We start from the raw sequence: 144,179 nt of genomic DNA on the forward strand, positions 1-144,179 counted from the left end.
CCTATCTCCATTAAAGGAACTACAGCAGAGTTCCCTGTCAGTTTACATTTTCTACACAGCATTTAACTCTGGAGAATCAAGGGAAAAACTCCTGACACACTTGGTATCTTCCACAGTGTTATGTAAAAGCTGCTTCCATCTCTACCATTCTCTTGCCCTGCCTCCCCTTGCATATCCCTCTGAGTGTCCACTTGGTACAGACCACACTGCTGTTATACTGTCCCTGTAGTCTAAACTGCTCAGTGCTGTAGAAGTCCAACAGTAAGAAGGGGAGCAAGTAAAGCTGTGTGTGAGCAGTACAGTTCAGTTGTGGTGTAATTCTTGCTTCTTTCAGGGATCCCTAACCCTGCTTGACAACAGAATGAGCTATATAATGGCACACCCTTCCTCCTGCTGACAGAAGAATCAGCAAAGACTCCCTCAAACAGCTGTGTGCAGCTGTGTGTCTGTCATCCCTTGAACAGAACAAAAGAAACTTAACAAGATCATGTCCTCTTCTGGATCTAACAGCCACAATAAGAGACTGCCTTGTAAGTATTTCTATTATATAAAATAAGTGTAATCATTCTGTTAAATCTGCCTTCTCACCCAGAATGGGGTCTCACCCAGAATGGGGTCTCAGTGTTTTATGGTGTCTGTAATTTTGATTAATTGTTTTTTTCATTTCAAACAAGTCCAGAAAGTATCTCTGTCGTGACTAAAAATGCGAGTTTTTTTTTTAAATTGGTCACTGCCTTCACTTCTTGTTATTTAAAGTAAAAGCTGTTGAGTGAGTACACCTTTAACTTTTAAATAACAACACAACACGTATACAGTGTGTCTCCCCAGCATAGATTTGTGTCAACAATTATCATTTTTCATGAAACTGCATTTTATATACAAGTACAGAATAAATGATTATATATATAATTTGATATATTGAATTATTTTTCCCAGCTCCAGTAATATTTGTAGGTTTAAAGGAGATACAGATTGCAAAATCATAAGAATGAATCTATATAGTATGCCCCTGCTTGGACCTATACTGCGTATGATCCATGCAATGAAACAGATTGAGTTAACATTTGGATTATGGTGCAACACCATGTTAACAATAATAGGGCAACTTTAAACTCTTTGATATAAAACAAGCATATAAAAAGTTGTTTTGAATTTGCATGATACCTCACTTGCCTAGGTTTACTAGATGAAGGTTGGCTAATAGAGATCTATCAGTGTTGCACCACATAGCCTGTCCTGGAAGGGGTCTCAGGAAATGATGGATTGGAGTTGACATTCCAGTATACTGCAAAAAGAAATTTGAATTTAATCCACTTACCCCTACACAATGCATCGACAGCTGCTGGACAAGTATTAAACGAGTCCAAGGCTAGACAGTCTCACCATTCTGGCTTGAGACATCACCTGTGGATCATAGAAGCTCTCATTTTACATGTTTATCTTTTGTCCTGTTGCTTCACATGTGGTCTGCTGTGGTGGACTTTTGAAATGTATGTATAGGTGTGTAAGTGTAATGGATTGAGTGTTAATAAAATAATGATAAAGCTTCAGAACCTCTTGAAATGCCACAGGATGCCTTGGTTTTGTTTCCACCCAAGTTCATAATTATCATTCTCAACTGTTTACCAGGATAACTGAATCCATCTGGCACTTTTCCAGGGCAGGAAGCAGGTGGTTACTTAAAGAGGTTTGTGCGACTTTCTGGACTATTACCCCTGAAAACTGTAATTCAACATCACAGCATTAAAACAAACAAGGTTTTAGAAGGATTGTGCTTGTTTAAGGGCAGACAGGGATTTATTTAATGCTGTTAGTTGATTAGCAGACTGGTTCAACTTAATATTGGCTCTTGCCTTCTGCTGGTGTTCTCTAGATAATTTCTGTTAAAACATGTTTTCAACTTTGAAAAAAAGAACAGTCATGAACCATAAGTTTGTACTGCAGTTCCATCTGTCCCACATGATTATAAATACAGGTAATTAGGGGATGGGATTTTCTTCACAGGTCTGATATATTGCTCTTTGGGGATATCCAGATTACGGCATGTAGGATCCATCAGGATAATGATTTAGACATCAGTAAGCAACAACTGAATTGTCTCAATAATGCATTTTGGCCATTATGTAGGTCTAAAATAGCAACTGTTTTAGAAATCAAACATATGAAAACCATCATCTTTAAATACCTGTCTGGCCGAACTAAGAAAATTATTATTTTAGCACTGTTACATCAGTCCACTAATTCAGGCATAAACACACATGCATGCACTGGCATCAGGAAATTATTCCTGCTACTCTTTGAATTCTGTTTCTTGTTCAATCATAGAAACATAACAGAAAAGATCTTCACTTCTAAAGAACGAGCAGAGCAGGGCTCTTGGCCAAGGTCTGACTGGCTTTTGTTTCACAAGGGAATGATAAATCAATATCGTAAAGAAAAAATATTAGGTTGCAATTTACAAAGGATTCATGCATTCAATGTATTTCTCTTCATTTTTCACACATGTACTAATATATACATTTTAAAATTTAAATTTAATTTGTTGTAATTTAGGTTGTTGTCCATGTTAATTATGTCAATTAAAGGAGCTAATCTCCAATAGATTTTCCATTCATCTTGTGGATCAATGCATTCTGCATTTTCACTTAAAATTGGAGTGGGTTGTGTCTCTTTGTCTTGTGGGGGAAAAATAGTCTTTGCATAAAATCTGGGTAGTTAGGGTTTATTTCTGTATTGCTAATCCACTCAGTTTAATCCTGTGATTTACACAGTCAAGATCCTGGTGTCCCTACCCCCATCCTTTTCCAGACATATTCTTGCCACCAGGATCTCTTCCTGACAGTGCAGGGATTATCCATGGAGCTCGCTGTAATCAGGTTAGGTCTGACATTTGTGGAATTAATGGGGTTAGATTTCTGGGTAGGTTCACGGAGCAGAGATCCTCACGTGACGAGACTGGCCAGCTTGAAACTTATACGTGCTTCTCAGAAACAGAACCATCCTCCATGACACATGAAATAATACATGAAATATATTACAGAATGGATTCTGTAGAATCAGTCTCTAGTAACTTGCAATTCCTTTGCTATTAGTTTGAAATCAGCGAGAAGCTTCAGTGTACAACATGTAGCAACCTCCCCACACACACAGTCACACATGCAAATAGCATCTTACAGATAGTGATATCATTGTATGAAAATGATGATACAGTTCATGAACTTCATACATTTTAATAGACTGTGCCAAAGGCGTAGTTCATTACTGTTTTAAACAAACAGTATGAGTTCAAGTATTATTGGCAAACCTGGACAAATCCCAAAATGAGATTTCAACCCAAAGCTTGAAAGTCCCAAAGTATTCTTCATGTTTCTTCAAATAATATGGCAAAAAAAATATTTGTTTTGCGGGGGTTTTAAAACTGTAATTTTTGATCAATTTAATTTGTAATGCATACCGTTTAAATTTTGCTAGGAGACATTCACAGCTTGTTGCTTGGGACTGAATACTCAGCAATATTATGAATGAGCTCATAAAATGAATGAGGTTAATAACTTCTAAATCACTGACCTTGAAGTATTGAAGTAACCCTGTCTGGGAAGATTGTGCATCACCACCTCTTTCCTTTAACCTCAAAGGTTATAGATTGTATAATCAAGCAGCATGCACCATACAGTATGTTCCCTGGTAACGATGCACCGATAATTAAAGCTATAAAATAGATTGGATGTCTTCAAAAGAGCAATAAATAGTTTTAGAAAAAAACTTCAAGCAGCATTTAGTGAAAGAGAGAAGCTATTTAGACCAGCCAGAGCTATGTCAGAACTGAATTTAGACTAAACAAAGTTGAAGAAGATAAGTAAATATTCAACAAACTTAAGGAGCATAAGATTACTAACTATACTGCATAAAAATGGATTAGTAAATAACATGGGCATTCTGTCTCACATGTCTGGAGTGATGCACGTATGCTGCAGACAATAAAATGACTATGAATCACCAGACAGTTAAAAAAGTGTTGAAAAACAAACAATTATTAATTTGTTACAGAAATTGTTTTACTAAACCTGAGTTCCCAGTAAATACTTGTGTGAAGTGTTTTTGCATCTTGTTTCTAACAAATGAATCCCACTCTCAGCATGCTGTCTGGCAATGAAATTGCCTGAATTCCAGGGACCCACTGCCCCTCTGCCTTAGGACCTGTCTCCCTCACCTGCCATGTCGAGACAGTGGAAGAGTGAATGTCAAAAATAAAACATACATTCATATATTCATACGCAATACATTACACATATTATGTGTGCTTTCATATGCTGGCAAAATACATGCTTCAATACATGTTATTGAATAAATCTCAACTTCCTGAACACATGAGAAGCTATAGGGAAAACTATTCTTGCGAATTATGACTTAGAAAGTCTGTAGAAACCTGGTGTGTACAGAAATTGTGTCCCTAAGGGACACTTTAAACTCAGATCTTTCAGTGTATTTTGAGTGGAGTGCTCTGATAAGGGGGATTCTGGTGTAATATCTTTAAATAAAGAAAATCTAAGTCAGACAGCAACTACATGACAGCTTGCTGTGGAAGAACTCCAGTTACTGTACATACACATTCACAATCTACATTCATCCTTTAGCTTATCTTTCTCCAAATAGACTCCCTGTTAGGCTCTTTATTTACAAGTACAGGAACCGTGGGACACAGAGAATATTATGACACTACAGTTCTGCTGAAGGACATTTCTACATTTAGATTGGACAACGTTATGATTTTCATGGTAATGGAAGAAAGCTGCAAAACTATCTGTTTCTATTGAAAATCTGCAATGCAACAACAACTTTACAGCTGTTACACTGTGATAGGGAGTAGAAAGAACTGGGCCTTTTGTTAAGCAGATGATAAATGACACAGTTTTGATAATAAAATAAGGAGTGCTGTACCTTTCCATGATAGTGTGTACATTCTCTATTCTAAATAAATTCCCTTTAAGTTTAAAAGTGTATTGTTTCAGATCTTTGAGACTGGTTAACTAGTTCTTGATCCATGTGGATTCCTATGGCTTTAATCTGAGAATCAACCCTTAATGAGGAATCTTACCAAAAGCTTCCTGTAGGTCTAAATATATCATTTTGTATATGTGACTTTACATAACTATACCTATTTAAAGACGTCTAGCAAGTTAAATCTTCACTTTCTTAATCCATGTTACTCATTCCTTAAAACACCACTATTCTCTAAGCCTTCTTCTAATTATCTCTCCAAAAGAAAGACCAATTGATTCCCTTATTCAGTTCAGAATTGGTGTCATTTATCTAATTTGGAGATACTATAAATTCACATTCTAAATGACTGCTGAAATATCTTAGCTAGGGGTCTGTGAATAACATCCCCTCTTCCTTAAGTAGGACTGGTGGTTGCACACTTTGTGATCTATTGGTCTATAGTCTCCCTAGACCCTGTGGTACTTCAGTGTCAGCTCTGTTAAACTCACCAACTCCTGATGGAGATTGTAATAACATGGGTCATGTTACTGACAACTTCTATTATAAAAATATTGGATTGTGTATATCTGAAATATATATTTAGTATGTTTACTATACCTTTGTCATCTTGTGTTACAAATTCCCCGGTTATCACAAAAACTACTCGGCTTTACAAGACTATTTACAATTTTGGTTTAGTACACTTCTTTTACATCTGCACATTTAGAATGACTACAGTAACTGTAATAGCCCCTGGAAAGTAGACGTCAATGTGACTGGAAAGTGGCACACTATAATGAATTTTTAGATTCAAAATAAATAATTCTGGCGTGCCGTTCCATTTGGAAACAGATTGTGAAACACTCTACCTCTGGAAATATAATTTGCTTATATATTTAATAGAACTTGAATTAATATATATATATAATATACGAATTAAATATTAACAACATTAACAGTATATTTTAATGTTATTAATATTTAATACTAATGTAATTGACATATAATTAATCAATAACTTGAATTTTATTAGATTAGGCTAGTCAATTGAGTTTGATACACTTCTTTCCTAACCAAAATAATATTATTATAGGGTATATGACAAACATGAAATTTAGTAAACGACCCTCATACACGTCCAATTATGAATTCAGGATAGTCAAGTACAGAGCCTTATCCTCTGAGATTCCTTAAAGGGGCGTTTGAAAAAAAAAAGAAATTACAGATATTACAGATATCTCACTGGATTGTGATGGTAAATAGGGATGTTCCTGTAAATACACCACAAAGCTCTAACAATCCTTTTTGTGAGCTTAGAGTAGTCAATCATTGTCTGACAGGAGACTAAAGACTGGGCAAAGACTATTGTGAAGTGTTGGATAATAATGATGTCATTAAACAAAAATTTGTTGCAACACCCAGCTCAAATGTCTCAAATGGCTTTCCAGACCATTAATAATTATATATTTTTTTATATTCTTCATCCTGGAGCAGTTTTATAATCAAGAAAATCAACAAGTCATAGCTGGTATTCAATTGTTGAATTTGTCAATTGCCCTATTCGCTCCTTTCATTAGGGGAAACAGATGTCATTAGCAGCCAAAGAAAAATCCTTGTCTTTGGTAATATACTGTACGTTTGTGTAAAACATTCTAACATATAACACACACATATTAAAAATCATTTATCTATAGCTTAATGAAGAACAATGTCTTTCATCCTACTTATTGATAGAATCTAATACATCATATACAGTATATGTACTGCATATAGTGCATTATACTGTAGGGAGGTGAATTTGAAAGAGCTGTATATACATGTAAAGAGAGAAAGAAACTGAGAAAGAGACTGACTTAACTAAATACATTCAAATTACTGTGTAACTACTAACTGCTAGTGACCGTGGAATGTTATTTGCAGGTTTTCTTGTTTTTCTCATGAGCATTATATTAAGAGACAGGTGAAGGTTGTGGAGCACACATGAAGAAGGCATTGTGTATTTTTTCTTTTTCTTTAAGCAAGGAATAAACCTTTACCTGTTCCTTTGCAGTTTACGCATGCTGACACAGCTATCTACTCGTACTTCATTGCTGTTAATATAAAATCTATCTACAATTTAGTTTTTTTTAAATGAAATGACTGTTACCATTGCACAGTATATTACACATTTTCTAATTTACTGTCTCAGTTCAGCCATGCCGAGAAGATTACACTAAATTAAGAATCTATCAGTTCTGAAAGGATTGATAGACAGATGAGCAAAGCAGTCATCTCTGAAACAAGATAATTTTTTATTTTCCCTCTTGGTTCCAGGCTTGAACATGAATTATTGGCTTTGCTAATAAATGAGAAGTTCCTGAACAGATTAATTCACTCTCCATAGCTCAGAACAGTGTGTGCTCAAAGCAAACGTTCCAGGATGAATCATTTGGACAGGCATGCTGGTAGAGAAGAAATTATGTCCTGTCAAATTAATTTTTCACTCCCTGGATGTCTGAGTCCAGCACTAGATCCCAGTATATATGTTGCTTTAATTCCTTTTGCCTCTTGTTTTAAATTAAATTTCCATAAAGTAACATAACATGTCAATTTTGTGCAGTTAATGTAATTAATATAATCCACTATCATCTAAGAACAAACATTTTAAGGATGAAATAAAACAACTCCTTATGTATGTGCAGTGTCCATGTTTGTCCTCTGGATTATGTAAACAAACAACTGATCATATACCCTAGTTAAGGCTCTAAAGGGCTAGATTTGAACATTCTTATTAGTCAATTAATTAATCAGCAGAATGTAGTGCAGAATGTTTGATATGGGAGTGAATGACAACAGCATGTTTTGTCAGACTATCACAGATGTGGATCAAACTGGCCTGATTGTATGTATAGGTAACTTGATCAAATCAATTTAATCAATTCATGTATCTACAGTATGCTTTCTCAGCGCTTACTGTAGCTTGAGTGTTAAACATTTGGTACTGTAGTACCAAATTCAAATTATGATTTCAAATGTTTCACATCCTTAGGTCTTGAAGCTGATGACAATTTGATCCTCAGTATGTACTGTACAAGGTGGATTATAAGTAATTATTAGAGTAGGTTTTCTTAGGTTATTCATCATCTCATTACTGTATTCAGATGTCAAGGTTTTAGTAGCTTAGAGGAAATGTACTTACTGCTATAACCTTCTAATGAAGAAGAAGTGATATTCAGAACTGGCTTTATGTTTGTAAAACCACAAGTGCCCAGAGTAATACTGTAGCTCTCCTAACAAAGCAACTTGTTTTTCTTCTCTGGAGAAACACACATCCAGCTAGACCTCTCTTTTTTCTATTTATCTCAGCCTAGATGTAAGACTGAGCTTTTAATGCATCCTGGTGCAGTGACCTTCAGGCTTCGTGTTGCAGAACAGAAATGAATCACAACCATGTGCTTCTACTATCATGTTGTACCCAGACATTGGCAGGAATCCTCCTTTAAATAAACTTTTTTATCTGGGGATTCGCTACAATGCTTTTATTCAATTCATTGTCATAACTCTTCTTCACCAAGAAATACATTAACTACACATGGTTGAAGGTGTATATAATGTTTTAGTCATTGCTGAAGTTGCATTTATGAGTACAGTGGCATATAATGATTAGAAGTGAAGCCCATAAGAATACAGTTATCTGTTTCTTTACTCTAGAGCCTTGTTTTTCCTGTCAAAACAGCTTTTTAACCACAATATGAAAATGCAAACTCAAGTACAGCCCTGGCTAAAGTAACCTTCTACCTAGTGTGCTTTTGTTTACCTATAGCAGGACTTGATTAGACTATGTAATTGTGCCCCAATAATTTACCAATTGTGGATATTTCTTGGAAAGCTATGCTTTTGTGAATCTCAAACTTTTAATGGGTTGCTCCTGAACTAAGTCTGCTCAGAGTTTTGAAAAAAGGGTGACTACCCAAATCAAAGAGCTTCTGTGCTGAGAGATGAACACAGCACTGTCTTAATTGTGAACCAGACTGATAGAATAAAGGGCTTCTTACCAAACTTCCCGTCCACAGAGCAGACCAGACCAATCCCTAAACCTCATGAACTCTGGTTTTGTCCCTGTATGAAAAGGGTTTTACTTTCCCAGTCATGCTGAAAGTTCTGTTTCTCTTTGTGAGAGGAGGCTGAGCATGCCTCTCACATCCGCTCTCCAACTCCTTTCGCATTCTGCCTGGATCCATGCCCTCATTTCAACACTCCCTTAGTTTTTTTTTCTGCAAACAATTAGAAAATATTCAGCTTTGTGCTTTCCTGACCCATCCAGAGTTAAACTTGTCTTACCCTTGCTAAATGTTAACTCCCTATCAGATAATCAGGCAACATTTATGAACTTATTTAGCAATTACTGATCTAACAAACCATGTTTGCAAGTCACACTGTATGTTCAACTTATTTTATAAGAATGTTTGTTAGTGCAACTGTTTAAGTGCAGGTCGTTCAGACATATAAGACTGAAAGAACTGAGGCATGTTTCTAGCATGTTTCTAGCATTAAGCTGTTCAACCGGTTGTCTGGAGGTTAGAGCAGACTCGCAAGTGAATCGTTGTCTACCAAATTGCTATAAAACTACTGGTACTCTGGCTTCCCAGTTGAGTGTCATGTTAATTCTGAGACTAGAGAGGTCTACTCACTCAGGTGAAGTGAACACAGCGGAAAAACTGAAATGACCTAAAAAGTTCAACTAAACAAAATATTTGAGCAGGGGGTCTCCAATCTGTCTCCTGAAGGGCATGGTAATACATTTCCTAAAGGTTGAACATAGGTGTAAGTAATGAATGACTTAAACAATATTCTTTTACAAAGTCATGCATCTCAAAACCATTTTTCCAGTGAGCAATGGAATTTTTTAGGTCAATTGCATGAGAAAGATTAAGTGACACACCAGAAGGTCATGGCTAACATTCAGTGAAGGATATGTATATTTTTGCTGTCTGGGTTCAGGATCCTCTTTCCTAGTTTAGTAACAAAGGTATTTTACTGCTTTGGTACAGCTCGTGATTCTGTCTGTTCTTTTCCAATGTTTTATCTACAGATTAAGTACTGCAATGCTTCATTAAAACAGAGCTTGGTTTAGTGAAAAATTAATGTACACGTGTCAAACTGCAATGATTAAGTTGAAATGCAGACCTTTTGTAAATCATTTAAGAAAATAAAATGTATTACAAAGTCATGACATTCATCTGTACGGGAGCACTGGTCGATCAGGCCTAATAAAAGTTAGCTAATAAGAGTAAAATAAAAGTTATCTATCCATCTATCCATTTGTAACTGCTTTTTCCAATATAGGGTTGCAGTGGGGCCACACAAGTAATGTGTACAACAGCAAGCAGGATACACCCTGGATGGGACACCAGTCCATTGCAGGGCGCACAAAGACACAAATATGTGTACACGCACCAATTTTCACAGTAGCTTATTAACCTACCTGTGTGTCTTTGGATTATGGGAGGAAACTAGAGCACCCAGAGGAAACACACTCAAAAACAGGGAAAACATACAAATACCACACAGATAGCACCCCAGAAATTGAACCCAGGGTCCCGGCAATGGGAGACAGCAATGCTAACCACTTTGTTTTTTTATTAATATCCTCAAGGGGCCTTGTTCAAAATTTTGATCCCATTTTGATCCTGTTAGGAAGATTTAAAAAATCATCTAAACATCACCTGCATATAGCAGAGCACATATAGTTGCTTTTGTGTTTAAACTCAGCCATGAATTAAATAACTACAACAACTATCCAGTCATCAGTTTCTGCTGGCCTCACACGTTTGTCTCTGCAGAGGCTTTCTGAGTAGGATTTTAAGCTGGTTTGACAAGCCTTACTTCCTCTGCTTAAAATAGAGAAGCTGGAGATTTACAGAAATACCTCCTTGTAAGGTCGGGCTTGCAGACTGCATTCAATAGGGTGCAATAACCCTGTTGTTCTTATGCATCATTTTTCTTTTTCAGTGATAGATCTTGACGCTAGTTTGCCTGCCCTTGTCAGCCAGAGGTTTTGCTGTTACAGCAGGGAATTTTCCAATCAAATATTCTGAATTTTGTAACAAAACATCTAAATGACAGCAAGGTAACATGCCCATTAAAAATAGTGACCTGAATTTAAATGTCATTGCTCCTTGGGGGAATATTCCTTTCCCTGAGTGCTATGTTCATGAATAAGAAAAGACATCTTCTTCTTCTGCCTGTTTTGTCTAAAAGCGATCACTTTTGAAATAAACACTGTCCAATTAATTTACATAAACTGTCCTTGAGTTAGTTAGCATATTATGTAAGGAGTATTTTACACTGTCACATACTCTGTCTCTTTTTATACACTTCAGGCCTTGTGAAATCTACACTGCTGTGTGAAACTGTTAGATGTTTCACATTGTTAAACTATTTTTCCTTCTTTGTACAGAAACATTCTATGGGAGATTTACTTCTAAAAAAGTAGAATTTTATTTCAGTAGAAGTTCAAAAACTAAAAGATAATCAAAGTAGATGCATATTTTGTAAAACAAAAATGAGACTTTCAGCTTCATGGATTGTGATAATAAAGAGGAATACCTGTTGATGAGTCAATTAGATTTTATTGATACTGTAAATGTGATGGATGAGCTGCTGCAGCACTTCATATTGGTTGCTCTTGCATAGTTTGCCCTGAGATGCTATAAATGAGTTTTTAATTATTCTGATCAATGTGAATTAAAAATTACTAAATGACAATCATGGCTTTATTTTACTCAAACAAAGTAGTACTTACTATCTTGACAGCATCATTCAGTGTTATTATATAGCAACAGAAAAAGCCAGTGGAAGCTCTGAGTACTTTGTGGAATTATTCAATTATACACATACTGTAACTCCTGATTGTGTCTAAAATGTTTTATCTAACCAGCTGCTGCTGGTAGGCCTACACTTTCATTAATCAATCCCAATCATCATCTACCTTATTGAAACTGTTCATTTTTTTCCAATTATGTATCATACAAACTAGCATGATTCTTTGAAAATAAAAACATCGTAATTTCACAGTTATCCTTAATTCTTTATTTAGTATTTGAAGGCTTTGGGAGCTACTGAGCTGAGATGTCCATACTTAGCACAATGCCATAGTGTAGCTTAACTGAATGAGGCACACTTCAGTGTGCTGACAGTCTTCATTGTATTTCTAATTTGGATGGGTCTTAAAAGCTTTACCCAATTAGCTGAAACCCTCCCAGTAAATTTCTAATGTAGCCTAAATCCAAAGCTGCCTTTTCAGAATGGCTCAATAAAATGAGAAATGCACACAGAGCTGGAAATGAAAGCGTAGACAATTGCTCAAAGATGATTACAACCATGTTTTGAAAGCCCACTTCATATTAAAGAACGTATGTTTTTTGTTATTTCCATGCAATGTAGAAAATACTTTTTCACATTATTTTCAAGTGCTACAGGTATGTATATATACAGACATGAGACATAGGTATTTAGAATCCCAGTTTTGTAATCACATATTTGTTTTCTGAACAAAAAACAGTTCCAATCTGTGTGGAGAAGATCAACAATCATATGCATGAAATTACAGTCTTTTCTTGGTTCATCATGTTTATGAGTGGGTCACTAAGAAGTGCTTTTACTGGTCCTGGAAGTGTATGGTAGATTGTGGATAGGCAATGAGATCACAAATGCTCATATCTTGTGACTTTTCAGGCAGTAATGGTCTCAGTTAAAAGATTAAGTCTGTGTTTTATCTGTAATGTCAAAACTGTAGAAGAACAGGAGATATCCAGTTGGTTTCAGCTACACATTACTAAAGGATTGTGCTGAGAAAACATTTTGTGTCCTCGAGACTTAAACCACCAATCGCGGAGCTACGCAGCATTAGTGAACACTGGCTTTCTGGACATGGAGAGCTGATTCACCCAGCTTCAGGCCGAATACAGCTTAGGACCTCACAGTAAGAGCAGCATGAAACTGCCTTGAAGGAGGAAAACCTCCCTGTCTCCTTTCTAACAAAGAAAAGTGAAACTAATTTGTTTTGATAACTGTGATCAGACTGCGATGACTGTATCTGCTTTCTCTTTCCACGCAACCAGAAAAGGAGAAAAAAAGCAGTCGCCACCCAGACAGTTTAATGTTAAGTAAACACAGGAATGGAGCATAACAAGTTAACTTAAAACTCTTCCAATCAACATGAATCTGTAATGGCTTTCCCCAGCCTCCTTGGCACTGTATGCCAAATGAGTTTCATGGGAAAATGCCCTAATTTGGCCACTGATGCCAGATATAGGCATTCCACCGAGATGAAACACTACAGAATAAGAGAAAAGATGGAATGCTTTCAATGATTAATTGCAAGTTTCTGAGGACTTAGTCTTTCTCTTGTTGTTGGCAGACAAGCAAATCTTTCTTTTTAATTTGTTACGGATGTCTTTTTTTATTCGGTGAGTAACGCCAGTCACCTTCGTAAGCTGAGGTCTGCATCTCCTAAATGGCATGGGTTAGCTATTCTCTACTAAAGGTTCGCTAAAAATAGCTAGGCATTCTGTGCAGTGAACACCACATTACTTCAAACTTAGAGCTGACTGTTCTGCTCCTGAATTCTTTCTTCTTGAGATCACTGTACAGTTTCAGTGAGAGATCTCAACTGAAATGACAGGCTACTGACCAGTTCTCTGCAGGTGCTCCTTCAGAGAACAGGTATATTGAAAACCAGGCTAAACTATCTAAACTGAACGGAAAGTTGTAAACACATAAGACAGATTATTGATAAGAGGAGGCCTTGTAGCTCATTTGGTTCCTGTAACTAATTCAAATGAGGATCACATACATTCATTTCTTAAAGTAAGATAGGATATTAGCTTTTATATGCCTTGGTAGCTTTTAACAATCTGCCATAACCTTCTGCAAAAACATATCTCCTGTCCTCTGTTTTAAATATGTTTCCTCAGTTTTCCTTTTTGTCTTCTCTTTGTGTTTCACTGTTTGGGTCAACTTTGTCAAAGCAGTTGAGCAGTCTGAAGACGTGACTAGACTTGTCTTGCAGAATTCTGCATTCAAGACTAAAAACGTTCTTTTAGCCTGTCAGTCACTAGCTGGTTGTACTTCTTTTCTGTAACATGAAGTAAAAAATTGTTACAACAAAGTTTTACTACTGCGTTGTAGAATTTTAACAGCCCATTGCAGGACACACACAGACACACACACTCACACCAGGACCAATTTTCCCAGAAGCCAATTAATCTACCAGTCTTTTGACTATGGGAGAAACAAGACAAAACACACACAAAACTGGGGTCAACATATAGTACAAATACCACACAGATAGCACCCCAGGTCAGGAATTGAACCCAAGGCTCCAGACTTGCAAAGCAGCCTTGCTAAACACTGCACCATCATACCACCTTACAATTGTAACCGGAACATTTCTTAACATATACTGTATTCTACACATTAAACTATATATCTCAACATTGTATTTTCCTTTCTTTATGACCACTTTGTCTAGAAGAATTAAGTAATCTGTCATGTATTTTGTATTGCATTACAATGGTAAATGAGCCAAATGTAAAACACTGACTAGATTCTGTCCAAAGTCACCTTTCCTGTATACATATAAGGGAACTAACTCTGGCTGTGTGTCAGGACCTTGTCAGTCACTGACAGTGGTGGAGTCTGGCGCTGTGCACAAGCTGTTGATTCTGGACAGGATGATTCTCATTAACCTGTAACTGCAGCTCAGATTTTTGATGGAGTAAATGAGGAGCCTTAGGGCAGTCAGTAACCAGAACGTCTGACTTGTGCATGTGTCCGCTGTCAGCCTGGGAGCTGTCACACATCGGTTGTTTGAATGACAACATCCCAGTGATAAAACAGCACCTCCTTGGAAAGCTGGAGTTCCTGTGTAACGGAATGGGATTCTACTGGTTTGGTTGGTAGGAGTTGGACTACATAAGCAGGCTTTGTTTTGTATGTGTATATGCCTGTGTATAAATACTTGGAGAAGAAAAAATAGCAAAGCTTTCCCTTTTTATTCTGAAGCATCGAGCAATATTTATAACAAATGAAAGTTTTCTATGTGATCTCTGCTAATTAAACAGAATGCAAGTGCTGAGCCAATATAATGGGAAAAGCCCATGTAGCAGGACAGACAAGGTTAAAAACATTATACTTGATATTTATTTTGTGGTGCTTAATTAAATATTGATTTTCTATCATAGTCACAACTTTTCCGTTTTTCAGAGAGTGGGTTGAAAGCTTTTCACTTCTGGACAAAAGATGGGGATTCAGCCTTGCTTTGTACAGTCAAAAGAGATATCGGGCTGTCTTTACTGAGATCAGTGTGGCATACATTTCTTTCGCAATGAGATGACAAAGGAAGGCTGAGCCCTGACAGCCTGTAATTTGTGGGGTCTGTGCCAAGCCAGAAATACAATTTTCCCACAGTCAATATCCAGGCAACCTAGAGGTAAGATTAAGTTGTAATTTGTTTAAAGCAGACAGAGTCTCTGATTGTGGTAGTGCCTCTGTGTGTGTCTTTTAAAAAGTAGCTCTGCACTGGGAATATTTTACAAGGAGGAAAAACAAACATTGAAAATACTAGATAACACCTCCTGTTTTAATTGTAGTTTAAAGTACTTAACTTGAAAATTCAAACTTAAATAAAAAATAATAACAGAAAGCTTCTAGTCCCGGCAAGGACAACAGCACAGTGGAAGCTATCTTGGAAACACAGGGCACAAAACAGGGCCTGAGAGCAAACTCATCCTATCCAGCATATATTCGGGATCTGGAACCACAGCATCTGTAGACAACCCATATGAACACAGAGTGAACATGCAAACTCCACACAGACAGGTCCCACAGGCCACGGTGGGGCCCAGGACCCTGGAGATGATAGGCAAAAGTCTTAACTGCTAAATATCACACCCCAGAAATATAATTGATAAATAATGATTATGTCAGTCAGGGGGATAGTTTTAGGTTTGCTATTTCTTTCAGGAAATATTTCACTACAGTGAAACCTTTAAAAAAGGCTGCTTTAACACAAAGAATTGCTTCTGTGACATTAAGTTTCATTTGAACAACAGCTGCTATAAAAATCGAATGAGAACTGAACTTCTTTAAAAGCTTAACAAAGTATTTTTTTATTGTCAATGGATACAGTGGAATTGTATGTTAGTTTTATTGACAAAAAGACATGTTAAATCTCTTTTTTTTCTGCAATCAAATATCTAACAGCTTGGTAACAATTTTTTTTTCTCAGTGTTTTTCGTGCTTCCAAAAACTTTCCAAAATGACTACGGCAAATGTGGAAAAAAACCCATGGCTTATTAAATAAGAAGCATAACTACTTGCAAAGTCTTTGTGAATCTATGGTGAGTCAACATCCCATCTGGAGACATTAAACATGAGCTCTGTACAGAATTTAATATTGTACTGCAGTTACAAAACAGAAATAAGGATATAAGATGTTATGTCAGAGTCATATTCCAAGTCACATTATCATGCCTGAGGGCAAAAGAGGGACAGAAGCACATTGTTGCAGATCTCTCTCTTTTACTCTGTCGCTCTCTGTTGTGGTGTATATAAATGCTGATTAATATATAAATGATAACAGGTATTGAAAAAGAAGTTCTAAACATTTAATAGAAGATAGATTTTGTGCAAAATGCAATACCATTTGAAATACTGTATAAAGGTTTGATTATCCCAAGCATATTGCTGAGATTAATGTATTTCACAGTCAGCACGGTGTCTTGTTGAATGGAAAAAAGGTCTCTGTGATGTGACTATAAAATGTAATGAAAATTGTTAATTTTCTTGTAGAAAAGTTGTGCATATAGACTTTTCTGATTGGTGCAGAATGCACAATACGTCTTAGGCATATCTACTGACACAGACCAGAAAAATGGCCTGTTCCTTAGCTACAGTACAGTTCCTATAAGTCTGTTTCAGTGAACTATACCATGAAGACTGAGACAGAGGTCTAGAAACTGCAGCTGTGATTGTTATTTAAACTATCAGGAGTGATAGAATGTGGTACAGAGGGGGGGGTTCAGTAAACTCTAGGGATATATGGTTCTGTTTAGCATTCTGCTATCTCCCCCAAACCTCCATGCTAATCCTTGAGAGATTTATACATCAATTTTCTTTTTAGCAGCTGGTGAGAGCTCTGCACAGTCTCTGAATTATTCTGATGGCATGAGCCAGAAAATGCAAGTTGCTCACCCTTCAGAGCTCTATGCTCTGTAACACATTGCCCCCTTCTGGCTAAAGATCTTTTGGTGTGATTTACCGGTAATCATTTCCAAAGCACTGCGGTTCCTTACATATTGCTCTTGATCCAATCACACCTTTTTGTTGCTATTCCAACAGCAACATTCAAATTGTTGGAGATCTGCTAGACAATTACACATAATAAGGAGCACGAAAAGCCATTTCTAGCCCTGCAGGCTATGTAGAATGGGAATGACTTATTGTACTATTGAGAAAAAGATAGACACTTGACATTTGATCTCTCCAAAAACAAAGGTGGTGTAAAGTACTGTAGAGAGGCTGTGTGCACTTACCTGTATAACCATAAGTCACACAGCAAATTCAAACAATCTTAAACCAAGAGCAAATCATTTATCAGAAATTATTATTTCTGAGCCACTGCTTTGTGTTAATTTGATCTTAATAAGGGGGTACTTTTACCAAAACTAATTTGTGAAATAATTAGTGCCATGGGCAAGTGGATTGTCTCACTTCGTTAGTGTTGAAGACCCTTTGTTACCCAGCTTCCTCTTATACAGGTTATGAACAAGTGCCGAATGTTACTCTTAGTGACTATGACCGCAAACCTTTTTTTTTCATAGCTCCTGAAAGCATTTTCAATGATGAATTGTTGAAAATTGGAGAAGTATGAGTTGACAAGTTTCTCATCGAGTCTGGCTCTGCTCCTGCCTTGCAAAGCATTTCCCCATCGTGCCAATGCAAATAATAATAATAATAATAATAATAATAATAATAATAATAATAATAATAATAATTGCTTACACTTATATAGCGCTTTTCTGGACACTCCACTCAAAGCGCTTTACAGGTAATGGGGACTCCCCTCCACCACCACCAATGTGCAGCATCCACCTGGATGATGCGACGGCAGCCATAGTGCGCCAGAACGCTCACCACACATCACCACACATCACCACACATAATGCTGAAATCTGTTAGCACCACGAAAAGGTTTCTCTTTTCTGGAAGAGTTCAATGTCTGATAAGACCTTAATATTGTGATTTATTTTGCAGGATTGTGCAGTAAAAGGGCATTGATTAGTATTTCACAAATGGGGTATATTACCATCAAAACATAATTATGATGTATTAAATAGAAACAGATAGTAATGCAGTATGTGTCTTTGTGCTCCACTGCAGCCCACTCCATGGTAGACTAAACAGAATGTTTAGAAAGAGGCAGTTTGTCCGCAGTAGAAACAGTAGTGGTCCTTGGAGTTGGGAGAGTGCGTGGGAGCTGACTCTGCGGTTGTGACTGCCAGCAGAGACAGAGCATGCTCAGAGAGTCCTGGAGATGGATGCTGCCCAGCAGATGAAGATACGGGAGAGACAGCGCTTCTTCGAGGAGGTCTTTCAGCATGATGTTGACGTCTTCCTCTCCACCACTCACCTCCAGATCGAACACAAGAGGCGTGAGTAGGCCTCCATTAAACCATCCTGCGAGACAACAGGGTTCACATTCCAGGAGTCTTTAATATCAGGAGGACACAGGAATAGTACAGTTATAACTCTGTTTTTGAATCCTTTGAGCACGATTGAGTTAAGCCCATCTTTGTTAACTCTTACTAAGCTCAGAAAGTTGCTAGGAGAAAGATCTTCAAAAAGGTAATGACATTTGCTATTAAGAAAATGCTCAATGTCTAACTCAGCTAAGCAGGGAAACATGACTTAGAGAAACGTCTGAGTGTTTTTAGCAACAGCCGAAACATAGTTCAAAAATATTCATGAGCACCAGCACTGGAATATAAAGACTAAACCTTGCTTCTGGCTCCCCCTGCTGGGTGGAGGAAGACTCCATTTTTACCCAGGCAGGGACAGGGTCTGTAATCTCATACAATACAGAAAATGAAAACAAACAGGACAAAGGGCACGCCAATGTGATCATATAACAGCTCAAGGAAGACAGCTGAAATACAAGAACAGTACAAAGAAAACAAAGGTGTGTAATAAGAGTGAATGAGGATGAGTCAGACTATTTAGATGGAGCATGAGATAAAAACACATACTTTGTCTTAAACACAAATGTATTTTCTTTATATTAATACTTAACTTATTAAATTTAACATACAAACTACAGACAGCTTTGTTGGCAAAGAAACAAAAAATAAAACATATGAAGAAGTGTTTGCATATGATAGTTATCAAACATATCTTTCAACACTTAACACTGTGAAATGTTTTGTACCATTCATGTACAGCTCATTACATATATGTTCAATGTACTTTAGAGGGAAAAAAGATTCATTGACAGAGAAATATAGAAAGGCATAATCTATATAGGTATTCAAATTCCCAAAACTTTTGATGTGCCACAGCGAAAAGTAAAAAACTAATAAGGCCAATGTCCATGTCCCTTGACCAGCCCCCATTGGCAGTATATCCTCTATGGAGGTCAATGTGGACATGCTGGAACAGATGGAGCTGATGGACATCTCTGACCAGGAGGCCCTGGATGTTTTCCTGAATTCGGGAGCAGATGAGAGTGATATCCCATCTCCGCGGGCAGGTAGGAAAAATGGACATCTCAGACATCTAAGAGCTCGGAGCATACGTATTCCTATCAATCCGAAAAAATGGTGCCTGAGTGAAGTCTTTGCTAGACACAAATCTCGGATTTCCTTTAATTTAAGTGTATGCTCTATTTACCAACATAAAACATAATTGCATACATATAGCAAGTTTCCAGAAATAAAACATAGGAAGAATGATCTCTACTGCACATGAGGATATTTAACAATACAAACAGCCACACTTTGATCTGATAATTCATCAATTACTACAGGTTTAGTTTTCTTCCCCACTCTTTGAGAAAACGGCATGAGCTTGTATTTTTATATGCACCTATGTGAACATATGTTTTTAAAAGTGATTCACGTGCTGGAACTTATTTTGACTCATGATATCTGTGGATTTGGGTAGCTCATTGCCATTGTGTTTTTAAGCCTTTTTAAGAGATGCCCTTTAGCACAAATGCTTCAGTCACTTGACAAAAAAAAAAGAAAGTGACAAGCCATTAGTCATGACAGGTCATGAATGGCATTTCAGCAAACAAGCTGAGAAAGTTGAATGAAAAGGCGTTCGAAACATTGTTCTCTTTGCTGCTCTTCCAGATCAGGGTGATGAGGATCAGATCATGCTGCAGGTGCCCCATGGTAGAGAAGTCAAGTCACGCATGTCCTCCACCTCGTCCACCTCCACAGACCCCTACAGCCTTGACACCAGCGAAGAGGGGGCTGACACCCCCACTGTCCAATCAGACGATGAGGAAGTCCACGCCAGCACGGAATTGCTGACCACCACTCCCCTGACAAATGAAGATGAGGAGGGTCAGTCTGTCCCCACCTCTTAGCAATCCCTGTGCAGAAACACATGTGCTTCTAAACATCACTGCAACACAGAGGAGTCTTCACAGACAGACTCTTAAACAGCGGAGAGAGACATTAATAAGTGCTATTTAGAATGGACTGGTGACAAGTGGCCACTTATTGATATTGGCCTGTTTCCTTTCTGTGGTTTATCTACACTACTGTACAAGTCATTCAACATTTTTTCCTTTCAAAAAACACTTTTTCAAAATATAACATTGCACAACTTTCTTACTATTTTCTCATAGTTTGATTAAGATATTATGCTTTTTAATTTTACTTTGTTTCTTAGAAGCATTGCGGTTTGCATTTTAAACCACAACTTGGTGCCAAGATTTTAAAAGGAAAACTTAACTTAAAGAACCCCCAAAATTAACTTCTTTTACACAGCATGTGCGTATGCCATGACAGATGGTTCCCAAAAGTGATATGAAAAAAAATTAAGAAAGAAAAAAATCCAAAAAACAGTTCTGTTCTTTTGAAGAAAAAAAAACACCCTATAACAAATTTCAAATAACCTGCAGATTTTGTATTTTGCAGAAAATAGTGACATTCTTGGCCAATCCATACTTCTGATGTACTGTACAATTTGTTTTGACCACAATTTGGAAGATGTGGTTGACTTTAATCAAAATTCCCTCTCTTCTTCTTTTTTTTACATAAAACTGGACCTAATTGATAGGTTTTGTCTTCAGGGAATCTCTCTGTCTTATCTTAGTGATTAAACATAGAGATTCTATCATTCATTATCAGCTGTTGGCTAATTGATTGACAATCTCTCATGATTTTTAAACATGTAGTGTATTAAAATGTTGGACAGTTTATGGGAGGCCTTGAGGAGTCATGACAAAGTATTTTTTGACCAGCATACACATTTGGAAAACTGTAGATGTACAATTTGCTTTGACATATGCACGAATAAGACTGTGACATAAGGTGGTCAAGTTTAATCAAACAAATACAAAAATATACTTTTATTAACATCTGAAATAACACACTGCAGTTAAGTTCAGTTTCAGGTACGATGATGTTTATCATAGTGTACTTAGAAGTAACAGCTGATGATATTGGGTTTGTGTCCAAACAACATTTTGAAGTTTGTTAATGTCTTTTTAGTATTTTGAGAATGTGGCAAAAAAAAATCCCAGAAACAATTCCTGGCAGTGAATATAATAATATAATATTAGACTCACATGTGCTAAAATACTATTTGTGAGTTTTTAATAATTAATATCACCAATATTTACATGTATTTGTATGCCATTGCTAAAATAGGCCAAATATTCCCATTAATGTCAGAAATTAATATATACAGTACAGGTTAAATCCACCTCTAACTAAGCTCTACTTGTTCCTTGTGCACCTCAAAATCCAGCACAACTCCTGACTCATTTTTTATGTTCTACAAAACAAAAGAAACAATTAACTTATGTCAATTTATAGTTACTCTTCCCTTTGTGGTCCAGTTGTTTTCCTAAATCTCTTCATACCATTAACAGCTTAAGGATAAATTGGTCCAGTTAACCCTGAATTGGTTTAATCTTTCTCCCAGATTTAAAGCACAAAAACATAATAGAGAAATAGAGATGTAAAACCTCTGATCTAAGTATTATTCTGTTTTAAGATGTTTTTTTTTTACTGATTTTCGGTACACTACATTAAAATCCACATTTGAATTGTTTTTTAAAATCTCAGCTGTTTAAAGGGCTCAGTGCAGCTTTGGGCATGGGAACAGTAATGCTAAAATGGACACAAGTGCAAATCACAAGTAATGGGAAATGTGTGTCGGCCTCTTTGAATTGAAAGAGGTTAAACACTCTCAGACATGTGACTGTAACCCCATCATCACCACCACACACATGCATACTACCATCAATGCAGAAAGGCAACATGAATAAACAGCAGGATAGTGGATCCTTTGCAAGTAGTGCCTAAAGGATTAAGGCATAGACTTGAAGTAATGGAAACACTTATACTAATGGCATCTTCCTCTTGACTCTTCTGTAAAATGAACTCCCACTTTGTTTTCCTTGCTAATACTGTACAGGGCTCTCCAAAACTATGGGAACAGCAAAGCCAAAACTCTGATTTTTGCTTTACAGTCAAACAATTTGTAAATGTGATCATACGATAAGCACAATGTAATATGTTTTACTTTCAAGTAATTCTGAGCATCCATTTGATCATATGAGAACATATAAAAACATTATTGTGATTTAAAGTAATCATCATATCAACCATAATGAATGGTACACATTCACATTGGTACATTTCATAGTGAAAAGGTAATAGTGAAGTTTTTCTGTTGGATAACCCTTTGACACAATACCTGCACAAAGTCTACAGCCAATACAGTTCAACTCTTTGAGTAAATCATTTGAGATGTTTTACTGCAACCAGACTGAATTCTATTCCTATGGTGTTCTGACTTCAATTTTTTCAACTGGATTGAAAGATGGAGAGTGAGTTGGCCAGGCAGTGGTTTTCCACTTTTTTCCGTTGATGAACTCCTTGGTTGCATGGGTGAAGCGTTACCCAATAAGTATGGAATCCTTTTCATTGTCATAAGCAGGCAAAAAAGTTTCTTTTGTTTACAATTCATTCTGCTGTTGTCATCATTAGTTCCTTGTCCAATAAAGATGAGTGGCAATGCATGCCCTAGCCATAACTGTACGTAAGCCATGCTTCAGAATTTGCTTGGAATTACAAAGGTGAGTCTGGAGAGTTATGGAACAAAGCGTTCCAAACTGATAAGACCAAGATAAACCTTATAAAAATAAACTGATGCAAAGGTGGAGAAGAAAAGGATGCCCCAAAAGACACCACCTCATCTGTGAAGCATGGCCTAGCCTAAGCAAAAGTAATTGTTCTGACTTTGCTAATACCATTGGTGGACACTGTATGGGTCATGTGTAATCCTTTGCTCTGTTATACTGGGAAAAAAAACAATGTTTCTCTTATTTACTTTGTATAAGCAAAGTTCATAATAAAGAACAGAAGATTAACTGCTGAGCTGTGAAGTGTCCCTAGTTTCATTTTTAAATTCTTTTGTGTTAGGCACTAGAGCCTAATCATTTTGTACTAGCCTTCAAGTAAAATCAAAACAGGAAGATATATTGTATGAAAAGTACTATCTGTTGCTTCTACAAGGGTTTATGAGGAGTAAAGTTTCAATGATACTTTTGCGGATGAAAGAAACATACTCTTACTTACAGGTGTCCTAAGGAGAAGGATCAGAGATGAAAGATGAGATTGGGTGCAATATTTCTTATCACAGAGGCTCAAAGATTGGTGTAACGAGCAATACTTGTACACAAAATCATGAAAATTAAAAATACTTCCTGAAACGACATAAAAATCTACTTGCGCCCATTGTCAAAAAAGATGACAAGGAACATATTTTTCATTGTTACCAGGTGCCCCAGATTGTGTTTTCTTTTCCAGCTTTGCCCCTTAGGACAGAGAAACTTTATATAAGGTGCTCAAAAAAACATTCCCCTCAGGTTAGCCAATAATACCTATGAGATCATTTGAAATGGCCAGATCTCTCTGTTTAAGAGTTCTGTACAGTAGATACCGCTGATACCAGAAAGAAAATTTATTAAGGGACTGTAACTTGTTGCAAGACAAAGTACTGTATGTGTACTGTAACTGTAAATACACCTTTGGCAAAAGGAAGAAAGTACAGTTAATGCATGTAATATTAGATAGGTATATTAAGTATATTACATACAATTATATTCCACAATTAAAAAAACGATGATTAACTACATACATTAGTGTTTTTCCAGAAAGTACAGATTATATCACTTTAATTAAAGGGTTTTATTTTACGAAATAAAAATGCTACTATTAAAGCATTCATATTTTTGCCAAAAAAATCATAATTCATTCCTTCCAATAGAATAAAAAATACTTACAAATGTAGTAATTTTAGCCAGCAATTTAGTACTAGATATTAGTTGATTCTTATGAAACATTTGGTTTTTCACATTCTGCAACCTGTTTCATCTGGAATTTAACTGGGAATGGGAAGGGCTTTAGTTTTACGAGCTTCAACTTTACAAGTTCTTGCGAATAAGATGATTACATACTGAATTATCAATGATAATGATAATAATAAAAATTATGAACATGAAGATAATGATGATAATGACATTAATATAGCAGTAGATGCAGGCAATTGAGTTTTACAGTATTTTTCCCAGAAACAACCAACACAAACCCCCATGGCAAAATTACTAAGAATACATATATACAATATAAGAACCTTCTGATAAAACTAAGACCATGAGCGTATCTATGGATCAGTGGGTATTCTCCATATTTAAGATTTAAGACATAATATCCAACATAATAATAATCAAGTCTTAGCATTTTTTTTCCAAATCTTTTGAGGAGTGTTTTTTTGCTTTGATTACAAACAAGTAAAACAAAAGTGAAAGCTACTCAATAATGTGTGATCACCAGCCACAATGAGGAAATGTTGTATACTTTATCTAGAAGCATTATTATGCTGAGATTATTTCTTGATATATTGCAGAAGTATTCATCCATCTTCAAAGGACCAGACTTTGTTCAATCACACGGGCAATATAAATTTTCTTTTTTTACATCAGTTGCTCTTGCACTTTCAATTTCTATAGGTCAGGCGCTGGTTGGGGGTGGAAGTACTTTTAGAATGGAGAAAGGAAGGACAGCAAAACCCCATCACTGGCCAAACATCCTGTCATGTGAATATTTTAGTATATATTTCAATGTTTCAAAACAGAACAACCCAAATACAAAAAGCTAAATTTACCTCAGCATATAATATCCCTTTCCACTTCCTTACAGTAAAAAGAGTGGTACCTCCGAGGAGATGCTATTCAAAGTAACGCAGAAATAGAATCACACACTTATTGGACAGTACTGAGCAGCAGCTGTTGGTTTGGACGAAACTAAAAGGTAGCAGGTTCAGATCCCTGAAGAGAAACTACCGTTGTACCCTTGAGCAAAGGTGCTTTCCCAATTTGTTCTAGAAGAATAACCAGCTGGATAACTGAGCACAAATGGAATAAAAGCATCAGCCATTGAAACTAGTAATAACACTCAAGTGGAAGTATCACAGTACACTAAAAATCTGACATATCCATTTCGACGTTCCGTACCTCCATCTACCTATCCCCAACAGACAAGATGAATCTGGGTGATAGTAAAGCTCCCTATAAATAATACCATTAAGGGCCAAGACTCGTTGCTTTCAAATGAGGACATGCAGAGGTTCCCAAAATGTGCCAGCGTTTAAGCCACACCGAGGCTAGCCCATAGATCTGTTTCTAGAAGTTTCTGTTTCTACCTTGATTCCAAGTAACATCTGAATCCTTAAGCAGGGAGCAAATATTGACTGGAATTCCTACCATGTTATTCTACAGGAGATCAAGTTATTTTAACTCTATTTGGATTGAATCTAGTTTGTTGTAAAGCTGTATTTCCCATCTTAGAAGTTATTTTTTGGCTAACATTATAGACAGTACTGACATGGTATTTAGGAAAACTGTAGGGTGGAGGTGAGTGATACTGGTGTTACGTTTATATTATAAATTCTTAGATTAAGGGAGTCTAAAGTGCAGTTTAATCTTTGCTTGAAACTTTGGTGTGGCCATTTTAGGGATGTGGTTCTTACACATCATATTAAATCTATCCCAATCTCCAGCCCACATTCTTAAGGCATTTGATGTGAGACTTGAAAGCTGAGACTTTTGACTTGACCAGGGACCATTGAATTAGATACAACTCTGGATTGACAGACAGGTAGTAGTTTGTTTTTGTCATTTGTTGTTTTGTATTTATTGTGTATTCGTAACCAAAAAGATGGTGTACATATGGATAAATAAGGTGTTACAGGACAAGACGAAAATAGACGAGTGACGTAAAATGTGAAAGAGGAAAATGTGAGAATGCAAATCGTATTACATTAATTGAACTGGGCTTGCCTTTTGGAATAATTCCAAGAACATGTCAAGAAAAAAGTTGTTAGAGATACCCTGGGAGCTGGAGATCATCGTGACATGATCAGCATGTCAAGGTTTTTTTCTAATTAAGGTTCTTCATTAAGTTTCTGACACAGTGATGGATAATCAGGAAAGACAGGTTCAAATTAAGCAGGAAAGTCTGGCAAAGAATGTGACAAAAACCACAGTTAGGTTGAGAACTGGTCAATAACATACCACTGTGAACCACTGAAAGCAACAGAGTCTATAGGTGTGGTTTAAAGGGACTCTGTAATGTCTAAGAGAGGAATTAAAAGACTGAGATCCAGATATATTAGAAATCACACCACTTCAGGTAGATTTGGTTTTTTTGTATTTGGGATTCAATCAAGCAATGCCATAGTTCATGCTTGGAACTCACTTTAACCTATCCTCACTTTAATCAGTCCTGTTCATGTCAAATGTATTACATGCAGGATATGCAGGTTCAGTGCAGTTCATAAGTCAAGGAAGTACTGTAAAACAATGATGAGTAAAACAGGGTAACCACAAAACACAAGGCACATCATTCATTTTATTTGTCTAATACAAAATGCATTGCATGGGCTCTCTCTACAGTATAATTAGGGAGAAGGGCAGTTGATTGCATACACAGGTAACATGTGAACTGTACCCAAATCCTTAGTCAGGAATGAATGGAAATATGCACTACTTTAAGCACAGCCAAGAGGCTAGAGAAGAATACAGTAAACACAGGGCTCTTCTTCCATTATCTGCCATTCAGGTACCAGATACTTGGGGTAGGGATGGGAGAATCATGGTCAAAATTAGAAGCACACAAATGAATATACCAAAAAATTGCAAAAGCACAGACACAAAAAGCGAAGTAAATTCAGGAAGAATAAGCTAAGTGATAAACCAGAAGCACACAACAGATGGGTTTTCATAACAGAAATATTTCAGGTCAATTGTCCCACTCTAGGCTATCCCAGCACTGCCCATTGTAAACATTGGTCTGTTGTAAATAGTGATTACTTTATTGCCCTGCAATATAAAACCTTGATTTACTACCGAAGAGGACTTGGCTCCACTGCAGGTTTAGTCACAACAGCTCACAACATCCTGGAGGTACAAAGGCATTGCACTCTTGTTTAGCACGGCACATTAGTTCCTTTCTATGTTCTGTCTTGTTTAATTTTTTTCTGTCCTGGCAAGCCTGTTTCCATTACCTGTTTCCAATGAACTCTGTCACTAATGAGACAATTCAGCACATGTGCAAGAGTCAGTCACTTCAGTGTATCAATGTCAGTCATGAACAATTCATTAATCAATATGACATTAAAATCATTTAATCAGTATCCCAAACCTGTATAGTTTCATTTTCTAAAGAAATACATGCTTAGTATACTACTGTATAAATGTAATATTTCTTTACTTGGCAAATGTTCTGGTGATGCAGTACAAGTCATGTTTAAAATTGATCAGGTCCTTGCATCTCTCAACACTGAGATGCAAGAAATATTTCTTAGAAGGTAATATAGTATTGCATTCTTACAAATTGGAAAGAGCCATTTTTCTAAAATAACAATTAAGCTGTAAAACTCTGAATTAAACTCTAATACGTGGTTTTCTCACAGTCGAGGGATTTTTAACACCTGAATCAGGTGGCTCTGATGCTGTGCAGACGGTGCAGCTGTCTCACAGCACCTGGGTCTGGAATTCTGGACTGGGATGTCTTCTCTCTGGAATCTGCATATCCTTTCCACTCTACGAGTTTCGGCCAAGTGCTCTGCTTTCCTCCTATGGTTCAATAACTGGTTCACTGGTGTCTTTTATTGTTCTGATGTGTACATGTTTCTTGTGATGAACTGGTTTCCGGTCCAGGAGCAGGCAATACTGCTCCTTTAGGGCTGGTGTGTCTGTAGGTATTATAGATCTTTTCCAAGCACCAGCACTTGAAGAGCTGTGAGAAGTTGTACATTCACTCCATTAAGCCAATATGGAGTAGATGCAGATTGTTAGAATAAAATCCTGCAGACACACAAACCCCCTGAGACGTGGATTTCCCAGGATAACTAGGTGTTGTCTGACCTTGCCTCCAGCATCTTCTAGGCTAGCCCCCCAGATAGCAATCACCTTCCTTAAGATGATAGCTGTGGATCACGAGTAGACGGAAGAATGGATAACTACAGCTCCACGGTTTTGGAATTTCTTGGAAGTGAGCGGCTTTTGAAAAGCAATTCGATTCAGATAGAAATCTCCGAACAAATCAAGTTTGCACATGACATGTACAAATGAAATTAAAAGGTCAGTCTGTTAGAAAATCAAAGTGAAAATAATGACTCATTATGGCATAAAAAAAATAAAAAGGTTAGCATAACCAAAGAGCCCTAGGTCTTGTGGCGGCATATACGTTTGAAAGAAAAACATAATTAGAATAATGTACCGGTAGCTGTCTGTGTCTACCATTTTAGAGATTGTATCTGAATACAGAGAAAGCAGGATACTCCACAGAAAATAAAATGTTAAGGCGATTTACACAATTACATTGATGGTCCTTGTTTTCATTGGGAGTGTACATTTTTTTAAATAGCTTGTTTTTTCCAAGAGATATAATTTTTTTGTTTTGTATGGAAACGTTAATTCAAAACACATACAATCAAAGAATTTGAAATTATTTCTGTCCCATCACAAAAGTTTACCATATAAATTTATACATCTAAACATTAGAGGATATGATCCATGGGAGTGATCTCTCCTGTCTGACAGTGGGTATGGTGCAGCATGTGGTACATTCCTGTAGACTGTAAAGTAGTAGCAAACTAGGCTTTTCCCTAGTGCAGTTCCCTAGTTAGAACTGTGGTAGTATCACTACTGTGTCATCCTTGTAGTTGAGTTTATCACTTTACCACTTTGCTAATCAGTGAACACTTTCTGGAATCCTATCCACAATTTATTTGTTCTGTATTCATCACTGAAGCTAAATAATAAGAATATTCCTGTTCATTGAGAAATAAGTTCCATTACAACGACCCTTATTGTAGTTGTGTTAATTCTGCTGCATCCTCTCCTTGTGTGTTTTTTTTATTTTAAATACTATGAGAAGCCATCTTTGAAGGTGCTATATAAGATACGGTTTATTATAATTGTTATGGGTTTAAAATGTGTTCGTTGATGAATACTCACTATTGCTATTGCTGCAGTGGTGTAATGTTGTATTAATGATTTTATTTTCCTCTTAAGAGTTTTGCTTTTAGTTTGCTGATTTAAGATGAAGTGTAAGCAAACATGACAGAACAGATCACCATGGTCAGAATGGTTACATTCTATTTCCACACATTTCCAATCCTGGCACCTAATTACATTTTTTTTTTTTCACTCAGAAGCCTTGTACATCTACCGAGTGGAAACCTGGCACAAGGCATCCTTTTTTATGAGTTCCAATTGATGGGTGGGTTAAAGTTTTAATCTACTCCAAGGTTGTTTCATGTTCCCCCAGTTTTCTGTCCATACATGTATATAGACAAATGTACTGTATGCAAATTTAACTAGAATGACCCATTGCTTCTGTAATCCCAATTTGTTCAGATTTATATTGATTGTTAGATTTAATGAGTTTTACAAATTACATATTTATTAACCCTCTTCACATGGACAACAACAATAAAAAGCTTTTCGAGTCAAAGTGTTTCGGTTAAATAATGAGGGAAATAATGGCCTCTTTGGCTTGATGAACATTAGATTGGAGATTTTTATTGCACAAAGGCCTGACATGTCTATTTATTTGTTCTCCCAATTCTAAACAATACTGAAAATATAAATAAAATTAAAAACGCCAGGAAGAATATTTTTCAAAGAGACATTTTGAGGCATTTTCAAATTTGTACACAACTGTACTTTACACAAGTCATACAGTGCTTGGAAAGTCACGATTGCGTATAGTATAGCTGTTGTTACTTTATACAAATCATTTCATTTTCATTTTGATCAATAACATTTTAAAATACTGTATATTGGAGGGAAACTGGAATATAATAGTTTTAAATAATAATACATGAAAAAAACTGGGCTTCAAATACCTATGGCCTGCGTCATTGTTAGAGTTATACAGTTATAATGCAAAGAAATGAATGTGGGCTGAGACATGGAGCTTTGTTAATCCCTTCTAAAATACTGGAGATACATTGAGAAAGGTCAAATCAATGCTGGATAAACTTCATTCCATCTGTAGAGTGGGAAACTCCTTCTTAATCTTATTTTTACGCTTTGACAGTGGTATGATATGTTAAAATATAATATCAAGATGTATTGTATCACCCACAAAGGTACAGTAATGTCAAACAGATTTGCATTGAAGTTTACAACTGAAAACATTTGAATAATACTTCCCAAAATAATTTACAAAGAACATTAATGTTTTCCATTACCCTAGCATTCCTAGTTAAATAAAAAACCAATACCATATTCTTATTATGGGAATAAGAACATTTTAATAAACAGTCATAATACCCTGGTTTTATGACATCAAATGCACTTTAGTTAAATAATGATACTTCTTTTCAGTTTAGATAAGACTGTATTCATTGATTTAATTTTAAACTAGTAACTATTAAGGTATAGCAGGAGGGTTTTGATTCAGGGAAAGAAAAGAAAATATATAAGACTGAAATAGCAATGGTTTGGTTATGACCTTTTCCATAAAATCAAATTAATTACAAAACTAAAAAAATGATCAGAAAAACATTCTACTCCTAAATCACCTTTGCAAAAAATCTCTTGAAATCACTTGTTGTCATTGCAAACATCTGTCTTATAAATACATACAATATTTTATCATATATACAGATTCTGAAAGAAGGAGGATTTCCAGCAGGAACTGGGTCTGTCTCGAAAATAATTCATGCCAGATCATTACTGCACACTGCACTACCACAGAAACTACCTGTGCCTACAGGTAATTTTTTTTTGCCATTTTTGTTAAAGTGCTATATTTATGGACACCAACTGGTGTAAAATTAAGTAAATTACTTTCATACACAATCAAAACTAAAAGAAAACCATTATGTCCAATGAAAAAAAACAACAACATAACAATAAACTCACTGCCAGCAGTGAAAGCACGGATTGTTTTTCACAATGTTTTCACATATTCTGAAGCCCCCTTTCTTCCTGGGGGATCATTTTCACTTGAGGTTTTAATGAGGGTAATGGTGATGGGGATTCCACTGTAGGTCCCACCAGTTCTACCAGTTTTTTTTTTCAATAGATCTGTGGATTGTGGATTCTACCCAGAGAGGGTGAAAGATGCATGTCTCTTGCTCCTTATGTCAATTTATACTGTACAGTTCATTGACCACCAAGGACAGAATGTAGTCATTTCAATAGGGGTATCCTTATAGTTTGGTCAGTGAGTATACTGTACTTTACTGCTCTTCCTCACCTAAGTTGGAAATGCTTGAGAATTGTACTACAGACAGCTAAGAGGATAAACTTCCTTTACCGAGGAACTTGTGATGGATTAGTGAAGATGTTTTTTCTTCTCTCTTCATGAAAACCATCCCACTACTCTTAAAGAGCAACACATAGCCCCTGTCAGTTCTTGCTGCTCATTCAGATTTCACAGAACAAAATCAATGAATAATTAAGAAGCAAAATAGAAATTGTGTTGAATAAGAAGACGAAAGAAGAACAGTTTGTCACAGTTTGTCAATCCTGAGAATGGCTTATCTCTAGTGTTTGATGAGTGACAATCTTGAGCTAGTTCATTGTATGTTTTAGGATCACATTACATTGTGCTCCAAAGCTAATCTTTATAAATGTGTTTTTTATTCTCTACTAGTATTAAATATAATGAATATTTTATATTCAAAATGGAAATACAACCAGTTATATAAAAAAGAAACACAATTAAATCTTAATATACAGTATCAGTATTAATAAATTAAAGTATATTAAAACAAAATGGTAGAAATGTTACCAAAACAAACGTGAATTGAACACTTTCCAAAACTGTTTCCAAAATAGACGAGCTACGTCCACTACAGAACAGTCAACTTAGAAAACAAGACATGATATTTAAGAGGCTCATCATTAAGACACAGTGGAAATAGCTGCCCGATTGACGAGTTTATTCGAAATTGTGAATGATCACAGTTTGGGAATTCAATTTGGAATAAAAATAAAAGCTGGCATTTTATCCACCATTTCTCATAGTTATCTAGAAATGTGAATGAGTTGAGTTCCAAGTTACCTGCACCTAAATTAACGTGCCATATTAAATATATTTGATCTTCCCCAAACTCATTTATTATTCCAACAACAAATCCCCCCCAAAAAAAACCCCTAACAAAACACTTAAATATGATTGATTTGCAGTTCATGCGCTGTCGATTTCTCAACATGTTTGTCTAAACCGGTGGTCCTGCGTCACCTACAGGGATTGGTCAAGAAAAAGACCTTTCAGGTTTTTCCGGCTATGAATATTCCGTGTGTAGGGAACATTTTACAGAAGTCTGATTGCTCCCCAGACTCTGTTACAGACATTAAAGCTACAGAAGGCGTGGAAAAGTGACTCTTGACTTTGATAGGCTGCTTTCAGTTGGGGACTACAGTAATTCACACACACACACCGGTTAAGTGGAGCACAAACTTACAGTCTTGGTTTTCTGTTTCGTCGTCCACGTATTAGTACAAGTTACCACTGAGAGAATATGCGTGGATCTATTGTCTTTTGGATGGCAAAATGCACCACTCTTCTCCTTTTAACTGTAAGTACAATATTGTATCCATTATAATGCGACAATGTAACTTATTTTCGTTACTTTTACAATTAACGGATGTTACTTTACGACTGCCAACATAAAAGACAGCGAAATATGTTAATTCTGATGAACAGAGACGCAATGATTCAAAGTGTTATGTTCCACACATTAAAAAAAATAAAAATAACTGTAGTGCGTTAATGCTGTTTTAAGCAGCTTTTATTTCTATTAAAATGTTTTAAAGCTGTATAACCCAGCGAGTGTCGGACACTAGCAAAATACATCAATTATTAATGTCTCCACAGGTAGCACATGGAAAGCACAAAAAAAAAAACATTTTAAAATGTTTTCCCCTACAGTCTATTAAGCGATCTAATTCTACTAACGATAAAACTTACCAGTAAGGTCGTGATAAGCATGAAATAAATTATGACGACAACGATGATAATTGTATAAGGAAGAATCCTGTACTGCATTTATTTCTACGCATTCGCGATAAAGGTTGTCTCAGTACTGTATATAAAACCTTGCACTTATTGTTTCTATGATTATTTCATTGGAATACTTATTGGTTGTACAGTTTCAGCAGCTGTTGATGTATTTACGAAAATATTAATTCAGCTGTTGCAGAAACATGTCTCCTGTTTATGTGACCTACAGCTACACCAATTATGCAAATTCTCATGAAGTAGTTTACCTAGACACTGGGCGGTACTCCAAAGCCTAGAGTGAATGGTAAAATGTAATTCATTTGTATCTAAAATTCTATGAAAATATAAGTTCAATAATATTCAGATTAATAATGATAGGGCCAGTTATGGAAAAGCAGGTCACATATAGTATAGATATGAAACTAGATATGAACTAGATATGAAATACATTTATATTTATTTATAGTCATATTGTGCAATGCGACTTTTTTGTGTACTGTTCTGTTCTGGTTTTGTTCTGTTCTTTGTGTGTTCTGGACTGCGAGTAACTCTTCTACTGATTGTATTGTATGTATTGTATTATTATTATTGTTGTTGTATCATTCGTTACACTGTGGCTGTGTTGTCTGTGTAAAGCTGCTGTTGCACTGCAATTTCCCTCACGGGATCAATAACGTATCTATCTATCTTTATACTAAATTGTAAAGGTGGAATTTCAAATAGCACTTCCGTGGAATTTTATATTGTTTGCGACTTGTAAATTTCAAAAAGCTGTAAACTATTATGATTATGATGTAACTAATTTAGCAGCAGAAAATTAAGTAAAACATTATCTTCCTTTGTTTCTTAGTTGGTCAAAATAAACAAATACTTTCATTTGATAAACTCTAAATAACAAAGCATTCCTTACAAGGTACAGAATATAGTCAGTATATATCTCTAAATCATTTTAATTGTTTAGAACACAAGGACTTCTTGCTAGAATAAACAAGTATCTGATAAATGTGTTTTACAGATGGCTTAAAATAGTTTAACAAAGAGAATTGGTATTTATATGTGGAAATGCATTTTTACCACATGAAGGATTTAAATAATAGCTGAAGTAAATACTGTAGATAGCGAGATAAAACAGGATTGATACTAGAAGAGGAAAAATAAATAGTACTGTAAATGTGCTGATTTGATACTTCACTCAACCTTCTAACAAAAGCATACATGCTCTGTATATCACAAATATGTCCCAAGCCGTACAAGGTGTGTTGTACGATGTTTAGTGATAATAACTGACACTGAAGTATTACAGAGACCAGGGCATCTTACACCAAATTTCTGTTGATGGATGGCATTTTCCAGGTTGTATTTAAGAAAATGAAGAATGTTATTCATTGACTTTAACTAGAACATTTCAGCTTCCACTATGGATGAGGGTATACCCACAGTTTTGCAAAACTGCGAATAAACTGTTGTGGAGAGATCAGTCTTACTGTTGTTACTGGTAAAATTATGGTCTAATGATATTTGGATCTAAACTACAAGCATATTTACAAAATGATATCAGCCAACATGGAATTAGAAAAGATAGATGTTTTTAACTGACATTTAATATCTCTGTGCTGCAGGGATGCATTTTTGGTCTAATTGGTTTATATTGATGATTTACAAGACTCTGGTTAGCAATCTAGCTACATTTGCAGATGAAAACAGGGGGAGTAGCAAACAGAAGCAGCTTCAAAGCTTACAAAAACCTTTAGATAAAATCATGGATTGGGCACACATGTATTGTAGCTAATGGAATTTAAGATTGGTAAATGCAAAGGACTGCATAAAGGAAGAGGGAATATTTAGTATATATATCATATGCGTACTAAAGAATTTGTAGAAAGCTAGATATGAAAAGGATTTAGTTATTTTTGTGGATTTATCTCCTCTTTAACACAATGTGGGGAAGCAATAAAAAATAAACAGAATGCTTAAGAGACTGCTTTGAGCAAAGATTATAACAGATTAGTAGGGCTTCATTTAAAATACTGTATTCAGTTTTAGTCACCAAACCACAAAAAGAATATTATAGTCTTAGAAAGAGTTCAATGAGGAGCAAGAAGAATCATTCCTCATTTTAGGGAATTGTGAAATATTGTTGTTGGTATAAACAGGTTTCCCAGCCAAGATGTTGAATTTAGTTGGAATTTTAGATTAATTTAGTTACTAATCTACCAAAGAAAATGTGCAAGCACTGTTTATTTTAATAGCCATGTGACATAAATTCACCAATATCTTATTCTGTCATGGAATTTTGCAAAACTTGTCAGCATATATTTTAAAAATGGAAATAATTCTTTCTTAAATTGTAAAGCATAAATAAAGAAAAGTAAAACAATTGGCATTGTATATATTCAGTTACATTTCCAAAGTTCTTCCTAAAATCTACAAAGTGGCATTAAGGAGAGCAATTGCTTGTTTTTTCCTTTAATTTTTCTTCTCTTTTGTCTCCTCAAGGAGTTACCAACGAGTTACCATTTTCTGAACTTTACTATAGAAGTTTTTAGGGTCTTATTCTCTAATGAATAAGCCGTGTTGAGAAGAGAATAATGTAGCAAATTCGGGGTCTTGGGGTTTCTGCTCTTGCCACTGTTCGACTCTCGCCTCAGGATCAAACCCAGGTCTCCATATTAATAAATATGAGGCAAGAACGAAATACTGTAAGAAGGAAAAGAAAATATATCATCTGACATTAAAACCTTGTTTGATAAACCACTGTATGGATCTATATAATTATCTGCAACAAATTATGTTTACAGAATATGGATGAAGACGGTAACACACCTAGCAATTGAGCCTGTAAACCGGTTAGTCTTTTTGGTCCTGTAATTGATTATAATTACTGCCTTGAACAATTTACATGTAGGTGTGTTTTTCAGTTATAGCTTAGCATTGTGTTTAAATGCTGTCTCTTTTAATTCCCAGCTGGAATCCTTCAGGTATCTTTGCTTTTAGTAACATCTGGAGCTGAGGGAGAGTTTTGGGTGAAAATACTAAAATGAGGTCAATCAAGAGTTGGCTGCTGATACTACTGAGCTCCCATCAGAACAAAAAGAGTTTGTAGTTACTTAGATCTTGACAGATTGTGTATACACGGGGTTGCCAAAAATAGTTTGGGGACACATATACAGTACTGGAAATAAATATGGAAGAACAATAACGTACAAATTTAAAACGATTAATTATCAATAAGTTAAATATTTGTTTGTTGTGAATGTTATCTAATACATCATTATCCTGACATTTTATGTGGTCAGCTGCTGCTAGAAAATTGCCACAACACCTGAAAGCCTATCCAGGTATAGACAGTAAGGCAGTTTCATATCTGTAGTGAACACTTTGTGTTCTGGGAAGGAAATGTCACATGAGAAAAAGCAAAGGTATCAATTGTTGTAGCTAATAAGTGATGCTTTGGCAGATTGTAGTCCAATTTATGCAATATTCTATGAAGAGTACTGTTTGTACTCAATGAGTATTTTCAGGATCTTCTAAAATAGTATCAGTGGCAGTAGAAGAGGTCAGGCCTCTCTGCATGAAATTGATGATACAACAGAAATCTTGAGCATACTGTACCTTCATGCAAGCATGGGGCTTTCATCAGGAATTGTCAGATACATAAGAGCTTAAATGGTTTCAATTAGCCAGTTGCTCCACAGACACATTCACCTTCACTGATCAAAGATTTTGGATCAGAAATCCATCCACCTGTAAAGCATATCATGAGGCTTAAGCTACTCCTGGATTGCTTACATGGATGGATAGGCACCTTCCTTAAAAACACATGTCTTGTATGAGAAGTACAATTTTGAACTTTGCTATGATGAGATCACCCATACTGATAGTACCTTGCACCTTACTAGAAGAGTTCCTGGGTTGGTAAAAAAAACCTGTCCATTAGCAAAAGGGTTTATACAGTATTTACTAGTTAAATTGTTTAGCATCATGAAGTAGACAAAAATGAACAATTAACAGTGTTGGAAAAATAATAAGTGAATCCCTAGTTTACTTGGCATAATTAAAGGAGTAGTAAATAGAATCAGGTGGTTAAATAATTGAGTAACAAGTAAACATGGACAGAGTTTATACTTCATGACATGATCAAAAGGGATTTCAGAGGACCTTAGAGTAGGAGTAGCAGATGCTTATCAGCCTGGAGAAGGTTATAAAACAATTTCTAAACATTTTTGGAATCCATCCATCTACTACATCTAGATATCATCCAGTTATCCTACCAAGATCTCTAAAAGAGCCACCGGAAAGTCATTCAGGAAATCACATAGAACCCCAGAGTAATATCCAAGGATCTCCAGGCTTGTCTCACACTGGCTAATGTCAGTGTTCATACCTCAGTGATCAAGAATAAGCTAAACAGGAATGGTTTTCATGGGAGAATAGACAAGAAGGAACTATTGGTCTCTAAAAATAATTTTGTTGCCTGTCCCACACTCTATAAGAATACTGGAAGAATGTTCCCTGGATAGGTGAGTCAAAAATTGAACTTCTTGGCCACAATGAGAAATTTGGTATAGTGAAAAACAAAAACTGGCTTCTAGCAACAAGCATGACTGTAGATGTATCAAGGTTGTAGGGTGCCTTGCCAGCTCAGGATCCAGACAGCTTGCTACCATTTACAGAATCATGAATTCAGCATTGTAATAGCAAATGTTGGAGGAGGATGTCAGACCATCCATTCACCAGTTGAAGCTGTGCTGACACATACAGTAGCAAGACAATGATCATAACATACAGTACAACATTTACAACAGAATGGCTGGAGATCAAATCTCATATGTTGGATTGGCCAAGTCAAAGTCTGGACCTAAATCTCACTGAAATATTATGGCAGGAGTTGAAGCAAGCCATCCACAAGGAAGCCCTCGAAAACAGCTCTCTGATGTTGGCCGCTATACAAACAGCCTCAACAATGAAACCCACAGTATTCGTTAGTGCTCACATGACTGTCTATAAGGAAGTTTACAGTTGGTAACACACTTTTAATTGCTGGATGAGAGGATTACAACACCGGCATTGTTCCACCTGGACCTTGTTGGGTAAAAGTGCACCTAACGAGCTTTCGTGTGGGAAATAGCAATGCCTCACTGCACAAGCTGTATTGCTGGTCAGAAGGCTTATAACAAATGGACAACTTTTTGTGAAAGTACAGTACATAAGCTACAACTGTAGTATTCTCATTCCAGAAAATGTTGTGTTTCTTTTTCACTAGTATATTAAACTCTTTAAAAAAGCACAGTTCTTCATAGAGTATACTCATCGTAACATGTGTTAATAGTGGAAGATATTGAAAAAATGAATTTGGCTTATGTACATATCACAGCTTGTTTTTTAAATGTTTACATCTATAAGGAATGTACACTTATTAACTTTCAGATTTCTTTGAAGCATGCATGAGCTTGCTTTAAATATCTTACAGAACAAAGATAATTAGCATTTTGTATTAGTCATTCAAGGCTGACATTACCCACAACAAATCTGACTTACCGAATCTTCTTGGACTCAAGGAGGTTACCTTATTTGAAGGAAGTGTCTAAAAATGTTCTTAATCAATAAAGCCTCTTCGATTTTTAGCAGCATATTTTCTTCTGTATATTTTGAATATTCCTATCATATTGGCACAATCACTAGATGCTGTTCAGCTTCTTTTTACACACTAGTCAATAGTCACATCACTATTCACTAGTCAATAGACCCTTTACATTGAATTTCAACTTACGCACGATCTTAAAAAATGTCAACGTTCAAAACAAGCCATAAAAATGCTCTTAATTTGATTTACAGTATGTGTAATTGACAATGTTTTTAATCTTTGATCTACAAAATTAGGATGATTGATAGTAGTTCTGAGCTCTGGAAGAACAGGTTCCCACAAAGCAACCTGAGATACAATGCCATCTCCTTGATAATAATGACAGAGTTCTGTACATTGTTTTGGAATTGTATTCAGTTAGGCACATCCCTTGTCTCTTAGGATCTAGCTTCTTTTATCACTAAAGCTCTCCTACGGGTTAGTCTAAGTAATGGGCACCACACCTTTACCCTTAAGGGCAGGGAACTTTCAGTACATGCTCTGCATGGATGCAAGACAAGGATGTGAAATAAAAACTACAGTTTTAAATACCTACAATAACATAAATATCTTGAACTTGTCATTTTTATGGGAGTTCCACATTTATTCCTCTTATGAATGCACACTTGATTCAGATCTGATATCTACATGTAAGGCAAGCTAGATAGGTGCCCAAGTGCACAAAGTGCCTGGAATTAGCGGACTGACAGACCTAAGGTTGAGAGCCCCTAATAAATGTTTACATTCCTGTGGGCTGGCCTTGCCTGGTCCTGCAGAGATGGTGTATCTGAAGGACAGTTGAAATTCCTCTTAGACCATGGTAGTTTTTCAACTGAAATAATATTTTGTCAAAAGGGCTAGTTATGAAAAATATTATATCAGAGTGAAGGAATATACTGTATATAGTACTGTATGTTGCTTGTCCTGTCTGGTTTTTACTATATTTTCTAAGTAGCTACTGCAGTAATTTCCCTATAGTTTAGTTATTGCAAATTCACTCTTGGCAAGGACCTCAGCTGAATACATTAATAATACTGGGTTCTGAGGAAAAACCTCATGAAATTATTATTAACAGTGCCAAAACAGACATTCCCATTGGGAAAGACTCATGTGATGTCTCTGTATATTATTTATTAACCCTTTATTGCACAGTTATTTCTTGTATTGGATCTTTTATGTCTCTAGAGATTAATCTGCTTTACATTATGCAATAAAGACATATGTCTTTGACAGAATGTTATCAAATGTATGAAATCATGTAGCAGTACCGAGAGAAGAGAAATTTTAATGATAGACGCTATTATACTGTTATAGTGTCCACTGCTCACTGTAAGATACATACATTTCTTTGGTCTTCCACAGGTTGTTGTCAAATTCCATTTGATGATTGAATGATTTTTGTGCATTTTCACTGTAAATTAGTTCATTGTTCTTTTATTTTCTTAAAGTAAAAGTCAAGGTCCCTAATCTTTGCATAATTTGGAAAATATATATAAAAACTGCTATACTATTATTATATGTATTTACTGTTATCTAATTAGAACAGTTTTCATTGTAAAGTAAAAAGAACTAAAGTTAGTTTCCCTAATATTCTAAAGACTAAAATGAATTAAATAAAAAAAACCTTTTTATATTACATTTTATGTGACTGCTTTGCATGAGAAAAACGAATTCACGTTAAGTCAAGTAAGAGCGATCTTACTCAAATTCTAGTTGACTGTACTAAAATAAAAGTGCATGACTATATCTAATATAGTTCAGATGCGTAGCTGCGTCAGCATGCGTAGGCTGCAAAGGAACAAGTAATAGGTTTATTCCATGCTGAAAAATGAAGAAAGAAAACACAACGTTTCGGAGCCTTCTTCGGGTGTGATATATTATATCTAATATAGACATTTTTGTTGAACAGACTAAGATTATGACTACATTGAAAACTGAGGACTAAAGCAACACTGGACTGAAAGTTTCAATTCCACCTCTCAAAGACATTGAGAACTTAGTCCTAAAGGAGGTAGTTGGCAAGGTGTGAGCTATGGGTGAGGTGATGTGGAAAGGCAGTCAAGCCAGATAGTGGAGATACCTGAAAGGATATGTGTCTAGCATGTCACCCTGCCCTGGAGGCCTGTTCTCACATGACAAAAGGCACGTAGCCTCAGGACACACTGCTATCCCTTTTTATATTAGTCTAGCTTTTCCTTTGCAGCACACATAGCTCCAGTGTCATGAAAAAGAGAGAGCATTTGCTGCTAAATTAGTATTTTTTCCATGAAAGCCTTTTTTTTTACAATGATGAACCTTTTGTTGGTTTGTGGAGACCTTTTCATATGAAATACTCTGAAACAAATAAGTAACCAAAAGTGTTCTTGGCTTTATCAATGGTTCAACAAAAAAAAAACAAAATGGCTAACAGAAACAAATGAAAATGAGAAACTAAACTTCAGATAGTTCTAAGAACTAAGAAATGTAACCAAAACAAATGTCCTCCAATCACTACCAACCTTGCTCACCTAAACACTAACAACACAAAGCAACACCAAGACACACCTTGTTTACATCCAAACATCAAATGAACATTCAGACATTCCACTATATTTTAACAATTACATTATTTGTATTGATTATCAATTATACAACACAGTAGATGCTACTGCTGCAAATATACACAGTTTTCACTTCTAGCATAGTTTGTATGATGCAAACAAAAACAAAACAGTGATGTGAAAGCATGCTTGAATCACAACTCTTTTAAGAAAACACATTTTATTCTTGCACTTTATCTTAGCTTTTTGTCAATATAGCAAGTCCCTTAAATTACTCAATACCCCTGGACAGAAACACACTGTGTGGTTATCAAACCACATATACAGTAGTTAAATACTGTACCGGTGTATTACAGAGGAATGCTTAAATGGGAAAAGCTTAACCTTTTAACATTTCAGTGTTCACTCACATGAGTAGAATTAAACTGGACTTCACTGAGGAAAACATGATAAGATCATGATTTTATCATTTCCCCTTCTACACAATGACATACTATATTCCATACCGTATTCTGTAATTTATTCCTTAACCTGGAAGCCAAATGGAGCAGATAAGGACTACTTTGCAGTCCAACAGAAACTTTATTTATGAAGGGCTGAAGCTCTCAAACTTAGTCTTCTGTTTTCTTTTCTCAAGATGGCTGTTCTGAGTTGTGCTGGACAAGAGCAAAATGCCGAAGATGTCCAGGACGTGGGTCAGACCTCTCTTTTGAAGAGAGAAAAAAGGGTTTGTATACACTTACTACAAGAGTATAGCAGTGTTTTCTTTAGCAGTGTTTTGTAGTAAGAAAAACAATATACAGTATAGAAAAGGCTTATCTCTGAAACAGATTAACAGAGCACTTATTGAAAGTCAATAAATGTATTAACAAGATAGACAGTTCCTACCAAAAGTCTTGGGCCAGCAAAGCTAAAACTATTATTATTATTATCATTTTTTTTTCTGTGATACTGGAGTTAATATGAATGATAAGTGCAATATTGGCAGTTTTGGGGTAATTTTAAGCATGTAGTTGATAATATTACAACCACAATATGATTTGGGACACATTCAGTTTCAGTAAATTTCATTGTGTTAAAGTCAGCATTTGGTTGCATATCCCTTTGAGGCAATGTCTCACGGTCTGTTATCACTGAACTCACCAAAATATTTGGGTGTTCAAATATGTGCAATAATCAGAGATGCTTTACCAAGCCTCTACTGCAGCCACTTGTTTTGTCTGTTCTCGGGGTTTCCTGATTTCAATTCTGTCCTCAGCATGTAAAATTGGATTTCACTCTGCAGATACATTTTGCCAGTCTACGGTTTTCCACCGTTATCTCCTGATGAACCTGTTTGGTTACTTTAGCTGTGTCATAGGTCATTGTCATGCTGCCTGGTGAAGGCATGGCCCAATAAGTATGAGAGCATATTGTTTTCTACCAAACATTTTCTGTGAACTTCCAAATCAATTCAACATCTGCCATCATTATTTACATAATCAATATAGGCAAGTGTAACAGGTCCAGAGGCAGCCATGCTTAAAAATTCCTCTGCAATGCTTCACAGATGAGGTAGTGTTCGTTGAAGCATCTGGTTCATATTTGGGGAGTCCAACAAGCAGCTTATATTCCAGGTTGTATACTGTATATAAATGGACCTGTGGAAGTCAAGCTGAGCTCAAATAAGAGGTGTTTTTTGTAAATATGTGTTGATACACTGTAAATACGTCACTGTTTTGCACATTAGGTCCTCCTTTGTTCATGTATTTGCCCAGACCCTGCCCACTTACAGTAAAAGGGCCCTGATACTGTGCCATGTAGTATTAGCAGTAGGGTAGGGCTAGTCTATTCCTCGGAAAGGTGGAAGGAAGGTTTGTTTGCCTTGTTGTTAGTAAGAGAAGGCCTTGAATATATGGAAGGAAATGAATGAGTAAAAATAAAGTAACCATCCAGTGTTTAGTTTGTATGTTGATTTAGTTATTGTTATTTTCATTGTACCCGGAATATGCACTGGCCTACTAAATTATTACAGGATAGTACTTATAACAGTGAACGGTTTGTGTGTAAAATAAAAAGGAATCATCAGCGATTGGTCAGAGATAAACATGGGAGATGATCATTGTGTAGTCCCGTAGCTCCTCAGGGATCTGGAACCCCGTGATGGGATCAACACTGAAACTCGGCCGAGTCACTGATAAGAAATAACTTAATTCTTTCTGAAGAGCAATACATTTAGATGAACTATCAAATAAAATAAAGAATACAGGATAAATTAACCTCTATATTGTTCCATCATTAATTCTGGTTTATGTTTTTATGGATCTTTTCTGGCAGGAGCTGTTGAGACGTTCTAAAAGAAGGTGGGTCCTTACGACTATAGAAGTAACAGAACAAGATGAAGGTCCTTTTCCTAAGCATGCTGCAACAGTAAGTCTTAATTTGGTTACTTAAATTTATAATGATTTGTTTATTACATCTACTTAACTTTTAAGGAAACTGATCATTCCTTTTTGCGGTTCAATAGACACGAACGTCAAATGCAACTTTTTGTAAATGTAATTGTTTATTCACCCAAACTACCAGATTTCACATCAAATGGAATAGTTCCTTCACTTATTAGCACTAAAAAGTCACACAACCCAAAACCAATCTGTGCACTTCTCCACCTTTATAAGACCAACATTTTCTATTTATGCTGATTATATATGGTCAAGAACACAGCTAAAATAAAGTTCTTTTTCTATTGGCTGATATGACCTTTAATTTATTCATCCAAATTCTTCAATGTAATTGTAATTTTTTCTTTTCCATTCAGTTCACTGAAGCTCACCTGTTTATGCACTGTCAAGGCCTAATAACTTTGGACATCTGTTTGTCTTTAATAGCTATTTAATGACCAGGAAGTAAACTACAAACTGAAATATGTGATCAGTGGACGTGGGGTGACTGAGCATCCAATAGGAATATTTTCTGTTAATGAAACTGATGGCAGAGTATTTGTGCATAAACCCATTGATCGAGAGATATATCCTGAATTTCACGTGAGTATCTCCAAAGCTTGTTGCAAATAAGATTATTGATAATATTGAGCTAAGACCCCACATCCAGTAGCTAATATAGATAGTTATATGGGAGAAACTGTGAAAACTATGACCATATTGGCTATTGTTTAGAAGAGGTGTATCCTTATTTAAGTGTCTGAGCTTTACTTTGTTGTTTTAAGAGATAAGAAATTAAATACAACAAAAACACTACAGTATATGTATAATAAAATTTGCAATTTTTATTTTACGAAAAACATTTGGGTAAAGTTAAATTATCTTTATAACCCTTTCATTATAAATGCTTTTAACAAAAATCTAATTCATACTTATTTTTGTATTTTAATACCTCACTTAACATGAAATAAGACTTTTGTTTTTCGTTTAATTGTCAGGTAAAGTTTGATGTTCTTGACAGGGCGACCAATAAGGTTGTGGATAGAACACTATCATTTGATGTTGAGGTCAAAGATGTGAATGACAATGCGCCAAAATTCACAATCCCTGTGCAGAATATCACTGTTAAGGAGACCACAAATGAAGGTGAGACATATTGGAATAACATAATACTGGTTTGTATAAACTGAAAGAATGTTTTACCTACTCAAAACAAACTGTAAAACTCTTTGGGTGCTGTTCAGGGTATTGCATTGTTCTGTATTAGAGCAGAATACCAAAGCAGTCTCATACTATTTCAGATACATCTGGTAGAACTCAAAGCTTTAATGAATGAATGATAGGAACAACAATTATTATTAGTATTTTCTGATCAACTGCTAAGCAAATTAATAAAGTTAAACTTAGACAAGATTTCTTCAGCTTGAAGTATAGGTTGATAATACTCTTGTAGAAAAAGTTTCAGATGAAGTCTCATTCTCAGTACATAATTGCATCTTGTAGATACTAAAGAAATGTTGTTTGAGACTTGTGGAGTCCTTATAACTGCACTGAGACTCAAGAAAGGAGAGAAAGTCAGTCATTGTTCTGTATTATATTCACCTTTATGTTCAGTCATTTGTCTCTTTTTTTTCCACTAAGACCGAGTTCTCTAGGAGTAATGCCTCTCTCAGCCTGGGAGACATTAAATAACATGAGAGACATGTTATTAGACATTATGAAAGTCCCTCTGCACATGACAGGGTAGAACGAGTGGCAAATCTCTTGCCAACATTCAGTGTGGATTGAATTTTTGGACCCAGTTCAAGTTATCTTTACACCACCCTGGCAGCTCTCAGCCAGGTGTTTAACTTGTGGTGCAAGTCAGTGTCTTAATGATTGACCAACACATGAGCCTTCACAGAGTGCTTCTATACCCAACAAGCGGAAGCAACTGAACAGCTAGCAATTTTCCTGAGAAACGTGGATCATCTTTTCTAATCTTGTTTCTTTTTAAGGTGACCTACAACTCAATATAGAAGCAAATGATATTGACCTTCATGGGAGTCCCAATTCAGAATTTAATTTTAAGATGATTTCACAAACTCCTTCTTATCCAGCATTTAGTATTAGAAGGATCATAGGTACAAACAAAGCAATTATATCTTTCAAAGGGTGCTTTGATTATGAGGTAAGTCATTGTAATTATAATAGTAGGCCAATATATAATGTAACAGACATACAGTATAATTAAGGAAAACATTACAGATCCCCAGGGACACAAGTGGAAACTTTGATTTAGAGCAGTCATGATTGAAAATGGGAAGTTTAGAGAATCCAGAATCCAGCATGTTTTCTGAACATACATGGTGTTGAATATGACTATCTGGAATCCTTTAAGGAAATGGTTTTATAGAATTCAGGAGTCATTAATCAACTAGAAACCAAAACAGCAAGATAGATTAAATGCTAGAAGGGATTGTTCAGCCTTTCTCGGATTCTAATGCAACTCTTACTTGCCTTGAATCAAACATATTGTACCTATGCTCAGTTACCATGTGCAATGACAACATCAGATCTGGCTAATGTCTGAATATTGAAATCCTTAATAGTTTAGAGGCTGTAATAAACAGGTTAAAAAGTGCAAATTGCACAAAGTGCAATAACAGGATCTGCGAATTCAGTGAATGATTTGCGGAAATCAATTAGTACAATTCAGAACCAAAAGGAACAGGGTTCCTTTTGTTTGTGTTCAGGTTCACATCTGATTGTGAAGACCACAGAGTTATTTTGTACATGTATTTCTGGAACACACAATGGACACAATGCTATAATGTGCTGCAGTTATAATTTCTGTACTTGCCCACTACTTTTACGGTAGGGCAGTCTGTCATGACTCCCACTGGGACAAAAGGATTTAGATTAGATTTAAGAACCATCACAATCTTTGGCAGTGATGCGATCTGAAGTGTGTTGGTGATTGGATTGGAAAAATACCTACTGCATGTTAAGTGGTGTTGCTGTTGTCTTCACATCAGATGTGAACCCTGCCATCTGTGTCTTTTTGTTCTGAACTGAGCTAATTGATTTCTGCAAAATGACCAGCTCTCGTTTTTCAAGGGTTTGATTTGGATCTTGAAATCTGGGTTACACCTTCACAGAGTATGAAGTGATGGGAGGGTCTACCCAAGGCAAAAAAGATTAAACGTCAGCTGTTTAAGACTGTGTTACAGTGGGCTAGTAATCCTTAAGGGTAATAAGGGAGTTTGTGTCTCAGTTGTCAAAGAGTGACAGTTATGTCTACCATTGTTATGACGCTATCAATGTGAGCTTCTCTGTTGTTTTATGTCATTTGTTTCTTAGAAAGAAAAACAATATAGGATCCTTGTGGAGGCAAAAGATAAGGGAGAACCAACTCTTTCCTCTACAGCAACAATCAATATCAACATTGAGGATGGAAATAATCACCCCCCTGTATTTACTAAACAGAAAGTAAGTGAGGATGTTTAATTTTTTTTTTGCACCATATGTCAAATATCTATATAGTTTATTAACTACAAACTGAAATAACTTCTAAGTTATTAAGTCCCAATGCACTTACAACACCCATTCTTATTTCAGGGTTGCTCAGTATAAATTTCAACAATAACCGTTGATCGTAAAATGTTGATTAACAGATCAAAACAACCCAGTCACTATTCTCCAAAGAAGGAATAACCTATTACTGTAGATTATTGATTATTAAAAAAAGGCACTGTCCTTCGGATGAGACGTAAAACCGAGGTTGACTACTCTGTGGTCATTAAAAAACCCCAGTGCGTTTCTCAAAAAAAGGGTGTTACCCTGGTGTCCTGGCCAAATTTCCCATTGGCCTTTAACAGTCATGGAATTTACAAACAATATTTTATGTTGATAAAAAGTGTGTATTAAATGTAATGTATTCTGCAGTAAGCAAGCTGAAGTAATATGTACTCTACATCACTATGTTTCTGCAATATTGTACTTTAATCTTGTGTATGTACTCTGTCTCTGTTTTTAACTAAACCATGATTTCAAAATTGTATTACACCTCTGCTAAAAACAGATTTGACCATGTCAATTTCCAGGTGTCAGGTATTAGGACTGGAAAATAGGATAATATTTTAAAAAATACCATTCCTGCACAGATGTATCAATTACGTATCAAATTCAAAACACAAGTATTGAAAAAAGGGGCTAAGAGATCATGTCCAAAATTGGCAGATGCCATCGCTATGAGGATACAGGAGTCACACGATCTATATAAAATGGACATCTGTCTTAAAACAAATTAGGTCCCTCCTGGCATACATTTTGTTCTGAATTCAAGTTCCAGGAGAAGATGTCACCGTGTAAAATGAGAAGTCTGTCACAGTGTTTGCCGTACAAAATGAGAAGTCTGTCACAGTGTTTGCCGTACAAAATGAGAAGTCTGTCACAGTGTTTGCCGTACACCTAACTACGTGAATGCAGCTAACATCCATTCCTTAGCAACATACAGTACTTGATTTCATGACATTAGTGGTGAATAACATTTGTGGTATTATGGAAATAGATAGTGCCACAGTGGTGAACATCCATCCATTTTCTTACTGACTTATCTGATACAGGGTTTCAGGGGAGCTAGAGCCTATCCTGTCTTAACAACGGGTGCAAGGCAGGATACATCCTTGCCAGTCCATCACAAGGCAGACACACACACTCACACGCACACCAGTGCCAAATTTCCCAGAAGTTAATTAGCCTGAAAGTGTGTGTTTGGACTGCTGGAGGAAACCAGAACACCCGGAGGAGACCCACACAAACTTGGGGAGAACATTCAAAAACTCCATGCAGATAGCGCCTCAGGAATTGAACCCAGGGCCTCAGCACTGTGAGAGAGCAATGTACAGTATACCACTGTGCCGCCATGCTCGACTTGTAGATTTCAAATGAAAAACAAAATCAATGCAGCTTAAAAGGATAAAAGGAGAAGAATGTGAAAATCTGAAAAATGCTTGTAATGATGCACATCTGCGACTCAAAAATATGGAAACATTTGTGCTTTGTTATCAGTGACTGTCAGCATACTATGCCTTCCTTTTAGTATGAGGCCGAAGTGCACGAGGGGGATGTGAATGTGGTTATCCTGAGGATGGCTGTGAAAGATGAAGACAACCCAAACACACCTGCATCAAATGCTGTGTTCAAAATTTTGTCAGGCAATGACAATGGCAATTTCCAAATAGAGACCAACAAAACCACCAATGAAGGAATCCTGTCAGTTATCAAGGTAGGTTAGTTCAGACATACCAGTGCGTTCCCTATTGTTGCCTCAGATAGTTCTTACTTTGGCACATGAAGTGGAGAGGGGCACAGACAGCTGGTGTGCTTTCATTTCAATTTATGTTCACCTCAATTTCATGAGAATAAAGTTGGGCGTAAGCAAAAATATGTGTTTTTAATTCTGCTTTCTACACAAAAATGCTTTCAATACTGTATGTTTGCACAGTAATGAATGCTGTGTAATGCTGTATATCTTAGGATTATCCACAAACTAAAGCACATATACATTAGGCTGCAAACGATGCCACCATTCCATCCAATAAAAGAAGACGACCTTCCATTGTTGCTAACAGCAACAATGTCTCCATATGCCGAACACCAAGTGTTATGTATGAAAATAATTGTATTACCTTTTCTTTCAGGCTAAAGATTATGAGGAAGCCTCTTTGAAGAATTTAGTGATTGCAGTTGAGAATGAAGAGCCATTATTCACTTGCCCTGGCACAGCTTCCCATCAGAATCTATATGGGCCACAGACTGTAAACGTGTCTGTAGCTGTGAAAAATATTAATGACGCCCCTGTGTTTCAAGGTCTTAAAGCTGTGTATGTCTCTGAGGCGGCGAAGCCAGGCACAGTTCTAACAACACTTGTCGCCAAGGATGACGAAACACATCTGAGTAAAATGAGGTGGGTACAAATATTTACAGTATGGTAACTTGATGGAATTCATATTTAATTAATGCAGAACATCACTATGCTGTAAAAGCATTGACTGTACTAATCAAATGAAATGTGTTTTACAATGTTTTTTAAAACAGAGGTTCAAAAAGAGGTCAAATTCCTAACCGCTCCAACCCCTCCTAAATATACACATCTTACCTCCATTCCCTGCTCGCTGCCCTCTCTCTCTCCTTCTCCCTCCCCCCTCTGCTCTATTTCATCATCAGGTGTCCAACCTAATGCACCTGTTGGCCCCAACCTATCTCTGGTCTATCTCCCTTCCCTTTCTGTCCTGCTGTTCCCATAGTCCCACAGGAACCCTCCCCTGGCTGCCCTGTGGCTGTGAGCACACAGCATCGGTCTCTGCTGGGCCTGGGGAAACTGCGCATAGTGAGAAGGACAAAAAAAAGACAAAAATGTAAAGTAAAAAAATTACAGAAGAAACAAAAACATGCACGATAATTATTGGATCATTGAGTGTCTTATCCTTACCCTTTACTTGTCTCAGTCAGCCATTCTGTCCATTCACTGATAAGGCTACCAAGCCAACCTCTGCATTGATACTCTGTCCAGGTCAGTGCAGTATTTCCTGCAGCCTTTTGTGGAATTTCATTCAACCTCCATCAAAAACTATTGATATAATTATGTTTATGTTATTCCTCTAAAGCCTCACATATATCTGAACTCCATTCATTGAAGATTTGTGCATTAGAGTTATAGGTTTCCCTTATTCTCTTTTGGGGGTCCTTCCAGCCTGTTTGTCATGGGCAGACTGCTGTTCCCTCAGTCAGACGAGTTATACCAAATACACTTTTATTACATCTCAAGGTTAAATTCATTTAGCATGAATTAGGATTTGCCTTAACGAATGCAATAGCAAAAATGAATCTATATTAAGATGTGATTCCCAATGTATTTGTTGCATTAGATACCACTTACTATTGAAAATATTTATATAGACAGGAATTGGAATTACTGTATAAACAATTTACAGAATTTGCCAGCAAGACTAATCTTGTACAGTGTGTACAGTTCCTGATTTACTCTCACTAAATTATCTGACACACTGCAAGCAAAATATGAATACCCTTAAAGAACACCTGCAACCAGGCTTCAGAATACATTAGGCTCTAGGAGAATCCACCATCTTTAATCCATCTTAGAAGAATGGTAGTGAAATGCTATTTGGCAGTTTGGGTGTGTTTCTGTTGAAGGTAGGTGTGTGTCTGTTGAGGGTAGGTAGGTGGGTGTGTACCTGTTATTCTTTTAACTTATGACTTATGATCGGTCTCAGAAAGAAGCTGAAATACTTGTAAAGTTGGCAGCATATACAATACAAAATGTAAGACATAACTCAACATTGGAAACTGTTTGGATGCATTTGTTAAAAAGTAAACTGCCTCAAAAAAAGAGAATTGTCTTATTTTTTAGTTAGTCCACCTCCAGTGGGGATGACAGCAACAACACTTTGCTCTATCAGTTCCACTTGATAACTGCAAGTGTTTGCAGAGTAATGGGACCCTCAGCCATTATTAGTTAATGCAGCTCTGCACAGGATGGTTCAGTAGTTTCTTGTAGCCTGAGTGGTGCTTCCCAGCTGTGGTACTTTTTTTTTCCCAATCACTTCATAAATAACCCTTGAACCTTGTCCTTATTCGGGCTTTCAGTAATACACCAGGGGCATCGACAATGTTGCATCTTGTGAGGTCATGTACTTCAGCTTCTTTTATTATATTTGCCAGAGAGGAAAAAAGTGATGTGTTTATTTTACAGGGATTTGTCCAGTATTGAAACCTTCGGTTGCTATAACAAGTCACCTCCTTCTTCCCAAAGGGCAACAAGCAATGCAGTTGAAATGAACAAACATAATATATCACAGAGAAAGTAAAGGTTACGTCCACTGTGAAATGTAGAAAGAGGAAGCCCAGTATTTCCATTGTCTAGTCACATTTTAAAAAAATAAACATTGTAGCTAACCAACACGACATAATGATATTAACGAACTCTATGCACCAAAAAATTAAATCTCTAATTTCCCACATTATGTATGAAATTTAAACTTTCACTGCACTCCACAGCTTGAACACATTACTTTAGAGACTTTTAAATGTGAATATGTATTCAAAAGAACAGAGATCTCTACACGTTTGCAGGTTTTGACTTTACACCTCTCTCGACTTCACACCACCTGAATCTTCACTCTGCTTCTCTCCTGCTCCCGGCTTTTGTTCTCCCCTGGTTTAACAGCTGCCGGTTATCCTCTCTCTCACACCCAAAGAAGGCTCCACAGCCTTTGCAGTTTCTTTTGTGTTCCTTTTCTTCTCTTTCCAGCATGGAATACTTTTACTTGTTCCTTAGCAGCCTATGCATGCTGACACAGCTATCTACAGTACTTGAACTACTGGGAATATTTAGGCTGAGCTCCACCATGTGAGAAAGGGTCCATGGTTATGGAAACGAAGGAGAAAAATGAGATGTACAGTGTGTAAGAATGTATCTATTTAGTGAGTGTGGGGGTGATCCATGAGATTTTTTCAACAACAACAACAACAACAACAATAATAATATTAAAATGAGAATAATTTTCTTTCACTTGTTTGAAGGTATGAATTGGTATCAGATCCTGCTAACTGGGTTGCTGTTAATGAACAGACAGGCCAGATTACAAATATCAAGGAGATGGACAGAGAATCACCCTTTGTTAATAACAGCATATATGCAATTGTTGTACATGCTATTGATGATGGTAAGTAGCCTCATGGTATTATAAATACAAGACAAAATTAAAAAACAATACCTAGCGAGTGCTAGAATTATATTATAACAGAGTAAAAACACTTTAAGTTTAATAGCTATTTCTGTTTTTCAATCTGTGCTTTTGATATTTAAACATGTCAAAATGTCACATCTTCCAAGTAAGATTTCATAAGTACAGAGAGGTACTGTAGTTTCAAGGAGGAAGATAAAGGTCATTTCTGATTGTTAATATTTAGCTTCAGAAGTTAAATAGCTGAAATACGTTGCTTTTGCTTTGCAAATAACATGTAAGGTTTTACAATAATTCCTGTGCTGTCTAGGTGATCCACCAGCAACCACCACAGCCACTGTTTTAATTCACCTGAGCGACGTCAATGACAACAAGCCCTACCTCATCACAAAAAACGTGCACATATGTGGAGACTTGGATCAAAACTCAGTGACAATCACGGCTGGGGACAAAGACATTGAGCCCTATGCAGGGCCTTTCGCTTATGAGCTGCTGGACAAAGGCCAGGATGTGAAAACAAAATGGAAACTGGATCAAACAAGTGGTGAGCAGTGCCACGACACAGGCAGTTGTCTCATGAATGAATAATGAATTAAGGTTCCCGCAGAAGTGAAAATCGACAATAAAACTTTCTGTTACACAAAAGTGTTTTCTAGATATTCACTGAAAAGGGAACTTTCAGAATTGTCATCAAATATACAGCAAGTGTGCCAAAGTAAATGGTACAAAAACAGATAGAAATTAGACTAATGGCATGTCTGCACACATAGGCTAGAGATGTTATTTATAAGGTATTGGATTTTTATTGAATTTGAATTTAAATCTAGTAGAATGTATTTTTTTTAAGAAGAAATATTTCAAAATTGTTGAGCTTATCTCGGTTTTGTGTATGTCACCCGGTTTTCAGTGCTTCAGCAATCACTGAATGAGTGATTGCTTTAGAGGCATTTGCTTTGTGTTGTCTTTGCTCGCAGGAGATTCAGTTGATCTCAGGAGTCTACAGCGTCTTCCGAATGGAAATTACAGTGTGCCTTTAAAAATCGAGGATAAGCAGGGTCAGTCTGCAGAGGAGAATCTGTATGTACAGGTCTGCGATTGTGAAGGAATGAACCATTGTAGACCCTTGAAAGCTAAGTCCTCAGCTCTAGGTGGTGCTGCCATTGGAATTCTGTTAAGCTCTCTGCTCCTTCTTCTGCGTAAGTAACTCCTGTGCTGACAAATTTACCATTGACAAGCAATGAATAGTAAAATGGAATACCATATTTTCATTTTATTCTTCACCAAGTGAGCAACACTTTGTATTTCTCAGAAAGTACCCCACAAAGAAAATGTTTTCAAAATGATTCCACTTCAAATATTATTTAGTTAAGGTTTTACCGTATGTTTGTTCTGGCGAATGTCTGCTCAGTTTTACTAATGTAACCACAAAAATATTCAGCACTTATACTGTACAAATCCCAACACTTAGTAAACCTGTATGTTTATTTGCTTCATGCTTTGTTCTTTAAGAATTTCCTCTAAGGAAACACCTGTGATTGTTATCACAGTGTGAGAGTGACAACTGTGACTGTTTGACAATTGCTAGAGAGACAGTGTATTCACAGCTTTTCAACTCAATGCAGTTTATACCGTGATGACAGGTGTTGCAGAGGCATAGTGACTAATGTTTAGATCAGGCAAGTCAGGACAGCTAAACTCTTTAATAAACAGATAGCTAAAGGGAGAAAAAACACTGAATTTAAATAGAGTCCTGAACTCAGGCCAAAAATGTATTTGCTATCTGAAGTGCCGCGTGCCATGTTTTTACCTTTAAATATGGTAAGAGGGGTATAATCTGAAAACTTTTCAGCTTTTCAGATTTATGTCATGCTTTCTGGTTGATTTGTTAATGTTTGTAAGTATAGTACAGTACAGTATATGGACTGTTTCTGTATAACCAGGTATCTCATTATCTAATCCTACTCAGAATACAGTTAGAGAGTTCAGGTGACCATGAAGAACAATAAATGATACTGCAGAAAAAACAACAACATTTAGTCTTTGTCTCTCAAAGTACGTTTTGCCCTCTTTCCCGCTGTACTGCAGTTCTTCTGTGCCTATGTCTGCTATGCAGCAGTGGAAGGGAGACTTTAAAAGAAATCCCCATCTATGGCCAGGATGAAGGAAACCAAACTCTCATTAAATACAATGAAGAGGGTGGGGGGTCCATGAGTCAGGTGAGACCAACATTCACTGGGATTAGACCCCAAATAACTTTTTAATCGTTTTCTCTATTTCAGAATAGGTAGATCATAGTTTTGTGGCAGCATTGCAATGGGTGTGTTGTGGTTAATAAGATTCACTAGGGGCAACAACATTCCAGTAATTGAATGCTTTGTATGTGTTTGATAAATTTGGCGAGAAAGGTCGATACCACCCTGAAGGAGAAGCAGGTGGAGATGGGGTGAAGGAGTGAAGCCTGAGACAAATGTGAAGGGAGCTGTTTGAGTTTGATATTTACATACAATATACTGTAGCTAATTTTGTGGTGATAGTGATTAGGAACAGCTGTATGTCATTGAGGAGGATATGTACTCCTGTGTTTGGAAGGATATCCCAAAATATCTTACTGAATTATAAAAAGGTAATATTAAGTTTGAAACCCCTTTAGACCGGGCAGACAATCATTATGAATGTCATGGGCAGTAATGGAGCTACGGATGGAGTGAAGCAGGCAACACTGCCGGTAAGGAGACCGACGGCCCTATAGTGTTAACTGTCTATCCGTCTTCCAATACAGGATTTCTGACTAGTTTTATTAATGCCGCGATGATAGTTTGGAAAGTAAGAAAAAAATGACTCACTATGCATTGCAAAGTAAACACAGAAAAAATGTAAGATGTTATTTTGGAATCATTTTCCAAAGTATTTTTTTTACTTTACTTACTCAGTGTATCTCCTTTTAAAAACTTCTTTGTTAGCGAAATACATACTGTAGGCTGACTAGAGTCATTCATGAAGGAATCTCAAAGTAATTTGAAAAGACTGTTCATTTTTTAAAATATTTCTCATCTTTTACATATTTGCCTCAGCTGCACGCTCAGATTCCTCCCTGGTCAGGGATGAGGTCTGATGAGACTGATGGCACGATGTATAGGAATGGCATAAATTCGGTGAGTAGGAGGAGTTTCCTGTTATTAGGTATATTAATTTGGAGGGGTTTGCACAATTATGGTCTGGATTGGTTAAGTTATTAGGTCAATTAATGTGGGAATTTTCGAAGCTACGTTTGCAGTTTTAAATGTCGTTTTTGAGACTTTAGATGGACTATGCTCAGAAAGACAAAATAAAGTACATTTTGCTCCTTCAGGAAAATGCTTTGAAAGTTGCTCTAAAAAAGGTTTCATGATGCATTTCCACCAAACATTCAACCTCAGTCTCAGTGTTTCAGTTTCTTGGTAAATTGAGTTCTTCTTGGGGAATTGTTTTGGTTTTGGATGATTTGTTAACAGGGAATTAAACATACACCTGTAGCAACAAAGCAGTGCCATAACTCCTAATTTAATCTTCCTTTGTCATTGGCGAGATTACAGATTAATTCATTCAATTAACTCACTCATCAGTACATACAGGTACGATGACAAAACAGTTCATTCATTTGTGTAGACTTACATGAGAATGTTTAAATCAGCTTTCAGTATAAATTGTTTGCTTAACAATTAGCATGTTAGTTGTAGAACTTACAAGATAATTGTTTGACAGTAGAAAATGAATTTTCAGGAGTTTAAATTTCACTGACTTCTCTAATTGTCTGGATGTGCTGCAAGTTTGTATGCAGTTCATTAATTTCATAATGATGAATGAATAGGTAAATTAGAAAATTAATGGATGAACTGACTATTTGTTTTAGCACAAAGGAGACACATTCATTCCTGATTCCTTCAGGGCAGTGAACACAATTTTAAATGTAATGCGGTAGCTGTTGTGTTTGCAACAATATTAACGATCGTATACACTATACGATGCCTGGCTACCCATACCCAGGATTGGCTGGGCATGAATTTATATGGTAATTATGTTGTAAAATTATACCAAGTTCCACAGCTGACTTTTCAAATTAATGTTACCAGTGTCAGTCAGCTTCATGTCTAAAGCACTTACAGTATATGTGTTGCTTAAGAGGCATTAAGTAATTGATACTAATGCCAGTTTATTTAGCATTCCACTTTATTTGTACTTGTGCATGGTGGTTAGATGAATAATAAAAAAACAGAAGCAAATGTATTTAATCCATTTGAAACTAAAGACTTTGTAAATGAATTAGGATTACAATAAGCATTTATTGCAAGGGTATTATTTGCTTTGTCTTATTTTTAAATTTAATTATGATAATCATTTTAAATATATCATTTAATCTATATTTAAGGGAACACTACTACATGAGATTCCCACTCGTTCACAATCTCGTCAAAGCCTGTGGAATAGCAGAATGAATATCAATGAAGTGAGTACTGTATTCTGTAGGTAGACTTCAAAAACCAGGCTCTCTGTACTCCAGTGTATTCTCATATTTGTTACAGCTGAGCTCCACCCTCTTAAAAAGTGGCAAATGTTAAACAGTTTTTAAATTGACAGGTAGTTTAAAATCTTTTACTCTTTCAGATCAGAAAACAAATGAAGAGGTCTAATGTAGTGTGCACTAATTTCAAGAGAGGGTTTAACTGAGATTTGATGGAACACAAACAGGAAACCTGTGGGGTTGTCTAGTCTTTACCCAGAACAGGGGTCCCTGCTCAGGTGGGCTGGTGGTCTACAGGTTTTCAATCCATTGTCAATCAGTTTATTACTGGATTAAATGGACCAATTTACCAGTTTGCAGCCCTAGGATTGGGTACACTTGCCTAACAATCTGGACTGAGCAGTCTCAATCTGTTCGGTTGCTTCAGTGTTTCCTGGATACATTTTGTATGATAAGATAGTGGAAAGTTGCTCAGCAAAATGTTTTTTTTTTCCTTTTGCTGTATAAGTGAAATAATAGATTTTAACTAAATTGTCTATTTCTAGTTCTTCATTCAAATATGAACAGTTCAGCTCAATAAACAACTTTTACACACTGGGCTCCATTTGTAGATCTGCGTTTTACATTTTTTAAATCGTTTTCATACATTAAGTCATGTATATTTAAGTGTGACTTTTATCGCTCATTTTCAGGATGGAACTTTAAAATACTCCAGATCTAACAGCATGAGACTGCATGGTTTTGACGCCGCACAGAATGAACTACAAGAACACATAACAAGGGTAGGAAACCAGTTCATTTTTTTAATTATAGTCCAGTGGTGTCGGCATGTCACTGTCTATGCATAGGTTTGCAAACCACATCAGATTCAATATACTTTGAAATTCTTAAAACCTTTTAGCTTATATTATGCACATCATAATATACTTCATTTTCACATCTGTATGTGCATGTGTACGCAACTGTACACAATTACAGGGTGTTCATAATGGCTAAAAGACTGGGAGACATTTGCATTAAGTAAATCCTTTCTGAATAGAGAGATTTATAGAAGAAGCACAGCACCAAACCCCCCTGAGCTAAAACCTCCTGTTTATCCAGGGAAACAGCTTTTATTATGTGTTAATTATAGTTCTCACTATACATGCCAGCTACAAGCAGCAACTTGTTTTTGCTTTGTATCTCGATTGAGCTGATGATGGATGTAATAAGGCATTGCTAAATTAATTTAGTTTCCTCAATATAAGTTTCAGCTTTGAATTAAAGTTAACAATTGTCAAAGCAAGAGTTTTTGGACAAGTAATTGATGTTCAACAGTTCCTGTACTTGACTGCACAGCTGAATGTGTTTGTGACAACATGATATGCATCCACTTCTTTTGTTTTTTTATATTAAATTACTGTAGTCTGTAATGCACAGTTACAGTGAAAAAAAAAGAATCCTACAAATTTGTTAGACCACACACTATGGAAGATTACCCAAGAACTTTCTTAAAAGCTAACTGTAGAAAATAATTCAAAATACACCATGCAAATCTAATCTAGGCTTATGTAGCACCCAAACTGTCACGGAAGTCGGAAAGGATGAACCGTGGAAAGACAGGAGAGCATGAAGACCCTATGTGTAGCGGCGAGACGGGGGTTAGCCCGGGCTCAGCTGTTCAGGAAATGCGGTATAGAAACCTATGCCCTCAGGTAGCGGACGTGGGGCGACCTGGTGCTAGGCGGGTTTCAGGACATCCGAACGTCAATGCTGAGCGAAGGCAAATGAAAGACCCAGAAATATATAGCCCCAGAGAGAGAGCGAGACACCGGAAGGACAGCAAAGCAGCGGAAACAAGAGACAGGACAGAGAAGGAGCGCCCTCTGGCTGCAGAGGGCGAGACACAAACAGAATTTAATATTCCTCAGTGACTGAGTGTCTTCTATTCCTCCCAGTTGGGGTGTTCATGGTAAAGGATTAAAGCTAGGTAAAGCACTCACTGTTTATTTCCATATGTTTTCAGGATGGCAAAACAACAAAAACAAAACCCCATAAAATAACATAAGGGCATCATAAGATTAATTTTCTTACAAGGCAATCCAAAACCAAAACAATAAACTGGTTACTTTTAGGAGTTCACAGAACAGTCACCTGGTATACTCTTCTGTGAAATACAGCAGGTATTGCATACAACACAGTCCCTTCACATACAACAGGAGCCAAGATGGCTGACTTTGCCCGCAGAGCATGCAGGTTACTGACCACAGCAGGTGAAGACGCAGTCGTGGTGTTGTTTTCTGCGGGAAATGCTTAAGAACACAGAACACAGACGCAGAGGATATGATACAATACAATGATATTCCGTTGTCCGATTTCTCAGAAATTTGTCTTGCATCAAAGTAGCTATGTTGTACACACACAGAAACTTACACATAGTACAAGTAAACATTACATTACAAAACAGACATGTACCCATATTAATTTCACACCACGTCTTCAGGAATCCACACAACTGCACATACATTTAAATTTACACCCCTCAATTACACTAAGCCCATATGATCACACATTACTTTTGCACATAATCCACTGATTAATTCAAGTAGTATAACACCCAAAGAAGGCTCAACAGCTGAAATGTTGTGGTTTTTTTCTTCTCTTTTCAGCGTGGAATAAACCTTTACTTGTTCCTAATCCATTGATAACCCATATTCCATTACTCATTTATTGTGAACTAATTTATCGATTTAGTGGTTTAAGTGTCTGATAAAAGAAATTCTCATTGTGTTAAGCCTACCTTAAGGAACTCTGTTTGAAGGCCTTTACAGATATTCTTCATGTAGAACATGAGAGGGATCAGAAGGAATTCTAACAGCTAACGTCAACAGACTCTTTAATATAAGAAGTCTGAAAGCTCTGCTCAAATGCCTGCCCCACTATCTTAGAATCAATCCTCAAGGGTCTGAAAATATTGGCTTTGAATTGCACAGAAAGGTAGTCATAGCAGATAGTTATTCAATACTTGTTACACTTTGTATCACAGAACTGAAACACATGGACAGAATCTTACTACTAGTACCAAAAGCCTGTAACCTACAAAGTAAATTATCCTTGTATGTAGAAATAAGATAAAAACTCAAAAGTGAATGTCAAGTAGCATGTTCTAGCCAGCACGATAATAGGTCCCATTCAACATGGATTTAAGAACATCAGGTGTTGTTTAACTTGATACATTTCCTTGAGGCAAATCAGGAAAGGGCTTTAGGAGTCTGTGTTGACTTGTCATTTTTGGCTCATTTACAAGCTCTAGGCAATGAAGGGAAATGATCAAAAATGCGTTTTTTTCCCATGTTCAGGAAATGTATTGAATTTAAATCAAAGGATGGGTTTTTAGGATTATACTTAGAATATTGCATGCATTTTTGTTCAGCTTGTTAAAAAGAGCATTTCCCTGAAAGTAGCTGAACGAGGAGCTTCCAGAATAACTTGGTTTAGGCTAGAGAAGATTGAGGGTCTTTCATGTTTTTACACAAGGATGCATGGGCAAAAAAATAAAATAAAGATAGCTTATTTTGGTCTGCAAATTGCCAACATCTCTTTACACAAAGGTGCATAGGTGTCTGAAGCACACTGTCAGGATGTAATTCAAGATCAGTCACAGAATCCCCTTCAAGAAATGTCTAGATCAGATCCTCAGATCAATAAGCTACCACTATTTAAAATGAATAAAGTATATTGAATGATTGCCTTCTCTTGTAAACTTCTCTTGTAAACTTTTATTTTTCTAGTGCATGAGTTCAAGATTCTTCCTCGATTTAACTGATATAGTGCAGTTTATAAGAGCTTATTTGCAGGCAGTGACTGATACAATTTTCCCTCCTCAGCGGCTGTACCAGTTGAGAGATGTCGAGGATGATGTCACACAAAATCTTCCACACATCTACGCCTATGAGGGTCAGGACAGCCGGCACCAGTCTCTGGATCGGCTCTCCATTGCCAACAGCTCCAATAGCTTGAATTTCCTTCACAACCTAGGGCCAAGGTTCAATAAGCTGGACAGGATATGCCACCAGACTATGCAGGAGAAAGGCATGAAATTATGAACATTTTAACAAAGGTCTTGTGCAAGTGTTGTGCAAAAACTAAGCAACATGCAGTGCAATGAAATATGAGTAATGATACGAGCTGCCACACTTGGAATTTTAAAGTAAAACCCTTGCAATAGGGGTCAAGTTGAAAAAAGTCATGGAAATTAAACTTTGCTTCAAAACACTTAATGCCATTCCAGCAGTTTGAAAAAAACTACTTATCCTTTTGCGGTATAAAGAGCTGTAGAAAGACATGTTACATGGCAAAAGCACAGTATATTTTGTCTTCAGAGCTGTGTTTTTCATATTTAACAGTTTCAATTGTCACTGAAGATGGGAATTGTACCCACAGATTGTACCCACAGATGGTAGAACTGAAAATTAAACACCACTTCTTTTAAAGGGACACAAACTGAACCTGTCTGATGTCTTTTCCTGGTAATTAATGGAAATGACAGAAAAAACATATGATAATGTGTACAAAATAATGGTTAGAGATAGCTAAGAAGGGTTTAGAAGAGAAAGGTCTTAACTGACTTACTATTTACTGTATGTAACCCACAGTGTGACAATCAATATTATTTAAGTATGTAACATGCTAACTTTAGATTTCAGAAAGGTTTTGATAAAACCCTTTAAGTTTCGGTACGTTTCTGATCTATACCAGAGACAGAAATAGGAATATACACTGTACATGTCGCCATATCATACATATCGGATGAGTCTTTCTGACAAAAAAAAATGTATTTCCTGTAGATACCTGTAGATGTCCCCATTAAACAATGAGAGATAGCAAAAAACTCAAAATGCTTGTAATGCTTTAGTTTATTGGATAGGACAAAATCTGTAGAATTTTAATCAAAAGAAGTTATGCCCAGGCCTTCCATAATAATTATAATGTCATTTAGAATGGTACCCAGTTTTGTTCATCATAACTAAAAGGTTATAGCTTTAGAAAGAGTTCAAAAGCAGCAATAAAATGAGTACAATAGTCACTAGGGAGTGTCACATGCAAACACCTTAAAGAACGTAGAACAAACTATTTTTAGAACAAAGGAGTTTGAGAGATTCTTTTCAAGTGTATAAATCATAAGGGCTAGAGATAGGAACAACCCAGTGGAGTCCTTCAGACTTGGAGGTGAAACATGCAACATTGTTTTGTAAATTAAGAATAAAGTCCTTAGGAAACATTTAGATGGAGAATAGAGACATTTCTTTACTTAAGGTTTTGAGTTTCTAGAATAGGCTTCCCAACCAGGTGAATCAGACTTTTAGCATCACTGAGGTACTGACCAATCAAACAAGCAAGATGGAATGAATGATTGATCTCCTTATTTTATCACTTTTCAATTGTTCTTAACTAATGGAGATGGTAGCAAATATTAATGAAAGCTTAGAGAAAGCAACAGAAAGAAAAGCAGGTAATTTTCTTTTGTTTGATTTCATTCTACATGTAAATGTAATCATGAAGCATAATACTGCCTAAACATCCCTCAAAAACAGAATCAAGGACAGTAATTATTTAAGGAAGAGACAATCTCATGATTCATATCATGGGTGAATAACTTGCTAAGGTGATGGAATGGGTAAACTGGAAGAAAGCACATCTGAGGGGCGGAATCAGATCCATAAAGCAGAACCTCAAATCAGACAAGAGAGGTGGCGTACTGTATTAGTCAATTTAAAGATTTTGTCTTGCAGACATTGTATGCCCATAGAAAAAGAATTGGAAACTTCAAAAGAAAGAATTATATGATATTGCATTATAGGTGAGCAATTATATTACTGTACAAGGAAATATGAGGTGATCAAATTGACAGTAAAAAAGACAGTAAAGGAAAAAGTAGAGGTTAAATCCACAGTGAAAGGTAAACAACACTGATCTGGATCTATTTTAGTTAGAAGACCATAGCAAACTGTATGCAAATAATACAGAATTAAGAAGCCAAATACATGCTAAATATGCACTATTTTAAATAGCAATAATCTATTGCTTTTTCAGACTCTTAACTATACTGTACATTATGCATTGAAATACTAAAAACATCATATTTCATCAAACAGATTACATTTATAAATGAGTGCATGAGGTTATCATGATAGTCTTTTCCCAGTTGTGCCTAAGTTACATGTTCTTGCTGAAACTCTTTCAGATATACTTTAAAATACAGCCGTCCCTTTTTTTACTGAAACACTGCATGACCTTAGAAATTACATAACATAAAGCTGAAGTACAATACCAACTTTCTTGTCACAGTGATCTGTTTCTTTAGAGAAGGTGATGGTAATTTCTCAATTTTCTGTTAAAAATAGATGTGAACAGCAAAGCATCTGTAAAAAAACTTTGCTGTTTTTCATTATGTTTGTTGTTGGGTAGTAGAGTTATAAATAGTGGTATACAATACATTGTTAAAATGCAACAGTATTTGGGGTTATTTTTTGTAAAAGCAAATGTTGACTGGTATGTAAATACTGCAGTATTCTGGTACAGTTTTAAGGAATGTTATTTTTTAACTTAAGACAATATAGGTATTTTGATTTTAGATGTGTAAAACATTAAACCTGGGCTTTTAGACCTTTATATTATATTTTTTAAATGCTGGAGTATTCTTGTAAATACATTTAACACTGCATTACAGACATCATTGTAAGGAAATAGAAAGAATTGCATGGTTGCATCCTTACAAATGTCTATATTGGAATTTGTATCAAAATTTCCACGTTTCCTAAATTTGTCTACCTAAGCAAGCCTTAATAAAAGTTATGGACTTAAAGGGTTGTGTGTTAAACTTTAAGTTTTTACATTCTGTTGCAGAATTTGAAGACACAATTTACATTTGTATGACTTCAAAATACAACTTGTTAATTGAGTATGGTACGAATTATAAGCAAATATTGTAGCAAATATTGCTTTGTAGTATCCAGTTATTGCAAATAAATACAACTCCAATCAATGCTACTATGTCTAACAACTTGGAACTGCAACTCTTTTAGTTTAATTTAGCTTGTGTGGTATATAATAGCCAATCTGTAAAATCCATAAATGGGCATTTAAAAAAATCTCAATCTGAGTTACAATTATTGAAATTCATAATTGGTACTTTGATTAGGATGTGAATGGCTGAAAGTTTGTTCTGGCGCAGTTTGGCTGCCGTGGAATCATTCAGGTGGGGTTACACACTGGTGGTGGAGAGGAGTCCCCATTATCTGTAATGCACTTTGAATGGAATGTCCAGAAAAGAGCTGTGTAATAATACCAATACTATAGATAATTGCTCTGCAGTTCCATTGACAACATTTCCAACTTTTATTCATAGATAGGAAGACTTATATAATGAAGAAGTAAACACCAGTCAACGCAGACCTTTTACTTTAATGTACTACAGTCTGCACTAATTCAATAAGGGACATTAGCACACAGTTTGTTATAAGGGGCGAGTCCTAGCGTCTCAAAAAAAAACTGGAGCACTATCCTTTTTAACAAAAAAAAAACCCACATTCTTCCCCTCCTTGATCAAACAAAACAACTAATAATCCCTTGGCTACCACCAACGCAAAATCCTTTTTGAACCGCACCTGACTTGCCTCATAAAAGGAATTTCAGTTTCAGTATCACTAAGTATCACGACTGATGTCTGAAGAGTTAGTTCCACGTGCTTACGCTGACCACTTAATGTTCGCTTTAGTGCTACAAGTGGGCTCGCCCTGCCCTCTAGTGGCCGCATGCTGTAGCTGCAGCCTACCTCCCCCCGTCAGAAACAGCATACTGCACTACAGTATAGTATAAAAGCCCTCATTTGTACTTCCTTTTTTGGTCAAAGGTGATGGACTGCTAAACAAACGTGCACCAAAACATCACTTCCATAAATAAGTCATGTCGTCACTTTCATTAAAACTGCTTTGCGTGAACTGTCCTTCATTTGTACTGAGAGCAAAACCTAAAAAAAGCCGGGCTGTGATCAATAGTATTCCTCAGGACAGACAAGTGATCCTCTCTTCCCTCAAACAACAGTCTGATAACCATCCCCATCTACAAGGGTATTGACTTAGCCACGGCATGCTGAATGTCCCAATCTCTCCCCAGACACACCAATTACTCTAAACTAGATAAAAAGCCTTACAAATTAAAGCACACTGTCACGGACGTCCAAAGGGACTAACCGTGGGGAGCAGGAGAGCAGAAAAAGACCCATATGCGTAGCGGCGAGACGGGAAAAAGGCCTAGGCTCATTAGTGCAAAGAGTTCAGGAATGCCGTATAGAAACCTATGCCCTCAGGGAGCGGACGTGGGGCGCCCTGGTGGTAGGCGGGTCTCAGGACATCCGAACGTCAATGCTGAGCGAGGACAGAGTGCAAGACCCGGAAATATATAGCCCAAGGAAGAGAGGGACAGGAAGGACAGCAGACCGGAAACTAGGGACAGGACAGAGAAGGAGCGCCCTCTGGCTGCAGAGGGCGTGACACACACAACACCAATCACCAAATAGATGTCAGTGCTGCCCTCAATAAATCAATAACATTGACTAATTATTGGAACAGAATCAGGCTCTCTGATCTGTGGTTGTTTGCGTGCCCTGTGAAGGACTAGCATTGTCTTTGGGGTGTCTTTAAACCTTGTGCATGTACCACAATCATTTCAGTGTAAGGCATATTCAGTACAGAATAACTGAAATTTGTCTCAAACTACAGTTCATTCAATTAGATCTGTTATTATATGTGTTTTTGTGTTGTATGTTAGTTTCAGTATATTTTATATTTCAAAAGCTGTAATTTGTCTTCTCATACAAAGCACTGCATTTCTCCAGCAGTAAGAGGAACATGTGATATACATATATGCATGCCATAGAATCCTTTCTGTCGATGCCATTTTTGGGTAAATGAAAACCCCAGAATGTGTCTCCCAATGTATAATGGGAGCAGCAACCAACTTTGACAAGCACATCCCTCTTTAACAAACTATTAGGTGTCACTGTCAGTAGGTGAAAAACCTGCAAGGTTACTGCATGTTTTAAGGAGAGCAGCTACCCTGAGGGTTTCTGTGTTCTGTTCTCACAAAACAGAGCTTTACTTGACCAACAATGGAGCATGAGTCTTACTAACATGCTTTGCAACAAGTGTAAAGGGTCTTTAAAAGGGTATGTAGAAGTGCCCTTCATAAAAATTAGAAGTGATAGGTATAAATACAGCAAGAAAATACAGTTAGATTTTTTTCAGTGCAATGATAGCCTAAAAAATATTAAGGATTTTATTTCAATTACTGTATGACAGCTGAATTAGTCCCCTTGTCATATGTACAATACAAAAATGTGCGCTTGCTTGGAATTTCTATCACAGGCTGTTCCTTCATTTATCACAAGGGGGCATAGTAGGGCACTTCTAATATGAAATGCTAATTTTCGGGTGTTCTCAGGGTGTGCTGGTTTTCTTCCACTGCCCAAAATTCTGCTGCGTAGATTAATCAGTATCTTGAAATTGTGTCTTTGTGGACAGTTTGTGTGTATTTGTGTGTCCTCAAATATACTGGCACTCCATCCGAGATATAGAACCACCTTGCGCCCTGTCCCTTTGACTCCAGGTTGGCACAACTCCTACCAGGAACAAGCAGCTTTTGGATCAAGATAAAGGGGGCAAATGCAAACAATATCAATTCTAATAATCGAATGTTTCCTTTTTTGGCTTACAAAAATATTGTTTTTAATAAAACAAACAGTTTATAATATTTAAAAAAATAAATGCTAAGGAATAATTCAGGAATGTGGATGCCTTGCTCTTTAATGTCACAATGTACAGTACATAGTAGTTTCAAGAAAACAACTGCCTTAATAAGACTGCCTGTTGATCAAATTAGATTGCAAATCTAATGTCTACATTTGCAAGCTTCATTACGCTCAACAGCATTACACTCAAATTACACAGTTTAATTGTTTAATGTACTTTTGCATTTGATTATTCATTTTTCAGTTAAATGTACACTATTAACTTTAAGAGTGAAACTAGTACTATCAATAATACTTTTAAGAAGGAATAAATGTGTGTATAGATGTAAACTTGTTTGTACAGTACATTGATAGGTGGGGGCTCCTGACCACATTTTGACAGAAAAGCTTGCGTGATTAAACTGGCATTTGGAAATATTGTTGTGAGATCATGAAGAAAAATAGGTGTGGTTAGTAATCAGCAAATTATACCGGTAATGGGAAAAAAATTACAGACGATTAGTTGTTACATGTATACAGTAGGTAAAATTCTTAACTAACTCTTAAAGAGATACTGTATCCATACAGCTAAGAAATATATAATATATGGAATTATATAATGGTCTCACCTGAAATATATTTAGAATGTATTGTATGTCATTTATACCATACAGTACTATGAAATTATTTTTTGTAAATCAAAATAATTGCATTTATTCTTTTTTGTCTTAAATATTGTTACAAATGGGGTTACAAAAATGGTGAAAATCAGGAAATGACCAAGCAGTTTAGTCAATCAGTGAAACAATTATTCATAACCCCCAACTTGTAAGTGATTTCTAGCAATATACCCAAGTGGCTGGTATAATTTGTTCTTTGCCACAGTTTTGTTGAGAGGAGTAATAATCCAGACACACGTGGTTAAACAAGTATTTATAACTACGACAAAACACAAACTACACCACACACAACAAAACATACAACACACAAGCTACTCTATGTATAGTATTTTCAAACAAGGTGTTTTGGAGACCTAACATTATGGCCACCTAGAAAACCCCAGACTGCTACTAAGCATTAAACTCTTAATATGCCTAGAGAGGCCACACAAGAGATGAGGTGCCTTCTAACTAAAAGCAGTGCAACCTGCATTTAAATCTCTCTCTCTGCACTCCGGATGCCACAAAATAAATGGGAGCCTATATCCCTATCCATAAGAATGCACCCTAAGCAGGAAAGATGTTTCTAACTGAGGTATCTTTCACCCAGGAAACCCTGGTTCCCAAAAAACACAGAAAAGCATGCTCTCTCTAACAGGGTTCAGATACTGAGCTCCAGTCAGGTTTGATTTGGATGATCATGAAGTAGGGGCTCTCGCCTGGCGCAAGCTTCAAGTCCCAACTCCTGCGGACTCTCTCTTCTCCCTGCTTCCCTTGTTTCTTCCCTCCTTCCCCCCAGCCCCCCATATGAACAATTTAATTGCTATTTTGTCCAAAAAAACATGTTTTAAGAGTATACCTGTTTAATCCAGCATATTGAGAATGTTGTGTCCAATAATGTTGTGTCCAATAATTATAATAGTTACAATAAAAAAAAACTCAGTTTTGCAATACACTCAGTTCTTGTCATAAGAACACAACAGATTCAAGAATCTCGGCAAAACATTGTAAAAGTGTCACTACATCCCCATAAAAGTATATGTAAAGTCATTAAATTGTTCCAGGTGCTAGTAAATTGACATAATCCAGTTCAGTTTAGGTACTTTTCCAATGTATTTGCATAGTGTAGCACAAGTATACTGCATGTTACAACCAGCAGAATTCACCAACAATTCTTTTAACAATTGTCGGAATTGGCTTCTCTTTCATGAATCTGTCAGCATTCTTGATTACTCCACCCTGCTTCTAAAGAATGGGTTGGTTTCTCTGTTTGTCCTACTGCACGAGATGCAAGAGATGCTTTTGTACTAATTTCAGTGACTCTCACACCTCAATGCAGCCACAGCCTTTCAGGTATTATATGGCAGATAAAGTAATAATAGCCCTATGGACTAAAGGCCGCAGTATATTGGTCATTAAGAGCTACAGCAGAATGAAAAACAGAAGACCCGTGTTCCTTCAGGATAAAAATAAGTATAGTTGCAAAAGTATTACATTACAACATTGAACATGACTGAAGGAACCTCAGATGTGGCTACTCCCCTATAATACCTTAATAGTGGTTACCACATAGAGTGTCTCAGGTGAGCAAAGTGTCAGTGGATATGGGAAAAGAAAGTTTCACAGGAAAATTCCCAGGCTACATATCCTGCTCAAAACATGAAATATGATGTAGATGTTTGCATAACAACAACAGAAGAAATACTCTACCCTGCCTTTGCTAAGATGTGCTGTAAATCCACACACAGGACATGAAACTCTTGCCAACAACCATGGTTAACACTGTACAATAGATTGTCACCCTTTTATATTTCACAGAAAGTGTTGGTGTGTGTCATGTCCTGTCGGCTATCCCTCCTTATCTTTCACTCTACACAATAGTTTACAAAATTAATTGGGCACTGAATCTAATTTGTATTTGTTTATTGCAAATTAATTTGGGTATCTGGATAAATAGTAGAAGTAAATTAAAAAACAAAAAGCTCCTTGCTTTATCACTTTATATCATTCAGGAATTTGTTGGATTGGACTGTATTTATTAATTATATCATAAATCTAGAGGTACTGGACGTCAGTTCTATTTCAAATCTTGAAATATTGAAAAATTTGGGCTTTTGACTGTAGGGATGTGGTAGCTTGTTTTAGAGTACTGTAGCTCAGTTTGCTTTCCAAGAACTGACTTGTAAAGGACATCAAAAATGTAAAAACAAATGTGTCAGCATTGGTTTGGATATATTCCAACAACCAAATTATTCAGAAACTTAAGTCAACATTGAATCACCATAACAGAAACTAAACACTTTGTCAGCCTCACAGGTAGGCAGTATGGATTTCATTTAATGAAGCTGAAGGTTCTGACATTGTCTGTAGAAGTAATAATTACTAAAGGTTGTAAGAATTTGTTTGATTGTTACTAATGAATGGTGGCAAAGATACAAAACCTCGATAACCACCTCACAGATATCTTTTCTGTGTGTTGCTTGGTAACGGATTACTTACAAGCAAGAAAGAGAAATGATTGGAAGCTGGGGTATGGTGACCTGAGTAGGAGAACACAGTAAAATGTTTTGCCTATACAGGATTAAGTGACTGTGACGAAAGACGATGTTAGTGAATTTGAAGAATTCTGAAGAAATAGGAAGTACTGAACAGTAAGGGTGGGTGCAGGCGTAGCTCTGTGAATCAAAAAGGGCGTTCAGTATCAGGAAATTATGTAATGATGGCTGTGCACCTTGTTATGTTGCACAATGATGTCTGTTGCCAATATATTTTCGTCAGTGAATATGTAAAAGTATGTAGATTAACTATTGTGACAAGCAGGGCGTTATGGAAATAATGAAATATCAGGAAATGACTGAGCGGATTAATAAATACATCAATTCATAACCCACAACTTGTAAATGATTATTGCCAAGAATACACCGGAGTGGTTGATATGGTTAGAGGTTCATTAGTTCTTTGTTCTCTGGCACAGATTTAGTGAATAAAGTAATAATTCAGGGACACTGGGTTTAACAAGTATTTATGAGCAGTGAAAATATACACATTAAACTGCACACAGCAAAAACATACAACACACAAGTTACCTTATATACAAACTTTCAAATAAGGCATCCAAGAGGCCTAAAGTCCTAAAAACCTCAGACTGTTACCAAGTATTTGACTCCTACAAAACTACTACAAAAACCAAAAGAAGAGAGAAGTTACCTTCCTAACCAAACGCAATACAAGGTGCAGTTAAATCTCCCTTTCTTTCTGCAAACTCGGATGCCACAAAGCATATGGGAACCTACTGCCTCCCTATTCTAAAAATGCACCCACTAACCTTTTATAACCGAAAATTGTTTGTTAAAATTCTAAAAATGCACCCACTAACCTTTCTTAACCGAAAATTGTTCATTGAAGATTAAAAAAGGCATATTGTTATTATTTAAATAGTGTTATTATCTAAAATTTAGAAATTGTACAAGACCCCTATTATGTTGATGTAACTATTTGTTGTACTGTAGAAATTAAACATCTAATCAATCTCTTACCTAACACCACCATTATATACTAACTAGTATGACTATTTACACACATACTGTATTAACTCCCTTTTCAACTGTGTTGCAGTAATAAGGATCTTGTGGTCTCCACGATCAAACTCAAACAATTGTGCTTTGGTATAATACTGTATGTGCTTTCATTAGTATGCATGTCCAATACTTTTTGTGAAATTTTGATTTTCTTGCTTTTAAATCTGAAAACATCAAGCTTATCTATGATATCTATGCTACTCTTATAAAGCACAGCTAATATGAGCATGATTTTATTTTGTGATGGTTTTCTGACAATTCCCGTAACCAATCTACCACTAAAAGGTCACATGCTGATTTTCCGGCACCTCAAACATAACCAACAAGCCAAAACTTGCTTCTTCCAATTGCTAGAAAAATGTTTAGTGTGACTTGAAAGAAAAAAATTACAAAGTGCGTCTTACAGATTTACTTGAAAATGCGCTACACTGCCTAGTGCATGGAACTAAAAGGTTAGAAGACCATGCCTGTCTAACACCATGACCAATAATCTCTTCTAGTTTAACTCTTGAGATCACATTTTTTTGCATCTAATACTGTAAATCTGGTCCTGCACATCCTCACAATATGGGCTCAAATCTAATATTCACTACACTCTTTAAAACCTCTGGCAAACAAGGCAAAACAACTGAAGAAGTTCACTTGATTGAATTTGTCAAGACGTTTGAGCATTTTGAATACTTAAATCGAGTCATATCAATCTTCTCTGTTCAAAAAAAAAAACATCTAGTTCTTTTAGCCTATTAGTGTATGACGTTAGTGTAAGGCTCAGAATGCAAAATAGCTTGCAGTTGTGAGAATTGGTACTAGACCATTTATCTTGCTGAATAGAATACAAAGGATAAAAATTTGAATCCATTTAGGTTACTGAAAAAGCTGATGTGTTCATTGAAGTCCTTTAGAGATTGTTCTGAAATTAAAATACTAACCCCCAGCAGCTCATGTACTCAATTGGTACTGAAGTAAATGGAGGTTCCTCTTCAGCACCCTAGTTTAACAGTCCAGAGGTACAGTACCCCACTTTCACTCAGTATTGAAATGGCACACTAACACTGTCTGGCACTTTCAGTATTTATGGGCTACAGTAGCAGTGAAAATTAATTCCAGCTAGCTCTAATAAATATTAATATATAATTACATATACTGTACAGTAATTATTATATATAATTATATATTAACATAATATTGATGTATGATTACAGTATATCTGTAACAAAAGAAAAATAATTAAAAAGAACAGTGCAATATAGTAAGAGATAAAAAATACACATTTTTTCATATACTCCCATTTCAGCTGTAAGAGCAAGATTTTAAAACAAGTTAACAAAGGTGACCAAGCCCGTCTGACAGGTTTCAGTCACACCTCCTGGCTGGGTGAAAAAAAATGCCTGCAGTGAAGTGAAAAGAGACCTTTATAAAGCAAAACCAAACTTTGCATGAAGTGCTTAATAATAATAATAGATGCATAAATTAAGTTTCTGTTGGAAAACCATCAGTATCCCAACATAGTTCTGCCTTTAAGCAAAAACCTCAGCACAGAATGGTCACAAAACAAGCAGGTGGCAGGATGGATCTCTCAGTGACAAACACCCAGGATGTGTAAATATAATTTAGTACATGTTTGGTTTGGTCTAGCTCAAGTAAAGTGAAAGCACCCCTTTACTGTCCTCTATTAAACTGTGGTTTGTTCTTCATCTACATCAATCATAGGTGAGTTTCTAGCAAAGCTGAGTTTATACCAGGCAGGTAATTTTTGTATGCAGTAACATTTTAAACATGCAATATTTTGCTCTATTTCAGTATCCGAGACTTACTGTATATTTCTCAGTGCGTTCAATGAGTATATGTTACCTTTAAATATACTGAGTGCTATAAGAAGCCATTTTGCTAAGCAATGTGTGATTTCATGACACCTTAAATAATAATCATACAATCCTGCAGGATTTTCCACATACTGTATATGTGCAGGATTAGGTTAGCATGGTGGCACAGTGGCTAGCTTTAAAAGAAGTGCAATTAAAGAACTTGAGCACTGATAGTGAAAACAGAATTTAACATTCAAGAATAAATAATGTATGAGTTAATCCTGTTGCTAAAAGCATCTACAGGATGACTTGTTATAATCTTTGTTGCAATTCATTCCAGTCCTTCATAACAGCAAGCTGAAACAGGGATATTCAAGAACATTAGAATTCTGGGGAATAATTAATTAAGCCATCTTTAAATACGTTGTAGTTTAAGCAAAGGTTCAAATGGGCAATGTTTAAGAAAACCATAATACTGTATGTCATACAGGGACATTACAAATCATGTTTCAGTAAATGTCTATATCTATATTAATGTAATAAGTAAGGAGCACCTTTGTCAAAGTGTATTGGACTAAAATTAAAAAAAATAATTTACCCTTTATGCTGATGTATAATAAAAAAAGATTTATTTGATAAATCATCTTTAAAATCTGTCATCTCAAAGTCTTTAGGGTTAACTTAAAATTTCCTTACAAGACTCATGGTAGTTTTTTTGTTAAAGTATACTGTATGTATTCTTTATTTTTATATTTATATTTATTTAGCAAGTTAAAAATGAGAAATTCTGCTGAACATAGTCAGAGTTTAATTGTAGACAGTTTACTGCAAAATCTAAAGAAAACCATGCAGGATATAAAGTTGTGTAATCTGCATAGATATGAATGAAAGAGCACACCTGCTGCATGAACAATTTGATTACTATAGGTCATAGATGGGGAACTTCAGTCTTCAAGGCATTCTGGACTTGTTTGTCAACAAATTAAGTCCTAAAAGAAGAGGTGTTTTGACACTTGATAGAATCATTTGTTCATAAAAATGTGACAAACAAAGCAATGTTTCGTACAGTATGTGGCTTTTGTCATTTTTATTCCACTTAAACTTTCATAGAAAAAATAATAATTTGGTTTGGGTTACTGTCATTTTACTGAAACGTCATGATCATCTTTATTGTCTTTGAGACATTTTCAGCAGAACTGTTTTCAGGGCTAGCTGAAAAAAAAATGTAAACTATTTCCGTCTTTGGAATCTCTCTACTTGAAAGACTTTTAGAAAATTAAGAAAATCTTAGAAAAAAAGAAAATTAAAACCAGCTTCACATGTGGCAGAGACACCTTTTATGTCCAAAATGGGTTATCACCTGCTTCAGAAAATAGTCTGTATCTCTATCTTTGTCTTCTTCAAAAACTATATATAGTTTTTGATTAAAATAGGAGAAACAAGAATTTTTTCCTCAGTTCACTCAAACTTTTCAACTGAAGGGATGCAAATTTGCCTTGAAGCTGAAACTACTCATAGTTTTCTAGTTTATGAGATTGGTTGCAGATAAGGAGGTCATTTGGTTTGTCTTTTTTATTCTTATTCTTTTTTTATTTGTTTGTTCTTTCTCTCACTCACTATTTCTTCTGATTTTTTGTGGTTTATAAAGCAGTTAAGCACAGACCATCTGTTAACACAGTTAGGTACACCTGGACCTAATTTGCAAGACAATATGATCATCTAGTCAATCACATTAGAGAAATGTAGATCTTGTGATCCTTATAAAAAAAGTATGACAAACCTTATTATTGGAACATAATTGATATTCTTAGGTTTGTATATAAAGTTTTTACTACAACAATGCAAAATAGTTTGTGTTTTCAAAGATTATAAGAATTACACATTCACACAAATTCAGTTCTTGAATGATTAAATAAAGATGTTAATATAGAGATACAAAATTAATAAAATTTATTATTGAATAATGCAATAAAGGTAAGGCAGTTGATGTTTCTGTTGCTGATTAAAGACCCCCAATTAAAATCGATAATTTGTCAAACTTCTTGCTTGTACAGACAAGAATATTATTTCTTAGAAGCTTAGAACAGTGTTGAAGTTTTAATTACATTTTAAGTGCAACACTGAAGCTAAAATATTTTACTTTCAAAATGCTACTATAACACAATAATATAAATAATGCTACAATAATCTCTTCTTCTCATATTATGAATCATTCACAATCTATACTGAAGTTCTCTACACTAACTTCACACACACTACTACTGTGAACATTACTAATTTTTGTGTGCTTTAAAAAAACACAAATGAGTCATGTAGCGGCGAGGCTTATTAATAAGAAAGAATTAAGTGTTCTGAGCCTTCCCAAATGAGGCCCCATTTCTCTGTTCATCTCTGTGGTGCAGCCACAGAGAAATTATTCATGCAGGCTGATTTAAGGTTCCTTTGATAAGGACAGCTCCCAAAGGGGGATGCACTTAGCTAAGCCTGGCTATCATGATCAATGGTCATCCATTGGCGCCTATCTGTCTAGGGAGTGCCAGATGGACATCTGGACTGCATTCCTAAGTGTCAGGAGTAAGTGACTCATATCTCACCTTGATCAACCAATCAGGAACTGGTAGGGCCGAGTAACCCACGTGGGACTCTGATGCCCATGGAAGTTTCAGCCAATCAATGAGCTGAAGTTCCTCCAGGTAAAAACAGGCAACACAGAGAGCCTGAGAGATTCAGATTCAGTAAGATTCAGGAGAATTCTGTGGACAATTCTAAAGGGAATTCAAAGGAGAATTCCAGGGCAGGACGGCCCAGGAGCAGAAGGCTCCCAAGGGCAGGACATTCTCGCAGCGCTCCTCCTGACCATCCTGAGACTCAGCCCGGACAACCACGGAACGGCCAGTGTGTCCGAGTGCCAGAACTTTCCTTTGTTCTAAGAGTCTAGAGTGGAGGTTGCCAGAGAGTAACCACCAGCAGGCCTCGTGAACAGGTCGGAACTGTGGACAGCTGAATCACTATTCAGAACTAGCTCTTCATCAGGAACGAACCGGTCCTCTTTCTGACTTGCTGGGACCCACAGTCATCTTTTCTCCTGTGCGCAAACTTTGCTAGTTAAAGCCAACACTAACTAGCCGGCCAGTGAGCATCAGCAGCGCACCGTAGCAAACCGCACAGCACAGCCTGGCACCGAGCCAGAGAGCGCGGATTGGACAGCAACAGCCTGCAACTGTTTCTTTGTGCCCGCAGGAGATCTGAATCCCCAGAAATTGGATGAGTATTCAACTTCAATGCATTACAGCTCGAGAATTCAATTGTTATCCCAACCAGTTGATATCAATTTAATTCCTAAGAGTTATGTACTTGTTTTGAGTATCTAATGTAGACGTTGTAACCAAGTTCATTTACGAAACGATCTTAATGAATGATATACTGAACGTATGTCCTCTTGATATGTGTAACACTTTGTAACTGACTGAATATATACCTTTTGTATTCTGATAACCCTCTCGATAAGATCTGTTGGGTTTACATGCATATTCTATGTATTAATAAATGTATCCTCGTGCATTAGTACCTGTGTGTGTGCGTTGTTTGAGTTATGTCGCATGGTTGGACTCTAAAGCCATCAAAAGAATCAACTTTGTGATTTACTGCTACAATTAATAATTGTCTCAGTAAATGCCCAAACCCTAAAGAACTGGTGCCTTCAGAGAGCCACTACATTTACATTTTGGCTATGGCAACGTTACAGTCATACATAATGGAACTTTAATCACAGTACTGGAAAAAAAAAAACTTTTAATAAGTTTCTTTAAATCATCTTCATTAAGTTACTACTCAATTCTATACTACACTGGTAGTGCACAGCATTAGACTCAGCTACAATAGTGTGCCAACAGCAATATATACAGACTGCCTCTCAATGCTTTTGTTAAAGAAACAGTCTGCTCTTTGCTTAAGGGCACACAAACTGCTGACACACTAAGGAGAAACTAAAATGTGGACAAACAGGACAGGTTTGACAAGGATTTTACTTTAAGATAAGGAATAAAGAAGTTAAGGACAGGCTTACCATTAAACAGCAAAAAATACTAATCAATTCTGGTACATTGACCAATTGTTTTTATGAAATAATGCGTAATTGTATTCATGTCTACTGTATATCTTCTTCTTTGTGTTCTAGCACTGTATAACAGGCAGGTACTGTACAGTGTGTCTGCATTTCCTGGAAGAGATGACATCAGAGGGTCGCCTACAGAGATCTGCCTTCCTACACTTATATAGATGAGCCTTTGGTTTCAGCTCCCTTGTAATGTGGAAGAAGAACAAAACCAGTCACTGTTTACTGTGGATTTGCATTAAACCACATTCGGGTTTAATATGAAGCCTGTCATCATTCTTCTTCTGCTGGCAGTATTAGTAAGTGTATTTGCAAAATTGTTTTCTTTATTGCATCTTCAGCTGCTGGTAACATATTAAGAAAAACAATATACTTTTAAATACAAGGAAGGGTGATTAGTAGAATAAGCTAACCTGATCGTATTTTAAAAAATTGAATACAATGAAACTTTTTTTATTTCATAGTCAAGGTACTATTGTTTAAATAGTTCTCATTGAGTTTTATGAAACCCATAGGCGTCATCGAATGACTTCCACAGGTTGGTGACTTTAATGAAATTCCTTTAATTGTATAAATCCATACCGTAAGCGTATTGAGATAAAGTGGGGAAAATGACCATTTCAAAGTAGTCGACTGCAAGCAGCATGTGCCTTTGAGGACTGTTTTGCATTTGAAAGAGTGTTGAATATTTCTAAAAAGATTGACCACATCTGGATTCCCAAAACAAAAGAAGGGAATGAGGCAGAAATAACTAGAAAATAGGCAAACATATGCAGGTTCAAGTAAGTATCAATTTCTCTTTTGCCCAAGGCAATTGCTAGAATCTTAACATTTTGAAACTTCATGGTTAACTACACTGCGTTGGTAACTCAAGAGAAATAAACAGAATGTGTTTATATAGCATAGTAAAATTCGTGTGTTACCGCTCACTTGAAACAATCAAGAATAATAATGACACACAGGTTTAGGCACATACTGCACTGTGCTGAAACAGCGGATCTCAGAGTGGTGGAATGGCTTTAATATTACTTTTGAGACAGATAATAGCTGCAGGCACATACTGCAGCCGTAAAAACTCCTAATGAAACAGAAAATTTGCAATAATAAACAATATTGAAAAACTAGAGAAACATTTATTTTGCGTAGTTCTGTTAACAGGAAACACTGGCATTAAGAGGCATATTATAAAATACAATTTTTACTTCTGTTTTACTTGCTCCTATTCTCGGTATTTACTTCTCAATTTAAATTCAATACAAAGCAATGTTAGACTTCAGAGAAAACAGGCAGGGATAACATCTAACATCTATGTATAATGTTAGATATCTATGTATCTATGTATAAAACCAAATTATTGCCTGACACTGAGCTTTTAGAACATTGTACTATAAGTACTAATGAACCAACATTATTTCTTATTTTTATGATGATAAACATTTTTATATACTTGCATAGTTTACACATTTTGTTGTGATGCAACATGCAATCACAACACTTTTACATAGCAATTAGTATTTAACTAAAAAAGGGTTACATATGCAACCTGCTGTACTCATTCAAAGGAAACAGAAAAAAGTAGATAGATCATTGATATGAAAGAAAAATTGTCATGATTACACAAGTATTTAAATCCTTTGCTGTGGCAATCTTAAATACATTTGGTCTTTGTCTCTACTGTATGTGATAATAGTGAATTGCATGACTTAAGAATTGATACACCTGTCACTGTAAGGTCTTTAAGTCAGGTAGTGAATGGCAAGCTACTTTTACAACCAAGGAGCTTAAAAAATGACGTAGGGATACATTTGTAGAAAACCACAGATCGGAGGAAATGTATAAAAAATCAAAAACACTGAATATCCCTTGGAGTACTGTAAAGCTGATCAATTAGAAGTGGATTGTGTATCAAACCAGCCAGACCCTGCCTACTGTAGATCTGATTTTCCCTCCTAACTGAACTGCTGGGAAAGGAGGAAACTAGTTATGGATGTAACTGTGAAGCCAATGGTCAATCCGAAAGAACTACAGTATACATATCATTACTGAGATGAAAAGTCAATAATCCACAAAACTGGCCTACATGACAAAATGGAAAAAATCTAAAATTCCTTTCCAGATATTTCTCTTGTACTAAAGAATCTGCACTGGCTAACAGTTCCTTACAAGGTTGAATTTTAAATTCTCTTATTTGACTACTGGGCACTGCAAGGTCTGTGTAATGTGTACCTTCAAGTGTTACAATCCCCACATTCCTAGTTCCCTCTTTGTTCCGCTGGCTCTAGGCTCCTCAGCCTTCCTAGAGCTTCATACCGTTGTGAGAAAAAGTTTGTCAACCCTTTGGAATCACCTGTATCCCTGCATTAATTGCAAGTAAGTTCAGAGTTGAGATGTAACCAGATCAGCAGGGGCTACATTTTATAATATGGTCAGGAAGAGTATTCTGTAAACCAGGGGCTACCACTGAAAAGGCTCCGTCCCCTAACATACAGTGGTCAGAAAAAGATTGTGAACCCTTTGGAATTATTTGCATTCCTGGAGTAATCGGTGGAATGACCTGAAGCAAACCATGCATACAATACATCCCATAAATATCAATGAATTGAAATATTTCTGTTAAGAATTAGCCCAAATACCCCGAAACTATTGTGCAGGATCGATCAACAGCTACGGGAAACATTTGCTTGAGGTCATTGCTGCTAAAGGAGGTCCCCCTTGTTACTAAAGGTTTGCAAACTTTTTCCAGCATTGACAGTGAATGTTTAATGTTTGTGTTCAATATAGACAAGAAAAGTACAGTTATGTGTTATTTGTTTAATCGGACTGTATCAATTATTATGACAGAGATGAAGGTCCGATTACAATTTAGGCACGATTACTGCAGGAATATAAATAATTCCAAAGGGTTCACAAAATTTTCTGTCAAATTTATGTTAAGGGACTTAGCCTTTTCAGCGGTAGCCCTCCGTTTACAGAATACTCTTCCTGACCATATTAAAATACGCTGCCACGGCTAATCTGGTTAAATCTGGCCTCAGAATTCATTTGTTTTTGATGGCATCAGTTCTTAACCTAATTTGTTCTTTTTAATTTAATACTTATACATCATTTTATTATTCTCCTTTTTTACTGTACACCTTTTTATGTAATTGATTTATGTAAAGAGCTTTGGGAATGTTCTGGATTGAAAGGTACTGTATAAAAAAAGAAGTTGACATCTTGATGTCAATTTAAAGTAATGTTAACACTTAAAGTAATCCCTTTTCAACAGTGATTGGTGGTTTTACTGTAGTTTGAAGTTGCAAACTGTGACACCAAACTATTGTTCTCTGTAATTGTTTTCTTTTTTCCTTGAGTTCTCTCATAAAGGAAGACTTTTTAAAACTTGATTAAATGTTCCATACCCATATAGACGTGATTGTGGTTATCTTTTTTTTTTGTTCTTGAGGAGTGGCCTATAAAAGCTTCAGGTGATCAACTTCTCCGGAAACTGTTCAGTCCTGGCTTCTCCAGACTGCTTGCATCAGACTTTGGAACGTTTTTAGCACACATAGACACATAGAAGAATTTGTGTAACATTATGCACTGTGAATGTATATTTGTTTATATAGTATTTCGTATTCATATACTGACTATGATTGATTTTTCTGCCACTTGTCAATACTTGCAGGATGCAACTGATTCACAATCCATTCGGAGTCGTCAGAAACGGGCTTGGATCATTGATTCATTAACCATTGAGGAGGAAAACCCAGGTCCTTTTCCTTATTCCTTGGGAACGGTAAGTACACAGGATGTGTAAAATGGAAACTATAATAAGTGAAATAAATATGCAACTACAAAAGGTTGACTACAAGTGCTACAGAGGCTCTTACTGCCGTGTATTGGCATTGTAGTGTAATTAACAGTAGTTTTTCACGAGGCTGGAGGAAATGACCTAGAACAAATGGAGGGATGGCCAGAAATAGCTCATACAGCATGTCACAATCAAGAGGTGGTGATGGGTTATACCTTGTGCTTCATTACTGGACTTTTTTAGTCGCACATTTTGGTGCCTGTAGTTTTTTGTTCTCCATTTTAAACTAAGAATGTCATAAACAACATTTTAAACCAGACATTTACATGAGAAAATCCCAGAAATTAAACAACTGAACTGAACGATTTATATAATCCAGGCACACCCATGTAAAAACATTTTATAAAAGATTAAAACAGAGAGATTTGTAGGGTAAAAAGATTTGTTAGGTGGTTGTGGAGCAGCTGAAAAGAGGATAGAAGAGCTCAGAACAAGCAGTCTACATGATTGCCTTAAAGCGAATGCAGATACTGTATTGTAATCACAAAATACTTGAAGATTATATGCAACAAGTTTCATTGATATAAATGTTGCTTATACCTCGTACCACTGCAGTTGAATTGTTTCTTAGGTTTTTAATTCTCAGAATTTTTACTGTTGTTCATTATGGACTCGTTGAATGTAAACTACTTGTAAGAGTGGTTTGATCATATATAATAACTACATGCAACACTTGTTGTGGACTCTGTAACAGTACTTAATATTACAGCAGTGACAGAGAATGTATTAGGTTTTAATAGAGTGTCCATAGGAAGTCATTAGATTAGGCCAGTGTTCCCTGGGGATTGGTATGTCATATACAGTAGATCTGAAATTGTTTTATATCCCAAGAACGTTATAGATTAGTTCCATTATATTCATTTCAGTCCACATAATAATATCAATTCCTGAAAGAATTGAAAGGGCATGTAGATATTGCAACAAAATAAATACAGACTAGTAACCTGGAAATTAAAAGTTGAAGATCAACCCTCATGTCAAAGTTGGGAGAGTTAGTGTTTGAGGAATTGTTTTAATGCTTCAAACGTGTTGTATTTTTGCATTTTTAGATCAAATTGGAAAGTGAATACCGAATGCTATTCACATTACATGGTAGCGGGGTAGACGAAGACCCAAAAGGCATCCTTCAGATTAATCCAGCTATGGGAGAGATTAGTGTGTTTGGAAAGGTAGACTATGAGAAATACCACAAACTGATGGTAAGTGAAAAAAAAACCCTGCTATTGACATTTCTGAAGAACTAGACTATACCACAACCAGTTTTTTTCTGACTAGCTTCATTCCTTGGGTTATAGATTGTGCTAGGAGATATGTACAAGATGTTACATGCAGCCCTTATGCGCTAGTCACAAAGTATGTAAAGCCAATCCACCACCAGTTCTTAAAGGCAAATGGCTTGGAGCTGACAACACTCCAGCATGGAAGAGTTGGGTTGTCTGTAATTCGTGCACGCTTGCTTGTAAGACACTGCGCACTGTGGGTTCTCACAGTCTACCGTGGAGTATTTAATAGTTACAGGAGACCAAGGGGCCAGTCAGAGAAAAAGCTAGATCAGACAGGCCAAATATATATGATCTAGAGGGCTGAGCACACGTTTGTATACAAACGTTTTGAATACATATATATGGGTGTATTTCTTATTCTTTGGACAACAGAATTTGTTTTTTGTCAGGCCCATTGTTACTGCCGCTACAATATGTTTTGTAAGATATTTTGGACACCAATGTACTGCCAGTATTGATAATGTTTTATGTTGAGACCTTGTATATTTACTAAATAGATTACAATTGTGAACCTACACATTGTGAACATGTACTTTATTATTTTTTTCTTTGTTTATTCTAAATTTGTCCACTTACATTTGGAGTAGGATATCTAAGCTTTAGCAACTTGAAAATATATATTGATGATGCTAAATTTCAAAACTTGTTATTTAATAAATGTAATTTTATTGTTGTAATGTTTATTTTTAATTCCTCTTTAATTTACACAGTTACAATTTGAAGCCAAAAACGCTTCCACTGGCATTTTGGATACACGGCTTGGAGTTGAGATCAATATTTTGGACATAAATGATCACCCACCAACTTTTCAAAACACATTGTATGAAACTACAGTTAAAGAATCAACATATCAGGGTAATTGCATTATTCTATTACATAAATATTTGTAATATTCAAATAAACGTACTGCATGATTAGTTTCACAAAGCTACGGCAGAATGCTGTTTTTCTTACAGTTACATATTCATAGTACAACAGACAGAAATCTTGATTCAGATAGAAATAAGGTACCATTGCCAATCATACAACATTATTAAAATCCAACTATGGTTTGGGATATATAAGAGCTGCATCTGTCAATGTATAAACAGGCCAGTTATTCTATAAATTTGCCTGTGGCATCAGAGCCAGGAGACTCAAAGGAAACCCAACTAGCTTTGCAGCCTGAATGAGAGTTATCTTAAAAATCTAAATTTACCTGAAATCCCTGTTTCTTAAAAAAAAGAATTGAAAATATAATGCGTTGTTATTGATTTGTAATTTACATAGCCAGTACAGCCAGAATGACATGAACAAAACTCACTCACTTAGTGGCAGACTGTATGTTGTAGTGTTATAATTTTAAGATCTCTTTTTTTTAGACATTGTATTTGGTGAGACTGTTGTGTTTAATAATTTACACTATTTATGTCACTTGTGTATTTTGTGATGATACGCGTGATCGATCAAACAGAAAAACTTTTACTTTTCCTTCCTTGTGATTTAATAAAAATGATGACATTTTTTAAGGATTTATTTTAAATCAAAGATTATAAGAACAGTTTATTAAAATCTTAAAATACCATAAGCGCAAAGAAAGACGGGCACCTATTATTTTTGAAAGAATTAAAATGCAAGACATGTAGGTTTAGTAATGATTGATCAGTGTAATCTGTCTACTGTGATCCATTTACAAACAAAGGAGGAATAATCAGGAATTTTTTTTCAATTTGGTTATCATAGTGAGGGCCAATAGCTATTCATAAAACAATCTGGAAATTACAAATCTGGAAAACTCACCGGGTGTATCTATATTTGTTTTTATTAATTTACTTCTAAAACACAGCTTTAACATTTTTAAGTTGAGGGAAAATGTTAAGTTTTAAATTTAACTAAATTAAAATAGATTTGTACATCTACTGTATACCTCATGTTTCTTTTTATGCATTGGAATCATATGCATATTATCAGTGCATATAATATTCTATTGTGTGGATTATTAATATAATGAGATATAAAGTATTGTATTTTCAACTTGCAGCGTATTGCTTATAAAGGACCTTTTCCCTGGAGTTTGGGTGCATTAATATGAAATTATATCATACAACAATTCTAGGCACTTTTATAGGTTTGGCTTTTACTGTCCATCAATTAATTATTGCATTTTTATAGTGCTTTTTGTGTCAATGTATCCAAAAGCACTTTACGTATAGGAGAAGACCCACTTCATCCCATTATGAAGAGCAGCTCCCACCTGGGTGATATGCAGGAACCATTAGATGGCAACAACCCCTACAACACAGTAGAATTGTAGGTTTAATGTTAGAAATTGTTTCATCGAATGAATAAAAGGGAAGCTTGAGGAAGGCCAAATTGTACAAACCTAGAGTGCAATTTAACCAGGACATAGGGTTAACATCCCTACTCTTTTGATTGTCAAGGGATCGTTAACGACTACGTCACTGTACTGTAAGCAGTCAGGACTTTGATTTAAGATCTCGGCACCTCCTACAGTAGAGTGTCCCCAGGCACTACAGTGGGCTGTTTGTTTGTGGGAATTCTGCTCAGGAGTACCACCTAATGATCACCAGATAGTGCTCGCTTTTATTGTTTATCGTTTTACGAATCTTTGAGACATGGCATGTGCAAAGGCTAGGTAAAACAAATCAAGGCCAATTACATTTTAAAAGTCCTTTTTTACATTCAAAGACAGTTTACAAGGAAAAAAATAAATGCTTGCATAGTTCTTAATGTCTGCAGAGCCTTGGGCGTGCAGTGTGCTCATTATTTATAAGAACCTGTCTGGACTATTTTTAGAAATATTAGGGTTTGCAAGATATCTGTGATTCAGGCTACCTGAGTGTATCCAGCTGGCTTTGGGGTCAAAAGTCCAAATCTTTGAATTTTCAGACTCAAATTCTTTGATTAATTTATAAAATAATTGATCAGCAAACTGGTAATTTTATAGACTAATTGCTGAAACAGACACATAGACATTTCTAAATAAACTGTTTCTTATATATGCCCCCAATTAACCAAATAAACCCTAATATATAAATTATTGAAGTTTAAACAGAAATGCAGAGGGCTGGTAAGGAATACTGGACACATTACACCAGCATTCAACATCAAATGTTTCTCATTTAACATTTTCCCCTTTGATTGTGATCAGAGTTACTGTGTATTCTTGGCTTTCTGTCATACATCTCTAGAATTGTATTGCCATCTATTTTTATCATTTTAGTCCTAATCTGCTGTTTAGTCAGGCTGCTCATTTCTTTTTCAGTCCTTGATTAATCACAGCCTAAACCAATGCAATAAGATTGAAGTCAGATATCTCGCAAAACCAGCATGTCAATTCAGAACCTCTTATTTGTGGTGCAAAGTACTCTGTGTGGAGTGAAAAGAATTATATATGTGTAAGGAATAATTATTATTATTTCCTTTTCACTAATTAGGGTTTAATCTTTATTTATACTCAATATTTATTTGTGAAGGTCAATTTACAATTACAGGAATAATTTAAAAAAGAATTACAATGCATTTCACCTTAGGTAAAAAAATAAAAATTTCACCTCAAAGTACATACATGAATCCATGAGTATATTACAGTACATTCATTCATCGAGGGCTTTTATTTTTCTTCTTAATTAGCTTGTTTTGTGTTCTTCTCACAGGTAATTCTCTCATTATTGTGTCAGCAACAGATCTGGACAAACCAGACACAACAAATTCAACATTTTCTTATAGGATTGCTTCAGTGTCCCCTATGACAAAGGATGTAGAGTTCACTATTAATGAAAAAGGCACGGTTTCATTCAAAGGATGTTTGGACTATGAGGTGAGTAATATTTTTACACAGTCCATCAATAGTGATAATCGTTCTTCACATTCGGGAAAAAATCTGCAAGCCCAGTGGGCATCATAAATGACAGAGAGAAAAAAAAGCCTCAAATTTCACCAACTTGTCATGGATCAGTAAAGAAGAATGGGCAAAATTCCTGAATGTCTATGCGAGAGACTTACATGCAGTTACAGCTAAAGTTGAAGTCATTGCTGTTCAAGAAGGTATCACCAGTTACTGAATGTAGGATTTACTGTTACAGTGCAACAGCCAAAATTAAGGTTGGACCCTATGAGGTTAATGCTTTAATCTGAGGAACAAGTATTAGTGAAAGCCAGATGTACTTATCTAATAGTTCATATCCGAAGTCATAGTCAAAGAAAGTCTAAGGCAGAAAGCCAGAGGTTCAGGAAGCAAACAGCAGAGATCACAAGAAACTCTTAATTGAGGAGCACCTGTGGGAAACCCAATACCGAGCATTGAGATGTTGAGAAGGAGTCCTTAAGTACTCTGGTGTGGTGGTGACTGATTGGATAATTAATTAATGTGTCTGGGTTTGCGGGGACAGGAGGAGGCTTGTGTCTGATTGTGTGAGACATTTACATACAGTATTTATTGACCAGGATAGTTAAGGATGTATATTCAGTGTAATTACATACATCTACAAAATTGTATATCTTTTTGTTGTGCAATTAATTAGGTTATCTTCATCGTTTAATAAGATCTTCATGAGGGCCCTGTTAGGTCTAAAATGTAACAGGAATAAGGACCAACCCAGGGGGCTCAGCATCTTTTTCCCAGCACTGAAACTCAGAGCATCCTGATGAAATGGGCAGAGCAACATCAGGTTATTCAAAATAACAATATAAATTAACGGAATCATTAATTTAATTAAAATCAATGTATTTTTAAAGAAAATAAAAAGACAAATGGAAAACAAATAAGTGAGATACAACCTAGCAAATAATTATGCCAGATAAAAGCACATGGGTGTAACCTACCAAATACCTGCATTACTCCAGTCACAGAAAATGTACATTCAATTTTATTTTCCCAGATGATAATCATCCATCTGTTTTCTAGCTTATTCATCGAGATCCAGGAGACAAGAGCCTAAGATGATAACCATTCTATTGTTGTTCTGTTTTACAGCAAACAGAGAAATACACCATCATCGTAGAAGCTAAAGACCATGGCGAGAAAGTAAAGCTCTCAAGTTCCACAACTGTTCTGTTAACTGTGCAAGATGTTAATGACAATCTACCAATTTTTCTTAGTCCAAAAGTGAGTGTTCATATTCACACAGTACCTTGCAAAACTGATCAAACCCTTTGTATTGTGTCCTATTTTGTGAAATGAAATGAAATGATACACACACATTATTTAAAACTCTATATTTTATTTAAAACCTGAATGCTCATAATGAAGACTTGTAAAGGCAAGATAAGTTACAGTAGTCATCAGCAAAAACAAAAATGAATAAAACAGATGGCAAAAGTATTCAGGCCCACAAGCTCAATATTATGTGGAAGCCCCTTTGGCAGCAATCACAGCAGCACATATTTTGGGCAAATGTCTACCAACTTAGTACACCAGCTTGGTGCAACGTACATTATGCCCATTCACCTTGTCAGATTTGTTCAAGTTTTCTCAAGTTGCTTGGGGGTTGCTTCTGGACAGCAGTTCTCAAGCAGTTTTGTCTCAAAACAAAACAAATTTTCAAGTATTCAAGCCAGGATTTTTGATTGAAACACTGAAGTAAATTCACTTTTTTATTCTTAATCACCTGCAGTATAACTGTGCTTTGGATCATTGTCCTGCTGAGAGGTACATTTTTTTAACCAGTTTTAGGTCTGAAACAAGTTTTCTTCTAAGATTTGCCAGTACGTTACACCAAGTTTTTAGTCTTGATGAGCTTTCCAGTCCCTGCTGATGAGAAGCAGACATACGATTCCACCATCATGCTTAGCTGTAGGGTACCTGGGTAGCCGTAGCTATAACAGCCATCTGTTTATGACTGGGTGTTGCACTCTGTTTTGTGCCAGACGTATTTCGTTGCAATTATAGCAAAAACTACCACTTTTGACTTGTTTGACCAAAAATAATTTAACCATGTTTGCAATATCATTTAAATCCTTTGTTGCAAACCACATGTGGCATCTGCAATGGGTTTTCCACCCTGCCAAACTGGCCATCTTTGTGGAGTGACTAGTAATTTTCTCTCATTTCACCCTTTGAACTCGTAACTAATCTAGGCAGTCTCTGTGTGGTAGAATGCATCTTCCATTTCTCGATTTCTTGCTCACAGGGATATACAAACAGATCGATATTTTTGTGCCATTCTCCTGATCTGTGATTTTAAGTTATTCTATCTCCGACATGCTTTAAAATATCCTTAGTGTTCAAATTCACTACATGATTAAGGAATCTGTTGTTCTTCTACTGACAATAAAATCACTAGAACCATTATTATTGCATATAAACATACAGTAAGCCACTCAACGTATTTGTGTGGCTTGTTAAGGTCATAATAATTTTAACTTCTTTCTTTGCATGTGTGGAGTAGGTTGTGTATTTGACAAGTACCTATTTCTAATTCATGACTGCAATTTTTAAAGGAACAAAATCTGTAAAACTATGCAGAGGTCTGATTATATTTGATAAAAATTGTAAATGTTATTTATACTGTACCTGTACATAACATTTTCTCAGGTCCAACAAACATCTTCCATGAAAGCAAAATTTCTTTCACCCAAATAATGGTCGATTTTGACTGGTACCGTATACTGAATATAAATTATGATATGTCTCCAAGTTTGTGACAAGTCATAACTTTGTTTTTATTTATTTTATAAGAAATGATGTGCTTGGGAGTATCTCAAATTTATGCATGACTGACTCACTGACTTTGTGTTTTAGCTGACTGTCAAAGTGAAGGAGAGGTATGAAGGAGTGACAGCTCTCAGAATAAAGGTAAATGACAAAGACAAAAAGTCAACTTCTGCCTGGAACGCAAAATACATCATTGAAGATGACAAAGACGGAAACTTTCAGATAACTACAGACCCAGAGACTAATGATGGAATCTTGACTGTTGTAAAGGTAAATATTTTCTCACTTAAAATTCTCTAGTTGCATCAGATTGGCTCATCGGGTAAAACAAACAGATGTTATGTAGGACCACAGCCTTGAGATTACAATTATAAAATTTGGTCTGCGTCATTCACAACGTATGTTGTTGGCAATGCAATACTAAGAATGGTTGAGGAGGTGACAGCATGATGAACTTTATCTTGAAAGGCAGCACCAATCAGTGGTCAGGAGCCTGTGTGTTCAGTCTAAGTTAATGCTGTGTTTATCCAAACCCTTCCACTGGAATCTCACGGATTCTTTACTAGAATTGCAGTACAAGGACAAACACTAATAGGAGGCTTTCTGACCTATCAAATCCGTCTAGGTTTGAAATGGATTGTAAAACTGGATCACCCTATACAATTCTGTTTTAGGGTACGAAATGGGCAAGACTAGTACTGTACAGCATGTCTATAAACACATGTTCAGATGATCTATTGCTTGCAGAACTTTACTTATAAAAAATAAACTTTATGATGAATCAGATACTAGAGAGTAACCACAATTAGCTATTACTACATAGTGGGGTCAACTACATTGCATTCTTCATTTCCTGAATCTTTATCCTGACTGCCCTATCCTATAATGGGATGTTTGGTACTATACGCATTGTAGCAGATTCCAATCCTACTCCTTCAAAAAAGGTTCAGTGGCATGAAACCAGAATAAGTCCAGATGAACATGGGAAGATCTTGCAAACTATACACAGCAGCTGCCCCATTATGAGCCCTAGCTGTACCACTCTGGATTATATTGCATCCATACAGTACATAATGCATAACGAATTAACGAATAAAGTCACTTCAAACAGATAGACTGACATGAACAGCACCAAGATTTTCAAGCTCTTGCTGTCGAGATCGGGATATTCTGTCCTTTTTTTAATTCAAAAAGAGGTTTAAACAGCGAAAGGGTGAGGACATTAAATAAAAAAAATGTTTTTAAAGCTCTGTCATTTTTCGGTTTGATTAGCTGATTTTCCTGCAATGCTAAGTCAATTGCTAGTGGGTGTTTAAAAAAGGATTATGCACCCATTCTGTATCTGCTCTTGAGTCTTTTGTAGCTGAAAAGTGTTGTTCAGAAATTTCAGATAATAATGTCAGATCTTCTTTTATTTCAAGTCCCTGCATGTTCTCCAAAAGTAGGACAGGTATCAAGGACTCCTGTCCACATCGTTTCTCCAGGATATAAGCTTTGTTTTGAAAGTCACGATTTTGTCTGTCAGTTTGAAAACTGTCATCCTCCCTTACAATGACAGGTTCAATTCCTTTAGTAGGGTAAAAATGTAGCTCAAGTACACAAGCTTATGGAAAAAATTCTTCTCACTGAAGAAGTCAGCCATAGCATAATGTTCCTCTGACATAAATCTTTGCAGCTCTTTTTCTTAAGTGAATACTCTGTGACCATCTGTATTCTGGATAATCAACACAAATCTGTGCAAAGCAGATAGTGTCCGAGACGTGCACCCGAACAAGGATTCAAACTTAGTGCATTAGTTTTTATGTCACTCACCATATCATATTATTCAATATAATGTGTATTATTACCAGGTGATCATTTCTACTTCCCAGGTCTTTGTAGTGAATAAAACAGTGACCATCTTATTATTCTGCTGTCACTGTGTTCAGCTGCAGGGCTGGAAAGTCTTGGGCATGGCGGTAGTTCCCACATCATGGACTATCTCAACAAGACACTAGCTGAGCTTACTTGAAACAGTAGCTTGCAGACAGAACTCTGATCAGTACCGCGCATCAAATCTTCATGAAGGTCATGCTTGAATACGTGTCATTTGCAACTTTGATTGATTGACCTGAATGGCAGTGCTTGTAGAGGCTTTTATTCTCTCTAACATTTGTTCCTCTGCCACTGGCCACATCTGTCATCAGATAAAGGAACTTGGCTTACTTTTCTAACGACTGAAAAATCTTCCCACAGACAGGAAAGGGTTCTGTACAGTTTGTTTAAGCACTTCAGTAATAATTAATTGTTTTTTCTTCCTCTGAAATGAGGTAAATTGGTATCTATGATGCCTTCAGAACAAATGTTGTTGTTGATGTGAAAAGTGCTGATCGTTTTGGCAACAACCATTTTGACTCAGCCTTTCTGTGTTCAAAATAATAATAATAATAATAATAATAATAATAATAATAATAATAATTGCTTACACTTATATAGAGCTTTTCTGGACACTCCACTCAAAGCGCTTCACAGGTAATGGGGACTCCCCTCAACCACCACAATTGTGCAGCATCCACCTGGATGATGCGACGGCAGCCATAGTGCACCAGAAAGCTCACCATAAATCAGCTATTAGTGGGGAGGAGAGCAGAGTAATGTAGCCAATTCATAGAGGGGGATTATTAGGAGGCCATGATTAGTAAGGGCCAATGGGAAATTTGGCCAGGACTCCGGGGTTACACCCCTACTCTTTTCAAGAAATGCCCTGGGATTTTTAATGACCAAAATACTCATCAGGTTTTTGAAAGACGAAGATGTTTGTCTTAGGTGTCTAATACGTTTTAATGGGTTTCATTATATTCTTGCTTAGTGTTTCAGAACATAAAAGACACAGCTGGCTTTGAAGCCTCCTCATTTCCAGACTTGATGAATCCAAACTGAGCATAGGAAGGAGCATATTTGAAACTACAACCAGATTTTCCTCGGTGCCCACACTTGCCTTTTATTAGTTTGATTTTCTCTGCCGTTAGCTTCATCGTCCAAGGTTTCACAGTCCTGTTTTTACCTGACTTTCTGACCAAAAAAGCAATCGAGAGAACACTGACATCCTGTGGATCGGAACAGTTTTTTTCTTTCCATTCTGGCAGAGCAATACAGCAGACAAAGCCAAAGGCATGACGTGGGAGGGAGGATATTATCAATATTACTTCTGTGACTTGTAAGGTCTTGCACAAAAGCAAAAGATACTAAAGCATTAAGGCAGCATGGTGACGCAGTTGTTAGCATTGCTGCCTCACTGATCAGGGTTCTGGACCAGGGGAGCTACATGTGTGGGGTCTGTATATTCTCCCCATGGTCACTGTGAGTGTCCTCTGGGTGCTCCAGTTTACTTCAACAGTAGGACACAGGTGTATTTATTCTTTAATCATGTGAAACACCTCAACTGCACACAGGTGGACTCCAGTCAAGTAATTATGCGACTTGGAGAAGAGAGTTGGTTACTTCAGAGGTAATTTATGTGTGTCAAAACAATGGGGTGAATACTTTTGCATTCAATTATTTTCTGTTTTTTATTTTTAATTAATTTAGTAAAATGTCTGGATTTTTTTTTTTCGCTTTTACATTATAGAGTACTTTGTGTTGATGAGTGGCAAACATTCTCAGTTAAATACATCATGGTTCCATGCTGTAACACCAAAAAACGTTAAAAATTCCAGGGGGGGTGAATACTTTTTCAAGGCACTGTATATTCTAATGCCAATATTTTGATAATTTTAGTGAGACCATTTCAATGTCTTCTGCCTTTTTTGTATCACAGCCACTGGACTTTGAAAAATGTAACGGGAGGAACTTATCTGTAACAGTGATGAATGAAGAGGACTATTCTTCATGTACTGTGAAGAAACAAAACCCCACAGGGCGTTGGAATGTGGAAATGAAACATTATGATGCCAGTAAGAGACACCTGCTGGTACTGATGAAACAGACAGTGGAAGTCATTCTAGAAGATGTCAATGACCCCCCGGAATTCACACCAAGAATTAAAAATATTTATATTGCCGAAAACACAGAAACAGGCCATGAACTGGAGACAATGACTGCGGTGGACCTGGATGATAAATTTGCTGGGGAATTTGTGTATGTTTGCAAATATCTAATATCTAAGGAAATTTCAATTTTATTATTTTCTTGTTTCATCAAATCAAATGACCTACCATTACTATTTTTCTAAAAACTTTATTAAATATTTTCACTTGAAAATAAACGTAAAATTTGTGTTGGAAATTACAAATATTTGCAGTATAACAAATAACGGACTACATAAAGTCAAAGTGCTAATATTACTGTAGTGTTTTATAATTGATTTGATTTCTTCATCAAGACCATGTTTTGCATTGGCCCCAAAACTTTTTTACCTGTTCATACTTGAATTTTCTTACTAGAATATTTCACCTTTTTAATTATGTTTGCAGACAAGATGAATAACAGAAAGAAATTTTAAAGAAAACATTTTCATTATTTGAAAAAAAATAACATTGTGCATGCAAAACTGTTTTGGACAAATAAATATACTGTAAGTCTGTGAGCCCTGAACTCTGTAGAAGACCTAATCAATATACTTTCAGTAATATTGCTTATTTCTTTATAACAGGTATGAGATAGGAAACGACCCAGCAGGATGGGTAACTGTGGATCCAAAAAATGGTGTAATTAAAACAATAAAAAAAGTGGATAGAGAATCCTCACATGTGGTGAATAACACATACACAGTACTTATACATGCAGTTGATAAAGGTAATGTGCTACAATACACCTACAATAAATCATTATCATTATCAATATCGTTTTGAAAGCTTTATTCAGCAGTTTAAGATCTCTTTCAAAAGAAAATTAATTTCAATCCACGTTGTTACTCCTGGGAAATTTCAGATAAATTACTCTCAGACCAGCAGCAGCGCTGCAAATTGACAAAATGTTATTGATGTTATAATCATACTTTATCCTGGTTTAAACAAACAATCAATGTCAGAAATCAAACCAATGTTGCAGCAATCATCCTTCTGAATTGTTGTACCATTACCATTCTCTAAATTCACAGGAATCCCCCCCATGACAGGCACTGGGACTCTCATTATCCACATACGAGACGAGAACGACAATGTTCCTTTTCTGTATAAAACCAACATTGACATGTGCTCAGGGGCAGGAGCGACCAACATCACTCCATATGACCTGGATGAAGATCCCTTTTCTGGGCCCTTCCGGTTCCAATTGGTGAATGAGAAGGATCTTGAAGGAAAATGGAGACTAGATCCTACTTACGGTAGAGTCCACAAACTGTGCATTCTACAAAATTCTGCATCATGAAATTTATTTTCAATCCTGTTACATACCACCTCTTTTCACAATTCTACAATAAACACACTATATAAAAAAAGCAAAGAACCTCATTAAAGTACATAAACATTTTTTTTTACTCAAAGTGCTATAGGTAATGCAATCACCATCTATTTTTAAAAAAGGTATACATGGGTAACTGAGTGCAAACAGAGAATGAATCCATTTTTTCATCACTTGTGTGAGGCAAATTTGACATGAGTTCTGATATAGATTTGGATAAATGATGGATAATCTCTTTGAAGTCTGTTATTGATTTAAATGGTAATTTTCATGCCTGTTCTTTGATGCAGGGTACTCTGTCGATCTCATCAAGGAAAGTGATGTTTTCAGTGGCGTGTATGAAGTGTCTTTGAAAATCTTTGACAAGCAGGAGCAGTATTCTATCCAGAACCTCACTGTGACAGTGTGTGACTGTGTCAGTTCAGGACCAGCAAACTGCAGATTCCGGAAATCCCCTGCTACACAGATGGGAGGCAGTGCCATAGGGATCATATTTGCATCCTTATTTCTTCTACTGGGTATGGGAATTTTTACAAGACATTACATTCCAGAGTTTATTGCTTATCTTGTTGTGATAACTCATGTTCTGTTCCTCAAAGAGGGTATTTTTAAAACATCTATTGCATATTCTATTAATGATACAAGTCTAATGTACTCAGTTGGCTCCTGAACATTTGTTTCTTCAATCTTTAGGTTATTTTTTATATTTATATTTAAAAACAGAGAAATAGAAAATGAATCCACTGTCAAAATGAATACCATACATTTGAGTAAAAGAAATAAAAGTTATTATTTCAGTTGTACTCAGCTGTACAACTTCAGTTGTCAGACAGACATTGAGAGCCATACTAGAAGAATACACAGGAAAAAATGTTCACACAGGAAGGAGAAACATACTTAACATCTCTGGGTGATTCCGAGATTTCAGAATACAGTAAGTATGAAAAGTATCCCTTTGTTTACACAAATTCTTGTTTTGCCTTCATCAAGATAGTGTGCTGGATCAATAAAATAAGTAAACAATCAGGGAACTATTTCTCACTGAATGGAAAAACAAGGAGAACAGAACACAAGTGGAAACTAAAAGGGAATCCATTTATGATCTAAAACTGGAAACACGTTGTTAAAAGAGTTACATGTAACTGGAAAAGTTTCTCACCCAGGTTCTGAGGCCCAAAGTATGTGCTATTCGTGAAACCGTTTATCCAGATGTTAGACGTACTTTAAGCGACTGAATTACCAACTAAGCAAATTTGGCTCAATAGCATCTTTTCATTTGGAATCATTTTTGTGTTTATCTAATGCAATGCAGTGACCATGATAAGATGAGGCAGATTGCTTCCAATTCAACAGGACAAGGCAGTGGTTTAACAAAGACCCAAAAGAGAGTTTTGGGTTGATCTTTGGAAAAGGCATCTCGTCAGATGCAGTGCCAGGGACAGTAGAGAGATATTAATTACATATTAATAGTTTTGTCTTTTTTGTAATCAATCCATATTCCATGTAGCAAAATGGTGGTTTCCCTGTAACTGAAGAACGAAAACAATTAGTTCTGATAGCCTCTTCTTACCATATTCTTATATTGTAGAAATCTCATGCTGTCGTTTCATTCCATTAACAATCCTGCAGCATCACCATGCTTTTAATGTACATTATCACTCCAGAACTCACATGTTGGCATTATACTAGAATTTGCTCCACCCCTTTCACAGTCAGTCCTCCGTCCTCTTCTCTTAATCCGCAATCTCCCACAGGCAGGTTGCTTGAAATACTGAAACATGAGCTACACTATGAAACAGACAAATATTAACTTACAAAGAGACGCTAAATCATCACCACTGGCCTGATTTTCTATTATCAATAAAACAATTCTTTCCCCTTTTTGGATTTCCAGGGTTATTACTTTTGGGTTTTCTAACATGTGGGGTGAAGAAATCATTCATGATCTTAGATGATGATTCAACAAATACTTTCATAAAATCTAACATCGAAACACCAGGGACTGACTGCACGGTAAGCATATTATACCCTAGACCACATTTGAAAAGTAGGTGTCTAGTGCTCTGTGAAAGGCCTTTGAAACCCTCACCTGGAGATAAGGTTTTGTCTAATTTTGTAAATGCCAATTTATGATTGTATTTCTCATTTGTAGAAATTAGGGCAAGACGTCTCCTCTTCAGATTCACTCCTTTCAGATACACAAATGGCTTTAAATTATGTTTTGATTTCACAGATAATTGTTACTTGCATTTCAGTAAATTTTCTGACTACAGAAATGTCAAACACGTCATAGAAGAACTCCATACAGTATATTCCAAGAGGAGTTGCTTACACTTATGTTATATTACAAATATATATTAAATGATAGTTAAATGAAGGTTCAATTTGTGGCATGGTGTGTCCTTTTAACTAATCAACCAGAGGGAATATTCAGTGAAATAAAACCTGAGAATATCTGGATTGTATCTCTCTCCCTTAGCTTGTCTACCACTTTCATTGGAAGTGATTAACTATAAGTCACAAGTCAGTTTAGCATTGTCATATTCTCTGACTATGGTGAGGAACTTAAGTGTTGGCTTACCTAGGTTATTAACACATGTAACTTATACAATTTCCATTTTAAATGTTTTGGATATGAGGCTTTTAATGGTACTTGATTAAAATAAACATCAGAAAAATATATACTTTTATCCATTCCCTTTATTGTGAAATAACGTTTCTTCTTTCTTTATTAAGGTTCCAAATACAGCACAGAAATTCCAAATGACTGAAGCAGATGCTACAAATAATCAGCATGTGAAAAACTATTATGGGCAGGCACACAAAAATATTTTTGTTCAGGTACTTATCTGTTTTTCCAGGTCTTTATCCTGTATCAGTTTTCTTTTATCCTTAGGGATCTATTTCAACACATGTCCAAAGATTTTTTGTTCTCATTAGAAATTGACTTTTTTAACATAGATCTAAGGCTTTCTTTGAATTTATCAAACTATCTGGAAATGTAGTTCATGTGATCCACACAACAGAAGAGTTCCTATGTCAGTATGTGAACACGTTTTATAGAAACACTGTTGATTTGCATGATCTGTTTATTAAGATAATTAGAAAAGAGTACATTTCAAGTCATATGCTATTTTTTAGGTCACGACAATCTCTTTTCTGTTCATGGTGGTAACTTTTTCATTTTTTATTCAGAATGTGAATATTCATAGAAGTCAAAGCAATAGCCAGTTCTCCAAGATAGGGCAACAAGTGCATCATTACAGTCAGATGGTACGTATTTGTATTATGAAATTCATACAAATCCCGAGTGCTCAGGGTTGAGGCCTTACTAATAACAGCACTGCAAATAAAATAAACTAAGGATGTAAAAAATTGGTTGTTTCCTGTGGAATCCATTAAATAGCTGATGGAAAATTATTATTTTTTAATTATTTTTAAGCAAAAACAATCCTATAAAACAGTCCTATAAAAGTGTAGCTATGTATCATTTATGTACAGTACCTGTGAACAACTATACTGTATGTTATAAATATAATGCTAAACTGGGATGGCATGGTTGTGCAGTAATTAGCATTGCTACCTCACTGTGCTGGGGCCCTGGGTTCAATTCTGCATCTGGTGTGTTATCTGCAGGGATTGGCTAGTCTTAAAATTTTATGATATAGCATTAAATAATCCTTTAATATAATAATAAATAGTCCAGATATCATTTTAGAATATTTCAAAAGGCAATTATACTTTTTTTCTAGAGGCATTATTATATCACTTTTTAAGAAGCTGAAATACTGTACAAACCAAGATTGTCAAACATGACTGAGCACAGCTGGTGCTTTCTGATGTACTGACTTCCCATATTAAATCAGTTTTTTATACCCACAAGGGATCAGAGTGGAGCCAACAAACAGTGTTGACAAAAAGCATAAACATAGAAGGGATGAAAATGAAAGCTAAAATTAATAAGGTAAGTAAGGACTGCACTGACGCATTGGTTCAAAATTCATGCAGATGCTTTACTGACACTGTCATTGCAAATAAAGAAAATAAACTACACAAGAGAAACTTTTTATTTCTTTTTCTGCATTAAAAAAATAGTAAAATTCAATTCAGTAAAAAAGTAGGATTGCTTTCCTCCTGTGAAATCAGTTGATTATGTAAAGGACAATTATTTAAAGGAAAACAGCGTATAACTGTTTAACAGTTTAGTAATATATTAGAAATATATTTTTGTTGGGAGTGATGCAAATTAGGGTTGCTAGATAAAGTGTAACTGCAAAACTTTAATTCAGAAAAACTAGATTTCTTTGCAAACTGACATTTATTGATAATTAAAGTTGTAATTTTCATTTGTTTACTTACAGAAAGTACTGTTAATCCAAGGCAATGGCAATGAACTGCATGACTATCCCCCTCACATTTATGCTGATGAAGGAGAACCCATGAGTGACCCAGAACTAGATGCCATTTCCATTGATGAACAGGAGTTTGTGTCTGACCAGCTCAATGACCTGGGCCCAAGATTTATTAATCTTGCTACGATTTGTATGTCCAGCCTAAAAACACTGAGGCAAAATAATTGAAAATGATACTGTCAGGATCGTTATCCCTCCTCTCAAGGGCGCTCCAACCCTTTCGGATTTTCCTTTATTACATGCACCTGCCCCTCATTAAGTCCGTCATTATTTAAGCCTGGGGCTCCTGCTATTCCTGGCTCAGCACTAGGAGATGGACGCCCGGAAGCCCGCCTACCAGTGTGTTCAGGAGAGACCCGACGGCATAGGCTTCATCACGAAATCCTGACCATCTGAGACTGGTGCTCGGAGCATCTGGCCTAGTTATCCTGTTTTTTAATTCCCTGTTCCTGTTCCGGATCCAGTTCCGGATTTTAGTCTCGTCTGTCTCTGATGGTTCTCCCGGTTCCTGGATCCTGGACTGCGCCCGGATTTCCCCCTTGGACTGTTTGGACTTGTTTGCCTGCGCCACGCCCCCCAAGCACCAGAACACTGCCCCCTTGTCTGTCAACCTATCCTGATCCTCTACGTCTTTTCCCTGTTGTCCTTCTCCACTTACTTCCGGATTATACCATCTGCATAGGGTCCTGAACTACGTTTCACGGGAGCCTGGACTGGCTCCTGTTACAGATACCAAGCGGACACGTCCTACAGTGGTTGGAGCTGATCAGAACAGTGTCACATTTTTGAGATGAAGAAAAAGAGAACATCTTTTTTCAGATATTAAATCTCAATATTAAACAGATATTAGTTGAACACTTTACTGCAATTGCTTGAGGTTCCCCTGGCGTTTATTTTCAAATAACACACTTCCCTTCAAACTGTAATTACTCACTTTTAAGTAATTTTTTTATGGATCATTAAAATCTAAAAAGCTTCAACGTTACGTTTTGGACAGTGTTAAAGTACAGGAATGCTGTACTTTACGGTGAAATTACAAAAGTATTTCAATTTTGAGTGTCTGCATCTTCTCCCTGTTTTCTTCCAAATTGAGAAGAACTTCAGAGGAGCTCCGATTTCTAGTTCTGAAGCACTTACTGTAGCAGAGTTGTCCTAGAAAAGAAGATGGAAAACACTTCCAAAATAATATATGGCTTGTCACTTAATCCCTTTTTCAGGATGTGGTTGTGCTCTTTAGTATATACAGATCTTTTTGTAAATGCAGGTAATGCGGTTCCTATCTATAGATGCAGTCTCAGACTCGGTATCCTGTGCAAAATAGAAAGTGATGGACTATTTTGTTTTGTACTATAATGTGAATATTTGTGTTTCTATGCATGTGTTTGCATATATTTAAATTGACTTGAGGGTGGTTTGGTGTTTTGTTATTAATTTTTGTATCGAGTGTTAGGCATGTCATGGCAAATGTTACTTTTTTTTTTTTGCACAAGTACAAATATATATTTTTTAATATTCCCCAGAAATTTGCTGTCCAAATCTTCTGTGTAGCATTTTTTAAATTCTGGTAACACATTCATTCTGATAGCACAACTTGGGAATTGTAACTGTATTGAATTGGTATTCACTTTAATTTCTTTTTGTTATTTAAATAAAATAGAAATTAAAAATACTAAAATCTACTATGTGAAATAAAACAAACGAACAAAGTGTGAAACATTTGGCCAAATGCCAAATTAACTTTATAGGCACAGCAATCAACACGTCAGAACAGGGTAGAATTAGTATGTTTTGAACATTTCATATAAACGTGTTAACGATTTGTATTTATTGATTTAGAAACATTGTCAGGTGGGTAGCTGGGATTATCTTTAACAATAGGACACTATTATTTACTGTATATTACTATATTTTTAATATCATAAAACATTACTCTATTTCATTCATTATTATAATTCCTTTTTACTATTTTTTTATTTTAAACATAATTTTATGAATCCAAACAATTTAAGAACTGAGTTTGAAAAGTAAATAATAATAATTGCTTACACTTATATAGTGCTTTTCTGGACACACCACTCAAAGCACTTTACAGGTAATGGGGATCCCCTTCACCACCACCAATGTGCAGCCCCACCTGGATGATGTGACGGCAGCCATAGTGCATCAGTATACTCACCACACATCAAATATTAGTGGGGAGGAGAACAGAGAGATGAAGCCAATTCATAGATGGGGATTATTAGGAGGCCATGATTGGTGAGGGCCAATGGGAAATTTGACCAGGATGCTGGGGTTACACCCCAACTCTTTCGAAAAATGCCCTGATATTTTTAATGACCCCAGAGGGTCAGGATCTCGGTTTTACATCTCATCCAAAGGACGGCGCCTGTTTACAGTATAGTGTCCCCGTCACTATACTGGGACATTAGGACCCACACAGACTGCAGGGTGAGCGCCCCCTGCTGGCCCCACTAGCACCTCTTCCAGCAGCAACCTTAGTTTTTCCCAGGAGGTAGTCATCCATTCACATCCATGTACTGACCAGGCTCACACCATCTTTTCCAAAGCGTACAGTAGGAGGTCTACTGTTATTTAAAATCAATCTGAGAGGATAATCTGTGTACAGAACAAAAACAATTCAGATCAAAACTTGTGTCTATAGTGTCCTTGTTCCTACTGTACCTCCAGAGAAACTGCAATGTGCCACTTGACCAGGAGGAGGTCACACTGCTGTATTGATTTTACAATAAGACTGTAACAATCTGTAACAATGAGTCAGATCTTGTTATTTTGATCACATACAGTATAAACCAATTATACAAGATTCACAATAATGCAACTAATTTTGACCTTTTTCATAATCCTGAATGTATAGAAATAGAACCGACAAGTTCAAGAGACAGTATAAGGTGAAGCCGGTATTCTTGACAATTGTTAGGTAAGTATCAGTTTCATTGACACTGATTTTGTTTATATTATTCAGCAAAGCATTTAGACACCTTGCAGATAATTTCGTGAATATGGCGCTATAAAAAAGAAAAGCAATTTCAAAGTCTTTCCTCTCTACCAAATTTATTTTAGTTTATCTTTTCTTTCATATTTTGTCATCAGGATTTGCATCCTAGAGCGCCAAAGCAAATTTAATTGTTCTTAAAATATTTAGATCACAATTTTATATCCTGTACAGAATATAAAAGAATGTATAGCAAATTGCCAATCTTGCAAACAAAAAATGTTTTACTTTATTGTACCTTTTTATAAACTCTACTGAGAGAATTGATAAATATAAATTCTCTATTATCAGGTATTTTAAAGGAAATATAAGGCTAATAATATATAATACAATGAATAGCATCTGTTTCTTTTCATGGTTAAATGGCCAGATCCAGTATGTCCTCTCAGGCATGACTTTAATTTTAACTGTCAAACTGCATTAAGATCCAGCCTTAATGCTATTTTATAGCAGTGTAAGTATATACATCAAAGCCTCTAATTTCAGTCTTATTTCATGAATAAATATTTTCTGAACCACTCTAAATGATCGCATTGCTTAAATAATGAGAGCTTGTAATGATTAGGCCATTACACATTTTCATTATTATGTCTTTGTCAATAGGATTAAATGAATGACAGGGTTCTACAAATATTTTATATTATATTTTATAAAAGTTCTCTCCAATGGTTAATCTTTTTCCACGAAATGTTGATACAGTCAAAATTTAGTATACAGACACAAAGCCAGTTAGGGTAAAACTGTCTTCTTTATCAATGTTTCTTCACATTGGAATTTATTTTGTAGAAAAGCAATTAAATACAGAGCATGAGGAATTTAGACCAAAGCTATGTGAAATGTCTATACATGTGAGACTTTACTTTTATTGCTTTTTCTTGTAAAACAGGAACAGGGTAGCTACGACTGTTCCTTTGTAATCCGTGTGCAGTTTATGATAAGCCCAACAGTCATGCCACAGGCTAAGAAGATTAGTAGCCTTCTTTCAGGTTTTTGCTGCTTCATTATTAAATGTCAAATGTCAGGAATGTTATCTTACCCTCAAAAGATATTATCACTAAATCCTAAATAAAACCTTATTTCTTGTTAATCTTCCTGCTGGTAGTTCTCATTTATTTGTTTTATATTAAAATCACTAAATACTACACAACTACCAATTATTCTGTTTTTACAAGGTTAAATGTCATTAATACTATGTGATGTAGGAATTAATTATAATGTAGCTACGCAAAGAATATTTTACAAGTAAACTGCCCTGTGTTGAAGTAAAAGAAGTGAATTCATTTATGTATAAATCCTTTAATAATTAACTGTTAAAGTCTCAGAAGTGATTAAACAGTTGAGATGCAGATTTGAATTTAACCTGCTTTCCTAAAATATTAATAGGTTTTACACAAGGAGACCAGTGGAAGTCTGGAACCTTGAGGCTCAGGGACGAGACCAGTGGAAGTCTGGAACCTCGAGGCTCAGGGATGAGACCAGTGGAAGTCTGGAACCTCGAGGCTCAGGGATGAGACCAGTGGAAGTCTGGAACCTAGAGGCTCAGGGATAAAGCCTGTGGAACTCTGGAACCTCGAGGCTCAGGGACAAGACCAGTGGAAGCCTGGAACCTCGAGGCTCAGGGATGAGACCAGTGGAAGTCTGGAACCCCGAGGCTCAGGGTTGAGACCAGTGGAAGTCTGGAACCTTGAGGCCCAGGGACAAAGCCTGTGGAACTCTGGAACTTCAAAGCTCAGGGATGACGCCACTAGATTGCTGGAAGAAAGTCCCTCAAAACCATGTACAGAACATACAGTATATTGTTCTTTGGGGATTCTCCATGACTTCCAGACCAGTCTTTTATTTCACTACATTCTTTAAAGGACTAGAGAGACCTGATTCAAATGATTCCAGTATTCCTCCAAGTCTATCAGATCTTTTTAAATACTGAGACACCTATGTTACACCTAAGGTTTGTATTTCTCATCCCAAACAACTTCAGCTACACAATGCTGTTAGCCAAGCCATCCCAGAACTGCTTTTTATAAAGGAAGGCCTTCTCTTCCCACTGCTGTATTGCATTATGTCTGATTGAGCCTACTGGGATAAACTGGAATAAGCCTACTGTTTGAAACCCTCCTGAGAATGCAGGTATTTGACATTCCTTAGTAGTCAGGTGTTCATCTCCTGTCCCAGTATTACAACAGAAAACCTGACTCTCTTCACCCTCTACCACTGAGGGCAGCTGCACCCTGGGTATTAGTTATTCTGAAGCTGATCGCTCCACATAAAAAAACAACAGACCTTGGGGTTAATCATTTCAGTGCACAAGCAAAATCAGTAAGGAATTATCAGATTATTTTTACCAATCAGGTAATAACATATTCCATGTTAAATGCATATATTTGTATTTTTTATTTCTTTTTTAAAATTCGTATTGTAAAGTGCACCCAAAACAGATATGTCAAAAATGTTCTATTAGAACCAGTGATACAACTGTATACCTTTACCACTTAAAAAGAAAATATTGTTTTTGCTTTTTTTAAATATTAAATGTTGCTAATCTAATACATGTTCTAGTTTCAAGAATCTCAGTGTCATCGCCAATAACAAACATTTGCCTTAGAGACTGTTCCTACAGTGATTTATTTTGTGAAAAACCTGCCCAGTGCTCTGCAGCCTCAAAGCCACTCAATCTGCTGGATACTGCTCAAGGTGAGTATAAACACTGGACTGACAGGTGGGGCTGTTGACTCTCTAGCTCATTCAAAACTACAAAACAACATCAAACAATAGAAAGAAATCATAAATACTTCTGGCACTTAACCAAGTGAGTTTTTTTTTTCCTTGCATGTCTGTGGAGCACCTACTTCCGTGTGCTGCAACTGTGCTCACATGGTAGTATATACAGTACAATATTTGACTGCCGTGCCTGTGGCAATTCCTGGTTTAGATGACATCAGAGGGTCAGTTTCTGGGACCCACCTTCTTACTCTTAAATAGTCAAGCCCTTGACAGCTGCTGTGCTTGTTACAAGGGAATGAGAACATCAAAACCTTTAGCTTTTTCTGTTGGATTACCCGTGAACCATGTCTGGTTTCAATATGAAGGCTGCCCTCACAGTTCTTCTGCTAGCTGCAATAGTAAGTATATTTATGGCTCTGTTTGCTTGACTGCCACTCCCACTGGTTGTAAAAGCTTTAGTGTGTCTCAAAAGTGATAACATTTCTAAAAAAATAAACATAAAATTAAGTGAAACTTATTACTTCATGCCAGAAGGATGTTGTGTAGTATTTGTGTCTGGAGCACAGTGACAAGGTCTGGCTGTCATTTTACAAAAGGGATTGTGAAGTTTTAACTATTCATTCCAAGGCTTAAAAAAAGTGTATTATGAGAACAGGCTGAAGCAACTTAATCTTTTTATTCTCAAGAAAAAAAAATCAAAGGACAAAGGATTCCACATTTTGCAGTGAACCAATAAGGTTAATCCCAGTACCATTTTAAATTTTAAGTGTACACACTAAATTTGAGGCTTAGTGTGGTGAACAGAGCTTCTGGGACATGACTGCAGAAATTCAAACCCATAGTAATGGAATAGTTTTCCACAGAAACTCTGTGCAGACAAACACTGAGAGCCATCATGTCAAACTTGACTCTGTAATAGAATCTCTTAGCCTACAGTAAAACCTATAGCTCTGATGGGTTGAAAGGCCTTTTCAAAGGGATATGTGTCACCTTTTCAATTCTTAAGTAACTCTTCTGCTTTCTCGGGTGAGATGTGTGTGGGTGTGATCCTGAAAACATACAGGTAAATAATACCTCAACACAGGAGCTGAGAGTCAGAGAGGTCAGGGTAAAAATACTGTGTTACTGTATGTGGCAACCCTAACTGTTCCTGTCGTTGGCTTTTCTTGTGTTCTTATGTACATGAATTTCTTTATATTTCCAAATTTAGAAATGTAATGATATGTAATATAATCATTTCGCAGTTAGCAATCAATGGCCTTTCTCGCTTTGTATCCAAGGGATTGATTAACTAAACTTTTTGCACACTGAAGCAATTAAATTAATGTTATTTTTATATAGCACCTTTCACAGCAAGGTTGATCCAAGGCATAAATGTCAAACGGCATATGATGCAGATGAGAAATATGACTGAAAAAGGAGGGGTTGTGCTTGGGGGTGGTGGTGGTGAGGAGACTCAGATAGTCCAAAACTTCAGATCAGAAAGTTCGTGTTTTTATACCCAATAATACATCAGTGTGAATTCTAATAATTGCTTATTGCTTTTTACAAAATTTCTGCTATGCAATTTACAGGCCATTCTTTCATGTGAAATTCTAAATATTTTTTTCACTTTAGAAAACAAAAATGCAGAACGAAAAAAGGATATGATAGAACAATATAACAGAAAAAAAATGTTTCATAGTAGTTTCAAGTAGATTATTTTATCAAGAAAGTTTGTTATACTGCTCAAATAAAATGCAAAAAAAACTGTCACAAAGCTAAAAAATGTACTCACACAATTGCAGATTATGTGAAGCCAAAACTTGCATCTGAAACATATCAAGTTCTAACGTGCAGATTGAATAGCATATCTCTTCACCTTCCCTAAGGCAAATAATAAAATTTTACATTTTTCTACATATTTCACTGACAAAGGCAGACTATAAATCGTTCATAACGTGTTTATTGCATGGTTTTTGCATACTGCCACTCTATTGCATTTAGGTCTTGTGAGAGAATAAAAGATTCTTGGATTAGTGCCATTAATCATTAAAGGTTACTGCTCAGCTTTTAGGCATAGAATATATATTGCTCAGCCTGCTTCTGAGATAGAGAAGAGCTAAAGGGACTTATTATGACTCAGAGAAACAGAATGTAGGAGTTAAAAAACACAGAGAATAGAAATAAAATTCATGCATTACAGACCTACAGAATTAATGTGCTATATGCAATGTTACTGCAGGTGTTGTTTCCTCTTAACTAATTTGAATAACAAAGAAATAACAAGAAATGCTGCTTTAGAGTTCGTGTTTTAAGAATCATAAAAGCAGTTTATTTTTTCCATTATCATTTTATAACAACACCATTTGTAATATTTGTAACGACAGAGTCAGGGTAATGAATTCACGCAAAGATGAAGAGATGTAGCACTGCGTTGAATACAAATCTGTATACAAGTTTAAAATTTTGAAATCAAAATTGTTTTGTCTAGAATGTTTCAACCATTGAATTAGAATTATGATCATATAATGTGTAAAAACAGAACCTTTAATATAGAGCAGTATTTAATATATTAGTTATGCTTTCATTGGAAACTTAATATCGCTCAAAATGCTCACAAAGTTCACAAATATAACTTTCACGGTTAAGAGAAGTGTATATCTTCAGCAGTGAATAATGCGTAATTTTTATGTTGTTACAGCTTTTGGCCAGTTGTAGCATCAACAGTCAAGATTAATTAATTAATGATATTAAGGTTGTGAAATTTGCTGTTTATACAGAAAAACTAGCTTAGTGATTTAGACCATTATGAAATGCTATGCAAAAGTCTTAAACGTCTTAGACATAATCAGGAGCTACACTATATTAAAATATTATATATGTTATAATTTACTCAAAGCCTGCGCTAGTGCTTTCAACTGTTAAAACTAGCTTTATACAGCTAAGATAAAAGATATAATCCAACTTGGCAATCTTTAATACACATTGATCACAAATGCATTTAACTTCACCTGAAAATTTTCTTTACTTATCTGACCTTTTTTTAACTGTAATATAGCATTAAGAATATTATCATGTACAAGAACACAGAGGTTAAGACTTAAGTACACTAAAATCCTATTCTAAATCACTGTCGGGCTCTGTAAAACCTTTTAACTCTAAAACGGAAATGTGTCGGACTATGAAGACCGTATACGATCCCCCCTTACTGGCTTCATCATAAAGATGTTGAGTTTTATTTTCACTGCTCTGCACACATTCTAAAAGCTTAAAAGGGATTTTTTTTTAAATGTATTTCTGTTTTTTATACTATAACTAGGGTGTGACCATCTGGCTTGAGAAAAGCCAGACACCTTAAGACAAGAGGAAGATTCTGAAGTTGCGTCGAAACCAAAAGCATAAATAGCTAAATCCTTATTACATCAATTGCAAATTACCTGAAAACATCCTGAGAATAAAAGTCAGCTACTGAACAAGATATAGAAAATATGTTTTGTACTGTAGTCTCAGTTTTGTTTAGTTTTATTCTAATACCTATCAGCTGATAGGTTTGAATGTTATTATGAAAAATACAGCATGTTTTTATGTAATCCTTCCTTCCTTTTTCTATTCACTTTGCCTTTAAGGCTCTCTGTACATACAGTATGCAGTATATGAATTCTTACAGTATATTGTATATACGGTATATATATATAAATAAACTTAACAATTGTTGTTCAGAACAACAAAGTGCATGATATTGGACCAAACATCTTGTTTGACCAAACTTCCACATGACACTGTATTTTTGATTACTATTTGATAGTCTAATAGTAGGCTCTGAATATTTGTAATCTACAACCTATGGATGGCCGGTGGAGATTTATAAAGAATCATTACATTTTCAAAACAATTTAAAATTTTCAAGAAGGTGTTAAAACCTTTTACATTAACAAAATAGTTACAATATTAACAGACTGACTGAACCATATTAGCTCAACATGGTTAACAAACATAAGTTTAACTTTTGCATTCGTTTTTGTTGTGGGATTACATCTCGATATTTTCATATAATTTATATCTACAGCCATTATTATATACAGTGTCACTAGTATTAGTATATATGTACATTTATTAAAATAACAGGTTAATATTCATTCCATGCTGAAAGCTAAAAAAAGAAAAACATTTTGTTTGTAGAGACTTTTTCAGGTGTGAAGAAGACTCCACAGCTGAAACTGTATTTTCTTTACCTTTTAGGATGGAATGAACAATTAACTGCTCCTTTGCAGCCTATGTATTTTGATGCAGCTGATTACTCAAACTTATATTATACGCTACATAACTACAACATAACTAATAACAATCCAATTATATGCATTATATACACAACTATGGTATATACACTGCTGTGCCCTTTATTTAAATTTGACTGTTTTTAACATTCAAGGTATTTGTTAACCCTCTTACAATCAGATATGCATGTTGGCTATAATGGCTATGATACATATACAGTCAGCTAAATAAAGAATCAGTAATTTCTATTACTGGTGGATTCACAAGATTTAGCCATACCCTCACATGCTTTCATTAGTGATTCCCTGAAGCAACAAGAAAATTATTCCATGATTACAAATGACAAATCTGTGTTCTTAAGACACTTCCTCTGAACTACATAAAGGCTTCCAAGTTTTAATCCTCATTACCTGAAATACAGAAGGATTAAAAGCAACCTATCATTATCTTAGTCATAGGGGACTACTGTATAATGAAAAGCTTGTTGCAATGTCATTTTTAGCTTTGTGCACTGAGAAGCCTTTTAAATGTGAACATATTGCTTTACTAAAGTGCACTGTATTGAAGGAAACTTTTAACCATGACATACAAAATAATGGAAAATGATTTGTTATTTCTGTTCAGTGGAACAAATCAAATCTGATGCCCAAGTATTTAGATGCATTTTCATTCATGCTTTCCAGTTTCAACAGAAAACAATATAAATATAAAGCTGTATGAGCTAAATAAAGGCTTCCAGTAAATTATATATACAAGTTTTAATTGCTTGCTAGGAGTTTGAGACATAATGGACAGGTGTACATTGCTTGAACATTTGGTATCACTGCTGTTTTTGTTATTTAGTATAACTTTAATCCTGATGTTGTGTTACACTAATTATTGTCCCTTTCATTTTTTTTCAATGTAAATGGTTGTCTTTTTTCCTAGTATTCATGTGATCAATGAGTATGAAAGTAACATTAAATGTTACCATTCCCCATGGCAGTATTTTTTAACAAATTTCAATAAATGCACAACACATGTTTTGAATATATTTTAAGTTGTTGCAAGCCTATAACAAATTATGTTCGTGTCTACAGCATATACAGTAGTACTTATTAGATACCGGTACTGTTTCTGTTTGCTTTGACTGTAGAATCTTTTAATCTTTTTTCTCCACCCCTGTAGGATGCCACTGATTCAAAAAACATTCATAGTCGTCAGAAACGAGCCTGGATCATTGATTCATTTTCCATTGAGGAGGAAAATCCAGGTCCTTTTCCATATACTCTGGGGACTGTAAGTACATAGCATGTGAAAAAGACAACTGAAACTATATATAAGGTGATAACCTTTTCAGGAACAGCCTTTATCAAACAGCCATCTAACTAATGGCTAATGACTAACTTATATAAAATAAAATAAGAAGCCATCAACCATGTACAGTCTCTCAAATGATTCTATGTGTAGATCAAACGATTATTTCAAAAAGAGTACATTTGATTTATTGCCATATTCCCTCATGTCTGCCACAGGTCATACTGACACCAGCACACAAAGAAATAAATTAAATGTAATCACTACCTGTGCAAAACAATTGATTTTTATTTTGCATTTTAATTTTTTTCTGTACTTAAACTAAATCACATGAAAATCATCTTTCTAATTTTATTTCATAATTTTGTGTGCAGCAAAGATATACTGTAAATGTCAGATATTAAATAAGATATTAAAATTAAAGGTATTTTATTATACCAATTGTCTGGAATACATTCAATGTTATCAATTTAATTGAAATTCCCCGGTGACCTACTAATTCACAGTCACTGACTTTAAGTTTTCATGTAACCTTTTAGAAGTGTAAGTGCTTTTTACACTTACGGTATACGCTAGTATACTACTTAAGTACTACTGTACAGTACTTATCAATAATCACCTTACCAAATCTGGAGACTCATAATTAGCATATTCATTATTTTTCCTCTAAATGAGTTTTATTTACTTTTACTCATTGTTACCCTGCTTTGTAGATTCAACTGGACCGTACATATCTCGTAACATTTGAGTTGCTTGGGAGTGGGGTCAATGAAGACCCAAAGGGAATCCTTCGAATTAATCAACACACTGGTGTCATTACTGTGTTGGGACCTGTAGATTATGAGCAATACGATAAACTGAAGGTGAGCAAATAATAATTATTCATAGACTATAAAAATAAGTGCATTACTTAATCAACTGTCTACTTATAAAAAAGTGTGAACCATTACGTTTCCAAAGTACTGTTCTGTCATCAGCTCAGGACCCTGGTCTCCAGATATCAGCAGGTATTTAAATTGAAAACATTTGTAAAAGTGTTCCTAGTCCCTATAAAATGCACTGTGAACAGTTATCTTTTGTTATTTTTCCATCGCAGAGTATCACATCATTAGCACTTTAATTTAGTCTCTTGATTGCTTCAAGTGCAAAATTACACATTAAACTGAGATTTTGATGCTGAACTGATGCTGAAACTGGATTTGATATGTTTTCATTCTTCTCACATCTGCATAGCTAACATTTCAGGCTCAAAATGTTACCAATGGTGCTGTGGATACCCGGCTTGGCGTTGAGATCTCAATTTTGGACATAAATGACCACCCACCAACTTTTCAACAGGAACATTATGAAATTACTATTAAAGAATCTATGGCTCAAGGTAATGATTCCTTATAGTGATATACTATTCAGTTTATATTATATACATTCTATATAATGCATATAAAATGTTTTTTAAGTACATGTTTTTAACAGGAAATAAAATCATTACACAATGTCTATGATACTACTGTATTAAAAAATATTTGAAATTTTAAAGGTGATATAAATACAGAACGGGACAATCAAAACGTTTTGCAACTGAGGCACAGAAACAAGATAACAGCAATTTGTCCTAGAATTCTACTGACCTCTTGTATGACCGACAGGCGGCACTCGTGGTGCATTGGTTACAGTGAAACGATTGCTTCATTTAATCTCTTTACTGTGCATATTAAATAAGCTCAATATTATGTAGCCCAGCAAACAACACACAGTACTCGTTATCGCATACTTTATAGAATTTGATTAATAGGGAATATAATATGGAATCACGTATCTAGAAATTAATAATGATATAATTATATTCATATAGCTCAAATTATTACCATAGTCCACTTTATTTGTGAACATCTGCATCTATTTGACTCATAGTATAAACTTTGCAGATCAGACTTCCAATGTTGTGCATGTCAGAGCTGTACGATGAATGATTCAGGCGCACAAACCCACTGTGACAAATGGCTGCCTGAGTGAACCGGCGAAGCAGCAGAGCAGTGTGTCAACATTCCTCATTTTGCAGATACCTTTGCACAGCAAGGTCAGCTAGTCTGGAGTGGGTTACTACAGTACTGCAGTTCTCCATGATATGTAATTGTTTCACTACAGCCCCTCTAAATCCTAGAAGATATTTTTTACATACTCTTGTAACCTGAGTTCTTAAAATGCATTAATTCACAAACAAAGTGATTCATTAATTTCTCATCACCACTATCCAGAAGAACTACTCGAGATCACAGTTGATGACCCAATGTTGCTTTGATGATGAAACCTCATTGTGGCTTCCATGTCAGAGACTGATTCTAGACGGATTGTGGGTCATCTTTGAAATGTTTAAATTACCCATCAAATCACTGGGAAATAATAAGTGGCACCTTACTCTAATACTCATTGTACAAGAAATCCATGAACATTTTACACCATTTCTCTCACAGCACACACTTCCTTACACAAACAACAAAGACCACATGTCCTGTAGCTTAAAGGTCTATCTTTCAAAGAATGGGATAGCAGTAGTAGCCATCCACTAACATCCGTATGAACATGAAATTAAACATGAATTATATGCAGTTTTCAGTATAGCATATGAGTCACATGAAAGGCACATTCCAAGAGTCTTGAGGTCTGATATTTTTGTGAACATTTTTTTTAAATCCATAAAACCAAAGCAAAGAGTTGCGACATGGTCATGGTCAAAATGATTAAATTTAACCATTATTTTGCAACCAGTAGGGGGGTTTAGTGCTTTATTTTACTGCACATGTTTCTCATCACAATATTTTTAGTAATCACATCTGTAGTCTGGAAATTCAGGTCCAAGTTTGCTCTTGTTCTTCGCTCTCCTGCCAAGCTACATACAGTATATAAAAAATGAATATAATATATAAAATAGCACCTTTATTCATTGGGATAATTTTGCTTTCCTATATATTTTTTTTATTAAAAGGGAGCACTCTGATTGTTCTATCAGCCAGAGATGATGATAAGCCAAACACCAAAAATTCAACTTTCTCCTATAGAATTGCTTCAGTTATTCCCAAAGAAACAGATGCAGAATTCTACATTGATACTCATGGCAAGATTTCCTTCAAAGGATGCTTGGACTATGAGGTAAATGATCTACTACAATTACTTACAATTTTACTTATTTTTGTGTAATTTGTGTCACTTTCGAATTTTGGGCTAGTGTTATTATAAATGTTTTAATTTAATTTGTTTTAGTAAAGTGATCCGTTATTTTCCTTGTACTTAAACTTAATGTGCATTTTATGTAGGTTATGATGTTATTAGGATAAGAATAATGTGCATATTCCATTGTTTGATAATTTTATTAAATATGTTCTTAAAAACACATGTACTTATTATCTTTTTGAAATTACATGTAAATTTTCCCACTTTCACAAAAGCAGCTTATTTTTTCCATGAATGCCATGCAAACAAGAAAAGTGGGATTCTTGTGTAGATCTTCTGTAGAAGAGCAGAGAATAAGCAATGATCAACTACAGTTTGAAATTGACAATTGAATTATAAACTGGACATCAGTATCATTGTATGCACTATCTATTTTAATTTTACAGTTAGAAATAATATATATGTGATTTTCCTTTCTGTCAATTCACACGTCTTCATGCACACAGTCTGTTAGCAAGAAATCTATCATGCAGTTAAGTTGTTCAGACCATCTGTGGAAACTGTTTGAAAAAAAAGAGAATACACTGATGGTATAAATTCCACCTAGTTTACACATTAAGTTTATGGTAATTTTATGGTCTCATTCATCATGAACTGCTCTATATTTTGTTTCAGAAAGCCCACCAATACACCATCATTGTTGAAGCAAAAGACCAAGGCGAAAAAGTGCGTCTCTCAAGCTCTGCAACGGTTGTTTTAAATCTGGAAGATGATAACAACAATCTCCCAGTCCTTCTTAATCAAAAAGTGAGTGGTCTGCTCTAAGCTATAAAGTTACGTGTTAAAATAATTATTCCAAATTTAGATTACACAAGGGTGGCCTGGTAACACAATGGTTAGCTAATAGTTAATTGGCTTCTGGGAAAACTGGCCATAGCAAGAGTGTGTGTCTGTATGCATGTGCTGGTGTCCCATCCAGGGTGTATCCTGCCTTGTGCCCTTAAGGTTTACCCTGTTGAATAAAGTGCTATGAAAATGGATGGATGTCCACTACTGTGGCACTTACTATCAAGCTAATTGTACATACAGGTCATAAAAATCGTATAATGTATATTTGAAAATGGATGGACAGATGGATGATTACACAAATTTAGGTTGCCTGGTAGTGTTAGTAATCAGACCCTACTATGGCAAGACAGGACAGGAACACTCAGACAGAGGTAGAGCGAAAAAAAGCAAATCCCACCACATGAAGAAGGTCCATTTGTAACAGAAGAACCTATAGAGCTTGCAGTGCAGTATGCTTTACCATGGCAAAATCATTTATTATCAGTATCAACTTGCATGACCACTGTGTGCGGCAAACACAAGGAATCCTGGTCACAGAAGATGGGAAGGGACTATTTTCTCCAATAAAGCAAGGCTTAATGTCAGCTGTGTTGATAGCTAATTCCTTTATCCTAAAATTATAATTAAGTAAAAGCTATCATATTCTGAAAATTAGCATAAATGGGTACCAGTTTTGCCTTATTAGTAGACCTTTCAACTTTTAAAAAGCAGGATGTAAAATTCATAATTCTATTCATCACAAATCAGACCTGTAGCATTCATGTGTACCCTTCCCACTCAACAAAAGGGAGATATAACAATAAGAGTATTTTCTCTTCTAAGGTAAAACAATGTTTAAGAAAAGAGATTTCAGATATATATACCGTGTTTAGATTTAGTAGTGCAACTGTGGGCTCATGTTTTACACACTTGTTGTTTTGTGTTTTAGGCTTCTGGTAAAGTGAAGGAGAGAGATGAAGGAGTGACAGTTCTCAGAATACAGGTAAATGACAAAGACACAAAGCCCACTCCTGCCTGGAAAGCAAAATACAGCATCGAAGGGGACAAAGATGGAAATTTTCAGATATTAACTGACCCAGAGACTAATGATGGAATCTTGACTGTTGTGAAGGTAAGACTGGATCTTTCTTTAATAACAACATTATTTTTCTATCATAAATTCTATTATATAAATAAACTTAAAAAATAATAATTCTAGTAGGATACACATTATATAAGTTTTAAGCTCAGATGCTTCCTCTCTTACTACAGTTGTTTGTGTACTAAACTTAAACCAGATTCAAATCCATTTATTGTACAAGGTGCACTCTAATTACCACAGCTTTAAAAAAATTTTTATTAAAAAAGGAAACACGTTTTTACTGTGGAGCGTTCACCTGAAGAAGTCTCCACAGCCGAAATGTTGTGTTTCCTTTCTTTGCTTTTCAGCATGGAATAAACTTGTTACCTGTTCCTTTGCAGCCTACGCATGCTCACGCTTGTATATTCCATGTAGCAATGGGCACATTTCTGACATTTTCATTGGTCATAACGATATCACTAACATAGTTATGAGAGTTGTTGAAATTTCCAATGCATTATTCCCTTTCGTTTCCAATTACAAATCTTATTTTAGGTTAGATTTTATACAAATACAATGTTCTTTTCCTGCTAGCTGTTCTTTTTATGGCATATTGCCATATGTCATAATCATATCATCTTTAATTAGCCTCCAAGCTGTCCTTTGTGTATTGCTGGAGAAACTGATGAGACCTTTTCTTATTAATCCATTCATCCACTTTGGAGAAATCATAAATAGATCATTTAATTTTTTGTATTACTTACCCAGGATAAGAATTGGACACCCTTAATGTAGATAGCTAAATGTAGATACCTAAAGGTGTTAAAACCATGCCTTGGCACCATTCAAACAAGTAGTTTTTTTTTTTCAAAACTGCAAGAAAGCAAGAAAGCATCCTGTGTAAGAGGTTGCCTTCCATGCACCTTTGGGTGAAAAACAAAATATTTGAAAGAAAAACACCTCTTTTTCCACCAGCAGCTGACAAACAACGATAACTTTAAATTGCTGACCCCAGATTACAGCTGAGTAGCTCAACATTTGAGACACATAATAAGAACTACAGAACTCAGTGCAATGTTAGAATGGACAAGACAAAGAAAACTGAGGATCCTCAGTTTTTCAGACTGTCATCTGTGTGTTCAGGCTAACTGAAAGATGTATAAATAGGTTGACACTGAGGCTTAACTGATTATTTTCTGGAGTTACACTACGTGAACAAGCAGTCATAAGAGGCTTTTATCGGCAGTGCATTGCAGAGACATGCAAGGCTCAGAATCCAAGGACAACACTAGTAAACAAATGGATGACAGTTCACCTACTGTGTTAAATACCTTCATCCCTAGATTGTAGGTTTTCCAATAAATCAAATAAAAAGTAGTAGATTTTCCAAAAAATCTAAAACCAGTCAGCCTCTCAAGCAGTGCATCAGTAAAGCTCATATTAAAATTGGAGGTCTTTTGTATAATCTCCTTCTGGGATACCCCTGGATTTTCCACATACTCTAAATTTAAGCAGAATTATTTTGAAACACTTCAATGTCCTCTACCTCTTTTTTTTGTATCACAGTCTCTGGACTATGAAAGCGGTAATCGACGGAACTTGTCGATCACAGTGAGGAATGAAGCGGATTACTTTTCATGTGTTGTAAAGAAACGTAACCCTACAACACTGTGGGATGTGGACGTGAAACATTATGATTCCAGTAAAGGACAACTACCACCACTAATAAAGCAGACAGTGGATGTCATCGTAGAAGATGTCAATGACCCCCCGGAATTCACAACTAAAATTAAAGATGTTTATGTGGTGGAAAACACCGAAATTGGACATGTATTGGAGACATTCACAGCAGTCGACCAAGACGATAGCTTATCCAGTGAATTCGTGTATGTTCTAACATATCATACTACTTGCGAATTTTTAAGGTTTTATATTTATTAGGTCCTTGTTTAAAAAAAACTATTTAATTATGTAATGTCTACATTACCTGACACTTGCACACAATTTATTATTAACTCAATTCAATAATGTCTGTGTACAAATGTACAGGTGTAAATTACTATAAATCAAAGTGATATTTGTAATTACATTTTGTTGAAGGAAAACATTTTTGTGAAGTTCAGTTTTAGGTGATATTTTTTAAAGTTTCAAATTAAATATTATCTGCTGTATGTTAAAGTATTTTTGGTTTTAAACATCATTGTACTGACATTTTTGTGTACCTTGCTGTCTTTAGAAGAACTTATTAATCTTCCTTCACTAATATGGACTTCTTCTATTTAACAGGTATGAGATAGGAAACGACCCAGCAGGATGGGTAACTGTGGACCCAAAAACTGGTGTAGTTAAAACAATAAAGAAGGTGGACAGAGAATCTCCATACGTTGTGAATAATACATACACAATAGTTTTATACGCAATTGATAAAGGTAATATTAAGTTGATTAAATTAACATACTAGAGAGAAAAGTTTTCAATATTAACTAGTTTACGTTCTGAGAAATTATAGACCTATATAGATTATAGAAAGATTACAGACGTAGGCGTAGGAAAAAAGTAGTTCAGAAAGAAATCCTCTTTAAAGAGGGAAACTAAAATGTAGGTGCAAGATGTCAGTCAGAGTAGTTGGTAGGTGAGCAGCTGGCAGTGCAAAGTAATGGTTAGGGCCTCCCATCTGGAGGTGTGTGAGTTCAGATCGTACTGCTATTGTACTCTTGTGATGTAATTCCACTCAAATTATTCCACTCTTGTTGTACACATGCTTCCAAGGTTGTCCCTGTAAATTAGAAATCACTTTCAGTTGATGTATGAAGTACTGAAATCTCCCTCTTCTTACATACACAGGAAATCCCCCCATGACAGGCACTGGGACTCTCAAAATCCACTTATCAGATGTAAATGACAATACCCCCACTGTGGCAAATACCACTATCGACATGTGTTTGGAGGGTGGACCTTCAAATACCACTATTACTGCTATAGATATGGATGCAGATCCCTATTCAGGGCCCTTCCGCTTTCAGCTAATCAATGAGAAAGAAATGAAAGGAAAATGGAGACTGGAACCTTCTTATGGTAAAACCCCAAAACTTAAAAAAGTTTTCTTAATTTAGGTGTTGTACTACTGTACATCTCTTCATTATATACTGTACCTTACAGACCACAATCAAGCAAAGAGAATGCCATTGTGTATAGTTTGTATGGTTTCCAAAACCTTTTTTTATATTACAAAGATCCCTTATCCTATTTAAAAGGGAATCATCAGTGAGTAATTTTGTTCTGATTTCTTAGAACCATTAGGTATTGATGACCTTAACATATAACAGGCTTTGTTTAAAGAGACAAAAATGTTGAAGAGGAACATTTCACCTCTGTCTTCCTATTGATCTTAATATTAACATGCATCTAATTTTATTTACAGTATATTGTGTCTTTAAAATGTGTTATAAAATGTGTGATGAAAATATGTTTAATAGTAAATATTTAATGAGTAATAGTAAACGTTGAATGAATAAATGAAGAGAAGAGTTTTTTATATCAGTGTTTGAGGTAACTGCAAGACTACTAAAGTAATCGTTATAATCTAAGGCAAAAATTCATGTAATTTAATAATGTTCTTTTTCATAGGGTATTCTGTCGATCTCATCAAGGAAAGTAATGTTTTCAGCGGCGTGTATGAAGTGTCTTTGAAAATCTTTGACAAGCAGGAGCAGTATTCTGTCCAGAACCTCACTGTGACAGTATGTGACTGTGTCAGTTCAGGACCACCAAACTGCAGTCTCCGGAAATCCCCTGCTGCACAGATGGGAGCCAGTGCCATAGGGATCATCTTTGTGGTTTTATTTCTATTCCTTGGTATGATCAGGTTTTTTTGGAGAATAATCACCATTATTATATAAGGTTTTTTCCTGGCAGTCATAGTATATATTTCAAGGCCCCTGTTCTGTTTTAACTGGTCTGCTCCTCCAGTTGCTGTATAGTGTCATATAGGGATCATATTTGCAATCTAATTTCAGTTTCTCTGCATGATGCTTTTTAAACTTTCTTTAAACTTTTAAACACGAGTGAGTGCAGTTAACATCCTACTATTCCTAATTATATTCCTGAGCTGATTACAGAATTATTAAAAATGTTGACTGATAATTCTGACAAATTTTTAAAGAATATGAAAAGTTTCACCAAAACATTAAGGTGCAAAACAGTTTTGTTTTACTTCATTGCATAAGTTTTAACTATTTCTCTTTTAATGCCTTTTGCGTTTATTTTATTTGTTCTGTATGTCTAAAACCCTTTAGTAGGATTGTAGGGGTAGCCAGCACTCCAAAAGTGATTGTCCTACAGAAAGTTTAGTGACTGCATTACATAGCCACATCAGGTCTATATGGAGCAACATGGTGTGCACTAGTTTTATGAGTAATTGGTGGGTACCTGGAAATACAGCACTGTCTACAGAAATGGGCAATGGAGAACAAATCTTCTCACACCCAGAACTAGGGGAGCTTTTCCCACAATGATTGCAGATGTTTCCTCTTGATAGTTGATCCCCCATTTTCTCTACTGGACTCAAATCAGGAGAAAAACTGTCAACAGCAAAACGTTGTTTTTCTGATGGCATGCTGCTGTGTGTCATCTTGATATTGTTCTGCTAGTTCTTTTAGATTGGCTTGCAGGAAAGGAAAGCTCTTGGCTCAAGGCACCTTAAGCCCTAAGGCTGGCCCACATTGGCACCAAAGACATTCTAGTGTTTGTTATGTCAACTTGTTTGTTGAATATTTTGATTAAAAAGAAGGCACAGTTCAAGAAAACAACAAATGCGGTTCACACACATTACAGTGCAAAGGCATTGCTGTAATCCACTATTCTGGTCAACTAGGAGACTTCTTTGCTTTATCTTTCTGTGCCAATGTTGGTTGACATTACCACTAGAGGTACTGTTGTGAAGTCCCATTAAAAGCGCTGCACCGCTCTTCAGTCCCCATGGCCCAAAGACCAGTGTTATCAATTCCACTTCTTTATGTAGCATATCATATTTTTTCCTGGACAGAATGAGCATTATTGCTTTTCTCTAGGTAAAAACAGGCTTATCCAGAAAGAAAAGAAGCTACAGGTCTTGTTTACCTCTAGGGTAACCTCAGATATGTCTCACATTTTCTGGAGGCTACTATTAGCTTGAATGAGCACAAGGTGCCACTCCCTCAGGGATACTGGCACTGATTGTTTTGAGATACAGACAAAATGTCAACCCGTACCCCCCCATCAAGCTGTCCCCTGAGTAAGAAAGATTCTTTCAGATTCATATTTTATATACAGTATATTCTGTATTTCTGTAGCTGTCTTCTTATTCCATTAAGACTTCAAAGCATTAACAACACAGCCTCTAGTACCATCTAGTTGTTTCCAGCAGATATCATCGCTCTCTGATACAGTCCATAACGCTAGGACTCGGGTGTCCTCAATTCCATTACATGTCATTGGGTTGTACACAGTGAGCCGGCTGTCCTCTCTTCTCATAAAACCTTAAACTCAGCAGGCTACTGCTAAACCAGTTTTAGTTACGAAACCAAATTTCTTGAGAAAAGAAAATAGAAGCTGCTGGTTCCTGCTGCCACAAAACCCTTTGCAACATTGAGAGACAAATAAATAAATAAATAAATGGAGTTGTGTACATGTGTAGAAAAGCTTTCCTCCTAAATTAAACCTATAGTACTGATCTCATTCCCCTTTTGTCACAATTAGTATTTCATTAGTAAACTAATATTTCACCTTTCTTTGGCTTGCAGGGTTATTGCTTTTGGCATTAACTTTTGCTGGTGAGAAAGAGAAATTCAGATTAATTAATGACAATGCAGGAAACACTTTGCTAACATCCAACACAGAAACTCCAGGAACTGACTGCATGGTAAGGCAACAATCTATAATAATCACTTAGACCATGTGTGAGCGCTGAAAGAAAATAACCTAAATTTTATGATGAGGCAATACAGATTGAGTCAATATTTCTCATTAGATTTCACTTTTAAATTGTTTTAAACTCTTCAAGGGCTATTGAAAGTAAGGCAAGCAAAAAAAAAAGAAAAAGTAGAAAAGGGGTTGTTTTGAAGTCAATTCTACTAGGTCCATAATGAAATTAATTATGTAGTATCAATTACAGCTATTACTGTAATGTTGGTAAAAAGTTAATATGCTATACAATTGTGTACATAGACCAAAAAATAGTGAAACATACTGTAGCTATCACATAAACTGAAGTTATCACATAAACTGAAATTGTATAAATATTATATACAGTATGTGAGTTGTATATGTTTCCTCTTTCATTTACAGTATGGTATATGAAATAAACTGAATTAAAAAGCGATATACTTCAAAGTGAAGTGTATAATACTATGTTAGGAAAAGTCTCAGAAGGCTCTAAAATAGTAATTAATTTGACTATATTAACAAATGTCAATTTATCTATAGCTAAAACCACTGTCCTCTTTCACTCAGGTTTAACAAGGGGAAAGGATTGTGCTACAGAGTTTTAATAAATAATGTTCTTTTTATAAAAAAATGTTAAGCCTAGTTATTTTAATCAAATGTCCTTTTGTAATATTCATGAGTGTTCAGTGAAACTGACAGCTGTTTTCATGGTGTGGTATGGCCCCTTTAAATCATGGATACCCCTCAGGCACATGGGATCGTAAGTTGTAGTTATGCTTGAATAATGAGTGACATACTGTAAGCAACTAATTCACCTGCATGCCTTCCAGCTCCACAGCTATGTGTTTGAAGGTGCAAGTCACATAAGAGGGTGTGTATGTATTTGTATGTGGTGAAGTGCTTTGATGTCATGGCTTACTTTGGTACTTTGAAGATAGCAGTGTTTTTCAACAAGGGTTTAATGTACAAATAAAAAGTAGTAAATGCTTAAACACTCCATTTATTGTGAATATGCTAACTTTTTATTGCTGTACAATATGTTAATCTTCCTTTATTTTCTTTATAAAGGTTCCCCATACAGGTCAGCAAGTTAACACCACTCAGGTTGATGCTGTGAATGGTCAAAACGCATTTGGTATATATCAACAATTCCACAGCAAGAATGCTTATCAGGTACAAATCAACTTTTGTATGCCTAGGGATACAAGTCTCTGCATGCCCAATTGTATTTATTTAGAAATGTTGTAACAGACAGAAGCTACAAAAATACTTCATACTATGTAAAACAAGGAGGCAGCACCTTTTTTAATGGATCCTGAAATAAAAATGTTGGAAAAACTGGAGTCAGGACCAGTGGTGCAGGAATCTTGGTCTCTGCAGATGTACGAGAAGTGTTCTTTCTGAACTGTACCAACAAAAGCACTCAGGCAACATTTCACCTGCCCGTCTAACACCTACTTAAATATTCCATTTATTGTGAAGATGTAAACTTTTTATTGCTGTACAATATGTTAATCTTCCTTTATTTTCTTTATAAAGGTTCCCCATACAGGTCAGCAAATCAACACCACTCAGGTTGATGCTGTGAACGGTCAAAACGCATTTGGTATATATCAACAATTCCACAACAAGAATGCTTATCAGGTACAAATCAACTTTTGTATGCCTAGGGATACAAGTCTCTGCATGCCCAATTGTATTTAGTTAGATGTGTTGTAACAGACAGAAGCTACAAAAATACTTAATACTTTGTAAAACATTTCACCTGCCCTACTAACAACTACTTCAGCGAAATGATTTAATTGCATTTGTTAGAACATTGTGGAGCAGCAGCTCATTGGCCAGTACACAATAGGTTTTCAGCAGAAGAGAGCTTAAAAATCGTGATATCAGCAAATGACTGTGTCATGCCCTCTACATCTAAAGGGCGCTCCTGCTCTGTCCTGTTCCTAGTTTCCCTGTGCTTTACTTGTTCTTCCGGTGTGTCTTGTTGTCTGGAGCTATATATTTACAGGTCTCCCTTTCCTCCTTGCTCGGCATTTGGATCAGTTGTCGTGAGGCTCACCTCACGAGGTCTCCCCACCTCTGCTACCTGAGGGCTTATATCTCGTTCCGACACTGCCCGATACCTTGAGCCCAGACCGAACCCCCGTGTTTGCTCTGTTCCTGACACTACGCATTGGGTCCACCTGTCCTGCCAGACTTTCTCCACGGCTAGCCCTCCCGGCTTCCGTGATAGAATGCCGAGCTTGCAGTGGACCCCGCCTGGGGTCTCTTGGCCACCCTGGCTTCTGTTCCTTGTTTTTTGTTTTTCTGGCTGCCCTGGGTTCTGGTCCTGGTCTCTCTTGTCCTTTTTCCTAGCTTCTGGTTTCCTGGCCTCTCTGGTTTCTGGTTCCCTGGCCTACCCGGCTTCTGGTTCCCTCTCTCCCTAGTATTGTTGTTCGTCCCCCTTTTCCTTTTGTGTTTACTTTTGTGTGTGATTTGTTTGTGTGATTTGTCTGTCTCCCCGTCCTGGGCTTCCACGCCCGCTGTCTCCCTGTCCCGGACTCCCACGCCCACTGGTCTCTCTGGTCTGGGCTACCATGCTCCCTGGTCTCCCTATTTTTCTAGTTATTTTCATGTGTTGTTTGTTCCCCTGTTCCGTCAGGGCGTATTTGTTTGTTGTGCGTGCTTGTTGTGCGAGTTTTGTCTGTTTTTTTGTCTCACTCCCCTGGAACCCTACCTGGCCCCTCCTTCCTCTATTCAATAAAGGTTTTTACCCCGGAGGAGAGGGTAGCCCATAGCTGTTGACTCCCAGAGGTTTCCTTTCAGTTAAATGAGGTTTTTCCTCCTCCCAGTGCTGTGCAGCTTATTTATTTTTTGGGCATCAGGAGCCGCCCTTGAAGGGAGGGTACTGTCATACCTTCTACATCTAGAGGGTGCTCCTGCTCTGTCCTGTTCCTAGTTTCCCTGTGCTTCTTCCGGTGTGTCTTGTTGTCTGAGGCTTTATATTTCCGGGTCTCCCTATCCTCCTCGCTCGGCATTGAGATCGGTTGTCGAGAGGCTCGCCTTACCAGGTCGCCCCATGTCTGCTACCTGAGGGCTTATATCTTGTTCCAACTTTGCCCGATACCTTGAGCCCGGACCGAACCCCCATGTTTGCTCTTTTCCTGCCACTACACATAGGGGTTTCCTGTCTCACTGGTCTCTCTCCACGGCTAGTCCCTGGCTTCCGTGACAGATTGTCTTACAAAAGCACTGCTCGATTGCTGTAATCATGATATATTAACACAAGCTAGTCTTATAGATTATACAATCATTCATAAGTAAATATTTCTTGTGCTGATTTTCTATTTGTTGTTTCAGTTTCAGAGCATTTACAGAAATCCAAGTTATCAATCAACCATTAATCAATACCATCATAAACATCATCAACAAAATCACCATTATATGCGTAAGGTAGGTATTCTCTTTTAACTCTGAATATAATTTTTTAAAATCAAGAGTTCATAATTAATGTGTTCTGAAAATATTGTGTTAATATATAAGTGTTATTATTGTTTTTACGAGCAGTTTCTACTATTTCCTTTGTATTTCATAGTGTTTTTGTGCACAAATAGATACTTTACTGTCCACAACTGTGGGAATTTGACTTTTCTTCTCCCATAAGAAGTACAAAGAACATTAGACACACACACAAAATAAAACATAAAAGTCACATAAAGTCCCCTAAAATCAGGTGCATTAAAGCATAAGAACAGTACATAAAATCAAAGTAAAAAAGAAGTGGGGGGAAACCAGAGTTATGGTATGAAAAGAATAAAAGATTTCACGGTCTAAAACTTTACATGATTGTTAGAGATCATTACATTTTATTTACATTTGTAAATCTGGTTAAAAGAAATATTTCATATATGTTTGATTTAACTGGATTGGATTGGCTTTACTCTTTCATATTTGAATGTAATTCTGATATTTGTCATAGAGACAAATTAGAGCATTTTGGTAGGGAGCTTATGAAGTGCGTGTACCACACATACCACAGTAAAACAAAAGCAAAATCTGTAAGTCTACAATACAAAAAAATTAATTTGTTAACATATGAACTGGAAAACATTAACCCTTTACTGATTTTCTAAACATTAAGTATTAATATTAGGCATCAAAAGTGCACTTTATCTTAAAGTTTAAAGGGCTTTGCTCTATTAGAACCTTTCAAATGCAGTGATTATTAAAAGGATGAAGTTTAGATCTGGCATGTCTCTGGTAACATTTTAGTTTTTTGGAAGTGAAGGACATTTTCATTTTCATATATATTTAGAAATTAAACTGCTATACTTTTGATATTGGAAATTTTATTAGTATATTTAACAGTATATCTATATCAGAAGATATTTAGATGTTTAGTCATCTTATGTTTAAGTAGTATTCTTAGCACAGTACTTCTATGGTGGGTCACCAGAACGATCTCCAGAGGCGTAGTCGATATAGCAATCCGAGGTCCTAAAGCTGTAGGTAAACAAGTCGGTGCAAAACCAAACCAGCAGTGGAGCCGTAAGCCGCATGGAAGCCGAGGGTTGAAACCAGAACGATAACCAAAGTACCAAAACCAAAGCCAGGAGACGTAGTCGGAAAACAAACCAGGGTCAGGAAACCAAAAACCAAGTAGTAAGTTCCAGCGAAAATGGAAGTAGCTCTAACCAGGAAAAACCCTTATACTGAGCACAGGGTTGAGTGTGAAGCAGCATTAAATAGGCTAATTGGGAACCTTTCTGGAATGCGAGGTGGAATGATGAATCCTCTGGGGGCGTGGCATAACATTATCCCCCTCCCCAGGGGTGGCTCCTGACGCCCGAGGATTGATTGCAGAGATGAAGGCAGAAATCAACAATCAGTTGAGGGTCCAAAATGTCCTTTTTCGGGAACCCAGGAGCGATCCGCGGGTCTGTAGCCCTCCCAATCAACAAGATATTGTTACCTGCCGCGGAACCAGTGAGAATCCAGGATCATACTTACAGTGAATGCTGGGAGTCCATGAATGGTCTGGGGGGTAGGGGCCGAGGCTGGGGTCTGGAAAGGGGAGGCCCCTGAATCGATAAAAGTGAGAAGATTAAGTTTAGACGAGTCCCAGGAGAGGGAAGCGGGAACAGACAAGGCATTAGAAGAGGTAGCAAAATGTTTACCGCGTCTCACCTGGGGACTGGGTTTAGACAGGGGGCGCCGTGGAGGGCGGGAGGAACAGTCCGAATGGTAATGACCTAGAAGACCACAGTAAAGACAACAATTCTCCCGTATGCGCTTCTCCCTTTCCTGTGGAGTGAGGCGGGAGTGTACAATCTCCATAGGTTCCGGGGGGCGGGTGCGAGGGTCAAACTGAGGGGAGCGAGAGTGGGAGGTTGAGTAGGTAAAGGAAGGCTCTGTTTTTCTCCGTGATCCTCTACCGCGAAGCCCGTCATACAATTCGATCACCAAGGAAATCACTTCCACGAAGGATTTTCCTTTTAGAGGCAAGAGAAACATATTGTCTTTAATTGCATCCGAGAGCCCTTGCTTTAAAAGGAAGATCAAAGCCTCATCACCCCAGGATAGCTCCGCCGCAATAACCCAGAATTCCATTGCGTAGTCCACCACTGACCTCTTGCCCTGCCTCAAAGCCATCAGTCGGGAAGGTGCATCCTGAGACGGGGAGGGGTGATGAAATACCTTTCTTAAGGTCTCTTGAAAAAGATTAAAATCTGAAATTTCAGGAGCTTGTGACTCTAAGAGTGCAGTTGTACATTCAAGAACCCTTCCAGAAAAAAAAGAGTTAATAAAAGCTACCTTACCCTAGGAGATAGAAAATTCTTCTGGATGTAAATGAAATACCTGAGCTAAAAAGCCCCTACATTTGCTAGGATCACCGTCAAACCTCTAATTGGGCTAACTGGGAACCGTGCTGGAATGCGAGGTAGAATTACAAGTTCTCCGGGGGTGTGGCGTAACACATATGCCATCTACACCAATAAACTAGCACAATGGTCAAATCATAGCAATTACAATGCTGTAAGTGCACCAATAATCTAGTGCAATAATGAAGCACAGAGAAAATAATGGAGTCATCATGTATCTGTTGTGTGTACCTGTTTTTAAAGTTGATCATTTCCCCCCTACAGTACCTTAACACTACCTCCACCTTTACTAACTTTCTAGTACGTTAGTTGAACCCTCTAACATGTCTCTCACAGTGTTTCAAATCTCATACAATATATTTGAGGGTACTGTTTGCAATCTCATTCTTTCCAACTGCCATGAAAAAGACTCTCTAATATGATAGAATGTCAAAAAATATTATGCACCAGTTTTCCACTTTCAGATGTAATTTTATGTCCCAAAGGGTTCGCAGAGATCACACACTGGATCAACAGTTTCATCAAGAATGAGAAGCAATGGCCTTTTCTTCAGAAAAGAGAAACTGCAAACAATCATCAAAGAGGTAACAATGATGACAAAGGCACATTTCTTCATGATTATTGCAAATGTAAACCAATGATTACGACCAATACAAGTTGTGTTTCTGATTAATTTTACTTACAACTAGAAATACAGAAAATAAATACATTATATTCTTTAAACCGCTAAATTATGTTTTACCAATCTGCCTTTTTTTAACGTTTAAGTACAAGCCATCTAAAAATCGTCTTTGTCATAAACGTAAAACTATGTTTCTATGTTTGCAGTTTGTACTCTTTTCTTCTTGTTTATAAGGTATTTACGTATGGAATATCAGGACAAACAGAATCCTACTAATGGTAGAGAATAGTAAAGGTTTTAGTTTCCATTTGGTTTTTAACATAATTTTTGAAGTCAGAAAAGCTAGACTAGTAACTTGCTTTGCAAAACTGTTATATAGAATTATAACGTGCTTAATTGTTTATTTACAGCAACAGCTTTCATTACAAAGCAATGGCAATGAACTGCATGACTATCCCCCTCACATTTATGCTGATGAAGGAGAACCCATGAGTGACCCAGAACTTGATGCCATTTCCATTGATGAACAGGAGTTTGTCTCTGACCAGCTCCATGACCTGGGCCCAAAGTTTAATGATCTTGCTGCTACTTGTATGCCTGTTCCTAAAACACATTAGGACAAACCGACTGGCGAGGAAATCAAGACGGCCAACCAGACAGCAGCTCGATTACAGATGGAAATGTCTCATGTACTTACTGTACACATATATGTGGAGTCAAAAAACTACATTAAATAAAAGTACAGAGGGATTTTTATAGACTGTGTATAGTCAGCAAAATTGAGATTGTTCTACTCCACATCAGTGTTGAAGACACTAAAGGTCTAAAACTGCCAAACATGGTAGAAAATCCAAGAAACTGTTTTGTAAGAATTTGTTTAAAAATGTTTTGAAATTCCATCTCTCAAAATAAGTTCTATGTTGCTTGTAGCAAGTGTGTAATTAATGCTGCTTGAACTGCAAAAGGCAGTGAAGAGTTGGACAGGACAGAGTTGGAGTTAATGACCTCCATAATATATAAAAAGTTTATTACGAGTTATAAAGTGCACTGAAGTGAATAACTCGGTGTTAGGCAGCATTCACTGAATGCAGTGAAACGTTAGTTTGTAAAAAATATTTTTGGCTGGTCTACAATACAATATTACTGGTATAACGTCAGAAAGGTGAATTTTGTCAAGATGTGGTAGAAAACCATGCTGTGGCAGCCACTCTGTTAAATTTATGTATCAAGAGAAATCAAGTAAAAAGAAAGAATATACAGTAGATGATAACATAGATAATAAATTTATCTACATTGTTTGCAGTTGTGTTCCAGTTTGAAAGATGTAAATTATGTAATTTATTGTGAAAATACATAAATCCCACCACTTCAATAGTATCATAATATTAATATCATAATATCCCCTCCTTTTGTAGTTATTGCTCTAATTGAATGATTGAATCAAACTATGCCTTTTATTAATTTTGATAAAAAAAAATCTCCCATGTGTTTTCAATGTTTTAGTATTTCACAGAACCACTAAAACAGAGTGTTAAACACATACTTCAGAGAACACAATTTTTGGTGCTATATAGGTGACACATTGTGACATGTCTATCACTTTCAGATGACCAGTCACTTTCTGGCATTACACCACTACAATAGTGATTTTCCACCAGAGTTAGTCTTTCCTAAAAAGAAAGTTAAAGGCACTGAAGTCCGAGTGCCTTTCAAAAAGACAGGAAAGCCTTGTAAAATTAAAAATGTAAATGTAGTCTTTTATTAATGCTTATGAAGATAAAATTTTGGAAGGTAGCAGGTCTTGTTTTTTGAAAATAATATATTTTTATAGAAAAAACATTGCACATTATTTTTTTCGATACATTAAAAATCTCTGCAGCTTAACAAAACCATGGAAGATATGCCACAGCAAATGGTATTTAACAAATGTGACAGCAAATGTTATTGTTTGAGTTTTAAATTTGCAGAAGTCATTTTTTATATACAGTATATGTCTCAGGTAATTCAATTTGAACTGTATACTTCTTTACAGATCATTTACCATTTCCTCAGATTTTACTTTTGAGGAAATTTTATTTATTCACTTTTGCACTGTGACAGTGGACACAAACAGAATTTAGCGCAGTCTTGAAACCTGCATGCCTCTCTTAATTTAAATAAAATTTAAAATAATTTAATTTGGCTTTTGCAAACTGCATAAATGCATCCAAAAACCTTTTGGGGCAAATAAGCAACTGTATTATACTATGAAAAGAATAAAAGAATAGACGTGATTAATGAAAATTGAAAGTTAATTATGAAGAACATTAATTAATTGTTACTAAGCATTTTTGCCAGATATAAATGATGACTTTTGGTAGCCTAATAAATCTTATCTTTGGTAACTGAATACAGTATACTTTGTGTAAGCTGTGATTTTTATATTGAATTTCATACATTTAGATGCACAAACATACATACAGTATATACAGAGGTTTCCAAAATTATTCAGTTGCCTTCACTTTAACTCAGACAGTGTAGTGTTGCAAATCCATCCCAGGAATGGGTCAATTGCTTTTTGTAAAGAATGATATAAGTGTGAAGATACATGCACATCCTATAGAGGATGGGGGCTCAGTAGTTAACATTGCTGCCTTGCAGGACTGGGGCCCTGGGTTCAATTCCTGCCCTTGTGTGCTACAGTATCTGTATGGAGTTTGAATGTTCTCCCCATTCAAACTCAGACAGACTGGTAGGTTAACTGGGAAAACTGGTCCTGGTATGAGTGAGTGCATGTCTCGATTGTGTCTTTGAGTGCCCTGCAGTAGACAGGCATTCTGTCCACTGTGCCCAGTGCTTGCCAGGATAGGCATTGGGTTAGGTGGTTAGAAAATGGATGAACATAGTGTTATGAACAGCATCTTCCACAATGTCTCTGCCTCTGAGACACTATAGCACAAATACTTCAGTCAGAAAGAGGGTTGGTTTTTAAGATTCAGTCTTTAGATTATTCACTGTCAGAAAAATTTCATGGACTATCAGCTTTACCCACCTCTTGAGGATGTGGATATACTCTTCAACATACACAGTTCCTTTGATTGATGTAGGCTAAAATAAAACATTTTTTGGCACTATTATGTGGTATTTTTGTGTATGAGTGCAGGTTTATAAGGTATTTGTTTTGGGTGATCCGGTGTTTTGGTGATAAATTTTTACCAGGTATTGGTTTTGCATGGTCGATTTGTTTGGACAAGTACAGTATAAATAAAAATAAAAACATTACCACAAAAGCAACTGCCTGTGTTTTTCCTTTCTCTGTTTTTTGTGCTAGTATTCTGTAATTAAGTGGTTGGATGGGATCCTCAGATCAATTACTGTAGCTATTGAAGCCAAACTGTACCAAGAAGCCTCATTTTGTTTATTGACAAGATTGTTATGTTCTGTTTATGAATTGTAGTAACTTAGCTTCAATTTGACTGTTTCCTACTTTCATATTTTGTCATCTTACATTTGCTTTTAACTATCTTATATCCCTATTGACCATGACATTGTTTATATTTTTGGGATTATAGTGATACTTCGAAATCAATACATATTATAATTTGTCTTTTAATTAAATTGCAAATTATACATTTATTCTGTACACCTTTAAAACATAAAATAAAAGGAGTGTTTTTCATTAAAAAATCAGTAGGTTCCTGTCAGTTCCAGAAAATACCTATTCTTATTGCGAAGTGCATTATTTTTAGCAAAGAACATACCATTATTGTCACACCCTCTACAGCTTCTAGTCTGTCCTGTTCCTAGTTTCCCTGTGCTTTGCTTGTCCTTCCGGTGCGTCTTTGTGTGGGGCTATATATTTCCAGTTCACCCTTTCCTCTTGGCTCAGCATTAAGGGTATGGATGTCCTGAGACCTGCCTAGCACCAGGTCACTCCTGTCCGTGGCCTGAGGGCATAGGTTTCTTACCGACATCATCTGACCCCCTGAGCCTGGGCTAACCCCCATGTTGCCCCTTTTACCACTACCCACAGGGTCTCTATTAAGAGCTGTAGAGAAGATAAGCCTAACTAGTCTGTAATGTGATGTATCCACTGTATGTAGTCTTCCTTGATAATCAAAATTTATTTTGATTCTTTACTTTTTACAAATTACATATGATCTATCCTTATGTTTTAGTAACACATTTGGTTTAAACTCAGTGAAATATTAAGCTCAAGAATAATGCTAAATGCTCTGAATTAATCTGTAACCCTGTTCTTTTTCTGACTATTCTTGTAACTCTTAATGTACATATTTGCAATTTTCTGTATGCTATCTATATACTGTATATTGTAGCAATTTTGTATTGGATTTAGGTTTCATATCCACATGTTAAGCAGTATCTTACCTGAGGATTTCCCTTTGAAGGTGCAAAGATATTTACCCCTTCAGGATCCCATTTATTCTCCTGAAAACATCAGAGTTTCTTTGTGTTTTTCTATTTTAAGGCTCATGATTTCAATGGAAAGACTGATATCAGATTGTGTGGAAAAGGCACATTTGGCAAACACTGCTTTGTTTTTAAATACGAGTTAAGACCTGCAATAATGCTAGCTGAGTGTAGAATTTAAACTTCTAAAAGAGGTTGTCCAGTTGTCCCAGGTCAATTTGCTATTGTGAAAGTTTTACAGAAAGAGTGAGAAATACTGTTAGGTTATTATTATTAGGTACATCAGCACATCAAAGTAATGCAATATACTTTTAAGGCATCAAACAGCTACTGTGCTCACACACGGTTTATACAGTATGTCACCAAATATTCTAATTTGTTCACAAGCCCTTATACAATACTCTATCTCCTTGATAATAAATAGTAATCAACTTCTTTATAAAAAAAGGTAAAAATGTATTGAATCTTAAACAATAAAGGCTGTGATAGTAGATTGAACAGTGCACCACCTACACATCTGTGATTCTTGGTGCCGATATGTGATGCATATACTGTTGGAGTTCCTGAGAATTTTCTTTCTGTTTTTCTTTATGCTCTGTATAGAATATCAGTAGACGATCGTGTTTTCAGTGCCAAAGAACAGATCATGCAGAACAAACATTACGCTGAAGCTAGAATGTCGTGTTAATGCAATTGAGCGTAGCAACCCAACCTTACCTGACTATTTTTTTTATCTAAGTAATTCACTTCTCTGGAATTCCAACAGCACTGAAGTATCACTTTAGCCCCAACTCGTTGCTTGTTAGGCTGCAATAAGTCTGGGTTAATTTGATTGATGGCTGATTTCTAAGTAACACTGTCATGGCTTTGGGTGGGTGAATGTGGAGTTTCAAGCTCTGCTTCTTAATCATTAGTGAAGCCATTGAAATAATATTTTCTGTCAGTCTGCAGTGTTATTTTATGATGTTTTATTTTATTAACATTTTAAGTAAACAACATTTAGACATGTTGTGTCCTGCCTGGGGCTCATCAGTGCATTGCATTCACTTTTGATTGCAATCTTGTTTTTTTAGTCCTTCCTTTTTGCTGATTGCTCTAGTCTTTGCTAGGGACAAGATTTTATCTTATGTTAGAACTAAGAAAATCTGTGTGCAGTCATGGGAAAAAATATCAGGGCATTAATGGAGAACCACAGCTGCCATGGAAAAGTACTGCCATTACAATTACCAGATCCTCTCAGTAGACCAATATGTTGGGTGTGTTGCAGGAACCACACCTGTCTGGTTGTGTTTTAATCAGAATGGCGGTGGGGAGAGTTGGAGGAATGAAGGATGTATTGTTCACATCTCACTTCTTAGGAAATAGTTATCTGTTTCCATTCTGAAAATTAGTACATTTGGAATTTCAAAAGCTTTATAATATTCTAAATATTTCTAAATATATTCTTGAAAATATTCTAATATAACAGCATACAGTCTAAATACAGTATCTAATTGTACAATTCGCTAGGAATAACACTCAAGAATTAATTGTATTGAAAAAACGTTTATTAATTGTTTCCTAGTAAATTGGGTATTACCTGCTTGGCTAAGGGCCACACCTTACAGATTTCAGCTTTCAGCAAGTCTCGTGGAAGTTTCCTGGAATTCATTCCCAGTTTGCCTTTCATCTGAACACACTTTCTTACCATGTCCATTCTTCCATACACTTACACGTGCTTCATATGAGCTTTTTAGCATGGGAGAGGCCTCTACATGTGCCGTAACCGGGTAAAACTACAGCTGATGGTCTCAGACACAATTCATAAGCACCCAGCTGTATGTTTGGTTTCAGAGTTTCAACGTTTCAGAGGGGGCTATTGAACTTGATAATGGTCAGGTTGTCAGGAGGCTACTTACATTCCATCTTTCTCCTGTGTGCAGTTGTGGGCCCATAGCCATTAGCATGTATTATGATTCTTACTTCATATAAAAATCAGTACTTTTTCTTTTAATTTCTCTAATTTAGCCAAGGGAGTGAGTTAAGTATCATTTCATGGTGAAATGAGACTTCCTGAACCCAGGAATGAATCCAAGGAAGAACCCAGATTCTTTAACCTTGTACACTGATTTTTTTTTTGGGTAGAGGTTAAATTTTTAAGCACTCAATGATGCTAATTTAATACAAATGAATAGGAAATTGTATTATTGTTGGATTAAACATGATGCACACACATTTTTAAAATATTTTTAATTTGAAAATTTGAATGGTCAAACTGGACACATTTATAGTTAAAAGAAGTCAACCTGTCAAACACCTTCAAAAACAATAATATTCTTTTTTTGTAATGTAACAACCAAATTTGCACACAATATTGTAAATGAGGATTTACAAGAGCAATTCTACACTTTTAACTGTTTTCATTAATTCCTAAGATGACTTTTGCCATTATATATTTTTTCTATATTGTGCAGGAGATGAAAATGTAAGTTATATTTCTATTTTTCTGTAAATTAGTCTGACATGAATTGCATCTTGTAAATGCCTGTTAAATAAATCATATGGTTTCAATCAGACACTTTCTTGGACTCAAGATTTTTTCCTTTTCCTTGGATTTGTAAATGTGGTAGACCTGATTGATCAGTAAACATCTGGCTCATATTTGTCTCCTTTATGTACTGTATCTCTCTTTTGAAGGTCTTGCCGAAGACCTTTAATGAAGATAATCTCCTAGTCTCTTTCTACGTCATGGTCTCTTAATGAGAAATCATTTAAAACTCTGTGTTTTTTATTTTTGTTTAAATCTTTGTATTATTTCTATTTTTTGCTTTGCAGAACATTCACTTACAATGTTTGTCATTCTCTTCTCATCTTCTAAAATGCATTTACTTCTCTTATACTTTTTTCTTTGCTGATCTTTTCATTGAATTCATTTTAAGAAATGAATCGGAGGGTCAGTATGAACTTTGGCTGTATGTATTTAAGTTGGAATCAATAAATAACTGTTGTATACGTTTATTCCTGAATTAAGACAATGTTGCCTTTTATGCTATGAAAGGTGAATATATAATTAGATTGTGCATCTGTAATGACTTTCATGATCTGCAGAATGTCTTTGTCACTGTCCAGAATAATCATGCCTTAAAGATAGCTGGTGGCTACTCTACCCGACTCTCTAGGCAAATAAACTGCCAACTGGCATTTTTCACTTTCTCAGTTAAGAGCTGACAGGAGTGAGGAGGAGCCTCAGAAACAATCCAAAAACTGAATTATACACTTTCCTGGTAGATGCCCAAATTATTTGTAACAAAAAAAGCCTCTGTAGCTTTGTACGATATCTACTCCTTCATGTTTGATAGTACCCACAGCTGTAAAATTCTCTGAAATCCATGACATCAGAGGATCATTTGCCTTCCTGTTCAAACTAGTCAAGGCCTTGGTGTCAGTGCACTTCATAATGTGGGAGCAGAAGGAAGGAAATCATTGCTTTTTCTTGTTGAATCATCGAACCATGCTGAGTATTGATATCAAGGTTGCCATCACCGTTTTGCAGGTAGTAGTAACAGTAAGTACATTCACAAATTTGTTTGCATTGTGTCAATGATGCATAATAGCAAATGTTGCAAATCAGAAATTTAGAAATCATGCAGGGAACATAAAGTACAAGATATTGTAGGGTTTTACGTTGGCGATGACATTCCAAATAGCCCCTAAATAATCACATTTCCAAATAAAATAGAAAGACTATCTTTAGTTTTTAGTGGAGGGATATTGTTTATATAGTGAACAGAGTAATTCTATTATAGTGCTGCTATGTGAATTTGACAATATGTATTCAAATTGTCAGATTTACACACCTTTTTGTAAATTTGTAGATATGGAGGGAGTGATACCCTGAGTGATGTTATGCCCTTGAATTTTAGTGTGCAGTGCTTAAGCATGTAAAAAAACACTTTAAACATAGATATAGTTGTGTTATCATAAAAGTGTGAAATGTTTTGGGATATTGATATGTGGGATAAATTATATAGTGTGTGAAATAGTTCCGTTGAAAGGAAATAGTGATGTTTCGACATTACCATAGACTGGAAATTAATTTATCTGAATATGCTTCAAATATTAGCCTTAAAGGAGTTTAATTAATAGTGTCCACAACATTTTGTAACTCCATTTCAATTTGCTTCATTCTCAAGTTAATTTGAAACAATTTACAATACTATACTAAATGCAGTATAGCGAGTCCAGACAAATAAACCGAACTGAGAGAGATTGTTTTTTTAAAAAGACAGTACAAGGATGAAAATGTCAAATTCTTATGCCACTCTAGTTGTTCTGCAAAAAAAACATACTAGTATTTACAAAGAAAGAGCCATTCAGACTGATTTGTAAGAAGTTCCCTAGAAGTTGACAGTTATTATTTGAGTTTGTTGTTGTTCGAAAGTGTTTTAAGATCCTAGTGGACTCTGTTCCGTTTTGTTTATTACTTATGTGTTTGTTTTTGACTGCTTATCTATTGCCGTTTATTTAGTACTTGCATTATGCTGTTGATTCACACATGACACGCCACAAAAGAAATTGGATTATTGCTTCATTTTCTATTGAGGAGGAACACCCAGGCCCTTTTCCATATCAATTGGGAACTGTAAGTATATTTTATGCATAAAAAATATTGGAACAATGCATCATATTTTTGGTATCTGAAATATTCAAATACAAACTTGTTTCACCATAAAGACCATTTATACTTCACTGTACTGGTTGAGAAACAGTAGGTTTTCTAATTGACAGATTTCGGTTGAAGTTCCGATTTAATCTGGGCTTTAGGCATATTTGTGAAACTTTAACATAAATGTAAACTTTTGACTTATTCTTGTTCAATCAACGGCTTATTTTGTACAAATCTAAACATGCAATAATACATTTTAAATCCATACACAAACAAAATACTGTATGGGTCAGCTGGTCTCCTCTTGTTTGTAACCTTTGTTTACTTTCATATTTAATAGGGGTTAAAACAGAGATTTGCTCTCTGGGTACCAGAGAGCTGTGCTTATGGAAAAGCTATATCTAAGGTGCTCAAGGAATTTCTGACAACAAAACAGAGATAATGGTATAGGATCTGCCATATACAGCCTTAGAAAGGTCTTTCAGCATTCAGCATGTGTATCTTTCTGTAAGGTAGCCACCTAATTGAAAGAATTAGATTTTAACTTGTTTTAAAAACCAAATAACACATGAGAGGTTACAAAACGGGGGAGAACACTTGGTCCCCATCATTCACCTGTTCATCCAATGAACTACATCTGTCAGTTTTGAGTGCATGAACAGTTTTAATTCAGTTAGGTTGGTGCAGTGTTCATTTTACATGTATCATTACTACAGTAAATCAGTGGCATTTTCTGTATTATAGTTTAGATTACATAACCTGCTCTTTTTTCTCTTTTCTCAATGCCAGATTATAAATAATATATAAATAAAGTAAACTTGTTAACTTTTTTCTCATCTTATATTCCCACATATGCCTGTGGGGTAACATTTATATACAGGTGTAAATGTCATATTTGTGGTTTATCCACCATTAGGGTTTGATTGGCAATTTTTCCCAGTTTCCCAAAACCTACACAGAGCTCAGGCAGATGGGCAATTCCAATGCAATAAAAGATTAGTCATGTGATCCAGTGGGACAGCCACAGTATTCAGGCTCCAGGGGGTTATTTCACTGTCACAGGCACTGTTTTTGTATCTGTTTTTACTTGTGTAATTTCACAAATAGTTAAAAAATATATAATTGAAATTCACCCAACTATGTAACAGTATGCTCACAGTGGTCAATCAGATTCTGGTCTTGAAGTGAATTGCTCTTCCCCCAGATTATTCATGAATATAACTGCCATACTGTTAGATGTATTTCTATGCATTATCTTCATCATTATTAAATTGCTTCTTAGATAAATTTAGAACGGGAAAATGGGTTGAGATTCAAACTAAGGGGCAAAGGGGTGGATAAAGACCCAAAGGGCATCCTGTGCTTTGATGAAACAACCCGATCCTTCATGGTGTATGGATCAATAGATTACGAGGAACACCAGGCTCTGAATGTAAGTTAAAATTTATTATTGGTGTTACATTGAAACTGTATTCATTAATGACTGGGAAGTGAACCCTCATATAGAGGTGTTTATTGGGTCTGTTTGCGATGATGCAATAGCCCCTGTATCTCAGCAAAGCAATAGCTGCCAGTTTGCTGTCTTTGTTGTCTGATGTGTTCATGCCTACGCATACTGTGTATACTGTGTCTCATATTTAAAAGTATATATAAACATCTTGACAGTGGTGGCAGTTGAGACATTACACAAAGACAAGGGAATCTGAGTCACTATTTTAGTTCCAGGGCTCTGCTGTCACTAAACTAAATCAAGTATCATTCCGCTTTTCAAAACCACTCCCAAACACAAAATTTGAGATGTTCATTACAATACCAGTCATACATTAAGAACTGACATTTTGTAGGTGTTGTTTTCTTCCATCATATGTTTTAATAATGCGTTGTGACCATCTCCTCGAACATCTGTTAAATCTTAGGACAAAGTACAGTACTCTGTCTTTTCTATTGTTGACCAAGAGCCATATTCCCCTATCTGTGTTACTCATGTGCATACTGTAGCTGGCACTCTGGCATGCTGCTTTGCTATACTGTAGTATTTCCTGACATTTCTGATTAATTAGAACCCATATTTCCTTTAATCCATCATTTCAATCAATAATAATTATCTACCATGTATTTTTCTTCATCTCAAATACCTATAGCTAACAATTGAAGCTACAATTGACGCCACTAATGTGAAGTATGCACAACTTGGAATTGAGATCATTATATTGAACATAAATGACAACCCACCAAGATTCCAGTGGGAACGTTATGAAACAACCATTAAAGAATCAATGGTTCAAGGTATTATTTTATTTTTTATGATAAGACATTACAGAGGCATATCCCAAGTACTAATACATTTATAATAAAAAAAAAACTGTTGCTTAGTATTTGAAGTACTATTCCTCCGAAATATATTCTCTTTTTTAACAAAGTTACAATCTGGGCAATATATCACAAACTGCAACAGCCATCTTATTTTGCATTATTAATTCCAAAAATCTAATCTCAGTTAAATCAAGAAGTATCAAGCTAACTCTTTATTTCATTGGGCTTAAAAATGGAAGACTGGAAAAACTAACACACACTTCAAAAATCTGCTGTACTTTTTCTTTTAACAAATTAAGGTTTAGTCAAGCTATGCATCCAAGATCATTTGTATATGTATACTCCAAAACCTTCAAACCTTCAATCGTTTTAAAATACTTTGGGGGCTAAAACTCACTAGTCAAAATGAAGTCCTCAGTGAAGCACATTCCAAATTTTTAATTAAGAAAGAGAATGTGTAATTGTTCTGGTTGGGGACGGTGATCGATGTTGGTCACAGATTCCTCAAACCAGTTACACACTGATCACTTTGCACACTGATACCTACTGCATAATCGTTTAATTACTGTAGGTCTTTACTTGCAACTTTGTTTAGTTTATTTACAATTATTTACACTTTTGTCTTCTTTTGAAAGGGCAACGTCTGATAACTGTATCAGCAACAGATGCCGACTATTATAAAACTCAAACTTCCGATATTTCTTATTACATTGCTTCAGTAACCCCCAACACAGAAGATATAGAGTTCAACGTTAGTAGAAATGGCACCATTTCCTTCAGAGGCTGTTTAGACTATGAGGTGAGTGAAGTTTATTAGTTAATTTTAAAGCTCCTGTAGCTAAAATAGCCTGCATAAACTTATTCTAAAACTATGATGGGAGGATGATTTCTTGAGATGGATTGCAACTGAAGCATTGCTACAGTAGATTCACAATAAGGAAAATGCAAAAAATAATACAATCTTTAAAAGTGGCTATTTTCTTGGAATTAGTTTTCCCAAGAGGATTTTAGCAGCGTTAAGGGTGAGCATTGCAGCTTAGAGAACAACAAGATAAGTTACTGTCTGTGCCACTGAAATGAGTACAATGTCACAGGGCTGAAATGAGTAAATTCTGCCTGTGTTATCTAGCTACTAATCTAGATAGGAGTAGTTCAAGTAAGTGCCTGTGTCAGCATCCGTAGGCTGCAAAGGAACAGGTGGAAGGTTTGTTCCATTCTGAAAAGAGAAGAAAGGAAACACAAAGTTTTGGCTGTGGAGCCTTCTTTGGGTGTGACTTGTCACCCGAAGAAGGCTCCACACCTGAAACATTGTGTTTCCTTTCTTCTCTTTTCAGCATGGAATAAACTTTTTACTTGATCCTGTACTAATCTAGATAACAGTTTTGAATGCATATTACAGTAAAAATATTCCATATTTAAGAGGATACTTGGTTTTTTGTTTTTGCTTAATGCAATTCTTTGACAAATTAGCAGGCTATTCTAAATGAGAATATTAACAGGTGGAAATATTAGCTAATATTAATTTCTATATACTGTACATGAAAACATATACCTCATATGTGCAGGAAAAAAGACCAAGCAAGTTGCCATGACTTTGCCTTAGTGAATATCTCCAAACTTTAGAAATGTGATCCTGAATTTCAATATTGTTTTAATTAAGTTGACTGTTTTTTTTTATTAATCTATTATTTTTCCAGCAAACCAAGAAATATACCATCATTGTTGGAGCTAAAGACTATGATAAAGAAAGACAGCTCTCAAGTTCTACTACTGTTGTCCTAAATGTTGAAGATGAAAATGACCATCTACCCACCTTTCTTAGACCTAAAGTCTGTCTTTTTGATCATACCTATGAAGAAAGATGTGAAGACGGGGGTTTGAATTTAATCTTTTCTGTAGGGGGTTTAGACTTCCAAGTCACAAGCAGGGGTTTATGGCAGGAAAGGGGGTTAACTGATAAGGATTGCAGATGCCAGCTAGGAACCCCCCTGGGTGTAATGTTAAACTGACCATTTGCCCAGAACATCGTAAACTGGCCAAATACCATGAACCCCCCTCTTTACCATCATACCGAGTGACGTCAGAAACGGAGAAGAAAACACTATATAACCCAAAAGTTTGTAACAGTACGTGGAACAATACTTCGGTTTTGTTGTTTCTTGCGAGAAACAAGACTTCGGCTTTATTGTTCCTTGCATGCAATAAACTCATCTGTTTCACTTCATCTCGGGATCAAGAACCTTGTTTCTTCTGTTACAACAAATTTGGCGTAGTCGGCAGGATGCTCCAGAAGGCGCAGAACTTCCCATCGGCAGGAGAGACGGTCAGCGCGCACATAACTAAGAGGTAAGGACTCCTCTTTTATTTAAAAGTCCCGACTCTCTCTGACCGATTGGGAAATCTCTGCTCCCTGCGAGAATCGCCCGAGATGACGGAGTAAACGTGAGTTTCTGAATTCCTCTGGCCCGGGGAAGGCACCGGTGTATGTAATGGGTTGTTTGCTGTAAGCCCAGAATTTGGTCTGGCAGGGGTTCCGCGGTATTGTGTACAGGCGTTCGAAGCTGGTGTATGCCTTAATTGCGCGTGGAGTTTTGAACGGGTTTTGGACCCTTACCGTGAAGTCAGGACTGGTGTGGGTCTTAATTGCACCCGGAGTTCTGAAGCTCAGAACTGGTTTGGGTCTTAATTGCACCCGGAGTTCTGAGGCTCTGAATCGGTGTGGGCCTTAATTGCGCCCGGGGTTCTAGAGCAAGTGGTGCATTAAATGCACGTAGTTCAGGACTGGTGTGGGTCTTAGTTGCACCCGGAGTTCTGAAGGTCAGAACTGGTGTGGGTCTTAATTGCACCCGGAGTTCTGTGGCTCGGGATCGGTGTGGGCCTTAATTGCGCCCGGGGTTCTGGAGCTGAGTGGTGCATTAAATGCACGTATAATCCAGGATTGGTGTGGGCTTTAATTACGCCCGGGGTCCTGAGATTAGCTACGCCTTGATCGTGCACAGATTGGCGTGGCGTGGTTTTTTTTTTGTTTTAAAGGAAGCAGGAGTGGAGGAGATATATGTATGTATGTTTTTGGTGTTTTCCTTGTTTGTGAAATACATATACACACGCGCGACACTGGCATGGGCGCACCTCATAGTGGGGAGCGGGGCATTAAGTGGCAGGATTTGGGGGACCCGAGAATCGCCCTGATTGAGCTCAGTGCGTAAGTCCACCCCGGGGCAAAAGCAGCGATGCTGGCGTTCTGGGGATGGTGAATTACTGATCAAGAAAGGGGGTTTTCGAGGTCTCGTTTCTTACCTGTGAACAGTGCGGTGTAAGTCCTCTCTAAAGTCTCGGAGAGGCATTTAGATCCTGAGGTAACAGACGCCCTTGGCTGAATGAGTGCAGGAATGCACAGGTTTTTCAAGTGAAAGCATCCCCCTACTGAATGAGCTGTTACCTCACACACGACAAAAGTAAATCTTAAAGAGACCGAACATGTGCGCTAACTGATGGTTTGAGAAAGTGGTGGAAGGGTCCGTTTAAATATCGGAAAAGTGTAAGTTGACGGAAAAGAAGGAGAAAAATATGGAAAAAGCTGAGTTTGTCAGAGGGAATTTGGGGCGAAGACGCCTGTAAAGAAAGCATATATGAGTATTGATTGGCAAAAGCACAAGCATGTAGCTCCCACCCTGGTGCACGGCCGGCACCAGTGGTGGCAGATACATGACGAAAAAGAAAGAAATTGGGATGTGACTTAAAAGTGTGTTTACGGGGAAAATAAATACCCGGAAGAAGATATACTTTACTCGCTACGAAAGAGTATACGGAAAAAAAAAGCTAAAAGAGGCAGTACAGGAGAATGAGAAACGAATTAGGAATTAACTCCTGGTCACGCTGCACTGGTTAATGTGCTACAGCCGGCGACTAAGTTATATCCTGCTCTCCCACAGGGGAACAAACAGGCAGGAAACGAAAATAATTGGGATCAATTCCCTCAGTGGCCATATGGAGAAGGGGGGTCTGATTGGGATAACACTTGGTATGAGTATGATAAAGACGGATCAGGGTCTCCCCTGTTAGAGGGAGGGCGCCCGCAGGTCTGTACTCTCACTCGAAGTGGGAAAGGACTTGATGTAGCAGGGGCTGGCGCCGTTGATGACAGCGCCACTCTAACACTGTCTCGCACCCCGTCGAGGGGGTCTGCAATCGCACCTACCTTCCCTGATTTCCCCCATACGATCAAATCCAAAACCGTAAGATATTGACCGGTGGGCTAAAGTACCGCACCCGAAATTAGAAATGCAGCGAACCTGGAGTGCGCTTCAGGAATTAAAATGATTCATGTAGGAGTAAAACAAGAATACAGCACATTGTATTACGAAGAGAAAAATATATTCTCGATGTATATGTGTGTTTTATGAATTTGTGTGCCGGCATGTATGTGTGCAACTGTGAGTTTTGGTCTACTAAATGACGGTGTGAGTGTGTTTAGTCAGCGGGACTGGCTAGAGACGTAACTACAGAGACTTGACGAAAATCAACTTAAGGAGATTGGAAAATATAAGAGCGTCTGAAACGTATAAGTACAGTACAGGTGGACGTAAAAGTAGTTAAACAGTTTTTGTATTATTATAAATTATTATAAATTGTAATTTATACAATTAGTTGTAATAGTGGAAACAATTTGGTTTTATTCGAATGTCTCGAAACCAGACATGCTGAAACGCTGTAGGTTTAGAATCGAGACTGGGGAGAATAACGTCTTGTGAGAAAATCTGTTTACCTAACGATTAGATCCTGTAAATCCCTTGTAGCCTCCCTAAGTCTGTCCCAGTCCAGTGGATAAAAATGTACTGTTAATGGAGTGTTGGTTTTTCTGTAGGGGATACTGGAGCACTACTGTCCTGCTTGTTTCACTCCTCTGT

The 144,179-nt window shown here is 36.1% G+C and overlaps 5 protein-coding genes and 1 long non-coding RNA gene across 12 annotated transcripts in view; 5 read left to right on the forward strand and 1 right to left on the reverse strand.

Annotated features, from left to right (window-relative positions):
- The first annotated feature begins 225 nt into the window (after positions 1-225).
- LOC148648171 (dysbindin) lies at positions 226-23,642 on the forward strand. Of its 4 annotated transcripts, none has more exons than XM_088607901.1 (5): positions 226-530; positions 1,630-1,687; positions 18,528-18,677; positions 19,628-19,771; positions 20,376-23,642. In XM_088607901.1, the coding sequence occupies exons 3-5, from the start codon at positions 18,560-18,562 to the stop codon at positions 20,612-20,614; spliced, it is 501 nt and encodes a 166-aa protein (XP_088464027.1). In that variant the 5' UTR covers positions 226-530; positions 1,630-1,687; positions 18,528-18,559; the 3' UTR covers positions 20,615-23,642. The 4 variants fall into 4 exon arrangements, with proteins under 4 accessions (XP_088464027.1, XP_088464029.1, XP_088464028.1 ...); XM_088607903.1 differs by lacking the exon at positions 1,630-1,687 and adding an exon at positions 16,253-16,364; XM_088607902.1 differs by lacking the exon at positions 1,630-1,687 and having other exon boundaries at positions 18,531-18,677.
- Positions 23,643-33,129: 9,487 nt separating this feature from the next.
- cdh26.1 (cadherin 26, tandem duplicate 1) lies at positions 33,130-64,469 on the forward strand. The gene is made up of 18 exons (XM_088607810.1): positions 33,130-33,369; positions 42,595-42,684; positions 44,274-44,366; positions 44,825-44,980; positions 45,376-45,523; positions 46,375-46,547; positions 47,720-47,848; positions 49,461-49,646; positions 50,062-50,327; positions 52,964-53,106; positions 53,438-53,671; positions 54,102-54,323; positions 55,213-55,343; positions 55,778-55,852; positions 56,199-56,279; positions 57,533-57,610; positions 58,318-58,407; positions 61,492-64,469. The coding sequence occupies exons 1-18, from the start codon at positions 33,313-33,315 to the stop codon at positions 61,708-61,710; spliced, it is 2,571 nt and encodes an 856-aa protein (XP_088463936.1). The 5' UTR covers positions 33,130-33,312; the 3' UTR covers positions 61,711-64,469.
- Positions 64,470-77,795: 13,326 nt separating this feature from the next.
- On the forward strand, positions 77,796-100,804 carry LOC148648173 (cadherin-like protein 26). 2 transcript variants are annotated; one of them, XM_088608218.1, is made up of 16 exons: positions 77,796-77,846; positions 81,215-81,325; positions 82,450-82,599; positions 83,394-83,538; positions 86,340-86,503; positions 87,659-87,790; positions 89,426-89,608; positions 93,135-93,454; positions 93,969-94,111; positions 94,416-94,640; positions 95,008-95,235; positions 96,612-96,730; positions 97,454-97,558; positions 97,913-97,990; positions 98,601-98,681; positions 99,079-100,804. In XM_088608218.1, exons 1-16 carry the CDS (start codon positions 77,808-77,810, stop codon positions 99,295-99,297), a joined length of 2,442 nt encoding a protein of 813 aa, XP_088464344.1. In that variant the 5' UTR covers positions 77,796-77,807; the 3' UTR covers positions 99,298-100,804. The 2 variants fall into 2 exon arrangements, with proteins under 2 accessions (XP_088464344.1, XP_088464343.1); XM_088608217.1 differs by lacking the exon at positions 77,796-77,846 and having other exon boundaries at positions 79,966-81,325.
- A 4,161-nt stretch (positions 100,805-104,965) lies between these two features.
- LOC148648174 (cadherin-like protein 26) lies at positions 104,966-131,177 on the forward strand. 3 transcript variants are annotated; one of them, XM_088608215.1, is made up of 17 exons: positions 104,966-105,261; positions 110,288-110,398; positions 111,130-111,279; positions 111,662-111,794; positions 113,400-113,563; positions 114,260-114,391; positions 115,362-115,544; positions 117,060-117,379; positions 117,780-117,922; positions 118,338-118,568; positions 119,121-119,348; positions 121,274-121,392; positions 122,484-122,588; positions 122,955-123,059; positions 124,761-124,853; positions 127,768-127,866; positions 128,315-131,177. In XM_088608215.1, the coding sequence occupies exons 1-17, from the start codon at positions 105,208-105,210 to the stop codon at positions 128,519-128,521; spliced, it is 2,577 nt and encodes an 858-aa protein (XP_088464341.1). In that variant the 5' UTR covers positions 104,966-105,207; the 3' UTR covers positions 128,522-131,177. The 3 variants fall into 3 exon arrangements, with proteins under 3 accessions (XP_088464341.1, XP_088464339.1, XP_088464340.1); XM_088608213.1 differs by having other exon boundaries at positions 104,968-105,261; positions 111,650-111,794; XM_088608214.1 differs by having other exon boundaries at positions 104,968-105,261; positions 111,650-111,794; positions 124,767-124,853.
- Positions 122,483-132,363, reverse strand: LOC148648175 (uncharacterized). Its single transcript, XR_015926802.1, has 2 exons — positions 132,273-132,363; positions 122,483-126,767 (listed from the first exon to the last, which is right to left on the reverse strand). It is a non-coding gene; the product is annotated as an uncharacterized LOC148648175 (long non-coding RNA).
- A 3,229-nt stretch (positions 132,364-135,592) lies between these two features.
- Positions 135,593-144,179, forward strand: part of LOC148648176 (cadherin-like protein 26) — a 20,388-nt gene continuing 11,801 nt past the window's right edge. Inside the window, exons 1-6 of the mRNA XM_088608000.1 lie at positions 135,593-135,858; positions 136,822-136,935; positions 138,242-138,391; positions 139,101-139,245; positions 139,908-140,071; positions 140,970-141,101. Of these exons, the coding sequence (XP_088464126.1) occupies positions 135,751-135,858; positions 136,822-136,935; positions 138,242-138,391; positions 139,101-139,245; positions 139,908-140,071; positions 140,970-141,101 (813 nt within the window). The 5' untranslated portion in view covers positions 135,593-135,750. The remainder of the gene's footprint in view (positions 135,859-136,821; positions 136,936-138,241; positions 138,392-139,100; positions 139,246-139,907; positions 140,072-140,969; positions 141,102-144,179) is intronic.

This window comes from Lepisosteus platostomus, chromosome 15, assembly GCF_059453375.1.
Source record: "Lepisosteus platostomus isolate fLepPlt1 chromosome 15, fLepPlt1.hap1, whole genome shotgun sequence".
Lineage (NCBI taxonomy): Eukaryota > Metazoa > Chordata > Actinopteri > Semionotiformes > Lepisosteidae > Lepisosteus > Lepisosteus platostomus.

Excerpts from the sequence above, each read along its gene's own strand:
- LOC148648171 (XM_088607900.1), top strand. The coding sequence starts at position 488 with ATGTCCTCTTCTGGATCTAACAGCCACAATAAGAGACTGCCTT. Across the intron at positions 531-18,527 it reads CCACAATAAGAGACTGCCTT|CAGAGACAGAGCATGCTCAG; the intron begins GTAAGTATTTCT and ends TGTGACTGCCAG. Across the intron at positions 19,772-20,375 it reads TATCCCATCTCCGCGGGCAG|ATCAGGGTGATGAGGATCAG; the intron begins GTAGGAAAAATG and ends CTGCTCTTCCAG.
- cdh26.1 (XM_088607810.1), top strand. The coding sequence starts at position 33,313 with ATGCGTGGATCTATTGTCTTTTGGATGGCAAAATGCACCACTCTTCTC. Across the intron at positions 44,981-45,375 it reads AGATATATCCTGAATTTCAC|GTAAAGTTTGATGTTCTTGA; the intron begins GTGAGTATCTCC and ends TTTAATTGTCAG. Across the intron at positions 57,611-58,317 it reads GCAGAATGAATATCAATGAA|GATGGAACTTTAAAATACTC; the intron begins GTGAGTACTGTA and ends GCTCATTTTCAG.
- LOC148648173 (XM_088608217.1), top strand. The coding sequence starts at position 81,125 with ATGCACTGTGAATGTATATTTGTTTATATAGTATTTCGTATTCATATA. Across the intron at positions 83,539-86,339 it reads TAAAGAATCAACATATCAGG|GTAATTCTCTCATTATTGTG; the intron begins GTAATTGCATTA and ends TTCTTCTCACAG. Across the intron at positions 93,455-93,968 it reads AAATTTGCTGGGGAATTTGT|GTATGAGATAGGAAACGACC; the intron begins GTATGTTTGCAA and ends TCTTTATAACAG.
- LOC148648174 (XM_088608213.1), top strand. The coding sequence starts at position 105,208 with ATGTCTGGTTTCAATATGAAGGCTGCCCTCACAGTTCTTCTGCTAGCT. Across the intron at positions 113,564-114,259 it reads AAGGATGCTTGGACTATGAG|AAAGCCCACCAATACACCAT; the intron begins GTAAATGATCTA and ends ATTTTGTTTCAG. Across the intron at positions 115,545-117,059 it reads GAATCTTGACTGTTGTGAAG|TCTCTGGACTATGAAAGCGG; the intron begins GTAAGACTGGAT and ends TTTGTATCACAG.